Here is a 106,619-nt window from a genome sequence, read left to right on the forward strand (position 1 = left end):
TTCTTTTCTTGAAGAATATCTTGGGATTGAGGATGACTTACTTCCACTCCAGTCTTGTGGTTCTGAGATGGATCAAGACGCAAATCTGGGAACTGCAGATTCTTCCACGTATGGGGTAGGAGGTGGCAGATGGGGCAGGCAGATGGATAGAATGTAGAGTGGTTCACTCTTTCTGCTACTTATGTAGGGTTTCTGTGTGCTTTCAATGTGTGGCCTCAAAGTTCTTAATACCATCCAGAATACCCTTCCACTTTAAACTATCATGGCCCAGGAGTTCTGAAAAGCCTGTAGGGATGTTGCACTTCTTCAAGGAAACTTTGAGTTCATTCTTGGATCTTTTTCTCTGTCTACCTGGTTATCTCCTCCCATTACAGAGCTTGGATTAGAGTGTGTGTTCCAAGAACTTAGTGTCAAGCATGCGAACAAAGTGGCAAGTCCAAGGTAGCTCACTGAGAGCAAGTAGCCTCTATGCTTGGGGATGTTAGCTTAGGAGAGGATGCTGACACTGGTTCGCTTATCCTTCCAAAGAATTTGGAGGATTATGCATAACAGTGTTGGTGGTAATTTTCCAGTGTCTTTAGATGCCTTCTGTAGATAGTCCAGGATTTCAAAGCATATAAGAAGATAGGGATCACTGCTGCCCAGCAGATATCAACAAGCAACTAAAAACTTTCGTCCACAATCAAAGGCTGCAGACTGGTACATTCCAAGGCACAAAATTATGTGCTGAAAGACGCAGTGAACCTTGGTGCAACCATTGCAAAGGTTCTGTAGGAAAAGGCCACAGAATAAGATCCTCCCATCCACTGAACACTGAGGTGCTGGGCCCTGTGTAATAACCTGTCATACCCTTTGGTAATGGAATATTTAGGAATGAAACATAAGTGACATATTGACATATCATATATACTGTAAGCAAATATGTTTGATACACTGAATGAACATGATGCCATGTACCATTTGTATACTGGTATATTTTATGAAATAATTATATTTTGGGGGAATAAAAAAAGCTAACAGTAGGTCTCCCAAAGCACTGGAAAAGTATTAGCAATGCTGGCTCTGCAAAATCCTCCAAATCTACTGGCAAGTTAGATTAATGAATATTAATGCCCTGTCCTAGGCTAACACCCCCAGCAGCATGGCTCTGATCCCTCTCAACCAGCAGCAATGAGCAGCCCACGTTGGATGCACACCTAATGCCAGACTCACAAAACAGATTCCGAGCTCTATCACAACGTGATTTCCAGAAGGACAAGAAAATGCTTTAATGACATCTCAAAAATCCTTGAAAGGAAAATGTAACATCTGCTCTGACTCATTAGAATACCTAGTCCAAGGCAGAGCAACAGAGCATCCAGGAAGAAGCAAAGCACTTCGAATTTCTCCAGAAGCACAAGGATGCCAAAGGCAAGCAGCATGCAAGAACCCAGTCAACTTGCCCCATCAAGTTCCACCTGTTCCTTCTGTGGCAGCCAGCAGATCCTACATACGATTCAGTGACCTCCAAATCTATAGAACTTTAGTGAAAGCAGGTCATCCTTGACCCCAAAGGATCTAAAAAGAGGAAAATATGATATCTAAATGGAACTTAATACAATACTTGGATTTATACAATATGTCAGTTAGCAGCTCAAATGTTTCAAGTTAAAAGGCAATATATTTTGTTATGTAGGCAATGTATTATGAAGGTAAATGTGGCAGTTGCTTTTGCACACCAAGTTCCACAAACTACAAATGAGATTAATAGTCAGTAAATCTATTTCATGATGATGCTGGCAAAGAGAGAACTTTTGGTCAAGACACAAGATTACATCTTTGCTTTTTTTCCCCCCAACTCATACCATGTTATAAATGTGGAAACAGCTTTGGGCAGGTGCATGTTTTAATTTAAATATCCAAAAACGTATGTCTGAACTACGAGTCTCCGTTTTGCAAACTCCATCTGCCTGTGATTGAAATGTGCTTCATTTAAAATTAAATGCTTTCCAGAAGTAATGGTAATGGGAGGGCTCCCTCAAAAGCTATTAACAAATGCTCACAAGACAGCAATAAGGGGCACCTTTATTGGTTGAAGTGTGCTTTTGGATGGCTAGAAACATTATTTTACAATGTTGGATGCACTTGAAAGAGGAAGTGTTTATAAATTGCAGATGTTGCCATTGTTAAGTAAACTCAGAAAATGCTAGACATACTCAAGCAGCATTTGTGGAGAGAGAAAAATGAAGTTAATGCTTCAGGTTGATGACCTTTCTTCAGAACTGCCCTGTTCTGAATCAAACAGGAAAGGGTGGTTATCTGAAACTGTTGAATTCAGTACTGAGTCCCAATGGCTGCCACATTGCCAATAGGGAAGATGAAGTGCAGTTCCCTGAACTTACATTGGGCTTCATCGGAACAGTGGAGAGAGAAGTCATCGTAAGAGTAGGATGGAGAATTAAAGTGACAGGCAACTGGAAGCTCAGGGTCACCCTTGAGGGCTGAACGGAGGTATTCTGCAAAGTGGTCATCCAAACTGCATTTGGTTTCTCCAATGTAGAGAAGTATTATTACTCTGAAGCTTTAATGATTGAACATTGGTTTCCAGGCATTGCTCTCTCTGTTTATATTTCAATCTGGTGTTGATCTCCATCAGAAACTGAGCAAAGAAAAAGTTGATAAATAGCGTGCCTGCTCCCAAGACCCAGTTAACACAAATAGTAAATGCAGCTAATAGCAGCAGAGTGACAAAAGAATCTGAGTGCAATTTAAAATCACAAAAGTAATAATTTATCTTCTTCTGATAGTTGGGAAAAAAAACACCTTTTTATGAGTTTCTCCTTAGCATATGATCGGCGACAGTACTGGAAGAGAATGCAAATAGGCAGAAGATCTATTTTCAGTTCCAGCAGACTTGCACAGTGTTACTTTGTTTCCCAGTGTAAGACTTAAATTGAACACTAATATATATAGCTTTTTATGTATATTTGTATTATTGTGCAATTTGAAGTATACCATATGTATTAACTAAACAGGACTATAATAAGTGAACCAACTGGGGCATTTAAACAAGTTATTCGGTTTATTTTGAGCTTAGTGTGTGTAAATCCTGAGAAATGTACGCTTTGGAATTCTTTAACAATAATACAGGTAATATTTGAAAGCTATGGAGCTTATTGTGTGATCTTTGTAGTAAGCATTTTTCTATTTTTTGGCATATAATTACATTTCCCATTGTGCTGTGAAATGGCATCAGGAGATAGCTCTGAAGCAGATTATTGACAAAGATGTTGAATCTGTTTTATCAAATTACAAAGAACACCATTACAAGATCCTGAGGTTGCAATCTGTTGAAGAGAGTTGATGTGAACTTGTTCAATAAATTCTAGGAGATAATATAAACAAAGGAGGGTTCAGTTTCAGGGAAACTAGCTATTGAAAAAAAACCTGTAAATGCTGGAAACTTGAAATAAAAACAGAAAATGCTGGGGATACTCAGGAGGTCTGGCACCATCTGTGGAGAGAGCCTCATAGACGACTTTTAGACTAATGATCAAGAAGTCCATCTTTGGAACAACAATAAGCAAGGACAATGTATCCTGCCAGTTCTATGCATCTACTTTCAGAATTTAAGTGAAATAAAGTGGGTGGAGAAAAATAGATAATGCAAGGGCCATGGATTTTATCTGTCATGGCTGGGAAGGGGATCGGTTTTGTACCACCCGTGTAACTGGACAATGGAAATTAGGGAAAAATTGTGGAGGTCTGGAGTTGTTGTATAGACCATGCAGCTTAGAAAAAAGACAAGGAATGTTCTGGGGAAGGAAAAGTGCAGGAGTATTTGGCCAGGGGATTGGAACCATATCACAGAGGACAGAAGGCATATGCATTAGGGAACTGCATATGGCACTAACCAATCTGAAATGTAGGAGCATTTAAATAGAAAATGAGATCTTTATCCAGTGTTGTGATCTGTAAACCATTGCTGAGACACAGTAATATACAAGTTTTTGTTGTGTGTAATGGACATCACTGTCACCAATATGGGTCAGCATTCCAATCATTTTGGATACTGGGGTGAAAAGGTTATTTGGCACAACATAAAACCCAATAGCTTTGTTGAATGATCCCTTGTGCAGAGATCTCACTGGAGATCAGTAAACATCCTTGAACAAATTATAGAGGAATGCAACTTGTCTCTAATAAATTAAGCTTTTCTAAACATCTTTTATAAACAATGTATCAAAAACCAGTAAAGTTTGTAGAAATTCTAACACTGACAGCAGCAAAACTTCAAACTGTTTGAGAACTTTACAGAGTATCAGTCTCAAAAGCCAACTTAAAATTTATTTTATCCCCATTTCTCTCTAAGAAGGATTTTCTACAATTATGATAAGCGCTCTCATTCTTTCCCGAACTGGCTTGCAGAAATAATGTTTTCCACTTCTCAGTTTATGACAATACTTTCCGGGCGCCACAATTCTGCTGTTCGAGAGATTGTAACTGCTGAACTGCCACTTCCAGGGGAAGTACAATGCATACATTTGCACACTGCCTGGCCCACTACCGTAAGGCACCTAATCTCTTAGATAGAGAAGCCATTTGAGGAGGTCATCAACTTAATGTGCAGCATTATCACAGAAAAATAATTAATTAAAAACACTGGAATGTATAATATCTATAGGTTAACTTGGGACATGGATGTTTATTTTGTTTCTAAAATGAAATCATGGCCATAAAACTGGTAGAACTAAAAAGCAGTTAATTCTCAACTGCATGGTTCTGTTTAATTATTTGTTTTTAAAAACTGCAATTCTGCTATTAAGGATGGTTGAGATGAGACCTTCCAAGATAATTTACATGGACTAAAAGTACTTCTAGTAAGCCAGTCACCTAACAATTTTGATGCATTTTACCAGATATATCCAGGAATGTCTCCAGCTCTTTCTGCAAGGAAGTCCGATTATTACTCTTCTAATGGATACTCTGGAAATTCATAGTTTATGAAAGTGATTCCAAGTCAGTTGGTGCGTTTTTGATTTTAAAAAAAGTCCGTTTACGGATAAGCTATAAATGCAAGGACCTATCGTGAGACCACAGACCTTTAAATAAAAAAAGTGGGTTCTATAAAAGATACTAATATAAACTCAGTAAATAGAAAGGGAAAAGAAAACTGCTGGAAGAACTCATTTGGTCAGGCTGCATCTGTGGGTGAAAAGGCATAGTTGACATTTCAGGTTGAGGCCCTGCATCAGGATTGAGAGTGCGGAGGGACGATAGCCTAGAAGTGAGAAGGAGGGAAGAGACAGAGGCTGGTAAGTGATAGGCCGAACCACCATACCCACCCTCACTTGGTTTCAGTCTGATGCAGGGTCTTGACCTGAGATGTCAACCATCCCTTTGCCTCCACAGATGCTGCCTGACCCGCTGAGTTCTTCCAGCAGTTTATTTGTTGCTCCGGATGCCAGCATCTGTAGTCTCTTGCATCTCCAAACACAAGGGCAAGTTGACTTCTACTCCACTTCCAAATATTCTTAATCTTTTCAAAAAACTGCTGATTTGTATTTATAAGCAGATGTCAGTCAACAATCATATATCTGTTGACTGACCATCCAAATGTGAACTATATTTTATGACAGTAGGGTACTTGACTGCAAAGAGCCCAACATCCAGACATGCATTTGAAGTTGCTGGGTCAATGTCATCTGAGACTGTGGGCTTGCCTTTGGTGGAGCTCATCTCAGAGTTCCTGAGTTAAAGCAAAAAAAACACAAACAACCACAATTCATGGTAATAATTATCAGTGGCCTTGAAGAAAGTGTGTATTGCTCAGAGAGGGTAGTCGAATGGACTGCTGAGGCAAACAACAGTAGTTCATTTATACACATCATATTGTTTTAAGTACAAAATGAAAGGATAAAAGTTAGGGTTAATATTATACCCAAAACATAAATAGCTAGGTTCTAAAGATGCAAACAGTTCAAAGGTGCTCTCTCTCTCTGACAAACTGCCATTAAAAAAATAAAAGCAGGAGGGAACTGACGTTCACCATAAAATCCTAGGCCTTTACATCTATTGGATGACCTCACAGCAAATAGCATCTCATAATCAGTTAGCTCAAGACTCTGCCATTTTAGGTCAAGTTTCAGGGTGGTGGTGCTGGGGCTGGTTGGGAAGGGGAAGGCGGGGTGTAATAATAAGGGAAATATGGACATCCCTTTATCATTTTGCATGGGAGTACTTCCCTTCAAAATTAGAAAAGTCCCTTGCAATAGGAGAATGTTGTGGTAGTAAGAACAAAGACAATTGGAGAAACTAGGAGAAAGAAGAGATAAATGGAGGACAAATAAAATGGAAACCAAAGTCAGAAGCTTTCCTCTCCCCACATATCAATAAACATTATAAGTTACAGCATCCCAACAGGGAAACAATAAGATTAAGAGGGAAAACAAAGTAAGAAAATTGCATTCACCTTCGGGAGATCAAATCTAACCATAAAACAGTGATTCAAACACAACTGGGATATTGTGCAAAATTCTGGGCTACACATTTCAGTAAAGGATGTAAGGGCTTTAGAAAGGGTGCAAACAGTTATTAAAATTGTTCCAGGAATGGGAGACTTTAGCTTTGTGGAAGCTGGCACTGTTCTTGGAAAAGGTTGCAAGGGGATCTGACAAAGGGATTTAAAATTATAATGGGTTCAGATAAACTGTTCCCACCAGGAGGATTATAGAATGACATTAATTGGCAAGAGAAGCAAAACTGACAAAGGGCAAAAAACCTTATGCAGCAAGGGGTTAGGGTTTGAAATGTATTTCCAGGGCTGGTGGTAGAGACAGATTCAACGGTGGTAGTCAGAAGGATACGTTTCCTGAAAGGAAAGAATTTGCTCAGCTAAGAGGACTGGAGGTCACTGTATTGCTCATATAAAGCCCGTTTGAATTCAACAAGCTCCCTTCCACACCGTAGGTATTAAATTTAAAAAAAACCAAACTCCTACAATTACTCCTGCCAGCTTTCCCATTTATAGTCTTATCCCGTCAACAGCCCGTTGACATGGGCTGCAAAGCACCCGCCTTCCCGCAAACTCACCATCGTCAACGAGGCGGGTCCCGACTCGTGATTGGCTAGTTCACATGTCTATCAAAAGGCAAGGCTTGCCGCTTTCACCAGCTCACGGCTTTCAATTGGTCTGCAAGGGTTGTCCGTCGCTTCCCGTCGTCCTTCAGTCTCGCGATTGGAGGTTGCACCGTTGGCGGCGCCGAATTTCAAATTTTGAACCGTCGGCAGCAGCGTGAGGAGGGTGGAAGAGTCGGACCGACCGACTGATCGGTGGGAGCTCGTCGGGTTGTCGTGTCACGCAGGCACCATGGACCCGTTCACCGAGGTAGGTCAGACCTGTCCGCCCGCAATTTCCTGAGATATGAGCTCGGACGGAATGGAGGCGCCTGTGATCCTGTAGTGCTGTCAGCTGGGCAGCACTGCCGCCGGGCTTTCCCGGACCGGCTGCCGCCGCCGCCCCGCCTCTGGCCATCGCTGAGCCTGGTGTTTGTCCTGGACGCTACTTTGTTGGATGGGATTGCAGGAGAGGTCCCCTCAAGTAATGAGCTAATAGGATAAGTTTTGCCCCATATCAAGGATTAGGTTTCTTTAGTCTTGCAGGGGGTTGGACTCCTGGGGCAACCCGATTCCTCTCATCCTGCAAAATAACCCCCACCCCAAATTAATAACTCCACTAAATATTTCTCCCATTAAAATAATCGGGCATCAGATTCTCTTCCTGCATTAATAAATCTCCCCGCCCCAATCCAGCGATTAGGTTCCCTTATTCCTACATAATTGGATCTCCCCAAAAGGTAAATTAAATATCCCGAGTAAAACAATTATTAAACAGAATTATAGATCAGTAATGCATTGGTCATCGGAGAATGCATTGGTGTTCAGAGTGAAATAGTGCGGAGTGTCATTAAGTGCGGAGTGTTATTCTGTAGAATTCAATGCCGTGGATGCCCAAAATAATGGGAAGCAGAATTTGTCGCAGGAAGGGTTTTTTAGACTTGCAAAGCAGCCGGTGATCATCACTTGGGAATGTAACAACGTTATTTCAGGTTGTAGGGAGGGTTATCCAATTTCTGTAAACTGAAATGACAGCGAGGTAGTTTTGGGTGTGTACCCACCAAGAGAGCTAAACATCTAAATGTCATTTGTTTATTGTCTTTGTCGACTGATAGACTTGACAGTTTCTAGCATTTTCTGCACTCCAGATTTTCAACATTTATTTTTGTTTCTTACACTAGTTACTCAGTTTTTGTTTAATAATACCTCCATTAAGTTTAAATTGCCATTAATTGTTTTCATGTGACGTGCTTCCCATTAGGATCATTTGATTTTGACTACTTCAATCTCATTTTATGACATAATAGGAGGGTATTAGGCCCACACTGGCTCCCAGAGAAACAATCCCATTAGTTCCCCTTTCCTGACTTCTCTCTACCCCTACAAATTATTCTGTCTTGCACATGCCAATTAACTCTTGTTTGATTTTTTTTGCTATTAACCTACAGATAATTTACAGTAGCCAGTTAATTTACCAGTCCGTCTTTGGGATATGGGAATAAACTGATGTCACAGAGAATATACAAACTCCACAGAGACAGCACTCAGAGTTGGGATCAAACCTGTAGTGTGAGGCAGGCAGCTGCATTAACTGCTGCACTGCTATATCTGGCATTTCATTAGAGAATAAAAGATCAGCAATTTTTTCCCCAATTAGGATTACTATGAGGGGTTCAACCCCTCAAATGTGTTGCATTTTGTAATTAGGAGGTGTTGTGGCTGACATTTTTAATGTTATTTTATCTATCTTTCATCATAGTGAGTATGTATCTGGGGTGGGGGGAAAAGATGCAAATTTTGACTTGGCTAAAGAACAGTTGACAGTATGATGAGTCAGCAGCTAAAGTGAGATTGAGTCCGGTTTCCTTACATGGACAAAAGCACAATTGGTTGGCCTTAAATTGAAATTTCAGTTGTGCCTTGTGTTGGTTGTAAGATTTGTTCATAAGGTGTACTGGGAGAAGGGGTTGTTTGAGGGAGGGAATACTACCAGTGGGGTACTATTGCATACACTATCTAACTAACTGATGTGCTCTTATTATAGAAATGCAGAGCTGCTATTTTTCAAATAGTTTGAATTTATGTAGTTTGTTGGCTGTCAAGTTAATAAGTGTGGTTAAGTGTGTAGCATCCATAACAATTACAAATGACACATAGTATCTTTTCTAAACCTACAAGAAGATTCTACTTATTTTCAGTTTTGAGATTCTGGCTGTAGTGATCCATGATACACAAATGAAATGGAAAAGATGCACCAATTCTTTTACTGCTTTTATTTGCAAGATTGTTTACAGTTAACCTGTGTTTAATTTTTTTGTCTATTTGTACTTGCAGTTACATCAGCACCTTAATGATCGATGCTGATCATATAGAATTATTGGAATGAGACGTCTGATTTATGACTTCTTACTCTTTAAGTTACTGTTGGACTTGCTCAAGAAGGAATTTGTTTTATTACTGATGAAAGGGGATTCTTTTGAAATTCCAAATTTTCCATCTTGATTCCTACAGTTCTTGTACCATATATAGAATAAAGAGAAAGCATAATCAACATTTCATCATGAATAACATGAGTAAAATATGGATTTTAACAATGACATTTGGGCAAAATTATATTTTTTACACTTTTGTTCAGATTGAGACATGTCTCAGAAGGTAATGGGGGCTGAAAAGTGACAGTGCTTCCTTTTTTTGTTCCACCCCATGCTGTTTCTTCCAAACCAACTTTTGACTAACACTCCATTTCCTGATAGTTTACTGTCCAGGTGTAGATAACTGATATAATTATCTTCTTTAAGTTGGGTTCTGAGAACCACAATGGGAGTTATTGAAAATATAATATTGTGACCAATATGGTTTTTCCTTTTTCTCAAACAAAATCATTATTGGTATTTCACAGAAAATGTGCATTTAATATGTGATGAAGATGTAGAAAATTATATTTTTAATAATGCAATTCTAACTAGTTTATACTTGCAACTGAAGCAAAATGTTATTCACCTTCTCTAAGGAAGCTGCTAACAAGTGGGTGCTGGTCACAATCTATTTCCTAAAAATCAGAAAACTGTACATGCTGGAAATATGAAATAGAAAATGCTGCCTGACATGCTGTGTATCTAGCATCTGTGGAAAGAGAAACAGATATCATTTCAGGTCAGGGATATTTTATCAGAACTGGAAAAGAGAGAAAACAAATTTAATTTTAAGTAGCAGAGAAGATTGGCAAGAGTTAAGTAGAACAAAATGAATATCTCTGGGTAAGACCATATTCCCTTTGATATATGTGACCAAGTCTGTATTAGTTCTACTCTTTTTGCTCAAAATTCAATAACATTAAGAGCAGAGTAATGCTGACCGCGAGGTACGCTTCATTTAACGGTATAATTTTGAAGGTATATTCTCTCTTCTTCTGTTCCAACTTCTTTTGATTTATAGAGTAGGCAATAAATAATTTGATTCAAGACATTTTTTCCATTCCTCAATGATGCTTTTCTGTGGTTTGTGATGACTAATGTTATACCTTGGCTCTGAGGGATTGGAAAATGTTTCAAACTTGTATCTCCCAATATATTTGAAACTGTGGTTCAGTATGCCGCTTGCTCCAATAGAATTTGAATTTTTAGTCACATGCTGTACTGTACATTCTTGAATGAGATCCAGCTGTTTCAACAAAAATATTCTCGTGTAGTTTGGGCTAACAAACCTGGAATGTGTTTCAACATGATCTAGTGCTGTAAATGCAGCTGATTATAAACAACCCTCCTGGATTAGTGGAAAGTGGCATATGCCAACCTAATGTTATAAAGGGATTGAAATTGAAGTTTTCTTTTTAGTTAACAGATTAGGCTTTATGGAAGTATTTGTGTCTATTTGGGGTAGTTCAAATTTGATCATAAATATTAGATTTATTTGTAACCATCCTTAAGAATTAAAGTGAAGCGACTTTACATAGTGAGTGAGAAAAATGTGGAACCCTTGACCGTAGGGTTTGACTTTGAACAGAGGAACTAGATAAGTGCAAAGGACATGTTGATAGTATGATGAAGTGGAACATAAACACTGGCATATATATATATTCTTATCCTCCTCTCGCCTTAAATGTGTGTCCTCTGGTATTAGACATTTCAACCATGGGGAAAAGATATTGGCTGTCTACTCTATCTATTGCCTCTCATAATCTTATAAACCTCTATCAGATCTCCCCTCAGTCTCCAGCGCTCCAGAGAAAACAACCCAAGTTTGTCCAACCTCTCCTTATACCACATGCCTGCTAATCCAGGCAGCATCCTGGTAAATCTCTTCTGCACCCATTCCAAAGCCTCAACATCTTTCCTATAATGGGCCAACCAGAACTGAATGCAATACTCCAGATGCAGCCTAACCAGAGTTTTATAAAGATGCAGCATAACTTCCTTACTCTTGAACTCAATGCCTTGACTAATAAAGGCAACCATGCTATATGTCGCCTTTACCACCCTATCAACCTGTGTAGCCACCTTCAGGGAGCTATGAACTTGGACCCCAAGATCCCTCTGCTCATCAACACTGTTAAGGGTCTTGCCATTAACAGTGTACTGTGTCTTTACATTTGATCTCCCAAGGTGCAATACTTCACATTTGGCCGGGTTAAACTTCATCTGCCATTTCTCTGCCCACATCTGCAACTGATCAATATCCTGTTGTATCCTTTGCCAGTCTTCTGTGCTATCCAGAACACCACCAATCTTTGTATCATCTGCAAACTTACTAACCTACCCCTCTACATTTTCATCTAGGTAATTTTCATACATTAGAGTTACAGTCACTATCTGAAATATTCTCCCACTGACACGCCCTCCACTTGCCCAGATATAGTCTCAAACTTTAGATCCGGTATTGCCCTCCTGTGGTAGGATTATCTATGTACTGGATCAAAAAGCTATCCTGAATCCACTTTAAAAATTCCACCCTCTTAAGCTGTTCACTGCTAAAGTGATCCTAGTTAATACTGAAAAAGTTGAAATTCCCTACCATTATTACTTTCCTACATATCTGTTGCTCCATCTTCACTAGAGCCCTGTAGTACCTCTCTTTTCGTCTAATCTCTGCCCTTGAATCCTCATTTGAAGCTGCTAAGGTGACTCCTTTATTATTGTAATGGACTCCTTGATAAATACCTAATTTTTATACCTCCTGGGGGTCGTGTTCCACCTGAAGGTCTTCTACCTTGGAATAGTGGACTGCCAGTCCTGCTCACCTTTCAACTGTCTCTGTAATAATAACAATATCATATTCCTATATATCAATTGCTGCTGTCATTTCATCTTGTAAATACTTTGTAACTTGCACAAGAAGTGGATTCAACGATATTGGAACATGTCACATAATAATTATACCAATGAATTAGTTATCCAGCAGCTTGGGTTATTGATTTAGAGAAATTCAGATGCCAATGCTGCGCAGTGGAACTTAAACAAGTCAATTATATCTAATTATGCTGGTATAATTGATTAAGACCATATTAACAACTAGGTATGTGGTTCCATGGGGTTCACTTATGTCCTTTAAGAAAGGAAATCTGCCATATATCTTTACCTACAAATGACTTACAGTAGCACCAAGGCACTGTATTTCAACCCATTAAAGGTGTAATTGCCCAGTTGATCATTTAAGTACTATTACGAGTAGCAATAGATTTGTGCCCAAGCTAGGAAAGTTTAGTCGCAGACCAATCAAACTACATACTGACTTGATAGTACTTACAGAATTGAAAGTTTTCAGCCCCCGAGACTCCCCCTGCCAGTGGAACAGACTAATCAGAAGTGACAACATGGAGGTGTGTGGTTTGAAAGGACCCCCTGAAGATGCATGACATCAGCCAAATTTGAACTCGGAAGCTACCTACAGGTTTAACAAATGAGGTGAACGAACTCGGAGCGTGGATTGTCTCTGAGGACGGGGATGTTATAGTCATAACAGAAGTATGGCTGAGAAAAGGGCAGGACTGGCAGCTCAATATTCCAGGATACAGGTGTGACAGAAATACAGTAAGCGAGGATGAGGTGTCACCTTTTTGATAAGGGAGGACATAAACAGCAGTACTTGGAGATGTCATTCTTGGGGGATCGTCCAGTAAGGCTGTATAGGTAGAACTTGGAAACAAGAAGGGGAGGGTCACTCTAGTGGAGCTGTATTATAGAACCCCCAAAAATCAGTGGGAACTTGAGCAGGTGTGTAGAGAAATTGCTCATAGTTGTAAGAATAATAGGATTGTATTAGTGGGAGATTTTAATTTCCCTGGTATTTGACTATCCTGAGTGTTAAGGGCCTGGGGGGGGGGTGGGGGGCGGGAAGCGCTGGCAGTGGGGGGGGGGGGGGGGTTGGAATTTGTGAAATGTGTCTAGGAAAGTTTCCTGAGTCAATATATAGAGGGCCCTACTCGGGAGGGTGCAATACTGGACCTTCTCTTAGGTAATGAGGTAGGGCAGGTAACGGAGGGGGCAGACAGGGAGCACTTTAGCTCTGGTGACCATAATTCTATTAGTTTTAAGATAGTGATGGAAAAGGATAGGACAAGTCCACAGGTTAGGGTCCTAAACTGGAGCACAGTTAATTTTGGGGGAATTGGGCAGGATCTAACAGAGGTCGATTGGATGAGCCTGTTTGAAGGAAAAGGAATGAATAGCAAGTGGGAGGCTTTTAAGAGTGTGACATCAAGTCCAGGAGCAACATGTTCCTGTTAGGGTGAAGGGTAAACCTGACAAGTTTAGGAACCCTTGGCTGACGAGAGATATTGAGGCTCTGGTCAAGAAAAAGAAGGAAGCATACATTGTGTTTAGGAGGTCAGGGATGAATGAGTCCCTTGATGACTATAAAAAAGATTAAGAATACTCGAGGGAAATCAGGAGGGCAAAAAGAGGGTATGAGATGCATCTGGCAAGTAAGATTAAGGAAAATCCTAAGAGGTTTTATAGCTGCATTAAAAGTAAAAGGGTGACTGGGCAGAGAGTAGGTCCCTTTCGAGATCAGCAGGGCCACCTATGTCTTGAGCTGCAGGAGATGGGTGGGATTTTTAACAAATATTTCTCCTTGGTGTTTATTGAGGAGCAGATCATGGTTGCTCAAGGGATAAGGGAAACTAGTGGAGATGTTTTGGAGAACATTCATATTACCAGGGAGGAGGTATTTGCAGCTTTACAGCACATTAATGTGGATAAATCCCCAGGGCCTGATTGAGTACATCCTTGGACTTTGTAGGAGGCTAGAGAAGAAATTGTGGAGGTCCTTGTGGAGATTTTTGCTTCATCGTCAGCCACTGGTGAAGTTCCCGAAGACTGGAAGGTGGCTGATGTTTTGTTTAAGAAAAGTAACAAGGACAAGCCAGGGAACTACATGCCAATCAGCCTGATGTCAGTGGTGTGGAAGTTACTGGAGGGAATTCTGAGAGACAGGATCTACCAGCATTTGGATAGATTGTCTGATTAGGAGGAGTCAGTATGGCTTTGTGCGTGGAAGGTCGTGCTTGACGAACCTTTTAGAATTTTTTTGAAGAGGTAACCAAAAAGGCAGATGAGGGGTAGGGCAGTGGATGTTGTCTTTTTGGACTTTAGCACGGCCTTCGACAAGGTCCCACATGGTAGGCAGGTCTGGATGGTTAGGTTCCATAGAATCTAGGGAGAGCTAGTTTGTTGGATTTAAAGTTGGCTAGGAGGTAGAAAACAGAGGGTGGTGGCTGAAGGTTGTTTCTCAGAATGGAGGTTGGTGACTGGTAGTGTGTTGCCGGGGTCGATGTTGAGACTGTTGTTATTTATATAAATGATTTGGATGTGAATGCAGAAGGCTTGATTAGTAAGTTTGCGGATGACACAAAATTAGAGGTGTTGTTGATAGTGAAGAAGATTATCGTATATTACAGGGGATCTTGATTAGTTAGGGAAATGGGCCAAGGAATGGCAAATGTATTTCAATGCAGATAAGTGCAAGGTGATGCATATTGGAATGTCAAACTGGCATAGGACTTGTACTATGAAAGACACTTGAAAGTGTAATGGAACAGAGGGTCCTAGGAGTACAAGTGCATAGTTCGTTGAAAGCAACGTCACAGGTAAACAGGGTAGTGAAAAAGGCATTTAGCACACTGGCCTTCATCAGTCAGGGCACTGAGTATAGGAGTTGGGACATTATGTTGCAATTGTATAAGTCATTGGTGAGGCTGCACTTGGAGTATTGTGTACAGTTTTAGTCACCCTGTTATAGGAAAGATGTGGTTAAACTGGAAAGAGTGCAGAAAAGATTTGAGGATGCTGCAAGGACTAGAGGGCCTGAGTTATAGGGAGAGGTTGGCCAGGCTAGATCTTTATTCCTTGGAGCGTAGGAGAATGAGGGGTGATCTTGTAGAGGTTTATAAAATGGTAAGGGGCAAAGACAAGGTGGATGGTAGCAGCCTTTTCCCCAGGGTAGGGAGTCTAAAACTAGGTAGCATAGATTTAGGGTGAGAGGGGAAAGATTTAAAAGGGACTTGAGGAGCAACTTTTTCACACAGAGGGAGGTGAGTATATGGAACGAGCTGCCAGAGAAGTGGCTGAGGCAGGTACAATCATATCATTTAAGAACCAGTTGGATAGGTACATGCAGGGGCAGTGCTTAGAGGGATATGGACCGAAGGCAGGAAATTGGGATTAGATGGGTGGGCATCATGGTCAGCATGGACTCGGGCCGAAGGGCCTGTATCTGTGCTGTATTACTCTATGACCTGTTCATTACCAACCACCCCTGCTTTGCAAAAATTGATGAATTTAGTACTCGTCTATGTGGAAAATGCAGAGAATGTCTCATTGTAGTCTGGATGGAGGACTTTTGTGTTAAGCATCTGGAATGGCTTGGTAGCATTATCGCCAAGTAAGCTGGCTCCATTCTGACTGGATGTGCTGCAGGTGGTGAGAGAACAAAGACAAGGGATAAAATTACTTGATCTCATCGTCACATCTGCCAGCTGAAGATGCATATGTTCATGTCTGTGTTGGTATGTGTGACCGTTGCATGCTTCCTGTTGAGATAATGTCTTGTTTTCTTACTGTGACCACCCCATGTTGTGTACCACACCCATCATGTTAAATCAGTTAGATTCAGAAAAGATACAATATTTTAGGCTGTGGGGTAAATGCGGTAGCAGTATTATATTCCATTTCAATCTGTAACTTGGCATAACATTTTGCCATTGTCATAATCCTAAGTTAATGAGTACAGAAGACCACACCAAGAGCAATAAATACGAGGTTTGCTCAATAATAAGGTCCCTGCCTGCTCCCAAATCCTCTAACTTCCAGTGCAATTGCAGCACATGATTAAATAAAAGCAATTTGTCATAACTAAGCAGCCAAAACAGTTACCCATGTTAAAGGAAGGTATTTTTAGTCCTTTTCCATGTTTTAAGTTTAATGGAAGCAAGTAATTCTTGATCCCAAGGGGCTGCCTGAGAACGGAAGATGATCAGATCAAAGACCTGCACTTCTGTCACACCCAGTCATGAATAGTTATAGATAATTAGACAGCTAACTGGAAAGAGAGATGCCATGAACAACCAAAATGACAGTAAGCTAGCTATCCTTCCCAACCTCCCAGCTGGTTGTTACTACCAGCCTGTTGTGTTCTCAGCCTAGTTATTATATGTATAAAACTAGAAAAGAAAATAAGCATTTGGAAACCAGTATACCATGATGATCTTCTGTATCACTTTTCACCTTGTCTTGAACAATAGTAATCTATGCAGGTGAGTTACTAGAAGGGAAGTGGATTGATGGTGGTCATTGCTACGCTTGTTTAGGCTAGCTTCTTGAAACTAGTGTTTTGTACCTTAAACAGTGGTCTGAAACGGATTTGGGGGGAAATTTCTGAATAAGCAGAAAATGCTGGAAAAGTAATGAGTTTTCTAATTGCGGCATACATTGCGGCATACATTGCAGCATACATCAAGCAGAAACTGCAAGAGAAAGTTAGGATATCATACTTGATTCACTAGTACATTCACTGCCATTTTCTTCTACTTTGCTTATTATATTAGTTTTAATATGCTACAAGGAAAAATAGCAATTTAGTAATTGACACTCTTTAACTCTGCACCTTAATTTGCAAATGACTGCACTGCCAGCATCAACCCAGTTCTCTTTAAGTAACTCAACTACATAGGTTATCATCATTCCAAACAAGGTAAATACCATTACAGAAGATCATTTTGTTTCATCTGGAGAAGGATTTTAATTAAGTTCATAAAGTTGGAATCTGTAGTTGTTACTTCACATTATGTACGATAGCAATTCCTACCTACCCTGTAGAGAAAGTACTGAATGTGCTGTTATTTGGCACTCAGGAAATGTTCTGGACGACTTATACTACACCCTTGATACTGTAGCTTTTCTTGACATTTGACTGCAGGGGTGCTGCTAAATGTAAGATGAATGCTCTAGGCGAGCGTGCATTATGAGCTAACTCTCATCATATGTTATAATAATAGTTCTGCAACACTGAACAAATGTTTGTTTATCTATATGGGTAATTACAGTCATTGTATTTGTACATTCTGTTCTTTTTTTTTACACATCTTCTTCCCTCCTAAGGAGAGAATTCAGTTTAACAAGTCATTGGAAGTGTTTCAACTAAGATGCTGCTCATGATTTTCTTAAGACACTGCTTTTCACAAGATTAAAATGTGGTCTAAAAATCTTTTTAACTTTTCCCTCGAAATAATCGAGTAAAGAGCTTAATTTGCAATATTAATTAATATATCGGAAGCATTTATGATTAGGTAAAGCTACTATAGAAACACCAAACCTTTCTAAACCTGAGATTGTGCACTTTGCACTATATGTAACATTAGTTTAACAGTGAAATTTGCACATGAATTTTTCAGAGTATACTAATTCTAATCAAGTTGAGAGTAAATATGGCCTGATTCCTCATATGATTACTGGTTCTACATGTGATCCATGATGTGTGAAGAATATTCCTGTACTCTATTTGTCTTTTTTAAAAAAAACATAAAAGCTTATTGTTTTTATTGAATGAAGTAATGTGATTCGCTTATTGTTTTAATTGAATGAAGTAATGCAATTTGCTTAATGTTTGTATAATGTAATCTGATTTTATGAGGCTGTGGACAATACACTGAATTGTTACCTATTCTAGAAATTACTTGAACGAACTCGGGCTCGACGAGAGAATCTGCAGAAGAAAATGGCTGAGAGGCCCACAAAAGCTGTTCGGCAAATTGGAAAAAGATCCAGGGACCCTTTGTCTGAGGCTAGCAACCAGCCATTGGAAGCCACTGAGGAAGGTAGGAGCTTCCTTGATATGTACTTGATTCTGAGGAAGGATGTCCTGTAGTCTTTATATGAATTGTAACAGTAATCCTTTGTCCAAAGATGTAATAGCAGTTTCATTTATGCACTCAATGTCCTGTTTACAAGGAATCTACATTTTCTTTTACTAGTTATATACTTGAAACCTTAATATGGTTCAAATTCATTTGGTGTTGTGATTTTCTGGTTCATTCACAGAGTACTGAAGTCATGTGATGTGTCCTCAGAATGAAGTTCAAAATGAGCAGGGGAACTGGGTATAATATGGGCTAAAGCAATGGGTTAAACTGGATAGAGTTTTCACTTTCTATCATCAAAAACAGTTCAATTCAGAAGATATTCTTGAATTATGCAAAATATCTGAAGATTTGAAATGGTAATCATGCCCCCCAAAACAAAATAGCATTTTATGCTTATGTGAGCTATATCATTGGTTAAGGATTTGTTTCGCCATTGGTTTAAGATTTGTTTAATCTGGACAAAGATCTATGCAGAAAACTAGCAAGTGAATAGTTTGGCATTGTGAGATTCCACTGATTAGGGGAGGCTTTCCAAATTGTGCTCCTTTATTTCTAGGGAACCTTTTTAAAAACTTTATCAAAGAATATTTAATCTACTAAGGAGTTAACCTTTGTACATCCAGAAGAATTGGGAATGGTTCAGTGAGGTCTTGTCATTATCACTGATTTTAAATTTAGTTACTTGCATGTGAGGGACTGGAGGCGTACCTTACATATGTTTTATTTGTAATGTTTTAACAGTACATCAAGGCGCACTTTAAAGGAAGGAAAAATATCATCCACTTTTCACTACATTAAAAAGATGATGCTCAATAAATCTTGAGGGCTGATAGTTGGCAATATTCTCAGATACATTCAAGAAAAAGTCAGATCTGTAGCTGTGTAGACAAGATGCAACAGTAAGAGGTTAGTCAGAGACAGGTGCCCATTAACCGAGGCAACACAAGATGGTAAATGTTCTCAATAATCACTTCCTCTTGCTCTTTGTAAGGTAAGATGTGTGCAGCATATCTCTATGTGGAATTAATCATTTGGATCTTGGGGTCTGTAATTGAAGAGGAAGTCTGAGAGAAGTTAAAAGGACTTAAAACAAAACAATCTATTCATAGGGTTGGAGGTTATATCTTGGGGCTGCTAATGGAGTTGAGAAAAGAGATTTAAGAGGCTGATCATTGAAGGGGTCGTTAGATTGCCAGAATCCTCCAGTCAGCCAGTGTGATATCCATATAAAAATAATGTCAAATCAATCAATAGCAAATAAAGGCTTCATAATTTTATTTCAGTCCTATTTTACTTAATCAAATCAATTGTCAGTTGTTGTCAACTTGAAGATTATCAGCACAATAGTAGTGTAGATTCAAAAGGGAGAGGCGTGTTCTTCACTACCTTGAGGCACTGTCATGTACTTTAAGAAATACTTTTTTTTCCAGAGTCTAAACTACACATCAGAGAAACAGTTAAGTCTGAAGTTGTGGAGATTCAAGGATAAATCCATGGTAATAGAATTATGTGGAGGGTAGAGAGAACAGCTGCTACTTACTACAGGAGTCAAGAGAATGGGAAAAAAGCTGGATGGGGAGCTGGTGTTAGGCCACTGCTGCTTCTATTTTATAATTTGTGCCATGAAATCAGAAACCCAATGCAGCTTGGTCTTTAATCTCCCAAGTATGTCTCTGAGTTAAACAAAATATCCTATTGTATCCCCACACAGCTGTATCTTTCTAGTTGAATTGTTGGTTTTGAGTTCAGCCGACTGACTGAATGGAATATTTGTCATGTATTTAAAAAGAGTAAACTACGATGTACTGTGTGACATGTTGGTGAAAAATGCCTTTACTCCTGGTGCTTAACCAGTTTTGTTTTATATAGGGTTAACATGATTCGCTCATGTATTGCTTGGTACAATAAAGTACAAATAAGAAGAACATGCAAATCTTTTTTCCATTAGAACAACAGATTCTGGGGCAAAAAGAGAGGTATTTAAAACAAAGTAAAGGCAAGGAGGAGTAGATAGAACACTGTTGATTTTGGTTGCTTAGTGTTTTTTTTGGGATCTGCCTGTCACTGACATGTATGGCATTTATTATAAGACCAGCTATTATTGTTTTTCCCTAAAAGTGGCCAAGAGCAAAAATCAAAAGATAAGGAATTCACCACTAGTTCTTTTTTTTTGACGGAGAAACTTGTAATCTTCCTGATTTAGATTGTAGGATGAAAAGAGAAGTGTTGAAAGGAGATAGAAGCAGGATAGATTATTTTGGTTACAACATATTGCAAACATGAAAAGTAAATGACACAGGGTCTTAAGCCAAAACATCAATGATCCATTTGCTTCCACAGATGCTGCTTGACCTACTGAGTTCCTCCTGCAGTTTGTTTTTTTTTGCAGTTTATTGTATCTCCAAGTAAATGATTAAGTGGGCATGTTGGCACAAAAAAAAGTTTCTGTGATGCTCTTTTAAAAATATTTTATCACCTCTTACCACCACTTAATCTCTGGTGGACGTGAAAAGTGGAGAACATGCCCAAGTATTTCTGTGGGGAAAATGGATCAATGACAATGTAAAATAAGGTACTTCGAGTGGTGTAACTCAAACTATTGCCACTATTTACTGCTATTGCATTAAGAAGTGTAATTACTTTTGCAAAAAAAAAATTAGAAATTGTGTTCAAGGTGGGCGCAGCGTTATATGAGTGTAAGATTAACAATAGTGGGCAGTATCCCCGCAAGAGTGGATTATTGATCAGAGGCTTTTGAATGGGCTTTGGGAGAGATGATGTGAACACAATTAATAAAAGACTAGCCTCTGATAATTATTAAAGAAATGAGAATGCAAACACACAAAATTGTGATTTATATTTAAATTTTATGTTGTACTTTAATATATTTCCTCTCCTCATGCCACCCCACCATTTCTTGTATATTCTTTGCTTGTGGCAACTATCTTTAACAAAATTTTGCATGTACTTAAAGAGAACTTTTTTTTTGTATTTAGCAAAAATATCAACCAAACCTTCTCCATCTAAAAAACGCTGTTCAGATAAAATGGAAACCCCAATCCAAGAGGTAGAAAACAAGGAACCAAAAACTCCCATGATTGAATCTGTTGCACAGTCTCCACCTGCCATCAATCCTGTTGCACAATCTCCATCTCTGATTGCTACTGTTGCACAACCTTCAAGTCAACCTAGGCGATTAACTAGGGAACAGGAAGAGCAGAAGGTGAACCAAGATGCACTTCCAGTTACATCCCTGAAGAATCGAATGCAAAAGCTGGCACAGCAGTTGCGTGAATGGGACTCTGAAGGTATAGTTTGATCATGACCATCAATTTCACTGTGGTTCATTTGCTTTTTCTTTTAAAAATAATGCTTCTTTCAGATATTCAGAATTGCAATACTGGAATTAATAGGCTTTTTCTGTCTTGAGATCCCAATAATTATTTGCATTTGTAGAGCACCGTTGGTATTGTAAATCATCCCAAGGTCCCTCAATGGAGCATTTTTAAAAGAAAAAAATAGAATTGAGGCCAAGGCATGCAAGGAAGTGATAGGACAACTGACCAAGCTTGGTCAAAGCTAGGTTTTAAGGAGTGTCTTAAACGAGGACAAATAGATGGAAATGTTTAAGGATGTACTTCCAGAATGTACAGTCTTGGCAGCTGAAGATATGGCTACCCATCGTGGAACTATCTGGGTTGGGCAAAAAATGAATTTGAGGTTCAGGGTGACCAACAGCAGAAAACAAATTTAAAAAGAAATCAAAGAGCTTTGAAATTTTAACTTAGAAGTTAAGACTTTGCTATTCAAATTTAGTGGTCTAACATTGGAACTAGAAGAAGAATTACCTAAATTTCCCCTTGTATCCAGGAAGGAATATATCCATACTGTTCAGGTTATATGTTAAAGGAAGAAAGAACTTTGACACACGTGGCCTAATGAGTTTTGCAAGCAAATGCTGAGCTTCTGAAGAACAGTCTCTGTTGTATTGCAGAAAATGTGTCCAGTCTTCCGATAACTTCTTAAGTACCTGCCATTGCTCATCAACTGACCTTTCCATTTACCTATTTTCCCAGCCCAATCTATTCACTCTAAGAGGTGTTTGCCTTCAAACTGTATCTGGAATTCTACCATGTTGACATCACTAGGGGAACCTTAACTTCAATATCTCTTATTAATCCTATCTCACTACACGTAACCAAATCTAAAATAGTCTGATCCTGGGTACGTTCCATAAATGTTGCTCTAAGAAACAATCCCCGATGCACTCGACAAATTCCTTTTCCGTACTACTCTTGCCAGTTTGATTAGTCCAGTCAATATGTCTGTTAAAATCGCCCATGATAATTACAGAGTCCTTTTTATTTCGTAGTTTTGCATTGTCCTAACATAAAGTAACACTTTGGGAGCCAACAGACCACTACCACCTATGTCTTTTTCTTCTGCTGTTCCTTACTTCCATCCCAACTGATTCCACATCACAATCCACTGCATTTATATCACAAGTTACTGCTACACTGATATCTTCCTTGATTTAAGAATGCTGTACCATGAGTTCCCAGTCATCCTACAATCATGTCTTTGTAATGCCAAGTAGATACACGTGTGTGTGTGTGTGTATGTGCATATAAAATAAATGTATAAAAATAATTATAATATAAAAAACATATTTCTATTTGTGTTACAAATGCTGCATGCGTTCAGATGAAGATATGGCTTTATACCACTTTTCCTTCTGGTTCCAATTTCTGTCACACATTTGCTTATATTTTCTGCCCCTTCTGTTGCTCTTTGATTTTCATTCACTCCTTTACTAGCCTGTGTCACTGCTTTCTCATTTCTTTAGCTTATTAAGCTTTCTGTCGCTTGAACCCTACCCTCCAATTAGTTTCAAGTGTTGCCTACAAACCTAGTTATGCAATTTGCCAGGGCACTGTTCCTAGCATATTTTGGATGAAGCCTAACCCAACAGAACAGCTTCCCAGTACTGGTGCCATTGTCCCATGAATCCGAACTCATTTTTCCCACATCAATCTTTCAGCCATGCGTTTACTTCTCTAATTTTGTTTACCCTCTGTCAATTTCCCTGTAGCTCAGTAATGAAAGGATTAATGTATGAGGAGAGTTTGATGGCTCTGGGCCTGTACTCACTGGAGTTTAGAAGGATGAGGGGTGATCTCATTGAAACCTACCAAATATTGAAAGGCCTGGATAGAGTGGACGTGGAGAGGATTTTTCCAGTAGTGGGAGAGTCTAGGACCAGAGGGCACAGCCTCAGAATAAAAGGATGTCCCTTTAGAACAGAGATGAGGAGGAATTTCTTTAGCCAGAGAGGGGAGAATCTGTGGAATTCATTGCCACGGACAGCTGTGAAGGCCAAGTCATTGGGTATATTTAAAGTCGAGGTTGATAGGTTCTTGATTAGTAAGGGTGTTGAAGGTTATGGGGAGAAGGCAGAAGAATAGGGTTGAGGGGGAATAATAAATCAGCCATGATCAAATGGTGGAGCAGATTTGACAGGCCAAACGGCCTAATTCTGCTCCTATGTCTTATGGTCTAATATCTGGAGATCATCACTTTCGTGGTTCTGCTTTTCAATTTTGACCTGAGCCACTCATCCCTCGGCAAATTCTACAACTGTCATTGGACATCAACTGGATCTTGCTTTTTCCACTACAGCCTAGAAGGCACCAGGTGGGCAACACATCCTTTGAGACTCACTGTGCTTAAGAAATCTGTGTGTTCCCCTAACTATGCTATCCTCTATAACTACTACATTTCTCATTTATTCACCTGCTTTAGTGGCCCACTGTGCTGTGGTGCTATGGGCAGTTTGTACATCCTCCCTGCAGTTCACAACCAGGGAGAAAGGACCTTTTACCTGGTAGACAAGGGGTAAGGGCTGAGGCTTCATCAGAGGTACCCTCTGTATCTTTACACCTGCTCAAGTAGTCATGAGCTCTTGACCACTGATCAAATCTGAGGTAATTTATCTAAGGGTTATCAGTGTATCCCGGAACAAACTCTCCTCATGGAACTATAAAGTACAGAAATATGCCCTTTGGACCACCATGTCTATGCCAACGATCGTGCCCATCTAATTAATCCCATTTACCACCATTTTGTCTAAAGCTTTCAATGCCTTCTTGGTCCAAATACTTTTTAAATATTGTGAGCATTTCTTGCTCTACTGCCTTATCGGGCAGTGTGTTCCAGATTATAACCACCTGGGTGAAATAATTTTTCTTCAGATTTCCTCTAAGCCTCTTACTTCTCACCTTAAACAAATGCCCTCTGACTTTAGACATCACTGTTATGGAGGGGAAAATCTTCACTCTCCATCCTGTCTATGCCCCTCATAATTTTGTACATCTCTACCAGGTCCCCTTCAGCCTCTGCTCCAAAGAAAACAAACCCAGCTTGTCCAGTCTCTTCTCATAACTGAAATGCACCATCCTAGGCAACATCCTGATAAATCTCTGCACCCTCTCCAATGAAATCACTTCCTCGTGGCGATCAAAACTACACACAGTACTCCAGCTATGGCACAACCAAAGATTTATTAGGTTGTACCATGACATCCTCCTTGTATTCTATGCCCCAGCTAATGAAGGTCAACATCTTGTATGTTTCTTCACCCCTTATCTATCTCTGCTGCCATCTTTAGGGACCTACAATTAAAGGTGTCCATCCTATCTTTTGGAATCTCAAAATACATCACCTTGCACTTAGCAGATTAAATTCCATCTATCATTGATCTGCCAAATTTGCCAGCTGATCAGTATTGTTTTGTAAACTAAGACTATTCTCATTACTAACAATCCCATCAATTTTCATCTACAAACTTACTATCATACCTCCATTTGTATCCAGATTATTAATATACTGTATATGATGGATTTAAGGGACCCAGCGTTGATCCCTGTAGTACACCACTGCCTAATGCTTCCAATCACAAAAGCAACCTTCTGCCATCACCCTCTGTCTCCTATTACCAAGCCAATTTTGAATCCAATTTGCCATCTTGCTTTTGATCCCATGGGCTCTAACCTTTGGGATCAATCTCCCATGTGAGACCTTGTCAAAGGTTTTGCTGAAGTTCATGTAGACTTCATGAACTGCACTGTCCTCGCCAATACATTTTGTTAGTTCTTCAAAATAAACTTGATCAAATTGGACAAGATCTCCTACCAATAGAGCTGTGCTGCCTATCCCTGATCAACCAACCCTTGCCCTTCCAGGTGTAGGTTAATACTGCCCCTCAGAATTGTTTCCAATAACATCCCTACCACTGATGTTAGAATCACTGCCCTGGAATTACCTGGAAAATCCCTGCTTCCCTTGAATAATATTACATTTGCTTTGCTCTAGTCATCTAGCATCTTGCCTGTGTCCAACAAGGCCTGTATCTCTGTCAGAGCCCTAGCAATCTTGTTCCTTGCCTCCCTTAGCAGCCTGGGATACACTTCATCTGACCCTGGATATTTGTCCACCTTTAAGCCAACAAAAACATCTAATACATCCTTCTTTGTAATGTTAACATGTTCTAGGCTATCGTTGTCCTCCATGCTGAAATCTGCAACCACAGTGTCTTTCTCCTTAATGAATACAGATGAGAAATATTCATTCTCCTCTTCCCTGTTATATTGCAATGTCTGAAGCATGGACTATGGCTCATCAATTCTGAGCTGAAGTTCCTTGAGAAGCAAACACTTGCAGCAGATGTGGTTACTGTGAACCCACAATGGAATTTGCCAGTAACCACAATTTGCAGCTACAACACTTCATCTGCTCAGCCATCTCTGTCCGGTTTAATTAATTAGTTTGGATTTAATTATTTTAAGCATGTACTCCTTAGCCAAACTGACATCCCCTGATGTAAATTTCTTGGGTCATCAGAAGAGATTGGGAAGAAATACCCACCAGTCATCTACCTGCTGTCTTGTGACATCATAATTCAGCACAGACAGCAAGGGACATACCGAGACTGGATCTCTCTCCCCTCATCTCCTGTTCTCCCTTAGCCTCTCCATTTCCTGTAATCTGTTAGACTCTGTCTCCCACTCTTTGTTTTCCCTTGGACTTTGCATTTCCCACTCATTAATTAAGAACTGTAGTGCCATCACCTATTGTATTAAAAGCAAGGTCAGTAAGGGTGGTGAGAGCCTGCCTTGGATAACTAAGGACATAAAGGAAGGCATCAAGCTAAAAGCTCATGCATACTAAGTCGCCAAGAGTAGTGGAAAACTGGGAAAACTTTTAAAAGCAACAAAGAACCACCAAGCAAGCAATAAGGAAAGGGTAGATGGATTATGAAAGTAAACTAGCACAAAATATAAAAATAGATAGTAAAAGCTTTTATAATTATGTAAAGCGGAAAAGGGTGGCTAAAGTGAATGTAGGTCCCTTGGAAGATGAGAAGGGTGAATTAATATTGGGTAATGTGGAAATGGCCGAGGCCTTGAACGACTATTTTGTGTTTGTCTTCACGGTGGAGGACACTTCTAACATGCCAAAGAGAGATGTTATGGATGTGATGGGAGGTGAGGACCTCGATACAATTGCTGTCACTAAAGAGGTAGTGATGAGCAAACTAGTGGGCCTAAAAGTAGACAAGTCCCTTGGTCCTGATGGGATGCATCCCAGGGTACTGAAAAAAATGGCAGAAGTTATAGTAGAGGCGTTTGTGATACTTTACCAAAAATTCTCTGGACTCTGGGTAGGTCCCGGCAGATTGGAAGACAGCAAATGTCACGCCACTGTTTTTTAAAAAAGGATGTAGGCCAAAGGCAGGTAACTATAGGCTAGTTAGCTTAATGTCTGGAGTCGGGAAAATGCTTGAAGCTGTCATTAAGGAAGAAATAGCAAGACATCTGGATAGAAGTGGTTCCATCAGGCAGACACAGCATGGACTCAGGAAGGATAGGTTCCTGTTGGACAAAATTACAGGAGTTCTTTGAGGATATAATGAGCGCAGTGGATAGAGGGCTACAGGTGGATGTTGTATACTTGGATTTCCAGAAGACATTCGATAAGGTGCCACATAAAAGACTTATCCATGAGATAAGGATGCATGGAATTGGGGATAATGTATTAGTGTGGATAGAGGATTGGTTAACCAATAGAAGGCAGAGAGTTGGGACAAATGGGTGTTTCTCTGGTTGGCAATCAGTGGTGAGCGGGGTGCTGCAGGGGTCAGTGCTGGGCCCACAACTGTTCACGATATACATTAATGATTTGGAAGAGGGGACAGAGTGTAGCATATCTAAGCTTGCTGATGGCACTGAATTGAGTGGAAAAGCAAATTGTGCATAGGATGTGGAGAGTCTGCAGAGAGATATAGATAGGTTAAGTGAGTGGGCAAGGGTCTGACAGAGGGAGTACAATGTTGGTAAATGCGAGGTTATCCACTTTGGAAGGAAAAATAGAAGATCAGATTATTTAAATACTGAAAGATTGCAATATGCTGTTGTGCAGAGGAACTTGGGAGTGCTTGTGCATGAATCGCAAAAAGTTGGTTTGCCATTGCAACAGGTTATCAATAAGGCAAATGGAATGTTGGCCTTCATTGCTAGAGGGATTGAATTTAAGAGCAGGGAGGTTATGCTGCAACTGTACAGGGTACTGGTGAGGCCACACCTGGAGTACTGTGTGCAGTTCTGGTCTCCTCAGTTGAAGGATATACTGGCTTTGGAGGTGGTGCGGAGGAGGTTCACCAGGTTGATTCCAGAGATGAGGGTGTTAGCCTATGAAGAGAGTTTGAGTCGCCTGGAACTATATTTGCTGGAATTCAGAAGATTGAGAGGGGATCTTATAGAAACATAAAATTATGAAAGGGATAGATAAAATAGAGAAGGGAAGGTTGTTTCCACTGGTAGTTGAGACTAGAACTAGGAGATATAGCCTCAAGATTTGAGGAATAGATTTAGGATGGAGATGAAGAGAAACTGCTTTTCCCAGAGTAGTGAATCTGTGGCATTCTCTGCCCAGGGAAACAGTAGAAGCTACCTCATTAAATATATTTAAGGCACAGTTAGATTTGTGCATAGTAGGGGAATTAAGGGTTATGGGGAAAAGGCAGGTAGGTGGATCTGAGTCCACAGCCAGATCAGCCATGATCTTATTGAATGGTGGAGCAGGCTCGATGGGCCAGATGGCCTACTCCTGCTCCTACTTCTTATGAATGTGGGTTCAGACCATGTGGGTTTCCTCTGGGTGTTCCAGTTTCCTCCCATATCCCAAAAATATGCCTGTAGTTAATTAGCTACTATAAATTACCCTTTAGAATAGGTTAATGGTAAAAGGAATCAAAGGGGAATAAATGGACATGATGAAAGAGGATGTTTTGGGCAGAGGGAGTAAAAAGGAAAAAGTGAACAGGACCAGCGGGATTGTTACTCAAGAAGCTGGCGTGGACCTGGTGAGACTTTTGGTTGTCTCTTGTGTCATTTTAAATAAAGAGCACCAATAGAACTCTCCTTTGCTTCCTAAAGTGTGCATCATAATTGCTGTATAAATTCTCTGGCCTGAAAAATTAATTTCTTATTTATGATCATTTTTCTATCCAATATTGAAATGTCATAGGTTTTAGTTTTTGAAAATTCTTGCTTCTGTAATAGTCTTTTTAAGTGAATGAGTTTTTAAAATAAAACCTTGCTTGTTACTTTGTTTTCTGTCCATGAAATGTCAATGTGCTCAGTCTGCTTAATGACATCACTGGTGAATCCCAGAGATCCCTTTAGAGCTGTTGCTAAAATAGAAATAACACTGGGGTGTTTTGGGGGGTGGGGGGGGGGTGATGTTGGGTTGGGTTGCTGGTGGAATGCACTAGTTTGGAAAAGGAGCTCGGGCCCTCCCTGGGTTACAAACACTCAACTTATGGACACCCGTACATATGAAAAAGCATTTGAGGGACCGGTGGGATGGATTTCCCATCTGCTCTGGGGCTGCAGGCCTCTTCTTCTGGGTGGAAATAGAGCATTTCTACTTGCATTCTTTCCCCATCCTGCCACCCCTTCCCATTGCCGAGCTGCAACAATCGGGAGGTGGGGGGCGGGGCTGGGTCAAGCTGACCAGAGCTGAGAGTGCTGAACAGATTGACTAGCTCGCTCACTAAATCAGTGAGGATGGCTGGCAGCTGCACTTTCTGTGCCTGCTCACTCTCCTGTCACAGATGTCTGTGATCCTCTCCACCACAGGTTTTGTTCATCTCTGACTTACAAAAAATTCAGGTTATGGACATTTCTCAGGAATGGAACCCTGTCTCTAACCTGGGGACTGTTTGTAGATATTTGTGGGCTGTTTTCTTCAAGCTCAGTACTATTGCAGACTACCCAATCTAGGCTGGTATTACAAAGGGCCTTCTTTAACAAATAATAATAGAACATGTTGGCCACCAGAGGGCTCTGCACCCTAGTGCCAATTCTATCATCCATCATAATTTTCTTTTATGGTTATCCCTCAGTGGGAGAATCTTCACAGAGGAAAAACTTGGGCTGCTCATCTTTGAAGGTGCAAAAAATATCCACTTTCATAGTAAAAGGGAGAGACTTGACAATTTAAGGGAGTGTTCTAAAGGACAAGGCATGATGATGAAAGGAACAATCATTGCTTGAGCAGGGAGAAGTGCAAAGGCATACAGCGATAACATGGTGAGGCTTTTCCCCTGGTTTTCATCTCCAGATAATCCACATTTGTTTGAGGATTGAATTTCTGACTATCTGGTGAAAATATTCCCACAGCTGTTAGGGAGTTATAGAATTTAGATACCACAAAACATTATGAACAAGGTGTTTCCAAACCAGAATAGGGTGTAGTTGGAGGAGAAGCTCCAGGTAGTGGTGTGGCAATGCACTTGCTGTCATTCTAGGTGGTAGAGGTATGTTTGGGAATTGATCATCATAACCAAGAGCTAAATACTTTTGAACTACAGTAAACAACTGAAGACAATAGTCTCATAATTCAATGTAAAAATGTTTAGTAACCTTCTAGTGGCCTTTTCATTTTGCCAACATAACATCTTCGAGTGCCTTGAATATTACAGGAAGTCCCCGGATTACGAACGAGTTCCGTTTTTGAGTCTGTTCGTAATTTGAATTTGTATGTAAGTCGGAACAGTTACGTACAGTTCACATCTAGCATCAATTAGTCAAATGTTTATAATTGAGAGAGTGTGTGTATAGGTATAAAAAAAATTAAAGAAACATTTCTTAAACTGTTTAGATAGAAAAGATAATGATTAAAGGTTAACACTTACTCTCGTTCCAATTGATATCTTGCATACCGGAAGGAGCCTTAATTAACAATTAAAATGACTTTATTAATTGGATGATGGGCCTGGTGTTGGAGAGGATGGCCTGGTGCTGGAGAGTCAGGGATTAATACTGCCACTGGAGAGTCAGGGCCTGATTCTGCTGCTGTAGAGTGAAGGTTAACTTCTGAAGTCAATTTCTTAAAGTAAACATCAAGGGTGTCTTGAACAGAGCTTTTCTTTTTCTCATTTGTAAATAGCCTTGTAGCAGCTGAGGCTGTCGGTAACTATCCTGTAAACTTTGTTGAACCTCTGTGTCAGGATCTTGCTCCTCTAACTTTGCCATCCCTGCTTCAATGAGATGAAAGGCTTCAGCTAACTCCTTCGTCAAAAACTTCTTGGGTTTTGGAGTTTCTTGGTCCCAGCCTTTTTCCTCAAATGCTCTCATCTGTTGCTCCAGCTCCATAAGGTCCTCATTGGTCAGTTCTTCAGCATAGGATTCAAGCAAGTCTAAGACATCATCTTCATTGATGTCTAACTGCAGTTGATTATTACCAATATCAACCACAGCTTGCCTGGCTTCAGCGATGTTCTCAGCTGCAAACTCTTTAAAAACCAACTGTGAATTGGGGGCGCAGTCTGTTCCAGACTCCTTTCATGTTGGTTTTCTTCACTTCCTCCCAAGAATCTGCAATATTTTTGATGCCATCATAGATGTTGTAATTCCTCCAGAACTCCTTTAAGGTCATTGCGTCATCTTGAGTAGCCCTGACTGCTTGTGAGAAGGTCTGGCGTAAATAGTAAGCCTTAAAGGAGGCTATGATTCCCTGATCCATTGGCCAAAGTGGTGATGTGGTGTTGGGTGGTAAAAAGACGACCCTTACATTGGGGTGAAGGTCATCTAAAGTGCTTGGATATCCGGGGGCGTTGTCAAGCACAAGGAAAATTTTGAAAGGAATCTTTTTGGCATTAACATTCAGCAGCAGGAACAAAAAAGTTCAGGAACCAGTCTTCGAAGAGAACTTTTGTTAACCAAGCCTTTGTGTTTGCCTTCCAAGTAGCGGGAATAGATGCCTTGATGATTTGTCTAAGTGCCCTCGGATTTAGGGAGCGATACACAAGCAGAGGCTTAAGCTTGAAATCCCCAGATGCGTTATCACCAAGCAACAACGTTAGCCTATCCTTGGATGCCTTATGCCCTGGAGCAGTTTTTTCCTCTTTTGAAATGTATGTCCTTTCAGGCTTTTTTTTCCAAAAAAAGCCAGTCTCAGCTACATTAAATATTTGCTCAGGCACAAAACCGCCCTCCTCAGTAATTTTTTTCAACATTTCAGGAAACTCTCTCGCAGCACTTCGGTCGGCACTCGCTGCTTCACCTTGCACTTTGATATTGTGTAAATTCACCTCCCTTTGAAACAGTTGAACCAACCCCTACTCACAACAAATTCTTCATCACAAGTACCTTCACTTGCTGCACGTGCAGCCTTTAAATCACTGAAGAGGCTTTGTGCCTTTTCCTGCACTAAGCCAAGGCTAATGGGAATATTATGCTGACTTTGATCCTCTAACCAAATTACCAATAGTCTTTCCATTTCGATAATTAAACCACTGCGTTGCTTAGTGATAATTGTCGCTTTCATTGGGACAGAGCCTTTTACATACTCCATTACTCTCTCCTTGTCCTTTATAATTGTCCCAATCGTTGACCGACTGTACTTTTCCAATGTTTGTTGGCATTTCACCTCTCTGAACGCTTTATTATTTCTACTTTCATTTCAGTCGTGATCGTTTTCCTTTTCTTCGATGCATCACCATCACTTGCACGAGATTTACGCTTTGAAGCCATGATTATGGGCCAACGAACCGCTTAAAACGCACAGTGTTTTGAGTGTCGCGCAAAGTAGTCTGCCCGTTAGTACGAACCATTGTGTGTAATCGATTTTTAAAAATATAAATAATAGGCTTTACGGAGGTCTGTTCGTAAGTCGGGGACTTCCTGTAATAAAATATCTTTCAATGTGCCAACTAATATAGCTTGTAATAGTTGAGGATGCAGACAAGCTGCAGTAAATTACTTTGGAATGGTATTTGAGGCAAGTTATAAAGGTACTTTTCCCCCCTCCCATGTTCAACTGCACTATAGTAAGGTCAAAACCCTAAGGGGAGTATTTCAACGGACAATAGAGAAGTCTTTGACATACAGGGTGCAAAGAGGTGGAATGAATAAGCTGGCATTAAGGTGATGTGCCAGGGCACAATATTGAAAGATGCAGATGAGAGCAAAGGTGCAGTGGAATTTCAAGACTGCAATTAGGATTATGAATTCAGTGCACTAGGGCTGCAGCATATTTCTTCATTAGAAATCAATGAGCATTTGATTCATTCTTAAGATACGATATTGCTGTTACAGTCAGCATCTCTAGTAGTACATGAAGATTGTGCCAAGCTGCCTTGTTGAACCACTGCAATGTGTGGTGAAGGTATTTCTACAAGATTACTTAGTGAGGAGTACCAGAATTTTGACTGACTGACTATGAGGAATGGTAATGCTTGTCCAAGTTGGAATAGTGCACAACACAGAGATAAAGGCAGCAGAATTTTGGTTGCAATATGATTCATGCAATAATCTCACTGGATTGTGAAAGAGGAGAACTAAAAATAAAATTTGAATCTAGAGACAACACTTATTTCAGTAGCCATGGGTTATGCTAGGTTGTAAAGCTAGGAATTAATTTGAGCAAAGCCCTCTCACTCAGCTTGCAGAAATCGTTGTGGAGAATCGGGGCTAGAGCAGAGTTTTTATAGTTGCCGAACAAAATGGTATTTAACTTGCAGCGCAACACGGTTTTGTGTTTTCCGTGATTTGAAGTGATGGAGTCATCAATACTCCAAAAAGTCATACAGTCAATCATCTTGGCAGCTGTCATGGAATTAAGGGCAACAATGGAGAGATAAATCTGGCACAGTCAGTATTAAAAGGAAGCTGATGCCATGATATGCAGCTGTAACTTGGTCCCTTTTAAACCTGGATATGAAGACCTGACATTCTTGGCATATACTTGAGCCTTTGTGACTGCGCTTTTGTTTTGAAGTATGGAAAAACTAATTTGGATAAACTGCAACGTCTAAAATACAAACTAATTTTAAGATTTCTATCATGTATTTCTTTATGGCATAGGAAGAAGTCATTTCACCCATCAAGTCTATGTTGCCTCTCAGAACAATTCCGTCAATCCCATTCATTCCCCACCCCCTACTTTCTACAACTTTTTCTCTCACACATGCCCACTAACTTTCCCTGATTCTCTCACTACATTAATGGTTATTCACTGACCAATTAACCTAACATGCCTTTGCGATGTGGGGCAAAACTTGAGCAACCAATGTGGTAATAAGGTGAATGTGCAAACTTCATACAGAGAACATTGGAGGTTAGAACCAAACCCCAGTCTCTGGAGCTGTGAGGCAGCTGTGCTACCTGTAAATCCACTGTGGTGACCGTTATAAAGAAAAGATTTGGGATTAAATTCCTTGTATATATTTGTCTAATTTTGTTTGACATGGTGTTTGCTTCATGACATGTAGGGGATGCGTTGAATCGACTTCATTTATTTGTATCATTGTAGTCAATGCCATTTGAAGGTTTTGTTTTCATTTAAACAACGAGTTTTGGGAATGCTGATGTGGCAAACACATTAGAGGAGTGCTCTAATGGAATCCTTTGGTGTTTGTCAGTTTCTATCTTGCAGAATTCAAATTTTTTGTGGAATTTGTATGGAGGGCAGAAATGACATATCCAAAGGCATAGATAAAATTAGGTTGGTTCACCTCTAATGTGATAATGTAGGTTGATATCAGTTCCCTTTTAATACTTGGGAGTCTGAGATGCACACAGTTTAATTTGGTGACTTTTTCTGAACGATTGATAAATCCTGGAACTAAATTTTTAAGTCATTCAGGTTTAAATTATTATGGTATCAGTCCGTTATTCAGAAGAGGTGACGGGTTTGTTTAAAAATGTTAGCTTTTTCCTTGCTTTTTGGAAAACTCTCTTTGTTTTAAAAGAAAATTGACGTAATACATATCCAAATTAAATTTCAAAAGATGTCTAATATCTTGGTTTTTAACAAGATGAAATGGAAAACTTTTAGAATGTAGATCATATGATTTGAGTGGAATTATTGTCTCAGTGTATTGGGAAATGTATCATTTTATTAGTGTGTGAAATAATTAATAAAATGTTGTCTTGCTGAGAGCAATGTAATGGTTAAAGGAGAAAGTAATTGCTGGGAGAGAATTTTCAGTTTAAAATGGAGCCACTCCCTCGTTGGAAAGCCAAAATGAGAGATCTCAACGGACCTAAGGAAATTATTTTAAATTGCAGTTGTTTCCTGAATTAGAAGTCTTAACCTTTTTAATTGTTTGGGAATGGTTTGTGATAGAAATATTCTTCACCGTTTTTATATTGTATGCTAGAGTTATACAAATATACTGTCAATATTTTTGAATAATCTTACAAGTGTATCAAAGGTGTGATGTAAACTGGTGATAATTCCATTTATTATACCAACTCTGCACTGGTAGGATTACATTAATAACATAGTTTATCTAAACAGAAGGACTTGTTAAATATCTGCTGAGGACAAAATGTTCAGCAATTGCATATGTTAAAATAAAGTATTTGAACCTTGTGTCTCTTTTTTTTCACGCTTTGCATTTTCTTCACAACAGGTAATGAAATTGATTCGCCTGTATCGCCTGCACAGTCATGGAACTCCGTTTCACCTCCACCTCAGCAGACAGTAACTACTGTTGAGTCTAAAACTCCAGCTGGAAGGAGAGGACGGTTTGCAAATCTTGCTGCAGCAATTAACTCCTGGGACGATGACTTGAGCCATCCGATCATTAAGCATAACAAGTCACCAGGACAGCCTGGTACTGCTTGTTTACCAGCTTCCTCTGTAACAAACAAAGCTCCAGCTACTATTGAAAGCAGCAGTATTAACCAGCACGCTGTAATTTCCCCACAACGACCTCTAGAAAATACAGTTAATAAAACAACCTCTACTGCCTTGCAGGTAGGTGATGATGTTTACAAATAAACTGAAAAATCCCAGAAGTAAATTGATTATTTTTTTAAAATGTACATCTCCGTAAGATGTTCAGTATTTTTCCAAATAGGTAATCCTGTGGTGTTTGCCTGTAACTGCTGCGCTATAAAATCATAGCACTTTGCGTAAGATTTTAGAAAGGGCAATGATTTATGAGCTGATATCCTTACAAGAAATACTTTTCTTTTATGTCAGAGTTTATTGAATAAAATGGGTTGCCTGTCCTTGGACCTGTATATTACTTAAGTACTTTTTTTCCCCCATTCTCTTGAATTTGCTACAATGCATACCGTGCCTTTTGCTGGCTTGCATTTTGTTTGCACCAACTACCTTCAAATTTTATTGCTCCAATTTTTGTTTTTAAAGATGACTCGAAGTAAATGTTGGTTCAATTTTTGACAATGGGTGTGAGATTGCATTGCCACCACACTTAAGGCTATTTATCCTCACTGGATGCCCTCATATGGACTTTCTGACAGGAAACAATTGACCAGTCATCAATAATTGCTGGGCCTTTTTTTATGTCCGCTAGAAAGCGGCCCACTTGTAGCTCCCTGATTTAAGTCCAGTTACGCCAAATGTGGAACTTGCATAGTAACCGGTAAATCACCATTGATAGTCCTTCAGTGTGGTTAAAAATATAATGACTGTGGATGTTTTTACATTAGATTGTGAATTTGAACATCTATGAAGTACAGTCAATGCCTAACATTCCCCAACTGGTCAGCTGCTATTGCCCTCTTTAATAATGAGCAAAGCTCGGATCCATTACCAAAAGTGAAAAGTGAAGGCTTCTTGACTAAAGAGTACCATTTTTCATGGATTAATAGTCCAAGATATGGGAGGCTTCATTTCAATAACAATAAAAGGGAGTAACATCAACCCCTTGGGGGGAAAAGTTGGGTTTCTGGAAATTTCAATCATTTTTTGATGCAATAGCAATTTTAAATTTATAGACATTTGAATAAAATCTCTGATAGCTTTTAATGTGAGATTTATGAATATACATCAATCTGCTACTCTAATTGTTTTGGTTAATCTATTTTGTCAGGAAACAGTTCAGTCTAATATCCATTTACCGAAGGTGATTCCACCCACTTTAAGGAAAACTGAAGAGAATAGGTCACCTTTACCTAAAGAGGCACTTGCCCAGCATCAGCTCCAACCAGGTCCAAAGAAAACTGAGGAGGCCCAGTCATTAGCAGCAAAAGTGATCATTTCCCATTGTCAGAGCCAATTTAGAGATCAACCAAAAAAAGATTCAACTGCTCAGGCTCAGCCTGGAGGCAATCTGACCACTCCAGGTAAGCTGTTTTCCAGATTTTAGGATGTGGTTCACAGGGACAAATTATCTGGAGACATTTGCCTTGTGCAAAGAATATTATTTTGACTTTCTGTTTTAACATTTGCATATTTGATAACTGGCTTTTAACTTAACTGTTTCCTGTATTCTACAATCTTTACCCATACCCATACTGGATGCCTGAGTTGAAAAGTGGCCAATTTACTCACTGCCTGGGAAGGTTATTTTGCTGCAGATTGGTGATCACATTTGATCGCTTCTAGTCTGTAGGATGCTGGATGGTGTCTTGTCTCTGTTCAATGTAGAAATGGGGAAATATTGTTACATTTGTACAGGGTACTGGTCAGGCCACACCTGGAGTAGAGAGAGAGGGATACAGCACGGAAACAGACCTTTTGGCCCACTAAGTCTGTACCATCAACCACCCAACACCTCTCATATATTAATCCCATTTTTAAAAAAAATTCTCTCCATATTCTCATCAATTCCCCCTGATTCTACTACTCACTTATATACGTGGGGCAGTTTACTATCACTAATTAACCTGACATCTTTGGGATATGGGAGGAAACTGGATCTCCTGGAGGAAACCCATGTGGCTACAGGGACTCCATGCAAACAGCACCTGAGATTGAGATTGAAATTGGGCCTTTGGCACTGAGGTAGTGGTTACTACCTGTGCCACTGCACTGCCCCACATTGTACAATGCACAATTCTGATCCCCTTATTTTAGAAAGAATATACTGGCATTGGAGGCAGTCTAAGAGATTCACAAGGTTATTTTCTGGGATGAGAGAGTTGTCCTATAATGAGTGGCTAAAGGAATTGGATCTATATTCTTTGGAGTTCGAAAGAGTGAAGGTTTATCTTATTAAAATGCAAGATCCTTGGGTGGGGGGGTGGGGGGTGTGAAAGGGTAGATGTGGAGATGTTCTTACAAGTGAGAGAATCTCAAATGAGGAGACTTTGTTAGAAGATTTGGGGGTGGGCATTTACAACTGAGGTGCATAGCAACTTCTCGTAGAGGGTGATGACTTTCTGGATCTCTCTACCTGAGAGGACTATGCATACTTGATCATTGCAAATATTTAAAGAGGAGGTAGATACATTTTTGAAAGATGAGGAAGTTAAGGGCTATGGTGAACTTTAAATACAATGCTTTCTATGAACAGTTAACTATAGGATCAATATCATATCAATTGCTTTTGAGCAAATGTATGCTGTGCATCCACTTTCTTTCAAAAAAAGGGTAGTTGTTTCCTACATTTGGTAAATTATTTCTTTTTAAAATTGGTAATTACAAAACTAAGGTATCTGGAACATTTCCTGCACTTGATGCACTTTTCACCTGTTGTTGGATTATAATTATAACATGACACACTTTTTATTTCCAAATAAATTATAGGTGGTTCAGGGGTCAAATCTTTTCTGGAACGTTTTGGTGAGCGTTGTCAACAACACAGTGGGTCAAGTCCTGCTCCATCCACTCCTGGACAGAGAACTCCCAATGTTACTCCCAGCACAAAAGCAATCCAGGAGCGGCTACTTAAACAGCAGGAGCTTTCCACTACAGCAAATCTAACTCAGCAACTTAAACAGGTCTGGATTAGAACTTCAGGATCCATTTTGAGCTTCTAGATGAAGAACACAATGTCTCGGCCTATGTTTGGGGTGGGGGTGGGGAAGGGAAGGGGGGGGTTGAGTGGAGGAAAAAGCTTGTATATTTGAAACCCCATTCATTACCTTGCAAATCTCAAAACACTTAAGTAGTTTATTGACTGTGTAATCATTATTTTCCAGTCTTAATAACTATGTAATAACCACTGGCTAATCTGGTTTGGGGATGGTTGTGAAATAAATATTGGCCAGTACACTTGAAAACTTTCCAGGTCGTCTTAGAAATAATGCCGTGGAATCTTTTCCATCCATCTAAAAAAGAAGATGGGGCATTTATGCAACTTGTTTAATATGTCACCTGCCAGTACAGCTTTCTTTTTCTGCTGCAGTAGTGTAGATTATATTTACTGTAAATAGGATGTGAAAATTAAACCCAGGAAGTTGGTAAGTATGTGTAACATAGTAAGTTGCTTTATCCTGATTTTGCTGTGGCAAAGATTTAATTCTCTCATGTTGCACAGAGTTACAGGTGCCAACCTCATGTATACAGCGAGCTTCACAGTTGCCTTGTGTCTAAACTAGAGCAACTATATTAATGTTAAGAAACCATTCAAACTGGACATAACATCAATATTGTATTAAACATGAAGTGGTTGCAGCTTATTGCTGCAGAACTAAATTTTGAACAAATGTTTATTTTTAACAAGAAATGTGAATCTAAGCAGTATCATATCCCATTAAACTTGTTTTTGTTTCCAAACTTCATTTTAAAAAAAAGTTTACATCGTTAATATATGCATATATTATCCAAAACAATATTTGAAACTAAACTTGTCTTAGTCGTTTTGTTTCTATCTAGGGTCAGCTTAAGAATGCAATACTATAAGTTGACATGTGCTGGAAGAGAGAGGCAGAATTTTCTTATTTAATGGGAGAAATGTGCAGCAACTTTCCTCAATTTTCAATGTAGGATGTGGACTTAAAATATAAATTTAGGTATTTTTAAGGCAGAAGATTTACCCTATCTATAAAATTTTAAAATGTGTCCTTTTCAAAAACAAAATCTTAACTCATTTGAGTTAAGTTTCTCAAATTCTAGTTGCATGATTAACATTGTGGTTTTCTTAATGTTGAGGACTATTATTCTGAAGCAGTTTTTGAATTCTGTCTACTTCATATTGAATATACTTTTTCTGTCAAGCTGAAATAGTCCCTTTTATGAATTTGATATTATAATTGTATTTCAGGAGCGTGAAAAAGAGCTGGCAAGTATTCGCAATCGGTTTCAGAGAAACAACTTGTGGAGTGCTGATAAGAAAAGAGAAAATTGCACCTCCAATCTGCCTGAGGTGTGTATGTGATACTTCTCATTTAAAAAAAACTGCAGAGTAATGAAAGATGCTATGACTGCTGACTTTTCTAGGAAGTGAATATCGATCTTGCGACTCCGAATTTAATTTGCAGGTGGTACAAGGTTGCATCCCCCCAAGATGAATGGCGATAAATAATCTTAACTGATGAACTTTACTTAGATGTTCCTCATATCTAGGTATTTGAAATCGGACTCTCGTTGGGCCAATGAATTGGTGATTTGCAGTGCTGGTGGATGTTTATTTCAGTCTGATTATCTAAAAGGATTGTTACTGTCTTTTAAGAAATTTTTGTTTATGTTAATTTAAAGATCTAACTGATTTTTTTTGAGGTTATTTTTCTTAAATTGATTCCCAGACTTTTTAACAACAGTAGTGGGACCAAAACAGCTGAAACATAGCCATCAGGGGAGAGGTGAAAAAATTATTGTGGTATGCAGGGCTAGAACTGCAAAACAGCAGAGATGAGGAAAGCAGCAGAATTTCCATGATTTGTAAATGAAGTTGAGAATTTTAAAAATCCAAGCAATTGCTTGACTTGAACCAATGGTGAACGAGACTTGCTGCAAGTTAGTATATGAGCAACAGAGTTTAGATTATTATCTGTAAACTTGGGTTCAATGTGAATGTGACAATATTTGACGAATTTTGATTTGATTTGAAATGCAACAACTTCCAAATGGGTAATCATTATAATTGATCTCTAGTCTGATCATGCTATATAACTCCATTTTAAAAATGATAATTACCAGCTATGGGTTTAATATTACCTTCCTATTAAAATGTTGCTTAATGTTTAGTATGGTCACTGTTCAATTTTCATTGTTACCTTTGGCTCATAACTTGAGGCCTATTCGAGGAAGACATCATCTGATGTTGTCAGAGGTTCAAAAACCTTTTGTCTGAAAACAAAACAGCGGCATGCATATTGGTATTTTAACTGATTTTTTTTTTCCTAGTGAAATAAATTCTGTGTATTTGATAACGTACACATTTGTTAGTCGAAACACGGAATACATCACAGGACTTTGTGTGAGGTATACCATGTTATTGTGATTATGATACATATGTTATTGCAAATGTGTGGGATGTAATAGTTAGACCAGAGGATCTTTTCCTTCAAGTAATTTTTTGCAGTACTGATCTTAGTTGTGAGAAATTATGTATATTTCAGTAACTGTAAATTATTATTTCTTGTGTTCCACTTGTAATTGAGAATGTACAAAGGAGTTAATTGTCCCTACTTTTTAATTTTAAAATAGGATTCTAGTGAACCTCTCCTTAGGTCCTCTGAGCAGAACAGTGCAGAAGTTCACAGAACCCAGATGAGTACTCTGCAGCATTCACCTGAATCAATATCAGAACCAAACACAAAGTCGCCACTTGAGTCTGCATTAACAGGGGTGCATGAACCTTCGTCTGTGAAAGTATCTAGCGCAGAATCTGCAGGTACAAAACTTCATTCAAATAAATTAGTTGTTTAACTCCATAGTTCATTTTGAGAAATGACCGATGGATCTGTTTGGTATGAGGGGAAACATCCCATTCATGTTCTTGTGTCACTACAACGTCATTAAAACACAAGGTTACAAAACCTCAATAAACCAAATGTATGATTTGGTAATTATGCAACATATTTTAAAAAGTAGAAGTCACTTTGGTTCATCTGGCTAGTCCAAATATACAGTGAGTATCATGATGATTCTCTTTTTACCAGCCATTTATCCAGTTTTGTCAGATTCTAATGGTTGCTTCTGGCTCTTTGGGCAGTTTACTTTCATGTATTAATCAGCCTTTGTGTATCTAGCTAAAGAAAAAGGATCCTTTTGTATCTTCCTATATGTGACACTTTACACTCTTGCTGAATTTGAAAAGCTGAAGGATGCTTTTCTTGTCTTTACCTTTTCACAGCTTGAAAACAAAGATTAAAAAATTGAGCCTTTTCTTTTCTGGTGTAAACATTCCCAGTTTGTTCAACACCAGGGTGTGATTAGGATGAATAATCTAGAACTCGCCTTACTTAGTAAAGATGAAAACAAAATAGTTTCTATATTTAAATTTAAAGTTTTAGAAGGAACCTTTGACATCATTTCTTAAAATGTAGACTGTATCTCATTGGTGCAATTGGACAAGAGTGCTTTTACTTTTAAAATGCCTATCATTTCCAAAGTAAATTGCAATTAGCAGAGCATTATTTTTACAGAAATGTAATTAAAAGAAGAATAAATTGCCTGTGTGTGGTATCTTTCAACTATCTGAACTTGACAGATCTTGATCCATTGGCAAAGGGAGCCAAGATGCCTAGAGGTGGTGGTCTGCTACATGTGACTTAATGCTACATACTGATGGGCACACGCCTGGTGCCACTTGCTCTCTCACACATAGGAACCTTTGCCCACTTCTTCCCTCCTTGTTTCTTGCCACCTCACCTCCAGCTATGATCTGGTTTCCAACATTTAATCCTGGCAGCACTCATCTGTCTACATTTCCAATCCAGGCTTCAGTTGCAATCCTATCCATGTTCCTGGGTCCAGCCAAAAATTCGATGCACCTCTGACCTATGGCTCCAGCTGCACATGGCTCATGTTCCTGGCTCTGGGTGCATGCCTGGCCCACATTCTTGTTCTCACTGAGAACAAAGAATGAGCACAGAGGGCAAAGTAACAGTTACATACAGATAATTGGCCTTGGATTCATTCCAAGCTGCTGTTTTTGATTTCTGAAACATCTCAGTTTATTGCTCACTACTGCATTGTGGAGGTCATCCAATCTCTATAGTAAAGGGAAGAAGACATGATCCACTTTTCCTTCAGCACACATAAGCAGGAATATACAATTCAGGGTTCTCCAAAGTGCAGGCATTCATTAACTGCACTCGTATCCTTGCACAGATCTCTATGATGACCTCCTGCTAGAATGCCTGACTGTAGCCCTGGAGAGGTTCCTTGTACAAGGAGCAGGACCCCTGGCAGACTGTTCTCGACCAGCCTCTCCAGTTCCCTCTAATCCCTTAGGAGCAGTCAGGACAGAAGTGAGTGTAGTCACTATTACTAAGACGAAGGTGCTTGGGAAACTGAAAGGTCTGAAGGTAGATAAGTCACCTGGACTGGCTGGACTACACCCCAGGATTATGAAAGAGGTAGCTGAAGAGATTGTGGAGGCATTAGGGATCTTTCAAGAATCTCTAGAGTCAGGAATGGTTCCAGACGACTAGAAAATCACAAATGTCACTCCACTGAAGGGAGGGAGGCAAAAGACATGAAATTATAGGCCAACTAGCCTGACTTCAGTGGTTGATAAGATGTTAAGCATCCATTATTAAGGATGAGGTTTCTGGGTACTTGGAAGCTCATGATAAAGTAGGCCAAACTCGGCATGAGGAGATCTTGCCTGACAAATCTGTTGGAATTCTTTGAGGAAGTGACGGGCAGCATAGACCAAGGAGAGTGAGTGGATGATATTTACTTGGATTTTCAGAAGGCCTTTGACAAGATGCTGCACATGAGGCTGCTAAACAAGATAGAAGCCCATGGAATTACAGGAAAGGCACTAGCGTGGATAGAAGATTGGCTGACTGGCAGAAGGCAAAGAATGGGAATAAAGGGGGCCTTTTCTGGTTTGCTGCCAGAGACTAATGGTATTCCACAGGGATCAGTGTTGGGTCCGCTACTTTTCACATTATATGTTAATAATCTGGGTGACGGTAACGATAACTTTGTGGCCAAGTTTGCGGATGATTCAAATAATGATGGAGGAGCAGGTAGTGTTGAGGAAGCAGGGAGTCTGCAGAAGGACTTGGACAGTTTGGGAGAATGGGCAAAGAAGTGGCAGATGGAATACAGCAGCGGGAAGTGTACAGTCATGCACTTTGGTAGAAGGAATAAAGGCATACACTATTTTCTAAACGGGTAGCGAATTCAGAAATTGAGGGTGCAAAAGGACTTGGGAGTCCTAGTGCAGGATTCAATAAAGGTTAACTTCTAGGTTGAGTTGGTAGTAAGGAAGGCAAATGTAATGTTAGCATTCATTTCAAGAGGACTAGAATATAAAAGTAAGGATGTAATGCTGAGGCTTTGTAAGGCATTGGTCGTACCACGTTTAGAGTATCGTGAGCAGTTTTTGGGCCCCATATCTAAGGAAGGATGTGCTGGCATTGGAGGGGATCCAGAGGAGGTTTCGAAGAATGATCCCAGGAATGAAGTGGTTAACATGTGAGGAGCATTTGATGTTTCCGGCCCTGTACTGGCTGGAGTTTACAAGGATGAGGGGGGATCTCATTGAAAACTACTGAATATTGAAAGTTCTGGATAGAGTGGATGTGGAGAGGATGTTTCCAGTCATGGAAGAGTCCAGAACCAGAGGGCACAGCCTCCGAATAGGACGTCCCTTTAGAACAGATGAAGAAGAATTTCTTTAGCCAGAGGATGGTGATTCTATGGAATTCATTGCCACAGATGGCTGTGAAGGCCAAGTCATTGGGTATATTTAAAGCGGAGGTTGATAAGTTCTTGATTAGTAAGGGCGTCAAAGGTTACAGGGAGAAGGCAGGAGAATGGGGTTGAGAGGGAAAAATAAATTGGCCATGATCAAATGGCAGAGCAGACTCGAAGGGCCAAATGGCCTAATTCTGCTTCTGTGTCTTATGGAGCACTGAGACAGTGTAAGCTTCAGCACAACTTTGCACAAGGAAACATTTTTTGCACATTTAGAGGTGCAGGTGAGAAGCTGACAACCTATTCTATGGACTTTGCAATTGAAGTCTGTTCTTTATGCAGCTTCCACAAAGCTATGTTACGGTGTTGCATGGTGCTGTTTTATGCCAAGTTAAAAGCATGGAGCAATTACTAGGCTAATGTCTTTTGAAAGCTTCAGCAGAAAATTGCTATTGCATTCTTTGAAGCTGACATTCTGAGGTGTGGTATTTTCATGATCTTGCTACTTGCTAACATGAATGGGGCATTTCTTATTCACTGCTCAGACAAAATGCTATTTTTCTGGACTGAGAAAGCATCTTGTATTAGCACATTTTAAAGGGAATTCAAGATGATTCTTCACAGCTAACCATATTAAAGCTATTTGTTATGTATTAAAATAAATGTGAAGTTGCTGTATACGTCTGAGTACCTAATGATCTACCTGGTGTGCATTAAAACAGAACTAACTTAGTAATGTATCAAAGAATAATGTGCTTGCAGTAGTGTCAATGCATTTGAAAAAGTATGCACAACCCGTTTCCAGTGTTCATGAAGTGTTGAGCAAAGAGTTGATGCTGCTTTGCATGGATTTACCTGATGAATAAGACTTGTAGATGTTTGACCATAATTAAGTAGAGAAAGAAAATCCAATAGCAAAGGTGGTAATTTTTTCTATGTGACTTTACTGGATCTTTGTAAGAGTTAACCAATTGGTCCTATCCTTCCCTGAAAAAAAAATTCTCTTTTAAGAACACCTTCAATCTTGTTTCCAAAGTGATCAAAGAATCTTGTTCCACTACCCTCAAGAAAATTATAAGAATGCTTTTTAATTATATCTCATCGTTGCCTGTCTGAGTCTTTAAGCTTTAATTTGTTTGTAAGGATTTTCCTTTACCATTTTTTTTTGATTATGGATGGTCTTGCTGTAAAATACAAGTGGAATAAGAGAGAGAGGAAAATTCAACAGAAGCACTTTTGTATAATCAAAAAAGAAACTGGGAGCTTAGGGTATTTCAAATTGCTTGTGATTATTTGGATTTTAACAGATTTTTTTTTCATTCTTATAGTTACTTCCAAAGAGCAAAATGAGAGGGACGTGCCCAATAATCATGCAAAATTAAGCCCTTTCCAAAAGGTGTCCATTGTTTCTGAGCAGCTGTATATTGCGGTAGATAAAGGAGAAAAGGAGAATAGTGAAAGAAGTACATGTAAGAAGCCATTTCTCTATGCAACAATAGTTTTCGAATCTGAAGTAGTAATTAATTCTGGGAAACAGTTGTACTAATACTTGAATTATGAGCTGTTAGTATTAGTTACTGATATACTTACACTTTCTAAAAATCATTTTTAAAAAAGTTACAGATTTTTTTGAGATACGAGCACTACAGACAAAGCTGTCATCTTTGTCCATTTGTAACTGGACTGGTAAGCCACCCTCATGTATTATTGAGGACCTTCTGGCAAAGGTACTCCCGCAGTGATGGAGGGATTTACAGGATTTAAATCTAACAGCAATGGAGGAATGGTGATACATTTCCAAGTCAGAAGGGCAATTTGAAGGTGGTGGTGTTCTCCTGTGTGGTGCCTTGCTCCTCTACATGGTAGAGGTCATAAGTTGGAAGTGCTGTTAACCTGGACAAGAAACTGCAGTGCATTTTGTAGATAAAATGTATAGCGTCTTGGTGCCCTGATAATGATTGGGTGCCTGGAGGCTGCTGTCCTAGATGACATTGAGCTTCCTGAATGCATTTTGAGTTGCACTTATCCAAGCAAGTGGAAAATGCTACACTGTAAATAATGGGAAAGCTTTGGCATGTCAGGAAGTGAGCCACTCACAAGCTATAATGAGGTAATGATCTTTTTTTAACGATTAAGTGACGAATATTCGTCAGGACACCAGAACCCTCTTGCTTCTCAACATAACACAATGAACCTTCTACCCAAGTGGGTAGATGTAGTGTTGGTTAATAATTCAACTGATAAGTATTATGTCCAACTGTGCAACTTCCCCTCGGTGCTGTATTGGAGTGTTAGCCTAGATTTGTGTTTTAGGCGCAGGTGTGGGAATTGAACCAATGCCTTCAGCCCCATAGAGGGTACTACACTGACTACAGTGGTCTCAAAGGTATTTCCAGATATTGATCTGGGCCACTCAATATGTTTCTATCTGGGCAGCACCTTGTAGTGGTCTTGCATTATGAAGAAATTAGAGAAAAGCTTGATCACTATTACATTTGAATGGTACCATTATAATTATTTTATTGCCCTATACTAATGATCTGGAGATGCAGTTTCAAATCCCACTGTGGCAATTAGGGAGGTTAATATCTGTTAATTAAACTATCTGGAGTAAAAAGCTAGCTTCACTTGTGGGATGATTGTAAAACTGCTGGATTATTTTTAAAAGCCATCTGGTTCATTACTGCTCTTTTGGAAAAGAAGCCTGTTATTCTTGCAAGTCTGGCTTTTGACTCCAAATCAAAAGCAATCTAGTTGACAATATTTGGAACTGCTATACGCCAAAATATAATAAGAATAAAGTTAGGTGAACCATCAGCATTGAACAAGACATCAGATTTTCAGTAGAAGAGCACTTTTTTGACCCTGTAAGTGCTCCTTGGGTAAATTTACCAATGGATTCCTCAAGAAATTGGCCCCATTGTCAATGCCTCGGCCTCTTGCTATCAGAATCTCTGCCTCACTAACAGGATAACCTGCCTGAGGCAGCAGCATAAAGGTATATATTTGGGACAGATCTACCTGGAATTCATGGCTTATAAATCTAGATGCACGGCATCATTTAATATGGGCTCAAATCTGCAGATTAACACCTTGTCCTTCCTCAGCTGATGAATCAGTGCTCCCTTCTGTAAGGAACAAACAGACCAAGCCACAGTATTGAAAATTGCATTTGTATTCCATAGATTCTTAAGAAAGACCATGGATTAGGATATTTTCATGCACAGCAGATTTCATATTTTAACTGCATATGTATTCATGCTGAGGGAAGTTGATTTGAGTTGGGAAGTGGGTAGTAGAGCTAGTAGGTCAACCACTGTAATGTCTTTAAAAATAGATTTAAATTTAGTCAAACATATAGGGCTAGAGAATTTCCTGTCTACAGATTGTAAAATTAGAGCAGATTTATAACATATATATGTCCCTAGTCTGACATTGCATTTGCAGCTCCATTTAAAACCATAATGTTAGCTGATATGAGGAATAAATTGCCTTTGAAGTCACTGAAGAATCTTGACAGAACAGGAATTTTGGTCTTATCTAACTCTTGTGTGAAATAGTTTCCATTATGAATGTATTCTAAATGTTTATAAACCAAGTGATGCTTAAATTATTAACTATTAATCTCTTATTAATGTTTTCCTGACAGATAAAGTTGAAATGGTACGCGAGATTGAGATGAGTGTTGATGATGATGAAGAGATTAACAGTTCTGAGGTCATTAATGAACTGTTTGATGGTGTTCTGGAAGAAGAAGAAGAAGAAGAAGAAGATGATGGTGAGATGAATGAGAAAAAGGTGTGCAACCAAGAAACTGAAAGTGATCTAGAGGAGAAAAATGATGAGCTAAATATATCCTCAATGTCACTCCTTACGCCATTGGCAGAAACAGTTGATGCAGTCACAAATCAAGAGGTGAGATTTAGTTTTGTAGGTTTCAGTTGTGTTTTTTTTTCCCCTCTTCTGGTGAATTCATTTGCTCATAAAGGTAACAATTGTTAGTGCTGGAAACTGGAACATTTTCTACATGCAGTGCACAACATGGGAACACTCTGTACTGCTCAAGGACCACCCATTGCCCCACTCCAATCTCCTCCTGTACCCTAGCCCCACCTGTAGAAGAGCAGCACTAAATGCACAAATGTGAAAGTCCCATTTTTCACTAACAATGCTTGTAACATATGCATGATTGCCAGTTCAGCACCAAAACATTTTGGACTCCTGGAATTTTACCCAAAGCTATATGAAGGAGTGCTGAACTATCAGAAGTGTCATCCCATGGTTAAATCAAAGAGGTGTCTGATTTTTTTTTTTGAGCAAATAATGTTTAAAACAAAAATACAGCAACCTGTGACTGGCTTGGTGATCTTTTGATCTGGATTAAAAGTTTTACATTTAAAGCAATATGGTTAATTAAAAATAAATGCACTTGCCTTTTCAATCCAGACTGGTTAGCCCATTGAAATGAATGTTTGTCTAGGTTTACAACTCTTATTCTTATCTACCACCTTTCCTCTTTGTTTTAAACAGCTTATTTTCACTCAACACTCATTAACCCCTTCCACCTCTCCATTTCACACTTTCCCTCAACTTACCTTCTGTTCAGGATGCATTCTATACACAAACTTATTTGAAACTTTTCATCCTTCCTTATTGATACCACATTTGGCCTTAAGCAGTCAGCTTTTCCCAGTCTACGTAATGTGAGTTATTAATTCTATTGACAAATGCAAAATGTTCCTGCTACAGACCTATTTCATTCTCCACAGTTAATATTTTGACTATCTTGTGTTCTGTCACATGGAAGCTTAGCAATTGTATATTTTCAGCAGATATAATTTGTTTTTGAAATGTAATCATTATGTTAATTCAACAATTGTATTATTGTTTAGCATATTTTAAAGAATCAATTTGGCTTTATGCAATTTAAAAATTTAATTGAGGGAGTTAATGTGGGACTTGCCTCTTGCTTTTTTATATATACCTAAGCTTGTTTCAATAAATTGTTTTATCGCACAGAAGTATGGTAAGCCTTCAAGCAATGTGAAGGAGGGCAAATGCCAGCTAGAATCCATAACCAGAGCAGAGTCAGCTGACAATGTAGGATCTTCAACTGATGATCACAAATTGCTATACAGGTATAACAAGGATTTTATAATTGTGTTTTGGGATGCTATCAGATTAAAAGGGAGAATGCCTTATTTGCTGAAGTATTTTTCTCTAGTTTGGTGGTCTGAGATCAGTTTTGAGTATGTTGTATTAATAATGCATCTGATGTTTTTGATGCAGTTATATTTCGGCGTACCTTGCTTTCTCTATTTATCTTGCCTCTTCTTTGAGGTAAAAACACTTGGGAACCAGGAAGAATTTTCTGCAAATTTAATGGTAAATTTTAACAAGCTATTTTAAGTTTCATCCAGCAGTAGCAACTGGATGAGCACCACCAGACACTAGTTACATCCAATAATTCCCTCTGGGCGATGAACATGTTTAATCTTCCTTGATCAGAAATTTCATAGAAGCAGGAAAAAGATTGGGCCAGATTGTCTGACCTATAGACCAGCAATTATTAGGTGCCTGCTATTTTGTTTCTGGACAAAATGCCAGATCAGCTGTTTTCCTCAGTAATTCTTGCCCACTGGTTCAATCATGTTGCTCACCATATGGTGGGAGCCTAATCCCCCAGCCTGTGAATTGGTTGGAAGTCTGATCTTTCAGTGATCCGACCTCCATCTGTATGTTTTAGAACACCTGGACAGTTGAATATGGTAAGAGATCTGGGAAAGAGCAGGGTTCCTGGCTCTGGAACGGAGGAGTCAAGGAAGGAATACTGAGCTGAATCTTTGTCTCGTTTGGGTTGATGGTGAGGTGGAAGGGGAAAAGATGTTAGTGAATTTTTTTTTAAGAAAATCTTTCTCCCAGGAGATTTGACATGGAAGAACTTGGTGATATTTCAACTTGGGGGCAGGTATCCCTAAAAAGGGCAAGCTGAAAATGCCTTGGTTACCTGAGAACCAGGCTTTGCGCATCAGTGCTGTGAGCTAGACAGGTGGCTGATAATCAAATGGCTTGGAGATTGCCAATGGCCCAGCTGTCGAGCCCAGCAGGCCCATAAGATAACTTCAATCTATTGGTGGGAGGGTGGGCTAGATTAGAAAATTCACATTTTTCACACGGGTGGAAAAAGTTGTCCTAACTGTATAAGATGGAGACAATAGACAGGAATGTAAGGGAATAAAAACAGAAAATGATGGTGATATTCTGCAGGTCAAGCAGTATCTCTGGAGAGGGAAGCCAAGTTAATATTTCAGGTCATCGCTGCCCAATCAGCTAAGTATTTCAAGTAGTTTCTGCTTTCATTTTTTCAGATTTCAAGCAGCTGAAGGTTTTTGCTTTGAGGAACTTTGTGACTAGCTAATTAGTCTTGAAATTCATTTGTTCAGCAAGCTGCTTTTGCAGGACTCTGACATTGAACCTACCATCTTGTTAAATCCTGTTGTTTAACTCAGAAGCAGTGTATTTTGAGTTTTAATTTTGTGCTGCATCTGTGATTTTAATTTGGTTTTTTTTCCACCAACCCTTTCTCCAGTATTGATGCCTACAGGTCGCAAAGAATTAAGACTATTGAGCGTCCTTCAGTGAAGCAAGTCATTGTCCGTAAAGAGGATGTTTCTCAAAGACTTGAGGAAAAAATTAAAGCAACTCCAAGTTCAATTAGCATAAAACAGAAGATGAAGGTAATGTCTTAATTGCAAGAGGACTATAGCATGCTGGACACGCCATCAACCCAAATGCCTCAAGTTATGAATTTTGAAGTAAGATCATTAAAATTCAGTGGAAGGAAAGGAACCAGAGTTTGTTTGTATTTGTCAGAAGCAGAGCTTTAATTCTGTTTTAAATTGCGTAGTGCAGTTTGGTTCATGATTTTTTTTTTGAGGTGACAAATTTTCTCTGAGTGGACAGTAAAATCCTTCAGTTTAATGCTGCCTTCTCTCAGATGTTAATTTGTTTCACTTTATCATTCCAGAATCTGAACAATGAAATAAATATCCAGCAAAGTGTTATCCACCAGGCAAGCCAGGCTTTAAACTGCTGTACAGATGAAGATCATGGGAAAGGATCTCAGCAGGAGGCCGAAGCCGAGAGGTTGCTACTGATTGCTAGTAAGAAACACAAGTTGATGCACTGTCATTTCTGAATATTATATTTTCTTGTGTGCAAGAAATGTCATATCATGGCCTCTGGAAAGTCTAGAGCACATTTAACCAAGCAAATGTTTGAGCACACTTAACAGTTGTGCTTTATCAAATCTACCATTAGGAAAATGTCAAAATATCTAATTCAAATCTGTCTGACATATATAAAAATAAGTACAGGTGAACCTCCCCTTTCTCTCCCCCCACACCAATCTGGGTTATGGAAATTCACCCTTATTGAATTCACAAATCACGACCCAGAAAGCTGAGATGTACAATAAAATTCACTCTTATGGAATTTATGGGGGGAGGTGTGAATAAATAAATAAAATGCCAAAGAAACAAATTTTGTCTTTTTTTTAAACTTTCATTTCTTGATGCATGTGCATCAAGGCAGTAGGTTTGGTTTGCTCTCTGGCAGGGTTCCCCTGCCGCCCCACCAAGACTTTTCCATTTTATTTACCCTCAAGATGTCTGAAACAGAGCCAGCAAGTTGTGAACCTAAACAAACATTGTTATTTGTTGAGAGTTGTATTATTAAACTCTTTTGCCAATATTTGATATGTGTTTAAAAGTGTACATCTCCATTCAAACTGAAGGCTGAAAGGTAATAAGCATCTGCACTTGCTTGTGTCTCCAGATGCAGGTGTTGGCCACTTATGAGATTGTCTTGTCAGTTTCCAGTGTGGATCTCTTAAGATGGATCCTGCTGTGAACCAGCAGCTGTGATGCTGCTCATTTCCATTGAGAAAATAACATCCGAAAGGTCTCATCTCCACTTATGACATGGGATTCGATGGGAAATAGGGTTTCTCGTTATGGGAAATCACAATATGAACAGTTTTCTAGGAAAGCACACCACCCCCCCCCCCCAACAATGCAGGGGTTGCCTGTATTTGGATGTTCCTGATCAGTCATGCCCTTGTTAGCATTGAAACGGGAACAATGTTAATCATTCTAACTTTCGTCGTGCTTATTCAGAACAGTTAAGCCAGGATATTCTATTTTTCTTCTCTGAACATTTTAGAAATGCATTGTTGCAAATCAGTGAAGAACAATGTTCAATAATGGAATTCTTTTGTGTGGATATATATTTGACACATGTAACTGAATGTAATAAATTAAGAAGTCTGCAAATGGATCCAGAAAATACCTGTTCAGTTTGTTTCTTCCCAAAACCCTGGATGATGTATGTTATAGTTAGTTTAGCACTGAGGAAGGTTTGAAATCAAATTAAGCTACAATAAGTTTGCCTCAGCCAAGTTATGAGTATCTCTTGGGATGCACTGCATTAAGCTTGGATGAAGTTGATTTTTAATTTGATAGATTTCAGATGAGAATATTGAGCAAAATGAATATGATTCACTGCTGCATAAGATGTATCTTGCTTCATTTCACAGGTGAAAAGAGGTTGGCACTTCTTGCTGAATTAAACAAACTAAAAGGTGAAGGAGTGCCTGCTCATAAGAGAGGTGGCCATACAGCAAAATCAACTGGTGACTTTGCTCCATCTAGAGGCTGTATTGCACTTTCAGAAATCCGCCTTCCTTTAAAGGCAGACTTCATCTGTTCAACAGCTCAGAAAACTGGTAGGCCTAATTTTTGTGTTAACTTGGAACTCACAATTTGCTGTTAATTAGCCAACTCCTTATTAAAACTGAACCAGAAAATAAAGATAATAGATGATTGCTACTTGGTCCTCTCTACTGTAGTATTTATCCACACTCTGTCATAGTTTGTAGTTGCAGTCAAATTTGTGGTTGATTTCAAATCTAAAAATTTAGACACATTGCACTGTTAACTTGCTGCATTTCTTGGATTGAATTGCATCACTTCAGAAATTTGACTAGCCAGTTTCAGCTGTAATTTACTCTGACTCCTTTCAAATTTTGGCTTGAGTCGCTTAAAGGATATCATTCCCTGTACAGCGCTCCTTTGGAGCAGTATTGTCTATAAAGATGCCACTGGCATAGGTTGCAGAGCCTGCCCTCGTCAAGCTACTCTTTCCACACAACACTGCCAACTCCTCCCTGTGATCCAGCATGCCCCTATGTGCACACATATGCATGCAAATGTATATGTACTGCCCCAACTGGGCTCTGAACCAAGGCTCTTTTCCCCCACACTACCTCCCTGGAGCATCCCTGCTGCCACCCTTGCTGTGTCTTCCTTCAAAGAGTACACAAAATGTATAATAAGTTATCGGTTGCCATTGAGCATTAACAAATTTTGCAGTGGTAGGTCTGAGCTGAAATGGTTGTTGGTGTGCTGCATAACACTTTTGCATTCTTCTAACTGTGCAGGTCAATTTCAGAGCCACTGCTTTGTGATTTTAAAATAGTATAATTTCAAAATGGATAGTGTTGAACCTGGTTCCAATTGGCCTAATTTGTTTTGGCTGAAATATAATCTTAGATGAATATTAAATTAATTATAATCAATGTGCAGATATAATTCTGTGAGACCATTGCATTGTGTTGCTTTACTCTTAAATATCAGGAGTTAATGGAATACAAGATAAAATTAGCATTTGTAGGTTTAACACATCTACATTGTATATAGCTATTTATCTTTTTTCAAATATTGTATTTTAATCAGCTATATGTACATTACTAGTACTGGTCACTTAAATAAATTATTTTGAAATGACTGGAAGTTCACTGCCAATATATTGTTTCAATTGAGTAGTGAGAATAGTAGAAATAGTTTTATATCAGGAAACATTTTTTAATTAACATATATGGTTTATTCATCTCTTTCAGATGTTACCAACTACTACTTTTTTATGCTAATTAAAGCAGGAGCTTTAAATATCGTGGCGACACCGTTGGCCTCCATCCAAAATGCACTATGTGGCGATGCAATTAGTTTTCCCACAAAGTTCACTCTGTAAGTAATAGATGTGACAAAAATTTGCAAAAGCTTTGTTTTAACTTGCTTTTTAAAATCTAACTCAAACTATTTTGCAGATTAGGTTAGCAATTCATTTACATTTAAGTTATTAGATAAACTGAACCTAGGTGGCATGCAACCTTGAATAAAGTAATCTGTTCAAAGTAGTGCTTTTTCTGTAACAAGAACAGTCATTTTTATTGGGAGCTTGCATAACTTTTAATTAGTTAATTAGCAAACTATAGTAAAACTTTATGCTGTAATCTTGTCCTTTATTCATAAAAAATCTTGAATTCTGCTGACTGCTAGTTCATATGAATAGGGATCTGAAAAGCAGGCAAATAAATGGATTCTTAATTTTTCATTCAAGGTCACAAGTTCAAGCTCCCTGCAGAACTAAAATGCTTTGGTTTTATAAGTTGCATCTTTGGTTGCAAAAACTAAATTTTATTTTTTTAAAAGGGAGAATGGGCTTTAAATTTGTTCTTTTTTTTAGGCAAGACGTCTCAAATGATTTTGAAATTGAGATAGAAGTTTATAGTCTGGTAAGTCTGCTGTATAGACAACCCCCCACCCCAAATTATGGGGGTAGGGGAAGTTGCATTCCAAATAAAGTTTGTGTTGATTTTTTTTCACAAAAATTCGTGAGTAAATTTTATTCCATATTTCAAATTTTTGTATAGTGATTTACAAATTCTGTAAAGGTGTACTTCTGTAACCCAAGCTGCCGTAACCTGTAATAATACTCCAAGATACAATGCAGTCCTTAAGATATTTGTTATCTGACTTCATTATTTATTACTTCTAGGCATTGCACCGGGAAAGTGGCATTACAGATAAGAAGAAGAAACCTAATAAATCTAAGGTAAAGTTTTGCATGAAATTATTTCCATGTCTTGTAATCCATTTTCAGTATCTATACTATAGGGCTATCAGGTGGGATGTATGTATAATTATCCAGTGAATTTTAGTGGAAGGAAAGAAATGATTTCAAATCACTATTAGGGACATGCCAGAATGTGATAAAACAAAATAGCTTGAAAGAGTTAAGACCTATGCCTAAACTAGAATATTGGAGTGTGGTTTGCTTTTCCTACTATTACAAAAAAAAGGTCTCACTTTTATCAATGACATATCTTAAGTTGGTCAGTCTTCATTTTGTGCAACTGGTTTGTTACAATGCATGTATTAAAAAGAGAATGGTGAGGAAACAATCAAAACTAACACTAAAATACATTAAAAATTAGTACACCAAAGCTACTGCTGAATTTTCATTAGAGAAAAGGAATGGAACCAATATTTTGATTCATTTTTAACATTGTTCTATGAGCTCTTATAGCACATTTATATATTTTCTTGCAATATAGTTAGGTCTCTGTGGTTTTTTTTTGGTTTGAAATGGTCTAATGTGAACTTTTCTTTGTTTCATCTGTTGCATTAAACAATTGAATTCTTTTGGAAACCCAATTTGTAGGGTCTGAAGCTCTAGTTATTAAAATTTTGCTAAGAACAAAAAGCTAGCTAAATATATCTTCTTTTGTAGTTTCTGTGCAAAATGTCTGCGCTTCATCTGGGAGTATTTCATTACTTTCGAGAACTGATTTGCTCTTTGGTATGATTCACATTTTGAATATAACAAAATTCACCTCTCCTGCTCACACTTCAATAATAAAACCCCAACCTCATGCCCTCAATTTCTGACTTGCCGTCATCAAAAGGTGTTTTCAATTTGTTTTAGCTGTGCAAATCACGTGGAATTCACACAGCGCCTCTTTAAAGGGTTCCTCACATAAACTGTTGATCATGTGTTTGATTTTTAAGTTTGTGGAATCAATTGGTGGTCTCCGTGGGACACAATAAACATGTTTGCTCTTGATTGCCATCCAATGCAATGTATATCAAAGACATGGTTTAGTTCAGCTGAGTGAGAAAGACTAGATTTGAGCAGAGATTCTGTAATACTGGTCAATCACCACTATTTGGTTTCTAGGTTACTGTAACCAACTAATATTCTATAAATTACCGCAATTCCAAATGGTCATTCCTGAACCACAAGTTCAGTTGCATGTCTGTCTGGGTCATGTCACTGTCAGTTGTTGCCCTATTTATTTTAAAGGGGTTTTTTTTCACACTGCCAGTAATTTTAGAATTGTCTTATTTGCTACCCATCCCAATGCTGTAACATCCTCCAGCCTGATAATTGTTTCACTTCTGAACTTTTCATTTGACGCTGCTTCTTGTGCACCTTTGCTTTTACACACCTTAGTAACTGTGTCTTTGTTCAGGCCACACACTCTGAATTTCTGTGCTAAACAGCTTTGCTCTTCCAAATCCCCCTCTCTTAAGACCTGTCTTTAAAACCCATTTTGTAACTCTATAAGTGCTAAATACCACAATAGCAGTGCTTTCATTTTCTAGATAAAAGTGGGATACCAGTACATTGTAGTAATATTCTTTACTCCCTTTTGGTGGAATTCAAAACTGGCAAGCAATTGTTTCATGTGTATTGGTCAAATATTGGCTTAATATTCTGTAAAGGTGCAGGAGACTTACTGATGCTAACATATTGAGTACCATGGTTGTTGGGGAGGCTGAAAACACCAGTAGCTAGAAAATATTGAATGAAAGACAATCTCTTAGCTCAAATATCCAGGCTGAGGCTGACATTGGGAACTGTGTTTTATAAACAACACAGTGGGTGTGGACCTGATTTAAAACTTAGAATTAATACCTACCTTTTATGATTAATGCTCTAATTTTTTTGGCACATTATGGAGGTTATATGGAGAGGATGTTGTAGCAGATTGAAGGCAGGAGTGGGATACTGGAGAGAAAGAACTCGAGAGGAGAATGAAGAACAAAGTCACAAATGGAAAAAGTGTAAATTAGAGCAGAGTGAAGCAGGGAATAGAATGCTGGGATGAATTTATTGATAGGAGACAGCTGGGTGAAAACAAAATGCTCACGCCACTTGCAAACAGAATTCAAGTTTGATTATGGTGCAATTTACTCAAACGCATTTGAAAGTTTAGGAAGTAATGCCTTATTTTTAATCAAACAGGGGAATGACCTGAAAAGAGAGAATTTGTTGAGTTCCTCTGACCATTGCTGTACTAGACCATTAATTCTATCATGCATAACAGTCAATATACCCTGAATTAATTTATCCATTTTGTAATCAACCTTGTATCATGCCAGACAAATCATTCCACAATAATAGATTTTAAAAAAATAATGTTGATGCATTGACATTGTGTATTTTGTGGTGCTACTATAATCAACATGGAACCCAGAATCAAGTAGCAAAACTTGCATGTCAATGTATTTGTATCAGTAGTATTAATTAAACATGGAATTAAAATAAGATCAACTGGATTAATAATTGTTTGCTGCATTATTGTGTTTCTTCATTGATTGTTGACTTTTGTTAGAATTAAATACTGCTTGAACAGAAGAACAAAGGGGGCTTTCACCAGTCAGCTAGGTAGTGGTTCTCTTAGTCTGTAAGGTCTATACAGAGAGAAGAAAGTTTCAGCAGGCAATAAATTTTTTTTAAAATGCAGTAAATTACATTCTGGGGAATATTACTAGTTTAGAAAAGTAGTATTACTGTAACTTAAATACTATTTTTGTAGTAGTTAAGACTTTCCACCATCCAACATCTTTGGCCTGGGTTTCTGGCTAGCTGGCAGTTTTAATTAGCAGATTTAGTTCTCTGAATATGTTACCCACATACTTCTATGGGTAATGAATAGGCTAGTATGCACAAGTTTGACATTTGACCTCTAATTGTGGAATATTCTTCACATGAAGAAGGTTCTTGCTCTCCCCTGTCCTCTGTGGAGAAACAAAATAACATTTTAACTAACTTTAAACTAACAGAAGTTATTGCATTGTTTTGCACACCTGTGGTGACATTCTGGTTGCATGCAGATACCAGGGGAGCCTTTTTAACCACAGCATTCCTTTGATCAGTAACTAAAGGATTCTTTTCTCTCTTAGGCCATTACTCCAAAGAGGCTATTGACTTCAATTACAGTAAGTTTAATTTAACAGCTTGTATACTTTAGTTGACATTCAGGAGTTCTTATGGCTCTGGAAAAACCATTTGAATAAGAGAATGAATGGAAATAATTTATTACTGAATTTGTGTCTTTGAAATAAAATGTAAGTAATGGAATGCAGATTTATAAACCACCTCAGCAGATAAATGCATTTCTCAGCATTTAAAGCAGAAACTTACAATAGAACTCTTTTATGGACAAATATGGCAGCCATTCTGACCAGCAATGCTTGATTACAGAGCATTGAGATAAATGACTAGTCAATTTCTAGTTACAGGAGTGAAATTAATAGAAAGGTAAATATTGCCAAAGTTCCTGGATTTTTTAAAAATAAAATCAATAGAGTCATTAATACAGTACAGTAAGCTAAAGGAACAGTCACAAGATGACCCCACAATTAGGCCTTGATGTTTCATCCTTCATCCCATCTTGTGAGGACTGTTAGTTATGAACTCATGAATTCATGCTTTGTTGAACTTTTATCCTTTTTCTCCATGGTAAAGAGAGATTAATGGAAGTCCCTCTGTATTGCAGAAGAAATACTGGCCTTAACCAGCATAAAACATCATGCTCTAAGATGAGAGACCATGATATGATTTGACCATTGTAGATTTTTTTTCAAAAGAGTATTTTAAGAAAATAATGAAAACCCACACTTGGAGAAACCTAATAGCAATTCTGCAATTCTTTTTTTTAAATTGTGAAATACATGGAAGGAGTGCCTAATTAATGTTTGTGTTCTGAGTAGGCATTCTCACTCGCTTAAGTTCATCTTTACAAGGAAACCTATTGTACTAGTTCTCCATTTTGGCATGGATCTTTTTCCTTCATTCTGATGTATTGGTTTTTCTGATCCCATAACTGGGCTGTTTCTTTGTGACTTTGAAGTGTCCCTTGGCTTGCTTTAAACAAAATTTCCTATAACTTCCAATTGTTTTTTGCCACCCAGAGGCCTGGGAAGTTGGCTGTGACCTTGCAGATTATGGAGCGAAAGAATGGTATTTCAGGATGAGATGGATTTTTTGTATGTAACATGTTGTAGCGTGTGTAATTTAGGTTCTCTGGGGATACAGAAGATTTAGTGAAGCTGAAGTTTCAGAATGCCAGTTGTGAAAATCCCCATCTGTTCAAGAGTAATAAAAAAGATCTATGAACAGAGTTCTTGTCTCATCTGTTGGACCCTAATGATCCCCAAAGGAAAGCAGAGAACTTCTGGAAATTGCAGATTTTGCTTTTTTAAAAAAAAAGCCAACTTAAAAATAAGTGAATTAATTGCTGGTTTTTGTTTTCTGTATATGTATTTTGTTCATAATTTAATTGTTAACTCTTCCTTCATTCCATACAGAAGAGCAACTTACACACACCAGGTAGGTTACATGCCATTTTAAAATTTGAGTTGGATTTTGTCTCTTGTAATAATGATTAAAAACATGGGAACAATGAAAGAATCCATTATTAAGGAAATGGTAACAGGGACCTTTGAAAATAATACTAGGAAAGGGAAGAGTTAGCAAAGGTTTATAAGAAAGATACTGTGTGACAAATCTGCTTCTTAAGTTTTTCTACCAAAAAGAGGAACTGATGGATGTGTTGTATTTGGACTTTCAGAATGCCTTCAATTACTACATACTAATTATTAAACAAAATTAGAAAATGAGAGATTGGGCCTAATATACTGGTGTAAATTAAAGGGCAGATTAGAAGTCAGAAAACATTGGGAATAAATGGGTCATTTTTATATTAGGAGCTGATCCAGTGGGGCTGTTCACAACTTGTATCAATGATTTAGATGAGCAGGCAGAATGTAATATATCTTTATTTGTTGATGTTAGAAAGCAGAATGGCATTGTGAACTGTGAGGATGATGCAGAGGTATTTCAGAGTTTAGTGGTAGACTAAGTGAATGGGCAAGTACGTGGCAAATGGAATATAATGTGGAAAAATGTAAGGTCATCTATTTTGGTAGATAAATTTTTTTTTAAATTTCAATTTTCAACATTTTTTAAAATTAAAAGATGTAGGTATTCAGAGCAATTTGGATGTTCCTGTATGCAAATCAATGAAACATGTTCTACTACAGCAAGCAATTAGGAAGGCAAATAATATGTCCTTAGCAAGAATTTACCTGCAATAGAGGAGTGCAACAAAGGTTCAGCAGATTGATTCCTGGGGTGGGAATATTGGGCTATGAGGAGAGATTAAATGGAATGGGCTTTTGATCCTGTTTAGAAGAATGAGAGGCAATCTTGAATTACATGCACAATTTTTTTTTAACAGGGTCTGATAGGGTAGATGCATGGATGGTCCCCTTGGCTGAGTTGTTGAGAAACAAGGAGCACAGTGTTAGGATAAATTTGTTTAAACTTTCCCCAACAGCAATGGCAAACTTCCTCATGAAGATAGGATCCCAACCCTGTTGAGTTGCAACATGCCTGGTTTGAATTGGTCCCAGTGCCCCATGAATCTAAAACTTTTCTTTCTGCAGCAGTTCTATTCTTTGTCCTGCACCATGCTCTTATTTCTACTTGGTGGCAAATAACATTCTAAATAATCTGAATTTTAGAGTTTCTTCTTAAGGGAGAGCACCAAATGGGTCTTGATAAGCTTCAGATGTTAATAAGGTTGCCTGGAGTTTGTGTTGCTGGACACAGTGTGATCATTAGCATGAATGTATTTGAAGCTGGTGGAGTGATTGAGCTTCATTACATTTATTTACCAAACAGAAAATTAACCAGTTTCACAGGGTTGTGTATCGTACCCCAGGAATGCCTGAAATATTGCCAGGCCCATATTAGCCATTGACAATTTTCAGGTCCCCTTGGGATAGCAATCTAAAATCGGTCTTGGTCCCACTTTGAATATGATTTCTGCTATTTCCATTGAGATTATCCATGTGTGGCGTGGCCAATCAAAGGCCAATCATCAAAAAGGCTTTGTTTATAAATTAAATTTGCATGAAAGAGAGGTGCATCTCCCTGGTCCTAAGCATAGTCATGCCACATTTCTTTCATGGGTAATTATTGAAAGCGACTGAAAACGTTAACAATTTTTCCTCAAACTATTGTTTTCATTTGTAGCTTTGGTAAGTCCTGGAGGCCCCAATGCAGTGCGCACCAGTAATTTCAGCATGGTTGGATCCCACAAATTCTCGCTCACTTCTGTAGGAAATTCTAAATTCCAACTGGATAAGGTTAGTATATTAGAATCCTTTAAGACAGATTAAATTCTGTTTTAGACTGTACACTTTTATCAGTTGAAGTGTCTTGTTTGAAATGTTTTGTGTAAATGCTGCAGTCGTAAAGGAGCCTTGGATACTTGTCTATTAAATCTTAGGTGTGTTTAATTCTGAGAGCTGAATTTGAGATTGCCTTGATCGAGGAAAATTATTTGCATATCATATGGCCTTTAGTGATGTTGGAAATGGTAGTTGGTAGCTGTTAACCTTTTAGGAAAGCTAACAGTCATCAAACAGTGACTGCTAGTTGGTAAAGTGACAGCAATCTTTGAGGATTTCATATGTTTGCAGACATTGTCACCCGATAACCTTGGGTTAACAGATCTATAATGCAAAACAAAATACAGAATGAAGTATGTGAATCAATAGTAGACTAGACCTATCAAGAACACGTATTTTTAAAAGTACAAATCAAATGTAATATGACTACTTTTGCAGGTTCCCTTCTTGTCTCCTCTTGAAGGTCACATATGTGTAAAATTGCAGTGCCAGGTTGGTTCCATGATTGAGGAGCGTGGATTTTTGGTAAGCTTTCTTTGGTTATCACAGTAAAGTTGAATTTTTTTTTTTTTTAAGAAGTCTCTGCTGAATGCTGCCAGAAGGATTTGATAAGAAAAGAAAGAACAAGATTGCATTTAGCTGCCATTTCTCACATCCTCAGATTGTCATAGAATTACAAAAATGGTCACAACCATTGGTTAAAAGGAGCCTGTACAGTGCTATATAAGAGCAATCCAGCTTCTCCCTCTCTACACAGCACTGCAAATTCTCTTATTTTGGGTGCTTATCCAGTTCATCTTTTGAATACTATTTTTGAATCTGCTTCCATTACTATCCCTTCATTCCAAACACTAGCACTGTGTAGTTTTCCTCTTCTATACTAGCCATACTCTTCATGATTTTAAATACCTCTAGTGGAACTCATTGGAATAGAGAAGATTACAAAGAGAACAACCCCAGTTTCTCTGGTCTGCCCACATAACTGAAGCCTCTCATCCCCGGAATCATCTTGATCTCCAAAGCTTTCACGTCTTTCTTAATGCCCCAACCTTAACTGGACACACTTCTCCAGTTATGGTCAAAGCAAAATTTTAATGAGAATTCATCACTTGCTTAACTGAGCTTTGGAATAAATGGGTCATTCTCAAGTTGGCAGGCTCTGTCTGCTGGGGTACAGCAGAGTTATGTGCTTGGCTCTCAACTATATACAATCTATATCAACAATTTGGCTGAGGGGATCAAATATGACATTTGCTGACGACATGAAAATAAGTGGGAATGTGAGTAGCGATGAGGACTCAAAGAGGCTTCAACACAAGCCGTGTGAGTGAACGACAATGTATTGGAGTGCAGTGTGGGGAAAAATGTGGTTGTCTACCACGACAGGAGCAAACAAAAATGCTGAGTATGTTTTAAATGGTGAGGGATTGGAAAGTATTGATGTTCAAGTGGACCTGGATGTCGTGCAAAGAAGTCAGTGTGCAGGTGTAGAGGCAATTTGCACAGCAAATGGTGTATTGGGCTTTATTGCAAGAGCATCTGAATACAAGAGCAAGATTGTCTTATTACAAACAAAAACAGAAATAATGGAAGAACTCAGTCATTCAAGCAGCAGCTGTGGAAAAAGAAACCGTTCATGAGAACTTATTACAATTATCTGTCTTATTATAATTATGTATGGTTTTAGTGAAATTACACACCTGGAGTATTGTATACAATTTTGCTCTCCTTTTCTTTAAAAAAAAAGATATTCTTGCTATAGATTGTGGGGGCAGATACATTAGGAACATTTAAGACTCTTAGACACATGAATGATAGAGAAATGGGGGGCTATGTGGGAGGGAAGGGTTAGATAGATCTTGGAGCAGGATAAAATGTCAGCACAACATTGTGGGCCGAAGGGCCTGTACTGTGCTGTAATATTCTATGTTCTAGAATGAGTGCAGCAAAGATTCACCAGTCTTGTTCCTGACATGGCAGATGTGTCTTTTAAAGGGAGACTGAGTAGATTTGGGCTTTATCCTTCTGGAGTTTAGAAGAGTGAGAAGTAACCTCACTGAAATGCACTAAATTCTTAGAGGGTTGACATGATCAAGAGGATGTTTTTCCTGCCTGAAGAGTCTAGAACCAGAGGTCATAGTCTCAAAATAACGCATAGGCCATTTAGGACTGAAGTTGAGAACAATTTCTTCTCCCCGAGGGTGATGTGTCTTTGGAATTCTCTACCCAAGAGTGCTCTGGGAGTACAGTTCTTCTCAAGTTAGATCCTATGAAGCACTGAAGTGTCTAATTGGTATTTAGACATTTATCAGAAACTGTTCCAATGCTGTAAAAATCTAACAGCACCATCTAGTGAAATATAAAACAAATTGTTGGTGTTAATCCTGGAATTAAATGGAGATAATATTTCTGCACATCTCACTACAGAGCAAATGAATAGGTAACCTCAACTATTTTAATATTGCCTCAAATTTAGAGCAACCGACTGAATGTCAAAGATGCTTTATTCTCCACATAACACTGCAATAGATTTGGATGTCTATGATATTTGAGGGGTGGTATTGAAGCTTTTTCCAATATACAAATTGCATCATGATCCTCTTTCTTCAATATAAAAAAACTTGATTTAAAGATGCCACCCCAATCTGCACATCATTTGAAAAGACTAGATTCCCCTTTGCTCTTGCATGTGTCAAAGATAATAAAGTAAATTGCAGAAGGAAGGCAATTGGGTCCGATTTGGGCTTTAAACAGGCACTTTTCAGCCCTCAATTAGTAGGTTGGGTATGTTAAGATGTGAAAAATTTAAAATGCAAACTTGACTTAAAGCAATTTCAGGAGCTAGACTGGTCTTTTAATTATTATTAAAGACTGCATGTCTTGATTAATTCTAGATGATGGATTTAACCTCTGATCAGCTATGTTTCTCAGGCCTTGGGAGCTTTGGCAGCTAAGGAGAGGCATGCACTCTTTTTAAAGAGAAGTGCTGGTGGATGCTGAAGAGCTGGAGTACTTCTTATCTAACCAGGCTTCCAAGCCTTGCATCAGTCTACTCCCTGGATTCTCTGGCCCTTTCCCACTAATTTAATTGCCAGTGTTGCTTGTGGTCTCTTCCGAGTATTTCCAAGGGAGCTAAGTCTGCCATTCACTGCAGCATTTGGTAGGGAACTTGCTTTGGAATTGCCAAAGTTACTAAGAGGATAGAACATAGAAAAATACAGAACAGAAATAAGCCCTTTGGCCCCTGATGTCTGTGCCAACCATGATGCCAAATGAAACTAATCCTATCTGCTTGCACGTGATCCATATCCATTCATTCCCTTCATGTTCACGTCATTCTAAATGCCTCTTAAATGCCATTTTTGTGCCTGCTTCCACCACCACCACCCTGTCAGCATGTTCCAGGCACCTACACTCTCTGTGTAGCTAGCAGGATAGATAAGGGAATGCTGGTGGATATAGTATATCTGAACTTTTAAAAGACGTTTTAATAAGATGTCACACAAAAGGTTGCTATGTAAGATAAGGGATAGTGGGTCTGGCTTAATATGGTGGCATGGATAGTGGATGAAAAGCAAAAAAAAAACTCCAGATGCTTTAAATTTGAAATAAAAACGGAAACTAATAGAAATACTCAGCAATCAGACACTACTTTTGGAGAGAAAAATATAGTTAACAACCTGCACTATTTCTCTCTCCACCTGCTGAGTAGGAATAAATGTTGTTTCCAAGTTGGAACACTATTGGGTTATCACAGGGATCAATCCTGTGCCCTTGGCTTTTTAGTTTATATGCTTGCATGAAAATAATTATCAAGGTTTGCTGATGATAAAGAAAATGAGCTAATGGGTGGATGCAAAAATCCACAGTGAGTTGGGGATGGTCTAAGCAGAGGGGAAGAAAGCGGCAGATGGATTTTAAATGAGAATATGTCAAGATGGTAAGAATAGGAAACTATATATAATTTTAAATAAGTAAATAGTGTACAAAAAGGCCTTAGTGTGGTGGTTCAAGAGACACAAAGAAGACACGCAAGCAATAAGAAACAAATATTTTCCCTTTATTGCAAGGAGATTGGAGTTCACAAACAAGGAAGCCTTGATGAAATTATACAGAACTTCGGTAAAACTTCATACAGAGAATTTTTCTCAGTTAGCCATTTTTTACCTAAATGATATACCTGCTTTGGAATCTGTAGATTGATTCCAGGGAAGAGGGCATTGTTATGAAAGAAGAGATGAGGAAGATTAGCGCCTACTAGAGCTTAGAAACACGAGATGATTTTATTGAGACTCACAGGAATTGATAATGACTATTCGGGTAGATACTAAAAGGTTTTTTCCCTCTGGTTGGAGAGTTTTGATAGGATCATATATTTTAGGACCGTGGTAGGAAATGATGTTACAGTGGATTTTGGTATTCTGTGCTCGAGGACTGTTGGTGCTCAACTGAGTACATTGAAGGCTGTGATTGATGGCCCTTTGGATGGGGAAGAATGGTCATCAGACTTGAAGGCCAGTAGTGGGGGTGTCATTGGGCTAGGATTGGAAGGAGGTTTGGGTCATGCTGGCAGGTTAGTGGGAAGTTATCAGGCAAAGTGTTGGGTGCTGGGGATATGGGGGATTCTGTATCTGGTGCATTATCAGATTAGCAAGTCAGTAGTTTATGGAATGGAGATGAGGGTCATGCAAAGCTTGCAAAATGGAAAGGAGTGCAAAGATTGTGATTGCTAGAGGTGGTGGGTCAGGATGGAAGTGGTGAGATGGTGGTGGTTGTGAGGACTGCAAGGGTGTGCTTGTTTAATTAGCTTATTTAAAGTGGACCCACCCAAGACCAGGGCCATATTCCATATTCCAGATTGCTACTTTAAGTAGCAGTGAAGCAGGCCTCACAAGCATTGGGAAGGCTTGCTTTTGACTTTGGTAGCCTTGCAAGGACAAGTCCCACTGCAACCTGTGATATGTCCCTGATATTTTCCAAACATATTTTTCATTAACATTGAATTGCCCAGTACACAGAATCATCATGCTACTCGATCCAGCCTCCAGGCACTCTTACCTGGATGATTCTGTGATCTTGCAGCTTTCTGCAGGCTTCATCTAATTTTTTGGAAGGTACATTGTTAAGCAATTCTAGAAGAAACATCTGGTGGAAATATAAAGCATATTAACTGCACAATGTGCAACGAATAGAATAAGGGAGAAACTTTGGTGGTCCCGATTATAGCAACAAATAAATACTTGCAATGTTTATCCAATGCTTCCTAGCTATTATAAGATCCTTAAATACTTACTTTTGACCCAACTTGATGATTTCTTTCCTTACAGACCATGTTTGATGACGTTAGTGGTTTTGGAGCATGGCATCGACGCTGGTGTGTCTTATCTGGAAATTGCATCTCATACTGGACCTATCCAGATGATGAAAAATCCAAGGTTTGTAGTACAGAAACTATTGCTGCAATGTCAGAACTGATCAGCTGATGTAAAATATAATGTAATTCAAATATCTCTTTTTCACCTTGAAGCCATCTCCAAATGCGATTGTTTTTAAAGGTCTTCTTGCATTATGTACTCTTCTTGAAATGACCAACCTGTAAATGCTTAGGCACCAGTGGCAGCTTCTGATGCTGAATGTTAAATCATGGAAAAGAAAGAATTATTAAACAGTGAATGGAAGCAGTGAGGCTAATAGCTTTTTGGTGTAAAAATGAAGCATCTCATCAGTAGTCTTTTTTGTGATGCAATATCTTACTGGTATTGATGGGCAGTAGAGGAAATGGTCCATCTGATTCAATTACTAGATGCACTTTTCATTATTTCTTCTCCCCATCAATACCAGTAGCATTGCATCACAAAAACAAAATTGCCGTTGTAATGTCTCTCACACCAAATAGCTTAGCCTCACCGCTTCCATTCACCACTTAATGTCTACCTTTTTCATGATATAATATCCAGCATCAGAAACTGCCACTGATGCTTAACAATTTACAGGTTATTTATTTCTGACCTTCAGTCTTTCACAAATCAATCATGAATATATTAAATGACAGAAGAGTCTCGATGTCCGTTCCTGTGGCTGATGACATTTGCAGCAGAAGCCCCATTTCAGAGATTCTGTGCTAGTCCAGATTATAATCTCTGCCAATTTGTGTAAAGAACTGGACTGCTTATCAAGCTTACTTGTGGATCTGTCAAGGTAGCATTTTCTCTATATCCAAATTGTGTAAAGATTTTGAACATTTGCAAAAACTGAAAATGCCCAAAACACCACCTGTACACCTTTTGCCACAACTTCCTTTACGTTCCTCCTGTGACTTTCTTCTAGTCCTACTAAATTAAGAAATTATAGTGCAATTTTTGTATTTTGCGGTAGATCTGCCCATGAGACTGAAAGCACAAAAAACCAATAACAGGAAGGGAACATGGTGTAATTCTCCTTCTGTTTCAATGTTGTTGTTGGTAATTTAGTGCAGCAATTGACCAACAGAAAATCACACTGAAAAGAATTGTTGAATTAAATGGAATCTAGACATCAAACAAGTTTTGGAATTTGTATCTTTTCCCTCAAGCTGTTTTGTTACAAGAGGCAAAATGGCTTTCTACAGAAGCACGGTAAGTTTCTTGCACGTCCATTTTAGGTAGTAGTTCAGCTTGGAATATGCACTTTGCCTTTTTCATGAAATGTCCATTTGTATTTTGGCTATTTCAAATGTGAAAATTTTCACATGCTAATCCATTGGCCTATTTGTTCACTTTTACACAATTAATTAGGATGCATACAGAAAAGCTAAACAAAGTCCATGAGTTTGTCCATAAGGTCCATAAACAAGGAGTTTGAAATGGTTTGGCAACATATCAGCTTTAAGTGTTACCCTTTTATTTGGATCCCTCCATGATCTTCACCTGCTTAATTTCTTTAACCTTCTTCAGAACGAACATTCTCAAATGTCAATTCAGGCCATATCTGCAAACCCAGACTGCCTTTTGATTGCCCAAGCCTTCAGCTACCAAACCCAAGTTGTGAATTTCTCTGCCTCGACTTTGGCTCTCTACCTCCTTCGTGATGCTCTTTCAAAAACCCTTCCTATACCTCTATGCAATTCAATGTCAATTTTTTTTTTGATTTGCAGTCCCACGAAGTATCTTCCCCTTTTTTTTTGCATACTTTAAAGATATTATGTAAATTGTTACTAAAATGGAACAAAAAAAAGACTGCTGTAAAAGAATGCACGAAGAATTTTGTAACCCTGCAAAACGTATAGCTAGAGGTTGTTGGATTGCTAAGAAAATGAATTTTTGCAAATGATAGAAATGTGCCAGAAGAGAGAAATATGAAACAGTTCACTTGCTGAATCTGCCTAATCCTTTTATTTGTCTTTATAGTAATTTTTCCATTTGAATTTGAATCTAACTGCTATAGTCACTGTTTCTCAATTCTCTGTTCTTTCATTTTCCCCATTCCTTCATTTTCAAATTTGCTTGTCTTTTTTTTGTAGTTATAGAATCATTGAAGAGTACAACACAAAAATGGGCCTCTCAGCCCATTGAGACTGCATTAACCTTAAGTATCCACCTATGCTAATCCCATTTTATTGTTTTCCATCAACTCCCCATAGACTCTATCACCACTTACACACTAGGGAAATTTTACAATGGCCAATTAAGCAAACAACCAACATGTTTTGAGGATGTAGGAGGAAAGCTGAGCACCTAGAAAAATTCCCCGCAATTGCAGGAACAGCATGCAACCCCTGCAGAAGCAGCAGCAGAGGTCAAAATTGAATCTGGGTTACTGGAGCTGTGAAGTAGCAGCTCTGTCAGCTGCACCATTGTGAGACCAATGGAAAGTACTCATTCAAGTTGTCAATTGTGCCTTCTTTCCACAAGATTATTTCTTGGACCCAAACAATACAACCCTTCCTTTGACTAACTTTTCACATTTATTATAATTGGAAAATTGGTCTTCCCTTGCGTGTTACCTGAATATTTTTTTCTCATATCCCTTTGTCCTTGATATTTTCTTTCTTAGCTCTGCTCTAACTGGATTTCTTAATAGGAGCCTGACATTTGTTAAAAGGCTTTTTTTCCTGTTTCTTTTATCCTCAATAGATTTAATTATTTGGAACCTCTATCTTTTGATGTTTTTTTCCCCCTCACAGCAGGAGCTCTCTCCTTAAAGCTGCCATTGAGTATTTAGTGCCTTACCTGCCAATCTTTCATTCCAGATCACCTAGTCCCTTTTCACTGTGCTGAAATTATCAGGTTTAGCTTTTTGCTATTGATTGTTCACTGACTACTAATTTCTACTTTAAAATTTCCAAGCATTAAATAATACATTTTTGGATTTCTGCAATTCCAACCTTAATAGAATTTCAATTGAATTTGAGTATCCTGGTGTCTAATAATTAAAATTGATTGGGGGGGGGGGGGTGGACACAAGTTTGGATTGGTTAAAAATTACAATTGTAAGTGACCAATCCAATGAATCATTGCACACTGCAATACAGTGGTAATCAGGTAATCAACAAGGTAATTTTGGAGAAATAATACATGTGTACAGATAAAAATTACACAACTTCATTTTTCAATTAAAATTGAAACCCACCTTCTCAATTATTTGCACTTTTTCAATATTAATATTTTCAATATAATATTGAGAAGTGTGCAGAAGGATGTATTAAATTTCCTGCTCTAAGAAATCTTTTTTTTCCTGCTTAAGGATTTAGTTACACTTTACTCAACATTAACATGTGTACAAGTCAGTATGATTAAACAACATTTTATTTACTTTCAGCATCCACTTGGCCGTGTAAACTTGGCTAATTGTACTAGCAGAAGAATAGAGCCAGCTAACCGTGAGTTCTGTGCTCGACCCCACACATTTGAACTCATCACTGTAAGGCCTCAGCGAGAAGATGATCGAGAGACACTTGTTAGTCAATGCAAGAACACTCTCTGCGTCACCAAGTGAGCAACAGGATCAATCACTTTGAACTAAATTCTTTATGAAATTTCTATGTCTTGAAAAACCAGTCACTGTATGCTACATTATCACAATCATACCTGGGTTTCAGAAGTTAAATTGAGGACAGGTTGCCAAAACTTGCTTTGTTTTCCTTTGACTTTAGAAATTGAGTGACAATCTAATTAAGATATTTATTAAGATGAAGGAATATGTTTGGGGAGATTGCACTTCAGTTTTTGAAATGGTTTTGTGCTATGTAGCTGGAAGTGAATAAGACTACATGTGGACAGAGATTTGAAAGTAACTAGAACTGAAGAGGACAAAGCTGAAAATGATTGTAATTCAAATGACTTTATTGTTTACTCGTAATTCATATGATGTGTATTTAAGTGTTTTCTTAGCATTTTAAGCAATCTTAACAATTCTTTCCCTCATTCCAGAAACTGGCTGTCTGCTGATACCAAGGATGAACGCAATCTCTGGATGCAAAAGCTGAACAGAGCTTTAGTTGATCTGCGGACCTGGCAACCAGATGCCTGCTACGCGCCTCATATCCTGTTGAAGGAGACTGAAGACCGTTATTAACCAGGTTTATTTACGACTTAATCTCTCATCCTGCAATGGAATGAGTATTGAACAAGTGCAAATATGTAATGAAACTTTTTGTATCTTATATGTTACTGAATAGTCAGGGCACTGGCAAAAAAAAGTGTTTGAAGAAAATCTTTTTAAGCAAAGGTGTACAGATTAGTCCAGCAGCAACATTATTAGGTGAGAGGGAAGATAGCAAATCATTTTGGAGAACCCTGACTATCTAATAATGTTTCATGAAAATCATCATTGCCTTGAACTTATTCTTTCATGATTGAAAAGGTATTCCAAACTTCTCTTGAAGACCTGATCATATCTGCAGGAGTACCTTTCATGAGTGGGATTTTGCCTTATACAGTTTGGCTTTGAGATTACTTTTAAGAAACTACAGATAGCAACTATTTGTTGGTAAGTGGAGATGGAGTTAGGAACCAAAACGATTAGATCTACATGGATTGTTAATTGTGCTGCTGCTCTTCATCAGCCAACGCTTGTCTTTAAGGGTGATTATAGGTCTTACCCTAATCCCTCCTCCATGGGGAACATCCCCCATTTATTAGTCCATCCAAGAGCTTAGCAAAGTTTACACACAAGGTCTATTTGTGCTGTCGTCAAGACTTCCAAGGTTGTTGCCCTGGCCCATGGATTGATTCCTGAAAATGTCACGTTGAAATATACAAACAGACGTTTGTGTAGACTGCAGTTTGATGCACGAGAGGTACCAGAACACACTATGCAATAATGTCTTTCTAATTATGCTGCTATATATTACCTGCTTGATGCTTTCAGGCTATGACATTAACTTTATCAAAAAAAAACTTTAATATGATTTAACCTAAAAGGAATTGGATGGACATTTTTTTTGGAGAGTTTGATTAAATTCCAACATTTGTAAATGTTTATTTTGAGCATCATTGTTGATTCTTTTAATCTAGTTTTTTAAAACTATGTCCAGGCCTGTTTTTTGTTCTTTGCCTTTTAATTAAGCTATTTTGTACAATAATGTGAACTGCAGTTGTAAGAATTTTAAGTTGGATAATTCTTGGTTATGCTGATAACTGGCATAAAAAGATTTTGAACCCAAATATATGATGCCATCATAGAATGTATTGAAAATTGTTCACAGTTATTTTCCCATACATTTTTTTTACAGATTTAAGCAGATGTGCCAAATAATTATTGTAATCTCACACTAACTTGTATTAAATGGAAAAATATACTTTGTTCTTCTGTCCTCCATCTTTGTACTGTCTTTTCAACTGTGCTATTTTATTTAGTTCCTTTTAATGTATTATTGTAAAACTTTCTTATGCAAGTTGTCTAAAATAAACTGCTTCGAAATGGAAAACCACCTCAAAGCTTTATATGCTTGTGCATTAATTAAACTTCAACAACAAAGCTTGTAATTATATGGTGCTTCAACACAAAATTACCTATGATAATTTGTACAGAAATGAGCAATTTGAAGCACTGAAATATAGTATGTTCAAGAGCACCAGTAACTTCAGTAACTTTGGATAGAAGTGCCTCCATCTCACAGGTCCAGCAACCTGGATTTGATTCTAACCTTCAGTGCTGTCTGGAGTTTGTGTTCTCTGTTATCACGTAGTTTTCATCTGGTCTCCTCCCACATATTTAAAGAAGTGTTGATTGGGAGGTTAATTGGCAACTATAAACTACCTGTGGTGGCAAAATCAGGAGAGTGTTAATGGGGCATGTATGAGAGAACACATTGCAGGAAAATAAATCATGGAATGGGATTGATGAATTTGCTGTGTGAGCTGGCATGGATTCAATGGGTTGAATGGTCTCCTATGCTGCAATGAAATATGAAACTTGTCAAATCTTTTGAATAGATTGTGATTTGCTTGTGTCATGTCTGGGTTCTAGATTAATTGCCATGACTAGCTAATAAGTAGTCTAGCGATTATGATGGGGGGGGGGCGGGAGTTTGTTTGAGACAATGAAATCACTTTTAAATACAGTCGCTGTTGTAAATTAAGAAATCAGATTGGGAGTTCAAATTTCTAATAAAGTGGGTTAAATAAATCTTATAGAACAGTGAATATAGATAGATCTATGTCAACATATGCCATGGACACAGAGTTCGTAAAGTACCACACTCATTGGTCATATTGTCATCTCACATATCCAATATTTTATTATTTCCATTTGCTCTGCATTCTGCTGTTCCATTCCCACCAGTTTTCTAGAAATGTGGATTCACAAACTTTGAACTTTTAAATCTCCACCTTCTGATCATTGAAGAGTAGATCAATCACTTTTTTTTCTTGTTTCCAAATCTTCATATCAAGCTTGTATTTTTTTCCCTGTGACATTAAGAGTCAGATTCAAACTGGCAAATTTGGGGCTGTTGTCATCAAGTTCTTCAGTGAATGACAAGTAGAATGTGTTTTTGTTCAGAAAATGAATGAAACAAACTTGAACTAAGAACCAAATGTTATGATGGAAGATGTGGATTTTTTTTAAGTCAGATTACCCAAGAGTGGAGGTGTACTTCATCCATATCTCATGGTGTAGTTCCTTCCATTAATTTTCTCCATGCTTTTCCTTTCTATATAAATTCCATTTTGAGAGGTTATCTCCTAACACTGGTTACAATTACAGAATGCAAATTAGTGAAATAAAATTTCAGTTAATTAAGATTCCACAGCTAGTCCTATTTTTTAAAAATCTGTCTCTTCTTTATATGTTGCCTTTCATTCTTAATTATTTTCTATGGCAGCTGGCATTTAGTCCCTCAATGATTATGCCTTTTTATTCTTTGTTTTCTCATCAGTACAAAGTACAGATTTCTTGTTGTGATAAATTGGATACTTTGCAATCTATTTTGACAAATAAATGTGGACAGCTGTCAACTAGAAAGGAACATCTGACCTTTGATGATCCAGGCTGCTGCCTCTTTCTTTGCACATCTGTCACATGCAAAAATTACAGGACTAACAAAGGGTGACCTTAATATGAGAATGGTTATAGAAAGGAACCTTTTATTGTGATATTATCCATTCTAGAATGTCTCCCAGAGCCAACACATCATAATTCAATTTAGACACTTAATAGTTCCATCTAATGTCCATGTATGTATTTCGTCAAGGATATTTTCACCACTACCTTCAAGTAAAACATACAAATTGTCTAGTTGTCTTTACAGCTGCTAAAATCATTTTGGATTTTTGAGGCTCAAGGATGAATTATCCCCTGTAAACCCCAAGAGGATGAGGTGGGAAAATGGACCTGAAGCACAGGATCAGCCATGATCTTTTGAATAGTGGTGCAAGCCTGACTGGCAATGGAGGTCTTTCAGCTCTCCTATTCATCATGTTGTCCCCAGTCATCTGTCACCTTTGCAGGTATGATCCACGTTGCAAGGGAGACAAAACGCCAACGAAGGGCTAATCAAGAAAAGCTTAACATGATTCCTTCTTCCTAATCTGAGGCAGTCCCTCTGGATCAAGAATGGCTAGCTTCCACTCCTGTTTGGTTTCACAGGTGATGGAGGCCAGTGTGAGAGCGACAGATTTTTCCACATATGGGCAAATAGTGGCTGATGAGGCATAGGTGGGTAACTTGTGAGTTGGTCCACTCCTTCCATTGCTTATGCAGGGGTTCTGCGTGCTCCCGATGCATGACCTTGAGATAATCGTGCCCTCCCCCAATGCTTGTCCACTTTATGCAGCCTTTGGCTGGAGGTTTCCAGGCATCAGTGGGAATGTTACACTTCTCCAAAGAGGCTTTGAGTACATCCTTGAATTTTTTCCTCTTTCCATCTGGTAATAAGCCATGACAGCCACAAAATATGTTTCAGGAGTCTGTTGTCAACCCTGTGAGCAATGTGGCCAATCTGACCAAGAGATATTAGGGCCTCAGTGATAGGAGCATTAGCCTGGGAGAGGATGCTGATGTTGGCTTACCTATGATATTGGTGAATTTGGAAGACTTTGCACAGATATCATTGGTGATGTTTATCCAGTGACAGGTCAACAACCAAAGCTGGAAATTAGTGATTGAGGGGTGGGGGGGGGGGGGTGTGGGTATGTAGCTGCAGCCAAAGGTGGGGCATGTGGTCCAGTGTGCAGCTGGAGTCAGATCAGAGATGTGTGCCATAGGTACGGCTGGAGCGAGCAGTCAGGGACGTGAACCTGGTCCGCAGCTGGAGATGTAGGCTGGGTGGGTGGCCAAAGCTTTGGTCCAGAAGGTGGACAAATGTGTAACCAGGCTTGGGTGTTAGTCACCAGTTGAGAAGTGAGGATGGAGGCAGTGGGCAAAGGCTCCAGTGCCTAAGCCCATGTGTGTGTGAGAGGGAGTGCATGTGTATATGTTGCTCGCATGTTACCTGCATGTGTGCCCACCTTCATGTAGGAGCATTAATACTAATGCAGCAGACCCTGGTCTCCTGTCATCTTGGTCCCCCTTAGATCAAGACCTTGCTCAGTGAAGCCCATGTGGTGGCTGCTGTTCAATGATACCTCATATGCACAGGAAGCTTCCAATCCTTCCTAATAATATCTCCTAGACTCCCAAGGTCTGTCTCGTATGGATTTCCTGTTTGCTCTGCTTCTCTGATGCCTGGTGTAAGATTGGTTCCTTAGATACTGAAACTCTTAACTCACAGTGTCTGACCTCCTCCTTTTGACAGTCCTTACTGCACATGGCTATCAGTGCCACGAGGGATATCCTGCAGTTATCACACAACACACAAAGTGTGTTCAACAGGACTGAAGTGTCCGCCATCAACAAAATGCTAACTAGAATTTACCTGCTCTAAGGTTTCCCCTCTTGTCCCTCCTGGCTCTGAATTGTTTCATTCTGTTGGTTATTTAATCAAATTTTAATTGTATTAATTGGTTGAGCCATTTTAAATTATTAATTTAATAAAGTAATAGCCATGCTAAAGCTACAGAAGTAAAGACATATTCTAAAGGAAAATTGCGAGGGAAATTAATCTTGTGTTATTTTTCTTACTTGGCTACTAAAACCCTCAGCCCAATCGACAGGCAGTAAACGTGAAGATTTTATTCCTCCACACCACGTGCAAAGAGTTAACATTGTGTAAATGTTTCATGGAGGAGATGGCTCTCTGCCTGCATCTGGGTATGTTCAGAAAATTACTGCCTACTTTCTAGGAACTAAGAAAACAAAGAAACTTGCAATCTCTTTCACAGTTGTTTCCAAATTCTTCCAATAGAGATGTGGAATTTCATCAGTATCCCATCCATTCTTCTGTACCTGGCCTTGCACATGATTAATTTTAAGTGATCTTATGCAGATCTGCCAGTTATTATAGATAATTATATTTGAGCTCTACAAAATGATTATACTATGAAGTGGACCATTGACACAAAAGTACTAAACACAAGAGCAGATGTGTTAATACCAGCATCGTTGCCATTTCAAATCAATTTACAGCATTTTTCGTTGTTCTTGCTTCGGATTCTTCTGATTCATAACCAGTAACTGCAACAATACCCTGAGTGCTTAGTCAGATGCTCTTGGATAGATTAATGTACATGCTAAGACAGGTGCCTTGCAGCAAAGATATGGATGGAAGTTAAATCAGATAATTGTTTTTTTCTCATCCCAGCCATCAAGCACGGTAGATGTTCCCGATAAAATAATGACCTGGCAGTTACAACAGTGCTGGAGATGAGTGACTCAGTTTTTTTGCACCCACACAATATGGAGGTCCATTGACTACAGTTCCAGTGGCTGATATTGCAGTCAACCATTTGCTCTTTATGGATTTTCATTCTTTCTCACTAGATGGAAACATCCATGACGTGGCATCGATACATTGCACAAGGAAATCACTTTGAAGCAATTTTGCTCCATGAAATTACACAAGAAACTGGTTAGTGTTGCCTATTTGAAAGTCCTGCATGAAAATGAAATGCTTTAAGTGTGATTATTGGAGCTGTGGTCCACATGGTTATAATTAACATGAGCAGTAGAACAGCAGACTTATGGATTTGCTTTGGCTCTGTCTAATGGCCAGATGTTCACATGCTGTGTCAGATACCTGAGCAGACAATCTAATCTCTAAATACTGAGGGATTGCTGCACTGGTGGAGATACTCTTTCAGATGATTTTTTAAATTAAATTTTTGAAATTTTATTTACAGCATGGTAACAGGCCCTTCCGGCCCAATGAGTCCGCGCCGCCCATTTTAAACCCAAATTAACCTACCCGTACGTCTTTGCAATGTGGGAGGAAACCAGAGCACCCGGAGGAAACCCACACAGACACGGGAGAACATACAAACTCCTTACAGACAGCGACGGGAATTGAACCCCGATCGCTGGCACTGTAATAGTGTTACGCTAACCGCTACGCTAGCGTGCCACCCCCACTATAAATTTGGTCACTGTAAATTGCCCCTAATGTGTAAGTGAGTATCAGAATCTGGGGGACTTCATGAAAACATGGAGAGAAAAATGTGATTAACATAGGATTAGTGTTAATGGGTGGTTGATGGTCGGCATGGTCCTAGTGGGCCAAAGGGCCTGATTCCATGCTGTATCTCTCTGTGATTATTAAACTGTTACTCAAGAAGTCGTGCTGTATTCCATTGTACTGGCTACAGAGACCAGCATAATATTCCAGGAATAAGGCTCTGCTTCCAAAGTCTTCCTCCCATTATTGTTCTGAAGAAAAATAGTTAGCAGGAACCATAGTTATCAGGGAATTCCCTTTGTCTCCAGGCTGCTTCAGAGACATTTGTAATACAAAACCATTATTGCAGCTTTATATAACTCTAGTTAGGCTGCATCTGGAGTATCGCGTTCATTTCTGGTCGCCCCATTATAGGAAGGATGTGGAGGCTTTGGAGAGGGTGCAGAAGAGGTTTACCAGGACACTGCCTGGATTAGAGGGCATGTGCTATAAGGAGAGTTTGGACAAACTGAGTTTGTTTTCCTTGGAGCAGCAGAGGCTGAGAGGAGACCTGATAGAAGTTTATAAAATTATGAGAGGCATAGATAGACAGTTGGTATCTTTTTCCCAGGGTTGAAATGCTTTTAAGGTGAGAGGGGGAAAGTTCAAAGGTGACGTGTGGAGCAAGTTTTTTTGCACAGAGAGAGATGGATGCCTGGAATGCACTGCCAGGGGTGGTGGTGGTGGAGGCAGATATGATAGAGGCTCTCAGTTAAGCACATGAATGTGCAGAGGATGGAGGGATATGGATCATGTGCAGGCAGAAGGGATTAGGCATCATTAGCTTAATTAGTTTGGCAAAAAATCGTGTTATACTGTTCTATGTTCTACTGGCAGCCCTGCGTTAGATGCAAAATAAAACTTCCCCTTTACTCTCCCATTGAACTCTCCCGGGTACAGAACAATGATCATAACCATCTCCTCCTTACTGAGCCAGGACCTGAGGCCCCTTCTCCACACTGAATCAGGGTCTCGACACTCACCACACTCACTGGGGTCTCAAACTTATCCATGGGGACGAACTCACAAAAATATGTCACCCACGCTGTGTCAGAGTCCCAAACACCTTCTTCACTCTGAGTTACTGACTTAAAGATCTCTGCTGCACTTAAGCCAAGATCCCAATCTCTTCATCCAATCTCAGCAATGATCTTAAGCATCTTGTCCACAGTGGTGAGGGTCTCAAACTCCTTGAAACTGAGCTGGAGTTTGAAACACCTCCAATTATGCCAGGGTATCAAATATGTCCACACACTGAGCCATGTTCTGCAACTCTTCCACCACAATGAGTCAGGATTTTAAACACCTCTGCGCTGAGCCAGGATGCCAAGCCTAACCCACCGATTAATTCAATCCCTGATTGAGCAAAGATAGCAGACAACACCTCATTTTTTTGTCTGGGCGTGTTGCAAGCTACAGGCCTCAAGAATAAATTCTCCAAGTTCAGATAATTTGAACATAGAACATAGATCAGTATGGCACAGGAACAGGCCCTTCGGTCTATGATGTTGGTGCCGAACATGATGCCAATTAAAAATGCACATCTGCCTGCACAGGGTCTATATCCTCAAGTCCCTGCCTGTTCATGTCATTCCCTGCTTGTTCATGTGCCCGCTTCTTTGTATCAGGAATGGTCATTTGTTCTTGCCATTCCTCTCCTTTTGTTTCATTTGTACAGTCTGTCCTGGTCAACACATCAGAGCAGGCCAGGCTATACAACACCCAGATTTCATAACATTAGCAACACATTCCAGAGACAAAGGAGTTTAACTGTCCATTCACTGGCTACATCCTTTGCCCCTCTTACAGACGTTCCATTTGTTCCACCCATTGTCCTACACCTTCTCTGCCATTTGGGCTAACTTGCTTTCTCTCTTAGAGGCACCAGAGACTGCAGATGATGAAATCTGGAGCAAAAAACAAACTGCTGCACTGATGCAGGCTCTTGGCCTGAAATATCGACCAAGCCTCTGATTCAACGGTTGCTGCCTGACATGCTGAGTTCTTGCAGCAGTTTGTTTTTTTTTGCTTTCTCTCTTTCTCAGTTCTGATGAAGGGCCTTTCACCTGAAGTGTTAATTATTTCTCTTTCCACAGATGCTGCCTGACCTGCTGAACTTTGCCAGCATTTTCTGTCATTATTTCAGCTTTCCAGCATGTGCAGTTTTTGTTTCTGATTTCCTCATTTTGATTTTCAAGCTATAGATGGGTCAGGAGAGTCTTTTTTATAAAATGTAACCAAGTACAAAGGTTTCATATGCTCCACAATTGTTCCTAGCAGCCCTTTCAACTTTTGTATTCTTTCTGTACCTGGATCTAAACATCCAGGACAGAGTGAGCTCTGAGGGTTTCTTTCTCTGCATCACCCAATCCCACCCTAACTTGCAAATCAAGTTTGCGTTTACTTATTTGTTGTTGTAACTTTTTGAAGAAGGCGGGAAAGATTACAGATGAAATCACCACTGATCTGAAGCCTCACCTACCATGTGCTCTGCCTCCTGTATGCCAATTTTCTTTCTGCTCACAAGGTTTGTCAGTCAGCAACATGGTCTTTGGACAATGTTTCATTCCTCATCCTTCCTGCCCATTCTTTACTGCTAAAGCTATAGTGCACACACTCGTCAGAAATTCTCTTAATGCAGATAGCTGAGGGGCAACATGACATAATCCATTTCTGACAAACGCTGGCATTGTTCACTGTTAGTGTTATAACAATTCCAGTTCCTGTTATTCACTGTGACTGATGCCAGCAATTGTTAGAAATAGATTTAATGAATAATAGGACTCTTGAACCCCTTTGCTTTGGTGTTTATTAATAAGCTAAGTGCTTTCACTATAATTTAGACCAAAACCAGGAATACATGTGCATTAATCTCCCTGACACTTGCATGCATGGAGTGATTGCTTTGATTGTTTTTCATTGTGACAATGTGTCATTTAACATTTGCAATATGATTAAAACCTACCTGCAGAGTACATGATACAGTGCGTGCATCAACAATGTATGGTGCTTTAGGGTAGATACCCTAATGCACCATATATTCTTCTTCAGAATTGGCGAGTTGTAATTGGTTGTATTGCACTTGAAACTAATTCACCGTAAATTTTCAACATCATATCATCCTGGATGTGTTTGTTATTCTGGTTGTCAAACAAACAGTGCATTTGTGCTTTCTCTCTGTCTAATGTTTGAAGTTAACAGAGCACTGTAAAGGCAAAATTATAATTAATACAAATGTTAATTCAATAAATTAACAAGCTAAATTCACCCCCCTCTCCCAATTCTTATCAGTTGCCAAGGAACCTACACCCACCAAATGAACTAGACACCATTCTGCTATGATAGATCTTTTGCTCTAGTTAGAGGTTAGAGGTCAGTGTAACTAGGTGCACAATGAGTGTGACTCTCAGGAAAGACTTCCCAGAACCTCATACAGCAGCTGCAAAAACATGCAGTGAGTGTTTCTCTTTAGGGGGAATATTTCCAAATACAGGCAACAGGATGCTTCCTGCTGATTTTGTACAGGGCCACCAATTTTATATTTAAAACAGAAAACCTATCCATTTAAAGATCCCTTATGATATGGGAATATTGGAAACCACAGCAGTGTTCAATATTTATTCACTTAACCACTAATAGAGATTTGCTGGTTATTTACGACAATGCTGCTGTCTGCATGTTGCTTGTTGGTTTTCCCCATCTGATTACACTTCAGAATATTTATTCACCACAAAGTGTTGTGAGATCATGAAAGGTGCTAAATAAATGCAAGTTCTTTCTTTAATGTAAAGCAGGTTAAGCAGCACCTGATTGGAATAAAAAGAGCATTTTACAGGTGTAAGTTTGCCAGAATGTGGTCCACCGCAATGTGCTTTTTCTAGCAGGCTTTTACTCAACTTTTTAAACGGTTAGAGAAGGATCTACAGTCCCATCCATCCTTTCATCTATCTATATGTGTTGGCTGTAGGTGATTTGCACGGTTTGTGGACAGCAAACAAGCAAAATTTTTGAAGCAACAAACAATTTTCTGGAGGAAGTCAGCGAGTCGAGCAGCATCCATGGGGGGAAAGGAATTGTCAACATTTTGGATCCTGATGTAGGGTTTCGACCTGAACCTTTGACAATTCCTTTCTCTCCACTGATGCTCCTGAGTTCATCCAGCAGATTGTTTGTTGCTCCAGATTCCAGCACCTGCATTCTCTTGTGTCTCTAAAATTCTTTAGGTGGAGTGGATTTATTATATATTTTGCATGAAACCTAGTGGATTATGTTGAATGTGAGAAGCTTGAGAATGGATATTATACTTTGCATTACTATGCATTATTATTCCAGCTTCATCTAGCAGTACACTAGTTTGATATATTATCTAGCAACCAGCAGAGTACACTTGAGAAGGAAATCGATAGGAGCTTGAAAAAGCTTTTTCTTCATCATCTTTGCTCCCACTCATAATAAACAGAATCCATCATTTTATTGTATAACAATGCCCTTGAATCTTTTTGCTTTATAGGTGACCCATAAGAAGAGTGCTTTTTCTATTATTTAGACCAAAAGCAGGAAAATATATGTATTAATTTCCTTGGCACATTAACTATATTGAGTGCTTACTTTGCCTTCTTTTATTTGTGATTATTATTCAACATTTTTGATAATATCTAGAATTTGTACCCAGAGAATGGAAAAGTGGTGCACACAAAGAAAATGGTGCAGATTTTAGAAGTCTGTTTTATCACATGTTTCCAGTATTTAAGAACTAAATGATGGTTTAACAAATGAAAATTTTAAGAAGTGCAAATGCTGGAATCTAAAATAAAAATAGAAAATGCTGGAAAAACTCAGCAGGTCAGGACACATCTGTTGGAAGAGAAACAAAGTTAAAGTTTCAGGTCAAAGATCCTTTGTCAGGAACTTCTTCAACCTGAAACGCTAACACTCGTTCCCATCTCATAGATGTGGTCTGACCTGCTGTGTATTTCCATAATTTTATGTTTTTATATTATGATAGGTTTACAACCAGTGGTGGTAGGCTTACTCAATCAGTGGTAATAGGAGAAGAAAGTGGCAATCACAGGATGCCAGGCATTCTCTGCCTTTTCATACCACTGCCTCAAATCATGCTGAAACTTCCTCATGGCAGCGTACAAGAACACAGGAAATAGGAGCAGGCGTAGGCCACTTGATCCCTCAAGCCTGCCTCAACATTCAATATGATCATGGCTGATCCACACTGGTCTTAAACTCCTCATCTATCCCAGTTCCCCACAGCCCTCAATTCCCTGCGCTTTCAAATACTTATCTACCTCCTCTTTAAATACTAGGCAACTGTCCGGGGCAGAGATTTCCTGAGATCCATGACCCTCTGCAAAAAGAAATTGCTAAGCACCTCAGTTTTAAGTGACCGGCCCCTTATCTGGTAACTATGTCCCCTCATTCGAGACTTTCCCACTAGTGAAAACATCTCAACATTTACCTTGTCATGACCCTCTAGGACCTCGTATGTCTCCATTAGGACATCCCTCATTCTTCTAAATGGCAAGGAACCTGCTTAGCATCTCTTGACAGGACAATCCTCTCATCCCAGGAATTTGCCTGGTGAATCTCTTTTGGACTGGCTCCAATTGAGAAGAGGAACGAGTAGGGATAACATAACTGAACCTATGTTTTTATTGATGTCCACACATTGTAGATTTGAATTTGCTTCTAACTCAGAAAAATGTAACTCCCTGAATTTACCTTGTAGAACATGGTCAGAGAAGTGAACCGCAGCACAAACGGTGGCAATAATGGACTGTTTTACTGAGGGGAAACTTCACACTGATTTAGTAGAAAATTCTCTCCTCAGTCTGGAACTTGGGCCCAAGAAATGTAAGTTTATTCTGTACCTCAGCATATCTCTCCAAAGCACCTGAAAGCATAAAATGAAATACATGGGTAATGTGGTGAGCTACTATTATTATGTAGAGAAATGCTGAAACAGTGCCTTGGGTGTTTGACCACAAATCTGATCCACTGCTCCTTAAATGCTTAATAACAAATTTAATGCCAACGCTAACACACATCACATTTGTATAATCACAGACACCCAAAAAAAAGTCAATTTACGTCTTCTATAGTTAAGCCATCATTTTCATAGTAGGTTATCATTCATACTACACTTGAATTATGGAGCTTTGCTTATATTTTGGAGCAGTCTGAATTGAGAATGTGTTTGTGCATCTTTCAAAAGCAGGAGCTGGCTATGTCTGTTCCTCAATAATTTGCCTCCCTAGGAAATTTTTAAGTTGTCCATGGATTTTATGAGTATTTTGGAAGCTGTCCAAACTGACAGATTTTAATAATTATTTTCCAATGTTTGATCTATAAGGGAGATTAAGGTTTATTTAATACCCAAGACTTATTAAAATACGATAAAATATTCAAAATTCAATTTTGATCAAAGATCTCCCTGTATGGTATTTAATATTTATTAAATGCTTTTAAATAGCTACGTCTTCAGGAAATTATTCTTTTTCAGAAATATCCTGTTTTATTTGTTGAATATATGCACGAGGAGAACAGAGTTCTCAGAGGGCTACAGGGCTGCAGGAAGTTACAGAGAAAGGGACTAGAGATGGATTTGAAAATAAGAAAGGAATCTTTACATCAAATCAAATAAGTTTAGTCCATAAATCTTCCCCATTTCACGTGAACTTGGTATGAAAGAAAATTTGAGCTTTTCTTAGATGAGTTTTGAAGAATACAGTTGTTTTTATTTGCCAACAATTTGAAAATCAAAAACAATTTGATAAGATCACTAACCTGAAACATTAACTCAGTTTGTCTCTCTACAGATGCTGCCTGACCAGCTGAATATTTCCATCATTTTATAATAATTTCAGAAGGTTCCCTTCAGATTTTATTACAGCAGTAGAAAAAGATAGGGGACCTTTTTAACAGTTGGCCATATTCAGCTGTGAGTTCATCCCTACCTCTGTCAGTTCAAACCTGACTATTCCATGCACCCCTGATTACCTCCCATCCTCTAACCTCCATAAACGTGAGCACATCTTTGTCCATAATTCATCTTGCATCATGCCCAAACATTCATTGCCTTGTGACCTGCCTCTGTTGTTTCCTTACTATCCCCAATTGAGAATACATCCAAATGTTATATAATTCCTTGGCTTCCATACTCTCTATCTTTCCATCTTCCTTCATCTTTAACTCACTTTTCCCAGATCTGTACACTTCATCGACTCTGGAGACACAAGATACTGCAGATGATGGAATCTGGAGCAAAAAACAAATTGCTGGAGGAACTCAGGAGGTCAGGCAGCATCTGTCGAGGCAGAGGGACGCAGGGCCTTGACCATCCCTCTGCCTCCACAAGTGCTGCCTGAGCCGCTGAGTTCCTCCAGCAATTTGTTTTTTGCTCTGTCAACACTGGTCACTTCTGCTTTTAATTCCTTCCCACAAGTCCCAACATGCCTCCTCGCTCCCACCTTTTTAATCACATGCTATTGGCAACTGCAGCTACAAAGGTCATTTACCTTAAAGCTTCCTTCCTAAATCTCTTGGCTTGCTACACCTCCTCCTTCAAGACTCTCCTTAAATCATATCCCTTTGACCAAGATTTTGATCATCCCTCCAAAGGTTTCCATATTTCTAATTTATGTCCAGTTTCATCTTTTTTGCATATTCGAGCCAATACCTGAATCTAAGTTCTTATTATTGAGTAAGATGAAACTAAATTGCACCATGCCATCTCTGCTAGACTGGTTCTCCTTTCCTCTTTAATGAGCTGCTATTATCATCCATTTCAGGCCTTTATCTACAACTCCTTGTATTCCATCAGCAATCTATTACATTGCACCAAGGGATGCATTTGAGCATTCTGATTGCCAATTTCAATAATCTTAGATAAACATAGGTTTCAACTTCATTAGCTGATTCCATTACCTCTGCGGTAATGAATAATCCAAGGTCAGTGAAATGTCTGCCTAGATTGCCTGCGATGGTTAAAGGAGACAATTCCTCTTTTCCTGTACTCTGTGCTGCATTCACATTATACTTGCTTAGAGGCAGACTTCGACTTGGTATTCTGCGAATATGGTATTCTTGATATTCTGCAAAATTCAGCATAAAACCTAATTAGTAATTTACAGAGCACAGTGCAATATGCCCAATGATATCATGTAAATCTTTTCATTCATTTTTTGTTTACGTTTGTTCTTTCACTTCAGTGCACTAGTCATCCAAAAAATGGTTCATAGTCTAACGAGTGGTCTGTAGAACAGTTTATAAATCGACAAATGGCTTTCAGCTTTCCATATCAAAATTTATTGCAGGTCTTATTGGTGTGTGATAATTAATTTTACATTTTAAACAGTGGGAAGTCAATATTAATAATGAATTAAAATTGTTTTAATTTATTATTTGCATTTTTGAAGTCAATAAGGCAGCCATGTGCTGTCCCTCCCAGCTACCCTGAGTTGAATATCATTGGAGGTCTTGCTAGGCCGCTTTGGCAGGCAACAGTTGGCCCATTATAATGGTCCTGGAGCCAGACAAAGATTGGGTAACTATGGGAGATCATCTTCCCTGTAGGGCATTGAACCAATCATATTTTATAACAGTCAACCAGTTTTATGGTTCAATTCACTGACACCACATTTTTGCTTGCAAAATCTTTAAAACTGAATTTAAAGTTTTTAAACTGTTATGGTATCCATGTTCTCTGGATACTGATCCAGCAAGATAAACATGGTCATATGCACAATATACTTGAAGGGATGTTTATCAGTTGGTCTATAAATCAACAAAACAATTCCGACGATAGGTCACCATTCCAAGTATGCCCAAAGTAAGCTCAAGGAACAGAAGACATATTATGATAGGCATGAAACAACCCTTAGGACATCATGTTGACCTCAATTATTTTATATGTGCAGTCTTTCCACTTTATATAAGTTTTGATGAAAGTTTATCAACCTGAATCCTACAGGTGCTCCTGATCTGTCAACTATTTCCAGGAGTTTCTGGTTTTATTTCAGCATCTGTAATACTTTGACTCTGTAAACAAACAAATTATTTGCACTGCATTTAGTGAAGAACTCAGCGTAAATGTGAGACCTACATTACCTTTAAGACTAAGCTATCTGATATAGCTATAGTTGATTTAATGGGTTGGATAATGCTAGAAGACTACTGGCTTTCAAATCACCCAATAAATTCAAGGAATTAATGGATATACTCCAGCTGAAAATCCTCAGGTTTATACTTGTCTGCCATGTGCACTGTACAAATAGAATTTTGTTCTTTAACCTCCCCATTATTTGTGAGATGTTCCTGGACTCAGGTACTAGCCACAGCTCAGTGGATGGCAGCCCTGATGCAGGGTCTCGACCTGAAACGTCAGTCATCACTTTCCCCCCAGAGATGCTGCTCCACCCATTCCAGCTTCCAGCTGTTTATTTTTTTACTCAGATTCCAGCACCTGCAGTCTCTTGTATCTCAGGGATTGGCATTCTTGGTTCTGAATCAGAAGGTTTGGGGTTCAGGGACCACTCCAGGAAATGACCACAAAATCCAGTCTGATTTTGGAATGTATTTCTCAGGCCTTGGAGATGTCAGGCTTTGGATTAGGTTAAACTGAGATCTGAACTTGGGGCAGGAAAGGCTGGAAATTCTCAGCAGGCCAGGCAACATCTATGGGGAAAAAACATAACTAACAATTTGGTCGGTGACCTTTCATCAGAACTGAAGAAGTTTAGAAGTCAAACAAACTTCATGGGTGGAGAGAACAAAGGAAATGTCAGTGATAGGGTGGAGATCAAGAAAGACTGAATGACACAAGTAAGTGACTTGTGCTAGAAATCTTTGAGCTGAAACATTGATTCTATTTCTTTTCCCTTCTCACCTGACCTGCTGAGTGGTTCCAGCATTTTCTGTTTTTATTTATGAAAGACACAAGTGTAGGGAATGCTGGCTGAGAGTGGGTGGTGAAGGATTGTTAATCACAGATGATCTATCCTGGGGAGTTGTAAAGAGAAGGAAATGAATGAGAACAGAGAAACAGAAAGAAAAGAATACAAAAAAGCAATGAGGTCCAAACTGGAGCAGCAACACACTGCAGATGTTGGAAATCTGAAATAAAAAATGGAGAAAGCTGGAAATATTCAGCAGAACAGGCAGCACCTGTGGAGAGAGAAACAAATCTAACTTTTATCAAAATGGATACAAACCAGAAAGATTGCTTACTCAAAATTATTGAATTGAAAGTTATGTCCTGAGGGCTGCAGTGCACCAAATCAACCAGCCTCCCCTCCACTGACTCAGTCTACACTTCCCGCTACCTCGAGAAAAACCAGCATAATCAAGGATTCCTCCCACCTCAGTCATTCTCTCTTCTTCCCCCCCTCCCGTTGGGCAGAAAGAACAAAAACTTGAGAACATGTACCACCACACTCAAGGACAGCTTCTATCCCACTTTTATAATAGACTGCACAGACCTCATATCCAATAAAGATGAACCCTTGATCTCTCAGTCTATCTCGTCATGGCCCTTGCACTTTAATTGTCTACCTGCACTGCACTTTTCTCTGTAATTGCAACACTATATTCTGCGTTCTGTTTTGTTTTTCTTTTGTACTACCTCGATGTACTTATGGCATGATCTATCTGGATGGCAGGCAAATAAAAGCTTTTCACTGTATCTCAGTACATGTGACAATAATAAACCAATAACCAATTAAAAAAATTCTTGTTCCACACCAAACGGATACTGTTCAAAATCTACAAATGATTGAAACATATGATAAATATAAATCACCTTATCCAGGGAATACAAGTAAAAGAGGTAACTGTGCACTCAAAAATAGAATAATGAAAGCTTTGTTTCATATTTCACCTTACCAGTTATTCCATGATAAAATATTTAAACAGGGCAAAAGCTATTCACAGCATTCAACAGCAGAGAAAGAGCCGCAACATTTAACATTGATGCATATGAAATAACAATTGTCAGAGACCAAGTTGTGGAGAGCAGAAGACTGAAGTGATGTGAGGACTGACACATGCAGAACAGATGGAGGTCTGTATGTGCCCAAGGGATGGAAGTAGAATGAAAATAATTGCTTAGGACAGGAATATCTTTTAAGACCTTAAAGGACACTTACAGAGATGATGGGCTGTATTGTAAGAAATAGTACTGAACAGACAATCCTACATATTAATTTATTATTATGTTATGTTGCTAATTCAATTTTAATCTCAGGTAAATCTGATTTTCTGTTAGAACAGTCATATTGCAGATCGCCCAACACCAATTGCAGGTTTTTTCTCTCCCAAAGATGAACAAGTACAGGTCTAAAATTTCACAGGATTAATATTGTTAATAAGATACTGACAACAAGTTAAACTAGTGATTGCAGTATAAAAGGCCATTTTTGATGGATCAGGATGCATTTAATAACAAATAAGTATTCTATTTTTTTAAGAAGCTTGCATCAATTAGGAGATGTCTCTTTAAGGAATTTAACAGCTAGTGTCAGGCTTCAGCAGGTGGCCTAACTGTGGCTTCCTGTGTACACACTGCGACTTGTGAAATGATAGATCCTAGTTTCATAGTCATATAGAATGTCAAGTGTGCCTTTGATATTATGTCACTTGCCAAAACCTACTGTAAGAATTGAATTTTGAAGGTTTTAGAAAAGATGGGCACGGGGACTTCGGAGTGACAGAGGAAGCTGTAGAAGAAATGAGGTTGAACAATGAGTGGTGATCTCCAAGGATAAAGGTGCAAGGGCTTGTTTTTTTGAAGAGCTGTGAGAGGACATCAGATTAGAAGGAGAACTTTAATTTTACGTAAACCTTGGACCCTTCAACTGAGAGGGACTGTGGATACTCCTTCTCAAATTTACTGTCCATGAAAATTCATCTCTATCTCCATCTATGTCTGCTATACAATGACATTCAAACCATGGTTGTAATCAGGTCACCACCAACACAATATCAATGCAGACTGGGGTCAAGCGAGACAGTGTCATTTCTCAGCCTTTCTTGCCACAATGCTGCACTTCATCTCTGACAAACTTCCCATTGGAGTGATGCTAGTCTGCAAGGAAAAATGAGAAACTGTTCAACTTACATTACCTCCAATCCAGAACCAAGATCACTCCAACCTTAGTCATTAAACTGCAGCTTGCATATGCATATGACATTCAAAGGTTGAGCTCTAAGTCAATAGTCAACTCATTCACTGAGTATACAAGAGAATGGATCTTACATTAAATGTCTGCAAGACAACAGTCCTCCATCAATCTGCCTCCACTGTACAACACCACTGTCTGATAATAAAGGTCCATGACAAGCCTCTGGAAAGCATGGACCACATAATGTAAGAGAGAGGTTCTTCATTATGCTACTGGTAACTATGGGAATGATTTGTTTGCACCTTGCCATTAGCTCCTTTGTGTTATTCAGCCTCTGTTTGCATTAATGAAACAGCTGGTCTTTAACAGACTGCAAACACACATCACCGACATAACAAAAGAGTCTGGCATGGAAGCTGTGTAATGTAGGACAGAAGACAAGAACATTATTTAATGCCTAATCATGTTCTTGATGATTCACAACCAATTCATGACTTTTGAATTGTAGTCAGTATTAAAGAAAGGAAAAAGTAAGTTGCATTTCTGATTTTGCAATCTCAGAATATCCCAAAGGACTTTGTAGCTAATGAAGTATTTTTGAGGTTTGGTCACTTGTAATGTGGCAGATGCATGCCAAGCTTCATCACTAACTATTAGTTGGACCCAACTTCTTAACATGAATTCCATAAACAGTCAGAACTGTAAAATATTTATCAGCAATTTCTATTAAATATTCAAATATGCAGTGTTTCTAAGCACCTCAGCCAACATTACCATTGACATGTGGGCACTGTAATATGGCAGCCAGATCTGCCAAAGAGTAATGAAAGAAATGACATTATTCTCATCGCTATCAAAGAATGGAATTTTGACCAGGGTATCTCAATGGAAGTCTACAAGATGGAAAATGTAATGTTAGAATCGTGATGAAGATGATCTTTACAGGTCTGGCAATTTGCAAAATTCATGCAAGTAGCTTGAGGCAATCCACTCAACAAGGTTCAAAAACAGATCAATGATAATCCAGTAGGACAGCAGTTTCAATCTTATTTTAATCGTCTAGAGCTAGGAAGACTTCTCCCATCTTGTTTTAATGAAACTGAACTCTTTGTAAAAGCATGTTTGAACAATTGAACCACCCTTTTTATCATCAATTTCAGTTCTCTCTGCGCCATCTTCATCCAAATTAAATAAAGGTTCTCTGAACAGATTGTCTCCCAAGAGCTTTTCTTCCTTGTGAAGTCAGCTTATCAATAAAACAGGAGTGTTTTGGATCTGCCTTGTTATATGCCCAAATATTGTTATCAATCCACGGACATAACGTCCGAATTTAATATGAATCTACAGTGTATTTGTGGTTGCTACGTTTATACAATATATGCCAGAGTTCATTATATGTTGCTGAATGATGGTAGAAAAAGGTCTAAGTGTAATAATCTGAGAACCAGGAAGAATCATCTTTCTGATGATACAAAGGACAGCATGAGAGATAAACAGTAATGACAAAATAAGCTCTGAGCCAATGCACTCCATACCAATTATACAAATATAATTGATGTGGCACTTCCAAAATTGTCTCCTTTCTTTAGCTTCTGCCAAATCATGCCAGCTTCCTAATGACATATTTTTGGCCATTATGATTGTGAATATGATACTATTTGCTCATATAATCTAAGATAATCACTCAAATCATTAATCACCCCATACACCGGACGGCAGCATCGGATAAGGGAAAAGACGGCAGCCTCTGTTTTATGATAAATTTGTTGTGGTGCACAGATGTGGCGGTCTTGTCCTATTCCTGCTCACCCGACGTAGATTACCTGGCAGTGAAGTGCCGACCATTCTACCTTCTGTGGGAGTTCTCCGCCGTCATCCTGACTGCAGTCTACATCTCATCTCAGGCAGACATCAAGCTAGCACTTGAGCTACTAAGTGCTGTAATCAACAAGAACGAAGCGGCGTACCCCGATGCTTCTCACATCGTGGTGGGAGACTTGATCAGGCCAGCTTGAAGGAGTCTCTGCCTAACTACTGTCAACACATCACCTGCAAGAGTAGAGGACTCAACACACTCGACCACTGCTATACTACCATCAAAGACGCCTACCACTCCATCCCTTGCCCGCACTTTAGTAAATCTGACCACCTGGCTGTGCTTCTTCTGCCTGCGTACAGACAGAGACTGAAGAGCGCAGCACCAGTGAAGAGGGCGACAAAGAGATGGACGGCAGAGGCAGAAGAGTAAATTCAGGATTGCTTTGAGTCAGTGGGCCGGACCATGTTCAAGGATTCGTCAGCGGACCTCAATGAATATGCCACAGTCCTCACCAACTTCATAAGGACATGCGTGGACGAGTGTGTACCCACAAAAACACTCTGAGTCTTCTCCAACTGGAAGCCCTGGATGAACCAGGAGATTCGTAACCTGCTGAGGGCTCGATCTATAGCATTTAGGGTTGGCAACCCAGAGCCATATAAGAAGTCCATGTGTGACCTCCAGAAGGCCATTGCGAGCACAAAGGAGCAATTTCGGACTAAACTGGAATCGCAGATGGATGCTCGACAGCTGTGGCAGGGCTTGCACAATATAACTTCCTATAAGGCGAGATTGGGTGTCATAAGTGGCAACGATCCATCAATCTCAGATGAGCTCAATGCCTTTTATGCACACTTTTATAGGGAGAATGATGACACACCCACACGAGCCCCACGTCTCTGGATGACCCTGTAATTTCAGTGTCTGATGCTGACTCTGTGCAGACCAACTGGGAGTATTTATGGACATATTCAAGCTCTTACTTCTCCGGTCTAAGGTTGCTACCTGCTTCAAAAAGGCATCTATTGTACCCATGCCCAAGAAGAGCTTGGTGACCTGCCTCAATGACTACTATCTGGTAGTGCTTACGTCGATTGTAATGATGTGCTTTGAGAGGTTGGTTGTGGCGCGAATCAACTCCTGCCTCAGAGATGACCTGGATCCGCTTCAATTTGCCTACTGCCACAACAGGTCAACAGCAGATGTGATGCAGCAGAGCTCTTCTCTCTGCTCTGGACCATCTGGACAATAGGAACTCATATGTCAGGCTGCTGTTCATCAACTACACTCAGCGTTCAACACAATCCACAATCCAAACTCATCATCAAGCTTCAAGACCTAGGCTTCTGTACCTCCCTTTGCAACTGGATGCTCGACTTCCTCATTGGAAGATCTCAGTCAGTGAGGATCGGTAACAACATCTCCTCCTCACTGACCAATAACACAGGTGCACCTCAAAGCTGCATGCTTAGCCCCTGCTCTACTCTCTGTACACACATGACTATGTGGCTAAGCATAGCTCCAATGCCATCTTCAACTTCGCCAATGACACTACTGTTGTCGGACGAATCACAGGTGTCGATGAGTCAGCTTACCGGAACGAGATAGGTAATTGATTTTCACTCGGTGGCAATGAGGTCAGAAAGATGGAGCTGGTAATACAGCTGAGGACAGGAGTTAATCCTCATGATGCTTCAATTTGAGACTGCACTAGAACATCGTGTAAAATAGAATTCACCTTTTGCATTAACAGTGTGAAAATTCACATAAAGGTAAGTAAAAAAAAACACTAACAGTTCCTCTGCCTGAGTGAAGGGTGAATTACATCCATTATTTGCAACCAATGCTTGTGTGCTTCTTCATAAGAAGAACATACTGTTCTAGTAACGAGAAGAATGATCCATCATGTGATAACTCAGGACTCAAATATCCAAGGACAGAAAGAAAATATACTCACTCTCCTTCCCTTTTGAGGAAGACGTTTTTCCTCTCTCCATGTAGTAAAATAATGTCAGATGAGGACTTCTTCTGTGCCTAAGAAAATGGTAAAATCACATTGCCTATTTTTCATGAGCAAGCTTAGAGTTGCATTACATCTGCTGCATAGGCAAAATCTTCCACTTCACTGGGAATGGCCTTGAGTGAAGCATTCTAGAGATTAGACTTTTTAACTTCTTAATCTCATGATTCTATGTTACGTTTCTTGTATTAGTTCAGTAAACACTCGGCTCTAATTGCCAGATAAAGTACTCATGGAGATTCCCTGGCTGTGGTTTAGATGGTAAAATTAATGAGTTACACCATGATGTCAAATGCACTGGGCATTTTAGTTCAATGAGCAGCATACTTCTCATGATCGATTCTTGGAGGAGGAGGAGCCTTTAGGGATTTCCTATTAAGTATAGATCTGAGAATGGATTTCAAAGCTTCATTTCTTGTGTAAAGACAAGTCATGGTTCAGAAATTATTTCCTTGCATATGGATTTCCATTAAATTTGCATATGACTGAGGCCTCAGTTGAACCTCCTTCAAATAAAATACCAGGTTGTTTATCCATAGGCTGAAAGCCAGACAGCTCGATAAGAACAGACATCTCATGAAATTGATTCTGATGTTTGCTGCGAGCACCAACAGAAAGAAAAGAAAAATCAGTAGTCTAACAAACAAATGATATCTACATGAATTATTTTTTTATTTTTCATTTTTGGTATATGAACATCTTTTGTGAAGCTGGCACTTATTATCCTTACCTAATTGTTCCTTGAATTAATCAGGTCCATTAAGAGGGTAGGTAACAGTCAACCACATAGTTGAGTCTGGAGACAGATTGGGGCCAGGGTAGGAAGGGAATTTTTTTTCCCTTAGAGACATTATTCAATCCTTAATTGTCCTTGCAAAAGTAATAGTGAACTGCCTCATGAACCTCCATGATCCTTCTGATGGATGTTCCCCTACTAGATTGTTGAGTGAGAATGACAATTAAGGAATGGGGTGTTTGACTAGGAGGGAAACCTGCAGCAGGAACTGGTGCTCCCATGTTCCTGGTGCACTTCTTCTTTGGATAATAGAGGTGTGCAGGTTTAGTAGGTGCAAAAAAGCCTTGATAAGTTGCTGCGTGCTATTTGCAGATCATGTATACTGAAGACATCATGTTTCATGAATGGATTTGCTCCCAGTCAAGGTGGTTGCTTTGCCCTGGATCACAATGAACTTCTGCTTCTTTTGGTAGAGCTGCACTAATCCAGGCAAGTGGAGGAAATTCCATCACACTCCCGAATTGTGCTATGTAGACGGTGGAAAGGCTTAGTCTGTGAATCACTTTCTCTAGAAATCCTATAATCTGACCAGCTCTTGTAACCACTGAATTTATGTGATTAGTTCAGTTAAGTTTCTAATCAATAATAAACCAAAATGTAATAACAGGATTGATGGGCACTTAGGGGTTTGGGGAGTGGGAAAGGTGACAGCTTGGGCAATGGTACTGCAACTGAATGTCAAGGGAAGGTGATTTGATGCTCTACATTTGGAGATGGTTATTGTCTTATACTTGTGTGGGGGGAATTGGCACATGATTGATGTGTTAGTCAATTGGAATCGGCAATTAGGGAGGAGCAATAATTGCTGGCCCTTTGGTAATACCGACATCCCATGTTATGGATAAAGCCAACACAGAACAAGATGATGCATGAATGGGACATGGTCAGACATTCATTGTCCAAAAATTCTTCTTTTGTCAGATGTCACCTCTGGAATTCTCTGGTCTGGCGGGTGGTGGAAGCTGGATCATACAAAGTACTTAAAGTGGAGGTGAATAAATATTTGATAGATCGAGGAATAGAGGGGTATTGCACAGAAGAGGAGTTGAGGCCAGCATAGATAAGCTGTGATCACATTAAATGGTGGGCAGGCTTGAGGGACCTGATGGCCCACTCCTGCTCCTATGTTCTTGTCTTCTTATGCTCATCACTTAATGAATGAACACTACCTATTAAAAAATACAGAAACTCTGGATTCACGTATAAAAATGTACAATATCCAGAGTCTTTTCAGTCTGAAGATATCTGCAATTATGATATGAACATCAGACTAAGATTACTGAAGTTGTTGGTGGTATAATCAGAAGAGTAAAAGTGAATAAAGTTGTCTCATTATTCATCAACCTCCAGGATAAACATATCTCTTAAAATTAGCATGGAGGATGCTAATGTGCTAAACACATTTTTTTAAACAGAGCTATTAAAATGCAAAGATGAACCAGATGACTTGCACGTATTGTGAGCTGAATTCCAATAATGTTATACTTTGGCAACATTGCTTTTTGCACTTCACAACAATTTGTGGGTCATCCAGTCTCCTACCATGGCTTTGAAATTCCAGAGAAATAGTGTAAGCAGCTGTTTGTACAGGTTCTCCAGAGCTCTGTTGACATTACCATGGAAGATTGGGAGAACTCCTGAGGAAATCTTACCAAAAAAGTTTAATTAATACATGCACACTCCTAAATAGAGCTTATAGAACCATAGAACCATAGAACAGTACGGCACAATACAGTCCCTTCGGCCCACCATGTTGTGCCGCCCTTCAAACCACACCTAAGACTATCTAACCCCTTCCTCCCACATATCCCTCTAACTTAAATTCCTCCATATGCTTATCTAACAATCTCTTGAACTTGTCCAATGTATCAGCCTCCGCCACCACCCCAGGCAGCGCATTCCATGCACCAACCACTCTCTGGGTGAAAAACCTCCCTCTGACATCACCCTTGAACTTCCCACCCAATACCTTAAAGCCATGTCCTCTTGCTTTGAGCATTGGCACCCTGGGAAAGAGGTGCTGGCTGTCCACTCTAACTATTCCTCTCAATATCTTGTATACCTCTATCATGTCTCCCCTCATCCTACTTCTCTCCAATGAGAACAGCCCTAGGTCCTTTAGTCTCTCCTCATAATGCATACTCTCTAAACCAGGCAGCATCCTGGTAGATCTCCTCTGCACCCTTTCCAATGCTTCCACATCTTTCCTATAATGAGGTGACCAGAACTGGACACAGTACTCTAAGTGTGGCCTAACCAGAGTTTTGTAAAGCTGCATCATCACTTCACGGCTCTTAAACTCGATCCCCCGATTTATGAAAGCTAACATCCCATAAGCTTTCTTAACTACACTATCCACCTGCGAGGCAACTTTCAGGGATCTGTGGATATCAACCCCCAGATCCCTCTGCTCCTCTACACTACCCAGAATCCTGCCATTTACCTTGTACTCTGCCTTGGAGTTTGTCCTTCCAAAGGGTACCACCTCACACTTCTCTGGATTGAACTCCATCTGCTACTTGTCAGCCCAGCTCTGCATCCTATCAATATCCCTCTGCAAGCTTCTACAGCCCTCCACACTATCCACAACACCACCAATCTTTGTGTTATCTGCAAACTTGCTAACCCAGCCTTCCACCCCCTCATCTAAGTCGTTAATAAATATCACAAAAAGTAGAGGTCCCAGAACCGATCCCTGCGGGACACCACTAGTCACAGCCCTCCAATCCGAATGCACTCCCTCCACCACAGCCCTCTGCTTTCTACAGGCAAGCCAATTTTGAATCCACACGGCCAAGCTTCCCAGGATCCCTTGGCCTCTGACCTTCTGAAGAAGCCTACCATGCGGAACCTTGTCTTACTTGTGCTCTTAGACACCTTACTCTTCTTCTCTCAAGAATATATTACACTAGGGCTCAAAATTGGTTGGTGTTCCATTTCTCACTCACATCTTGCACTGCGAAGCGCAAAAGAAAAACTTTTAAACATTCCACAAGATGTTTTACAATTACATAAAAAACAAGAGGATGACTAATGAAAGAGTAGGGTTTGTTAGGGACCAAAAACGTAACCTACATATGAAGGCGGAGAAGTGAATAAGGTTCTTAATTGTTAAAGCTGTTTTCCTAAAAATAGGAGGACAATGTCAACACAGTAGTTAAGAATAGAGAGTGTGAAATTAGAGGAGGTAAACATAGTAAGAGAATAGGTACTAAAAAGTTTAGCTTCTTTGAAGGCAGATAAATTAGCAGGCATGGATAATCCCTGACTGTTAAAAGAAGCAAGTGAGGAAACTGCTGAGGTTACTGCCATTACTTTGTCAATCCTCTCTGGAGACAGAAGTGCTGCTGGAAGACTTTTGTTTAAAAAGCAAGGAGTAAATAGAATAATTACAGGCCAGTTAGTTTCACTGCGGTGGTGCACAGATTGTTGGAGCAAATTCTGAAGGCCAATATAAACCTTTGTCTAGGGAGGCCCAGATTAATCAAGAATAGTCAGTTTGGAATTGTTAAGGGAAAATCAAGTTCAATGAACTTGACTGAATTTTTTAAAGGAGGACTGATGTAGTCTTTATGGATGTAGACTACATGGATTTTAGCAAGGTGTTTGACAAGGTCCATCATGGCAGGCTGCTCAAGTAAGCAAAAGCCCATGGGACCTAGGAGAATGGCCAGTTGGATCCAAAATTGGCTCAGTGGCAGGAAGCAAAGGATAGTGGTTGACAGGCATTTTTCTGACTGGAAGTGGGGTTCTGCAGGTCTCAGTTCACAGTCCCTTGCTTTTTGGTGTGTGTAAGAATTTAAAGTCAGAACAAAATAAAAGCTGGAGTAGGCTAATCAGCCCCTTGTCTTCTCTGATACCTCAATCAGATTATGAATCATTAATGCCAAAGCACTTTCCTGCACAAACCCCACATTCTGTGATTTCCTCAATACCCAAAGCTCGACAGATCTATGTCTTGAATACACTCAGTGACTCTGCCTCAGCAACTCTCCTGGGTAGAAAAATCCAAAGATTCACTACTCTTTTCTTCTTATCTCATTACTGAGTGGCTGATCCCTTAGTTTGAATAAGTGACACTTGGTTCTTGATACCCCAGCTAGGGGAAACATCCTCTCCATATCTGCCCTCGTCAAGCCCCATAAGAATTTTATACATTTCAATGAGATTACTTCTCAGTTTTCAAAACTCTAAGGTATATAGATCATGGGGCAAGCCAACCATTCCAGGAATCAATCAATCTGGTGAACATTTGCTGACCCCCCCCCCCCCCCCCGCCCCCCCCAATCAAGAGTAAATCTTACCTTAGATAGAGAAACCAGACCTATATGCAATACTTCGGGGGCAGCATTACCTGGGTCCCACACAACTGAAGCAAGATGTCCCAATTCAAATCCTATTGAATAACGACCATGAAGTTCTGATGAAGGGTCTTCGACCCAAAATGTTGACTCGGTTTTCCTCTTTCCACAGATGCAGCTTGACCTGCTGAGTACTTCCAGCATTTTCTGTTTTTGTTTTCGATTTCCAGCATGTGCAAGTTTTTTTGATTTTCACAGCAGTTGTCTTCCTAATTGCTTGCTTAACCCATCTGTTAACCTTCAATGATTCGTGCACAAGTCCACCCAGGCCACTCTAAACATCAGCATCTTTCACTCTTTTACTATTTAAAAAATACTCCACGTTTCTATCTTTTCTACCACAGTGGATGAACTCACAACTTTACACAGTGTATTCCATCTGCCATGTCCTCATTCATTCACTTACCCCCTTCTATATCCCCTAAAGCCTCTCTTCATTCTCTTCACAGTCTACATTGCCACCTAGCTTTCCTAAGCAAATGTGTTTATATATTACACTTGATCCCTTCATCAAAATAAACGATGAAGCTCCTCACTTGTCACACCTCCCAATCTGAAAATGACCTCTGTTTTCTATCTGTTAACCAATCCTCAATATCCACCAGTAAAACACCCTCGGTACTTTGCGGTCTAATTTTAATAGACACTTGACCAAAGGCCTTCTGGAAGTCTAAATATATAATATCAACCAGTGTGCCCTTATCTATTCTGCTAGCTTCATTCTCAAAACCATCTAATAGATTTGTCAAACCTGATTTCCCTTTCATAAGTCTATGTTGATTCTGCTCAATTCTATTATAAGTTTCTCAGACTTCCATGAAGGGGCACATCAGACATGTTTGCTGATGAAAATTGGCTATGTGGTTGACAGCAAAGAGATGAGCTTTAGATTGTAAAAGGATGTCAAAGGACTGGTACATTGGGCAGAAAAGTGGTAAATGGAAATTAATCCAGGGAAGAGCAAGGAAGTGCGTTTGTGGAGATGCAACAAGGCAAGGACATAAACAATGAATGGGAACTTGGAGTGTATGTCCACAAATGTCCAAAGGTAGGTGGACTGGTTGATAAGGTGGGTAAAAGAAACACAAGATGCCTTCTTTGTTAGCCAAGGCATAGAACACAAGACCAGGAGGTTATGCTAGAAGTGAATAAAATACTATTTAGCCCATAGGTGAGTACAATGCACAGTTCTGATCCCCACAAAACAAGTCAAATGCAATTATACTGGATAGAGTACAGAGAAGATTTACAGGGATTGGAAAATTTTAGTTATGAGTGGAGTTTGGATCGGCCAGGGTGGCTTTCTTTGCAACAAAGGAGGCTGTGGGGATACTTAATTGAAGTATATCAGATTATAAGGATCTTAGAGAGAGTAATTAATCTGTTCCCCTTATCACAGGAGACAAAAATCAGCAGACACAGATTTACAGTAACTGATAGAGTGATTAGAGGGAAGCATAGAAAATAGAACAGTACAGCACAGGAACAGGCCCTTTGGCCCACCGTGTCTGTGCTGACCATGATGCTAATCTAACTAATCCCATCTGCCTACACGTTGTCCATATCCCTCTTTTCCCTGCCTGTTCAGGTATCTGTCTAAATGCTTCTTAAATGTCTATCATACTTGCTTCTCTCACCTCCCCCTAGCATCATGTTCCAGGCACCTATCACTCTTTGTGTAACATGCTTGCCTCGCAAATCTCCTTTAAACTTTCCCCCTCTCATCTTAAACCAGTGCCCTCTAGTACTTGACATTTCCACTCTGGGAGAGAGAATCTGACTATCTACCCTATCTATGCCTCTCATAATTTTATATACTCTATCAGGTCTCCCCTCAGCCTCTAACACTCCAGATAAAACAATCCAAGTTTGTCAAACCTCTTCTTATAGCTAATACACTCCAATCTAGGCAACATTCTGGTGAATCTCTTCTGCACCCTCCTCAAAACCTCCATATCCTTCCTATAGCGTGGTGACCAACAAGGAAAAAATGTCTTCACCCAGAGGATAGTGGGAGTGAAGAATTCACTGCCTGATAGATTGGTGAAGGTAGAAGCTAACATTGCATATGTAAAAAGTATTTGGATTTGCAATTGAAGAGCCAAGACCTGGCAGATCATGTGTCTAGTGCTGGAAGTCAGGATTATGCTGCACACTGTTCTTGACAGGCACAGGCACACTGGACCAAATAGCCTCCTGATGTACCATTTATTTTCTATGATTTTAAAACTGGGTGAGTAAGAACTATTGCCAATTTGACCTGTTACAGACATGATACATGAACCCTGGGTGTGAAATGGTGTGAGTACAAGAGTAATATTAGAACTCTAAAATACATCACTTTGCAATGGTGGGTTCCTGAGGCATTCTAACAGGACTGCTAGTGCAGTGAAGGTTAATGTCTACCTGCAGCAAATGGCTTCTCTTACAAACAGTTTGGCTATTGCCTCATGCACTACCGGCAAAGACAATTAATGAAGGCTGCCTCAGAATGTTTCCATCTATTGCCTAAAGGAAAATTAATTATTCTGAGCCAATGTGTTCACCTGTTATATTTTAATGGCAACTTGATGAAAGCTCAAATAGTGTGGGATGCAACTGATGGGTCTAGCTTCTTTAGAAAAGCCCAAGTATTCTTTAGAATAGATTATAAAAACTGGTCCTAAAGGTTTAGAAAAAAATGAGAGACAATCTCACTGAAATGTGCAAAATTCTTAGCTGAACAGGATAGATGGAAGAATAGGATGCCAAGAACATTGTCTCAAAATAAGGGTCATCTATTCAGGATAGAGATGAGAGGAAATTTCTTCACACAGAGGGCAGTGAACCTTCGGAATTCTCTACCTAAGATGACTGAGCATATTCAAGGCAAAGATTGATAGATTGATTGGATATTAAGTGAACCAAGGTTTAATGTAGGAGTGTGATGCTGAGGTAAAAGATCACCAGTGATCTTGTTGAATGGCAGAGTAGACATGAGGGGCCAAAACTCCTGCTTCTGTTTCTTATATTCTATTGACTGGCAGACTATCCAGAAAAAGGATTTCAAAGGCAAAGGTAATTAAAGAAAGCTGCCTCACAATGTTTCTCATCTTTGTATCTGGACTTCACCACAGTTTCACTTACTGTTTCTCCTTAATCACTTCTAGCCCTGCAAACCCCAAGAAATTTTGTGTCCCAGCCTCTTTCTTGTTCCTTTTCACCAGCAGTCATATCTTGCCTAGGCTCTGGGTTTTGGAATTCCCATTCTAAATCCCCCTGCCTCAGTACCTCTCTTTCCAGTTTGTTATTAGATTGAAAAAAAAGCCCTGAAGCAAATGATAGGTTAGATTACTTTTTCTGCAAGCTCTGGGGCAAGCACAGGTTATGAAATTGTGGCCCTATTAGCCTGCTTCATAGCCACTGAGTCAGAAGTTTATGGGTTCAAATCCCATAATTTATGCACAAATCTACAGGAAGGATTAGCAAGTTGGGGTTGTTTCCTTTTGAACCAAGGAGGACATATTTGTGAAGTGTTCCATTTAAATAACTGGGATCCTTTAGATCACAAGAGCAACCACAGTTTCCATTATTCTGTCCCAGGAATGGCTTGGGAAATCTGGAGAGATCACATGTATGACCTTTGTATGGAACATCTGATGAGGAGGACTCAAGAGAGCTCTAACACACTGAACATACTGTTTTTTAAATACGTGATGTTGTGGTTCCATTCCCCCCACAAAATTTGCTGATCTTTGCATTCCTTCATGCTAAATTTTGCAATGCATCAAGAACTTTACAGCCAGGAGATAACTACAAGCCAGTGCCAGATGTACGTAAATTGTGAAACTCCCCAGCAATCAGACCCACCCTAGCCCCATGTTTCCCCACCAACCCGCGAAATGAGATGATGTCCTTCCAATTTCTTCCTAATATTTCTGTCCAATCCATGGTCAACTATGAGCACACTGTAATCTTCTCCCTTCTCCATCTCAATTTGATTGGCTGCATTCAGGAAACAAAAAATCATCATTCCCTGGGAGGAATCCACTCTTCAATGTTTCCTAAGCACAAGTTCATTCCACCAATCCCGATTCCCTCAGGCTTCTGTCATCCCAATCGCTCCTCGTCACTGCTCATGTAGGGGCCAATGACTCTATATCTTGGTGGAGACATATCGATGAGAATCAAGAATCAGGCATTAGTACAGAGTATGACTTATGCTAAAAGGCCATCAATTTGAAACATCAACTCAGTTTCTCTCTACACAATCTTCCAGATTCTATTACATGACCCAACTACTTCAGTTAGAGTCACCAACCTTGACACCTTAACCTGGCAGAAATATATTAATCTCAGGCTTTCAAGTTCCAATTGACCCAACATCTACAGTTGTTCGGTGGAATGACTTCCATATTTCAATTACCTTTGGCCTAAGAAAAATCCTCCTTGATTTCACTGTTATATATTTCACTAAGATCACCTCTCATTCTTGCATAGGCCCCACATGCTCACAGAAACCCCTTCATCCCAGAAATCAACCTAGTGAATCTTCTCTGCACTCCCTCCAACACAAGCATAGAAAATTCTGGTGAAACACGGTGTCTCTGTTGACATCTGAAAAGAAGGATAAAAATAACTGGTAGAATAACAGAAATGCATTGATGAGCAGTCAACACAATATTTGTTAACCAATCATTTTCTTTCAGATGGTTTCAGGCCTGCTATGTTATTCCAGCATTCTGTTGCTATTTCCATATTTGTTATGGTCCCAGAGAATCAGTTATTGAACTATAACAACGGCATTAAGCAAAGAGAAGTCAGATGAAAAATTGCTCACTACATCTGAATACATGCAGCACAACCCATGAGATAGATCATAGGCTTACGAACTGATCTGCTTCCAGAGGCAAAAAAATTAAAACAATTGGAATGTTGAATTATTGATGAGCAAGAGAGGCTTTATGGTAATTTTCTGAAGAACCACTTGCAGATGATGAAGCGTGCAGTTGCCTGTCAGTCTCTCCTGAATCTGTTTCTACCAAAGCTGTAAATCAAACTTATTGCAATGTTGCAGCTAATTTCCATCAGCTACATAGAGGAGATGTCATAAGCAGAAAGAAATTATTCCAAATGTCTCGGTAAATCAAGGTGGCAGGAGAAATTATCAATAATGTACTGTGTGGGCTGTTGCCTGTTTCACAAGTGAGAAACAGAAATGAAGGTCACCATTTGGCCCAGCGTGCTTTTTGAAAGAGCATTCCATTAAGTCCCATTCTTCTGCCTTATCTCTGCAGCCCTGAGTTTTATTTTTCTCTTTTCAAATATTCATCCAGTTCTCTTTGGAAGTTTTTCTGTGTTGTGCATTCAAAACTATAATAGGTCATTGAGCGAAAAAAGAATTCTGCTAATGTGCATTTTGGAATTTTTGCGAATGATCTTAAATATGTCTCCGGTTTACCAACCTATCTGGTTCTGGAAAACAACCTGAACACCTCAATGAAGTTTCCTTTTCATTTTCACTTCCAAAGTTGAACACACTCACCTTCTTTGGTTTCTCCCAATAATTGTTACCTGCAGTTCCATTTTATTTGGTATTTTTTGGTTTTATATTATATATGTAATTTTTTCATTCCTCTGACATTCTCGGAGGATTGTCCAGTGAGGCCATATGGGTAGAACTTAGAAACAAGAAGGGGAGGGTCACTCTAGTGGGGCTGTATTATAGAACCCCCAAAGGTTAGTGGGAACTTGAGGATCAGGTGGGTAGAGAAAATGTTGTTAAGAATAATAGGGTTGTATTAGTGGGAGATTTTAATTGCCCCATTATTGACTGGGCCACCCAGAGTATTAAGGGCCTGGATGGGGTGGAATTTGTGAAATGTGTCCAGGAAAGTTTCCTGAGTCAATATATAGAGGGCCCTACCTGGGAGGGTGCAATACTGGACCTCTTAGGGAATAAGGCAGGGAAAGTAACTGAACTGGAAGTGAGGGAGAACTTTGGCTCTAGTGACCATAATTCTATTTGTTTTAAGATACCGATGGAAAAGGATAGGACAGGTCCAGAGGTTTGGGTCCTAAACTGGACCAGACCTAATTTTTGGGTGAATTGGGCAGGATCTAACAGAGGTCAATTGGGTGAGCCTGTTTGAAGGGAAAGGAACAAATGGCAAGTGGGAGGCTTTTAAGAGTGTGATATCAGAGCCCAGCAGCAAAATTCCCTGATAGGGTGAAGGGTAAATCTGGCAAGTTTAGGAACCCTTGGCTGACGAGAGACATTGAGGCTCTGGTCAAGAAAAAGAAGGAAGCATACATTGGGATTAGGAGGTCAGGACAAGTGAATCCCTTGGTGGCTATAAAAAGATTAAGAGTACTCTTAAGAGGGAAATCAGGAGGGGAAAGAGAAAGTATGAGATGGATCTGGCAGGTAAGGTTAAGGAAAACCCCAAGAGGTTCTATCGCTATATTAAGAGTAAAATGGTGACTAGGGAGAAAGTAGGTCCCCTTAGAGATCAGCAGTGCAGCCTATGTCTCAAGCCACAGGAGATGGGTGGGATTTTTATTGAATATTTCTCCTCAATGTTCTCTGAGGAGAAAATCATGGTTGTTCAAGAGATAAGGGAAAAAAGTGAAGATACTTTGGAGAACATTCATATTACCAGGGACTTACTATTAATTGGGACTAGCTGGGTGGGCATCGTGGTCAGCATGGTCTGGTTGGGCCCAAGGGCCTGTATCCATGTTGTATTGCTCTATGACTCTATGCCTATGACTCTCCTTCTCACAATTACTCACCTTTTCTGTCCAGGAGCCATTTCTCCCTCCTACCTTGTGGGATAACAGTGAACCTCCCATTAGGCAACTTCCTCTGATGGGACAATCAAGATCATGAATGTACTCCCTGTTGAACCAACCTGCACACTGAGAGTTGTTCATATAAATAAAATATTAGAAGTGGGACATAGGGTTGGACTTTAAAACACTTCTAACAGCATTGGGAGTGGCGAGATTCCTTGAACCCTCAAGGAACAATATGTGTATTTGCCATATTGGGGCATGATAATTTTGATGAAGAGTTGAAGCTGGTCCAGACAAATTAAAAGACGGAAAAGAAAGAGAAATATGGTTCATTTTGGGAAGAGAGTTGTGAAGGGGCTATGCCCTAAATGGTAAGAGTTTGAACGAGAGTAGGATCTGGTGAAGGCATTTAGGTATGGAATGATCCTACAACACAACCAAACACCACCCTGGACCAGGCTACACCCAACTAGTTGGAGGTCTGTGGCCAGGGATCACATAGCTACCTGCCACTTCAGGCTCAGTGAATGAAGGGCAGATAACTTAGCTTTGTGTAGAAAGTTTAGCTTGTGCATTCAATGGTTTGAGTGCTGTGGAAAAGACCATAAAAAACGTAAGTTGACGAGTCACAAAGGAAAGGAAAAATAGCAAGGAAATAACACTGCAGAACTCTAGTTTGGCTTTAATTCTGATGCATGTAAACAGTAACTTTGATGATTCTTCAGAATGATGTCAAACCTAACATATAATGTGAACAGTGTAAGCTTGTAAGATTGCAGCTTTTGT

At 39.2% G+C, this 106,619-nt stretch overlaps 1 protein-coding gene across 3 annotated transcripts; it reads left to right on the forward strand.

Annotated features, from left to right (window-relative positions):
• Positions 1-7,150: 7,150 nt before the first annotated feature.
• Positions 7,151-72,829, forward strand: anln (anillin, actin binding protein). Of its 3 annotated transcripts, XM_052016284.1 has the most exons (25): positions 7,190-7,366; positions 18,256-18,403; positions 21,445-21,756; positions 35,430-35,776; positions 36,861-37,113; positions 38,519-38,712; positions 39,978-40,079; positions 41,363-41,549; positions 45,862-46,002; positions 48,183-48,448; positions 49,553-49,671; positions 51,123-51,270; positions 51,561-51,696; positions 53,130-53,318; positions 54,492-54,618; positions 55,118-55,166; positions 55,430-55,486; positions 56,165-56,233; positions 58,624-58,659; positions 60,031-60,052; positions 61,763-61,875; positions 62,359-62,445; positions 67,248-67,355; positions 70,717-70,889; positions 71,328-72,829. In XM_052016284.1, exons 1-25 carry the CDS (start codon positions 7,349-7,351, stop codon positions 71,470-71,472), a joined length of 3,546 nt encoding a protein of 1,181 aa, XP_051872244.1. In that variant the 5' UTR covers positions 7,190-7,348; the 3' UTR covers positions 71,473-72,829. The 3 variants fall into 3 exon arrangements, with proteins under 3 accessions (XP_051872245.1, XP_051872244.1, XP_051872246.1); XM_052016285.1 differs by lacking the exon at positions 56,165-56,233 and having other exon boundaries at positions 7,151-7,366; XM_052016286.1 differs by lacking the exon at positions 45,862-46,002 and having other exon boundaries at positions 7,235-7,366.
• The last annotated feature ends 33,790 nt before the right edge of the window (positions 72,830-106,619 follow it).

Source organism: Pristis pectinata, chromosome 5 (assembly GCF_009764475.1).
Source record: "Pristis pectinata isolate sPriPec2 chromosome 5, sPriPec2.1.pri, whole genome shotgun sequence".
NCBI lineage: Eukaryota > Metazoa > Chordata > Chondrichthyes > Rhinopristiformes > Pristidae > Pristis > Pristis pectinata.

Excerpts from the sequence above, each read along its gene's own strand:
- anln (XM_052016284.1), top strand. Across the intron at positions 18,404-21,444 it reads ATTGGAAGCCACTGAGGAAG|CAAAAATATCAACCAAACCT; the intron begins GTAGGAGCTTCC and ends TTTTGTATTTAG. Across the intron at positions 54,619-55,117 it reads TTTCCCACAAAGTTCACTCT|GCAAGACGTCTCAAATGATT; the intron begins GTAAGTAATAGA and ends TCTTTTTTTTAG.